At 42.7% G+C, this 141622-nt stretch overlaps 2 protein-coding genes across 9 annotated transcripts; both read right to left on the reverse strand.

Annotated features, from left to right (window-relative positions):
• Window positions 1-348: 348 nt before the first annotated feature.
• DNAJC6 (DnaJ heat shock protein family (Hsp40) member C6) lies at window positions 349-86351 on the reverse strand. 5 transcript variants are annotated; one of them, XM_030573417.1, is made up of 20 exons: window positions 86123-86351; window positions 62027-62186; window positions 37483-37633; window positions 36409-36458; window positions 36144-36292; window positions 31889-32011; window positions 29923-30056; window positions 27081-27275; window positions 26483-26600; window positions 24871-24950; window positions 22578-22771; window positions 22385-22465; window positions 20952-21398; window positions 16665-16817; window positions 12942-13010; window positions 11808-11942; window positions 9848-10114; window positions 8965-9110; window positions 3264-3440; window positions 349-2258 (listed from the first exon to the last, which is right to left on the reverse strand). In XM_030573417.1, the coding sequence occupies exons 2-20, from the start codon at window positions 62037-62039 to the stop codon at window positions 2157-2159; spliced, it is 2784 nt and encodes a 927-aa protein (XP_030429277.1). In that variant the 5' UTR covers window positions 62040-62186; window positions 86123-86351; the 3' UTR covers window positions 349-2156. The 5 variants fall into 5 exon arrangements, with proteins under 5 accessions (XP_030429277.1, XP_030429275.1, XP_030429273.1 ...); XM_030573415.1 differs by lacking the exon at window positions 62027-62186; XM_030573413.1 differs by lacking the exon at window positions 86123-86351 and having other exon boundaries at window positions 62027-62333.
• Window positions 86352-102022: 15671 nt separating this feature from the next.
• AK4 (adenylate kinase 4) lies at window positions 102023-141293 on the reverse strand. 4 transcript variants are annotated; one of them, XR_004001512.1, is made up of 7 exons: window positions 141117-141293; window positions 140435-140616; window positions 114519-114638; window positions 105906-106078; window positions 105088-105206; window positions 103891-104008; window positions 102462-102488 (listed from the first exon to the last, which is right to left on the reverse strand). XR_004001512.1 is itself a non-coding variant. In XM_030571652.1 (6 exons), the coding sequence occupies exons 2-6, from the start codon at window positions 140577-140579 to the stop codon at window positions 102374-102376; spliced, it is 672 nt and encodes a 223-aa protein (XP_030427512.1). In that variant the 5' UTR covers window positions 140580-140616; window positions 141117-141292; the 3' UTR covers window positions 102023-102373. The 4 variants fall into 4 exon arrangements, 3 of the variants coding, with proteins under 3 accessions (XP_030427512.1, XP_030427514.1, XP_030427515.1); XM_030571652.1 differs by lacking the exon at window positions 103891-104008 and having other exon boundaries at window positions 102023-102488; window positions 141117-141292; XM_030571654.1 differs by lacking the exons at window positions 103891-104008; window positions 141117-141293 and adding an exon at window positions 140833-141087 and having other exon boundaries at window positions 102023-102488.
• Between the last annotated feature and the right edge of the window lie 329 nt (window positions 141294-141622).

The following is a 141622-nucleotide window of genomic DNA, read 5'->3' on the forward strand; positions in this document are numbered from 1 at the left end:
TTTTAGACTAGTCACATAGCATATTTACAAAAAAATTACAATAATTTTAGACAAACAGTAAACCTGAACATTGATAAGCTCTGTCACTACAAGATATGAAAATAAATGAATTGCCAAGTTAACTAATTTTGAGATAAGTAGGTCCCAAAACTTTCATGCATCCATAAAAACATTAGGTTGGAGAAGAATCAAAGTTTAAATAATCCAGGGAAAAAAAACCTACCCAAATTTAAAGTTTAATGATGGTTTGTATTTTGTGAACATTGAGGAGTTATCCAGAGCTCTCTGCCATGACAAACTTGATACAAAGCTAGTGTAGTTTATCATTTCAAAAAAATGTACATTACATCAATGAGATCCTTTTATTATATAGGCATAGTTCACACAATATCTACAAACGTGAATGAGAAACAAAATAAATCAACAAACCACAGGAACATGATTCACATTCCAGTTATTTTTTTAAATAAGACAAGCACATACTGAATCAAAAACATTTCATAATATGTTAATAAATATCATTTGTTATGGTTATCTTGAACATTTTAAAGTCTTGTATATAAAAAGGAAAAGTGTGTGTTGGTATCATATTGTCAGTTAATGGTAATAAATAATGGACCAGTACAACAAAAAGATGAAGTTTTATACAGAAAGTGTTGTCCTTTGACATGCTGCCTTTGCTGTAAATATTTTGCCACTGGAAAATTAAAATTTAAAGTAAACAAACAAAAATGGATTGTCTTTAAAAATACCAGCTTTCCAAAGATTTTCACATCAGATATAGATCTTTTCCTTAAAGAATTAGTATGGAAACCTTTCTGCCCATCCTATGCATATGCTGAACTCTTAAAGCTAAAGCAGATATGAGATTTCATCTCATCCATGACTTGTGGTAAATAAACCATTATTTCTAGTTACTTTACAAAAGGAGAAATAGCCTGGGTCAAAGTAACTTGCTGCATAACTAGATAAGAAAGGCTTCAGCTTCAGCATCAGACACGCCTGTATGTTGCCATTATTGCTGTGCAACTTTTAAATATGCAAATTGCACTGTTGTTACTTCTCAAAGGCCAGACAAATTCCACATGCCTGGATAACTTGCATACTGTGATTTGCAGGGTGAAGCGGTAACAGATTCCATTTCGATCATGACCCCTTTCCCAAGTGCTCTGAGAAACTTTCAGACAGTTGGTTGGAACTGATAAAACATGGTGATGCAAGATCTTCCAAACCCTCAAGTTAAATGTTTTTAACTAATGTGGGAAGCTTCTGAAGGAGCAGCATAACTGATATAGCAATCTTAAAAAACATGGGCTATCAGACAGTTCTATCTAAGGTTAGAGCTTCACCAGGAATGTGGTGAATGCTTACCATTCCCATTCTACAACTATGGACTCACCCCACACCCACACAGTTCACTATTCCCTGAACATTGCATCTTAACAGGTGTTTAGCTTAGGCTGGTGTAACATCAAATATTTGATCTTCAGTTTAAGTCACTCTTTGCTCTACGGTGCTGTAGAATTTGTTCTAAATATTTCACTGCTTGGCTGTAATGTGAAGTACAGTTCTCTGCTCAAGGCGTTAAGTTGCCATATTGACTTGACTTATCCAGTTGCTCAGCTTTGTCTTTGAGAATATCCTAAAAGTGATTAGATATCAAATGAGGATTAATTATTATTAGATGTGCCTAAACCAGATCCCTGGAGGCGAACACTTACATTTGGATCTCAGCTTGGAAGGTTGGACATGATCTCCAGTTATTGCACTCACTTGAAGTGCGGTGTCTCGCTACAATTCATTGTCAGAAGTGGGATGTCAAGTGTCCCAAGACAAAACAGTTCCACCTTTGTCTAGAATGCATTCCTCCCCCACCCCACTTAACTCTGGAAATATAGGATATGTTTCCAAAGTATTATGAGCAATTTTAGCTACACGGGTCCCTTTAGGAGACATGTGGCTAAAATTCTCCTGTGCTTTTGAAATGTGTGTGACGTATGTATGAGGGAACATCTGTTTTGTTCTTCGTGATAAGTGTTAGGTTCATGAGCAATTTTGAAACTTCCAAATTTCCAGCCAGATTTTGGTGATCTGTGAAAATTGCGAAGTTGTGATCAGGGACTATATGAACACGAGCACAGGTCTGAGAAAGTAGGTTAATACAAAGGCTTTTGGCCTTGGTTTTCAAATTCTGACCAGGCATCATTTAGCTCCATGAAGATCATCTTTGCATACTGTTCATATGGCTGCCCTGTAGCCTAAAAGAGAGCAAAGTAAAGAATCCATCACCCATCTGCTAAACCAGAATACATACAATTGACATTTAAAAACACTGTAGTTAAACTACTAACTACTTTAACTTCAAGGAGGAAAAAAAGGGGCTTCTCAGTTTGCTTTTGCTTCACTAAACCTAACCACTCTTACTAAGGTGGGTACATCTTAATGAAACTTCATGGCCCTCCCGCTTTTCCACAGCTTTTCCAGTATATGAGGGCGCCTCACAGCTAGTCTGGAAGGCTTTCTGCAACTCCAGAGTACAGCACTGCAGCCCCAAGATAAGGGCAATGAGGGTTTTAACTTCAAGCTTTCGTGAAAGGACACTGAGTTGGCCATCACCTCACATGCAATGAAGGCTGCTGCTGTCTGACAGCAGGTCATTCCAACTCCCCAATAGAAGCATCTCCCTCCCTATCTTGCAAGCCTCAACCCAAACATTGTTCTCAATGGTCATCCCTGGTTATGCAAACCCAGCCTTGGGGCCACGGGTAGAGCAAAACCAAAACCACCATCCTCTCAAAGATAGTCTGGGGATGCTCCTACCAGGGCTAATGGACCAAATCTGAACATCAATCTCCTGTTTCATGTCACACTGTTGACAGACTGTAGCCTGTCTATTTTCAAATCATTATAAAAGTAAAGATCACTTAAAAAAAAAACAAAAAAAAACAAACAGCTCTTCCCATCTGCAGGACATTTGATAGTATGGGAGCAGTTCATGGATAATCTGGCTCAAAAACTAAAATGCGAGGATGAACCAAAACCCTGAATCTGAACATCCTTGTATTTGTGGGAAGTTTGTACCCAATTTGAACTGCCTGGGCTCATTTAAGGGACTGGTCTTGAGAACAAGGTTAGCACTTTTTGGATTCAATTTCCCTATTCAACCATTTAACGAGTTGATGCAATCACATCTCATGCTTTCTACCTCACCTTTCAATTGTTCATGAGATTAGTTCTTAAATTAAAATAAAAAAGATACTTACTTTGTCAGGATGAACAACAAGCACTGCTCTCCGGTAGACCTTCTTCACTTGTTCTGGAGTTACAAGATCTGCCATGCCAATTGGTTTCCATTTAGTCTCTCCAGCCCATAATACTGTATGCATCGTTGACAGCAGTGCTCTTATGTTTCTCTCCTTCCCTTCAATCCATTCTAGGATCTGGAGATAAGACACAATTCTCAACAAGAAAGCATCCATTACCAATGCGAAGAGCGTCAAATCCACATTTTGCCATTTAGATGGAAAGGGTTTCCAAGGATCACTCCCCACCCCCACACTCAGGCCCAGATTTTAGAAAAGGTTGAAGAACATGTTATCAGAGAGTCTCAAAGTGGCGAAAGTTTTTTTTCCCCTTTTTAAAAAGCACTTCTTACAAGGCTTTTTATAGCAAAGCATAGCTGGGAGGAGGCTTTAAAAGCAAGTAGTGTTTATCTAGGCAGCAAAACCTTTAAAGTTTGAGGAAACGATAGGATGAATCCCATTTTTCCAATTTTTAAAGCATCCGTTTAAGGAGTCTCTGGTGTATTGGGGTAGGGAGGAACAACAGTTTAGATTCCACTCACCTTCTGTACATGACTCACATGAGTACAGTCTCGGAGATAAGTATTTCAGGATCATCAAAGGTGACTGCACCACCATTGTAGCCTTTTGTGGCAGTCTGACTTTGTTACTTATCACCACTACCCTCCCTTGGGAATAGACTGGTGGACTTCTCATGGCAAGCTTTGATGCACAACTGCAATGACTGAATAGCCCCTTTTTAACATTTAATTGTGAGGGGATTACCCTGGACAGACGATAACTATGTCCCAGCAGGGCAGCTCACCAGACACTGGTGAATGCAGTCACATAATTTAAGATCAGAAACTGCCTGAGCCAGTACCACTTCCTTTCCTCCCCATCCCATTCTTCTCGTGTTCCATCTTTGGAATCCGTTCCTTTTTTAGAAAGTAATTAAGTCATTAAAGAGTCTGCACCCATTTTTCCTACAACACTTCCCTTATGACAACCTTCGGTCACTTCCACAAAGCATTGAACTGATACCTGATTTAAAAAAAAAAATCTACAAAATAGCAGATTTCAGAAGGGCATATTCAGTGCTAAAGGGGAATGGTCAATAGCCGTCTGTGACGTTGCACTCTATATGATTTTATGAAAGTATGCTGAGGAGGGTGAATAGAATGTAACCGGAATAGGCTTCATGCAAAAGGTCTCTTGCAAGGTATCATTACAAACCTTATAATCTACCAAGTGTGGTCATCCTATTTGTATAAATGTATCACTCTTGTTTCTGAAACTAGAAATATGAAGTAACGCTGAGGGCCTATTGTAATTATGCAAAGTGTGGGCCATTAATGGCGGTTTGGACTCTTGATAGCTCCCATCAACCAGGACAACTGACTGTGGATGGCTGTTTGCAGGCAGGCCTTCCTGTGAGTCAGGCTGGGAGGAATGAAGGCTTGGGGTCTTACAGTGACATGTGATCATGTCACCTAAACTGGAATCCATCTTTAACTTGATGTTTTTCCATTGAGAAGGAGGCGTGGGAACCCAGAGAGACAAAAGGATTCCCGCCTTATGCAAAAGATATACAAGTGGGTGGAACAGAACAAAGAGGGTGGCTATCATGAGAAATCCCCTAGCTACCACCTGAGCTGGAACAAGGGCTATACCAGGGGAAAGGATAGTGCCCAGACTATGAAGGCATCCAGTCTGTGGAAGAAACTTATTGAAACATCTCTGAGGGTGAGATTGTATCTGTATTCAGTTTTATTACTGTACTAGGCTTAGACTTGCGTGTTTTATTTTATTTTGCTTGGCAATTCACTTTGTTCTGTCTGCTATTACATGGAACCACTAAAATCCTACTTTCTGTATTTAATAAAAAAATCACTTTTTACTTATTAATTAACCCAGAGTATGTATTAATACTTGGGGAGGGGGGCAAACAGCTGTGCATACCTCTCTATCAGTGTTACAGAGAGCGAACAAGTTATGAGTTTATCCTGGATACGTCTTATACAGGGTACAATGGATTTAATTAGGGTTTGGACCCCATTGGGAGTTGGGCATCTGAGTTTTGAAGACAGGAACACTTCTTATGTTGTTTCAGTTAGGTCTGCAGCTTTGGGGCATGTGGTTCAGACCCTGGGTCTGTGTTGGAGCAGACTGGTGTGGCTGGCTCAACAAGACAGGATGCTGGAGTCCCAAGCTGGCAGGGAAAGCAGGGGCAGAAGTAGTCTTGGCACATCAGTTGGCAGCCCCCAAGGGGGTTTCTGTGATCCAACACATCACATCATTGGCTGACATTTACAACTCTAAATTGCACAGCAGCAGCAGCGTTCTTCAGTGTGAAACCCAGCTCTAATAACTGTGCCTCTGGATTTGAGCAAAACGTCTCATCTTTTAGCCTCAGTTTCCCTATTTGTAAGGTGGAGATTATGTTCCTGTCAGAAGGCTGTGATGAGGATTAAGTGCCATCAAAAAGTGTGAAAGATGAAAGATTTACCACAGTGAAGACTGAAATTCCATTTATCCATAGAAGAGGAACAGCAACTTTTTTTCATTGCTCTTCAGCTCTGACTTGGAAGACCCAACCTTAGGAATCAGAGGGTAATTCCTCTGCTGAGGTCACCAATAAGACTGCCACTAAGAAGAGGACTGACCAGCTCACACTGAAGAGCTCTGTTGGAAACATTTGACTGCTACTGCCCTAAACAGGGTATGAACTAGGCAGTCATATGGGCAAAGCCCTATGCTATTAGTCCCCAGAGTACCCAGGTGACCTGAAGCCAGATATAGATCTGTTGCTATGCAATACTGGCACTTAGCCTCCACTTAAATCTGTGCAGATTGAAATCTAGATAGGTGGCAATGTAGGGGGACCATGCCAATGATGAGCTCGCTCTCAGTCCTAATGTGCTATCCCGTCAGTATTATGCAGACATGCACCAGGAAAGACCACAGTACATGCTAGAGGTGGGTCAAGAGCCAGGTAATTTGTTATTGCTTTCTCCGATAAGTACTTTAGTGGTGGGGTGTATGGGGGATACTAGGGAGGGGTAGTACCTCTGTTGGAGGAACACATTGTGCTCCTTAAGGAACAGTTCATCTGCTTTGGTCCCCATCTACACCCAGCTCTCACCTGTGGCTCCAGTAGCTGTTTGCATGTGACACCAGCCACACCCCAGTAAACTGCTGCAACAAGCAGGCTAAAGCAGGTGAAGGTAGCTGATGGGTCGTTTGCCCTCGGTGAGATAGGGAAACTGCCTTTCTCTAGCACGTGAAAACTGTTCCAGCGGATTGGGTGGAGGAAATCAATTTGTGATTCAACGGCCATGAAGGCGGTTCAGCAATGTGCTATGAGGGATGGTCAGCATGACAAGGCATGGACGATGTCCTGGTCACCCACTGCAGCTAAGGAAGTCCCCAGCCATAACGATTCTTCGTGCCCCTAGAATCTGGCTTCCACAGCCAAGAGAGGAGGACTGCCCCTGTGCAACAGCTTTTTCGCTCAAAAAAATTTCCTGCACAGGTTTTGTCGTTGCCATCATCAATGGACTATCAATGTAACACACTGTAGTGGTTGAGCTCCATAATTCATGCTCCATATGAAGCTTGAAATATGTACATTCCTTTGAATGTAAGGTGTATAACTAAAATAATCCTTTTACAGGAGGCTGAGAAGAGCCACATTTGGGCATGTAGCTTTTAGAAGAAATGTATCTTTAGATTTTGGAGGACCTTGCCTTAAGATTTCCCTTCATGCCTAGCAAGGTACATAATCCAATAGCCAAATATGGTAATTATAGCAATTTAGTAATCTTTAGCAGTTGCCAATTTCAGCCCTACCTTTCCCATTAACAAGACAGACAAAGTTATTATAAATAGTTCAACAGCTCTAAAATAAGAGATGACTCACAGGAGTAAAAAGCATCAGAAGAAAAGGGCATTGTCAACATCAACTGGACTGGTGAATTCATTTGCTCTGCAAGATGCTAATGGGAAGACAATATTGCATGCACTAAACTCAAAAACAGCTGAATTACTAGAATTATGTAGCCTATACTAGGTAAGAGTATTATCCAATTAGTATGAAGATTACAACTAGTTGCAATCAAGCTGGTATTAACGTTCGTTGTTGAAGGTTTAGAACATTTTGCACCTCCTATCTGCACATCCAGACTGATCCCCAAGCCTTTCACTGTCAAATTTAACACAAAAATTGTATTTTGCTAACAAAGTTTACTTGGTTTTCGATTGAGCTATTCCTCCTCCCTCCCCATTCTACCCTTGATAGCTTCGGTAGTGACAGTTTCCCACCTGGAATGGCTCACGCAGGACATAATCTGGCAATTCTATCAACAAGTCTGCTTCGGAGAAAGAATTTCAGCAGAGGAGAATGCTAGAGCATGTGAGATCAACAAATACAGAGGACAAAATGCAGCCTGGACTTTAGCAGGTACGGCTAACTGAAGTCCTACGGCAGACCACCAGCCATGGCAATGTCACTGAGCAAGACACTCAGTTTACCACAGAGACTGATCTAAACCATAAGCTAGAACTCCAGGAACATTCCCAGAGGACTGTTCTCAAATCCAGAGAAGATTTAAGGATTTACTGAAAAGACCTGAACACTGTCAAGTACCCATACCCCCTTACTATGGATGTGTTGAGATGGGGAACAGGAAGGGGGGGGGCAGAGGAAGAAAGGGGGAAAAATCCTAGGTGAAAGGCTGCTTTTGAAGTTACAATAAGAATTCTCCAGCATGCCAACTTATGAAGCTTCTAGGTTTTTTTGTACCAGAGGAAAAAAAAAAAAGATTTGCTCAGCTCTATTCTGGACTAACATTTTAAAACAAAAAAACTTTTACTGTTGAGAAGTGCTCTTTAAACTAAATAGCCAAAAAAAAAAAAGTTGTATTTTGTGATCTTGGATTTGAGAATTGGGATTTTCCAAAGACAAACTTCCCCAAATTGTGGTATGTCAGCAACCGGAGCATTTGCCGGTGGGCTCCAGAAAGCTGACTAGTCACCTAGTGCGAGCTCTTCATTTCTAGCTGCTAAGTTGTATTAAGATGGCTAAAAATGCATTAGATGCTTTCTAAGTGTTTCTTTTCCACGCAAACGTAACTTACTGGTGTGTGTTACATGGCTCGCTAGGAGCCCAATCTGCACATGATGCAAGTCGGTTACAGACACAGCTAAAGAGATGTGGCTCTTTAGTTAAAACTGTAGCAATTCAAGCTTTCAGCTCTTGGGGTCCCCAGCTCAATCCCCCGGTGTGCTGGCCAAGATGGCAGATCTCACATAAGTAGTTAAGGATTGTGAGTGGAAAGCGAGGGAGTTAGTGATCATTTGTATTTAAATGTGGCTCTATTATGATAGTTTGATGCCTAGCTGAGGAATTCAGTGTGACACAGTAAATTTTAGTAGATCTTGGACCCCAAATATGCAGTAGATGTGTGTGCTAAGTGAATACAGCAATACTGTAAACAAAGGCATTAGTAGTTTCTGGCACAGGAGTTTGTTCTTAAAAACTAAGCTTGTGGCAAGTTAAAAGTGACTAGTTTTACTTATTGTAAGGAAGAAACTGAGCTAGATTTCAGTCTTCAGCTTGCTGGAAGGAAAGTCGTTCCAAATGTGGATACAGTTATCAGACTACAACAAGAATGCAGCTTACTTTTAACTTTTCAGGGTCCATATCCTTAGCCATTTCTTCTTTTCTCATTTCAGCTATTGTCCTGGGTCCCTTTTTGTCTTTGTGGGCATTAAAGCCTTGACCAGATAATAGGTCTTCAAAATCAGCAGACACCTTTGGTTTTGAGTCTTAATAAAAATCAGAAAGCTTAAGTTAGTGTCTACTCTTCTAAATATGTAGTATCATTAAACATCATCATCTTCCTCAAGTTGCCCACCAAAACAATATTCTGATCACAAAGCACATAACCTCTTAAATACTTCAGTCTGTATGTAAATTCTCACCTCATGATGTAGAAACCACCCCAGAGCGTAAGGCATTTTCAGAAATGGCAACTAGTTGCATGTATCCAACTTAATATACTTGGGATTCAGATTCAGGCTTTCCAAGCAGCAGGCTCCAGTTGAAGGGAAACATATGTTCGGCAATCAGACATGTCTAGCTGGACACTCAAACAGAGCCACACAAAATCTACGGCCACTTTTGGAACATAAGAGCAACCATACTGGGTCAGACCCAAGGTCCATCCAGCCTAGTATCCTGTTTTCCAACAGTGGCCAATGCCAGGTGCCCCAAAGGGAATGAACAGATCAGGTAAATCAAATGATTCATCCCGTCGCCCATTCCCATATGGCGGTAGGAGTGTTAGGAATTCAGAATTTCCGGAGTACCACCAAGCTTCAGAATCATCATTCCGCTTTGTCTCTCCCCGCCCAAGTACAAAATGTAATTGCCCTTGGAGATCATACAATGATCAGTTTGGTTGTATTTACTCCGGTCATAAATTGTTCATCTCTTTTTGCAATGAGCTACATTAAATAGCAGCAAATATTTTGGAAGTCATTTGGGGCGGGGGGAAACTTACCAGCATTGGCTGGTCCTTTTCCACGGTCATTTTGCCCACCAGGCATTGCTGAAAAGCTCACATTGTAGTTGGGCCTGTTCTGTGGAGAGGCATGTGGTATGTTTTGCTGGGATTTGGACTGTGATTGTTGCCAGGAGTATCCGGCACCTTGCTGCCAACCACTACCTCCCATTGGCTGGGGAGATGGTTTCTGTGGAGAGCCCATAGGAGGGAATCCTCCACTTATTCCTGTCGGTGTGGTTGGTTTGCTGGCAAATGAAGACCCCCCTGTGATATAGGAAGAGGTGAAGAGAAAAGAAAAAAAAGTTTAGCAGCCATGTTCCAATAGACAGGGTACTGGTCTTAGAGCTGGAAACAGAACCCAGTGTCTTGACTCAGCTGTTCACCTGTTGTGTGACCCGGAGCAAGTCACTTCACTAGTCTCCTTTGGTCTTAGTCTATATTTAGTTTGTAAGCAGGGAATTTCCTTTGCTAAGTCTATACTGCACCTAGCAGAAAAGGGCCCTGACGTGGATTGGAACCTCTACAGGCTATTGTAATACAAACTAACAGTAAGCACTGGTAGCTCCTTGTGCGCTACACAGGGTAGACAGTCAGGAACCAAACAATTTCTTGTGGTAGTTACAATGCCAAGCAACATTTACTAAAACATTTGCCATGATATTGTATGCGTAGACACACACTACTTCCTGAGAGGCATAAGGTACCAAAAGGGCCAAAACTAAAATCATGATGTAATAAAAAAATATCCTTCAGAGCTTAAAGCATCAAGCTGAATTCAGATACATTTAATCTAAGTTCGGTTAAGATCATGTGACCTAAAAAATATGAACTACGCTGAACATTTAAAGTCTGGTCCATATCCTGCAGAGTCCAACCTCTTGCTTGGTTTTTAGAATCCCTCATGTCACTACACAGATTCACTAAAGCAAGACCAACAACTGCTCTCATACATGTTTGTTTTGTTCCGGCAGAACAAGTGGCAAGCCAGCAGAGGGAACTGGGAAACCTAATTTCAGCTGACATTGACACAGATGAAGAAATAAAAACGGCAGCCAAAGGCGTGTTAGTTTGTCCAACGTAAGAAGCAGAGGACGGGAGGAGCTGGCAAATGAAAGAAAATTCTGTTCACACTAAAGTAGAAGCGGGAGAAAAAGTCAGAGATATTGAACATATTAGAGTGTCTTAAAACCAATGTGATCAGAAGTCTTTCCAACGGCAGAGCCTGGAGGCCTCTGATCATTCTGAAGGCCAAACTAAGCCAAAAGCATTTATCTAGTAGTCAGAAAGTGAAGTGTCATTTGCAGGAAGACACAAATTAAGGCAGGATCCTTGGGGTTCCAGGCCCCATCTTTAGGGGAAGCGTGGATGGAGCAGTGAGTCAAGGCAGAGCAGCAGGCACAGCAAAAATGCATAGCTTGGAGGGAGGAAGATCAAAGTCCAGGAAGAAGAAATAAAGCCCACTGAAAGGGCAGGTGAAGAGTCATTCCCAGGAACCCCTGAAATTTTGGGGGTTCAAAATATTGGTTGAGCCAGGCCCCATTTGTTGTTTTATCATGTTTGTTGCCATCAGATTTAAGCTAAGGATAAAAATCAAGGCAGCAGCCCCTCAAGTTAAAACCTGTCATTGGCAAGTCATTGACTTAATATTATACCTTACAAACCCATGCTGCCTAACAGTGGTGAGGTCCCAGCCAAGTCTTCCAACAAGCACCTGTAGATGCAAGCTCAGAAGTAGTCCACTTTGAAGAGGCATAAAGAATCTAGTCCTCCCCTACCTTCTTTGCAACAGCTGCTTTTCAAAACCATCTCTGAGGTGCAAGTGCAGTAAACTGCCTCCCTCCTCCCAGAAATACTGCTGCCTCAAACCCCAAGCTGCCCATTCTAATGCAACACTTCCACATTAGCATCTCGTCTAAACTGGCCAACCATGTGATCTGAGTTGTTATTAAAAAACAACCTGCTAAATTTGCACCAAGAGCCCCCAGATCAGCAAATGGATCCAGAGTTTGTGGTTTGGACTGATGAGTGGGAGTGCTATGGAGAGATCCTGTGGGACTTGTAGCGGCTGACTTGCTTCCCATACCAAGGCCACCTACAGAGAGAAACAGAGTTTGTAAAGCCTATCTGTAACATTAGCTCTGCTCAAACTTAACATTAGGATTCACGCTAGTATATTACCATCTTAATGTTTAAGTCAAGCACGCTCTTGTAGAGCATCAAGATGCTTTGTCTATTGAGCTGACATTTTATATTTTGAAGAGTAAATGGTTCATCTCTCTCTCTTGCACAATTCAACACCAACTATGCAAGAAAATATTAGGCTTGGTATTCTCAGATTGCTTCTACAGCAGCCATGGTATTTTGCGATCGTGTGTGTGTAGGGGGGTGAAACACTTTAAAAGCTTTGAATTAATTTTATGTAGTAGCTAATCATTAGCCACAGTTAGGATTCTACAATGTATTTGAAGACCTCAATGGCTGAGAAGTTCGCATTTCATGAAACACCTGCTACCTTTTGCAGGTTTTTTTTTTTTTGGTTTTTTTTAAACTCAAAATGAGGACCATTTTCAATCAAATGGTTCAATTTTCAAGCGAAACCCTTCACATCTTCCAATCAATATTTACACTGTAGCACACAGAGTTTAGAAGTCTTGCACACTGATGCAAAAAAACAGCTTTCACAGATGGTGAGAAGTAAAATTTGGAGGTTAGAAGAGGGCCACACCACCTCATTTAGGCTTTTATTTTTTTGAGCAGGGATGTGAAATTCTGCATGAAAAATGGTTTGCACTACTTCAGTGTTCACTGTTACAATAACCTACGATCTTGTCACCTTCAAAGGACAGCAATTTCACATGCATAACTTCCTCAGTGCCTTTGAAGGAGCATGCACTAGATCCCTTAAATTCAGGAGATAATCTTAGTTGTGTGTTTCATCAATGGAGTAAATAAAGTTGTTGTTTTAATACAACAAAAAACTGTACTCATGTATAGGTAATGGAAGATGAAACCAACTCTCTTCAGCTAGTGGTAATATTTCCCCATTGAGAATTCACCTTTAAAAAGGCATAGAAAGTGGTACCATACAAACCTGATTTGTTGGACCACTCCCAGCCACCCGAAACATCTGGTTGTACGGCAACCGTTGGTGTACTAGAAGCTAAACAAAACGATTGTTACTTATTAAGGTATTACAAAAAGAAAACCTAACCCAGACTCAGAAGAAAAACAAAAAATTAAAGAAACCTATATTGCAGAATGAAATTGTACAGTGGTACTCTGTGGCTGTCTGTGATTTAGTAATGATACAAGAGAGAGTCACATATTAAGTCACAGCTATTGTGACTAAGGTTTCTCTTTGACCCCACCCCATTATGTTTTGTTAAGTACAGTACACAGATTTAATGTCTGTTTCAAGTGAATCAGTTGTACAAGCTGCACAGTCCAATACAAACTTCTCTGATCTGGTTAAAGGCAATGGATAAAAATCAATGTGATCACGTCCCATTAGGATTTTTAAGTAAATATCTGTACGTATCAAATGGGGATGATTTTAGGCAGTTTTACTTTAGGCAACAAAATTAGTTGGCTTGCACTCAATTTTATCAGAAATTGAGGTTGTGCCAGTTTGCGATGGCAATTACCACACATTAATTTACCTGAAAGAATTTAAGTAGTGACCAGAGCACAGAGCTACTGTACTGGACGGAAGGTCAGAGCAAAGTATCTAGCACATTCAGATGATGGCTTCATCTTGGCAAGTTCTAAGCAGCAGAAGAATTCAGGTTTTGAAATATTTGCAGAATCTCATATTTCAGAAGAGAGAGTGTCCATTAAAAACATGACCTGTCTTAAGTAAAGAAAATAGCTCTAACCCAAGTTAGATCAGGATGAATTTTTTAATTCAGTGCTTTAAAATGAAGCAAGCCTTCATTCTTCCCCATGTGTGTTATCTGCCCTGAAACCTCCTACTATTTCCCTCTACCCTAGTAATGCTGACTATTTCTCCAGGCAATCTGAAGTACTTTGGAACTACTTTCAGGTGAGCAATACTAGGATACACTTTATATATTTACTTACTTATAATCCCTTATACTTAAGTGCTTTAAATAAAAAAAAAATCCAGAAATTGCTGAACTCAACTGAATGCTGCAAATCTACAGACCCTTCCATCTTTTGTTGAGCTTTTTGTACCACTCTTGAGAAAATGAGCTTCTCCCTGGAGCGACAGGCCTGTCTTGTGAAAGTAAGGACCCCCTAAATATAAACATAGCAGCACAAAGGGAAAGTTCAAAATGAAAAATGCACCTCATAAATAAGCCTCAAGATCACAATGTGGTGACTTGCTTTGGACATAAACAGCCAGCCAGAACAGTTGCTTATCAAGAGCTGAACCTAGTCAGCATTATAAGTTCGCACTTTCTGAACAATACAGAAACGGTGCTCCAATACCATAGTGACGGGCACTGTTCCTAGATTAAATGTGTCCCCATTCCCACCACCAGGGTAGTGCATGGATTCTCTTCAGCACTGATTGCACATATCCTCTTTTCGGAAGTGAAACATGCACATTAAATGCAAAACCCATCTCTGATAGAAGGGAAAGAGACATCAAATACAGCATCTTGGTGAGTGGGGGGGAAAATGATTCAAGCTGGTCTTTACAGAAAGTAGCACAGGTCTGAGCCAGCATCATGCTTCAGAAGGAGCCAAAAGACACCTTTCTTAAGCACTTCTCCATTCCAGAGCAAGCCTTAGCAGTTCAGTAAAACCTTACATCCTCCTGCCAGGAAAGATCAGCAGCCACAGAAACATTAAAGGAAAGCAAAGGCGTAACTATTTCAGAGGGGACAGCAAGTTGTTTCATTCTAATAAAGTGGTATAAAAATACACAGATAAACCAAACTGGGGTTCTTTAATGCAGCAGAGAGAAACAAGTGGTTGGGTTTTCAAACATTATTGGACTGCACAACCACTTTCTGCCAAGTTCCCTCATTAATTCTCGGCACTAGCACTTAATTTAGTACCATAAAGAGCCAAGATACTGTTTAACTGCTTTCATTGATACTGCCGGCTCTGGCTAGGACTCAAGTGTCCAATTAACAAAGTTGATATGCTCAGTACCCTCCCACATTCCATGTTATGGCAGAGCTAAAATACAACCGTGCCAGTGAGATAAGAATCCTCTCTTTTGTAATACTAACTTTCCAACGAGAATATCCCATCCAAGATTTAGAGAGATATCTTGGGAGACAGACCAGTCCTCGCCTACAGACAGCCCTCCAACCTGAAGCAAATACTCACCAGTAACCACAGACCACACAACAAAAAACACTAACCCAGGAACCTATCCTTGCAACAAAGCCCAATGCCAACTCTGTCCACATATCTATTCAAGTGACACTATCATAGGACCTAATCACAACAGCCACGCCATCAGGGGCTCATTCACCTGCATATCTACCAATGTGATACATGCCATCATGTCCCAGCATTGCCCCTCTGCCATGCACGTTGGCCAAACCAGACAGACTCTATGCAAAAGAATAAATGGACACAAATCTGACATCAGGAATCATAACATTAAAAAACCAGTAGGAGACCACTTCAACCTCTTCGGTCACTCAGTAACAGACTTAAAAAGATGGCAATTTTGCAACAGAAAAGCTTCAAAAACAGACTCCAGTGAGAAACTGCTGAACTAGAATTAATTTGCAAACTAGATACCATTAACTTGGGCTTGAATAGAGAGACTGGGAGCAGCTGGGTCATTACACAAATTGAATGCATTTCCCCATGTTAAGTATCCTCACACCTTGTCAACTGTCTAGAATGGGCCATCTTGATTATCACTACAAAAGTTTTTTTCCTCCTCCTGCTAATAGCTCATCTTAATCAACTAGCCTCTTAGAGTTGGTATGGAAAAGTCCACTTTTTCATGTTCTCTGCATGTATATGTATCTATCTATCTTCTTACTATATGTTCCATTCTATGCATCTGATGAAGTGGGCTGTAGCCCACGAAAGCTTATGCTCAAATAAATTTCTTAGTCTCTAAGGTGCCACAAGTACCCCTGTTCTCTTTCCAGATGATCAGACACAAGGATTAATTTTGGGCTGGATTTGTTTAAGCCAGAGAAGGCTACAGGATCAAAAGTTCTCAGTATCTGAATGAACAACATGATATCTAGTTCACTTCAAGTGAGAGACTCTTTGGTGGTAATGCACCAATAAATGGGCATAGAGAGAGGATATTCAGATTGAGCAGCAGCAGGAGGAGATTGCTGTCTGCAGAAAAGCTCCTTGCCTCTTCTTTTTTAAGCACACAAAGCTTAGCATCTGACGGAGACTCAAAGATAAAATGAAACAACTGAACAACAACAAAATAAGTCTGATGTGAAGAACCATCAGAAATCTAGATCCAGGCTGATGCCTGACTAAACACTAAGAGACCCGAGTCTTCTTCACTGGTGTGCTGTGCCCTATTTAGTGCAATTAATAGTAATTTGGTTCATATCAGACCTCTTAGCCACATGAATACACAAGCAGGCATCGCTGTTTAGCGGTCCGATTTCATCATGTGCACAAATGGCTCAATAATTAAATACAGATTGGGAGTGTAACAGAATTCAAATTAGAAATAAGATGCAAATCTAGGGACTGAAAGCCCTTTCTTCTCTCTTCACTGAGCAGCTGTGCTTCAGTCATTATTTCAGAGATAAATATGTTTGGGCTTATTAATGGCTTATTCCCTCAACATTACTTATACAAACACCTGGTTTAAGTACAATAGATGAGGCATTGAGTTTCTTACCCATGTGAAAAGGATCACTGTGCACAGTAGGTGAAGGACTTCTTGTTGCTTGAAGGAAAGGATCACCAGTGGCATTTGATGAACCAAGAAAAGAACCCAGTAGATCTGGACCAGATTGCTTTGGGCGAGTTCCAAATGGGTCAAAGGCAGTTGCTGAAAAAAATGCATTAGAGGTTAATTTCTCCATTTCACACCATGCTTTCCCTTTCTAATTAGTCTGGATTAGAGCTGTTCTCCTCAAAACAAGTAGGCATCATTTCTAACTCCCACAGACGCCAACAGGAGGTAGGATGCAACCGAGAGAGACAGACTGATAACTGGGATTTGCACTGAATATATAAAAAGTATTTCAACCAAGTGCTACAACTCTAGGTCCTGTAGGATATATCCATGGCAACCCAGATGCACATCCCATCTGTCATATCCAAGGAGAATAACTGCTCCTAAATTCAGCTGAAGTGGGAAGCTATAAGAAGGTATGTTAAATTCCGACGTGCACACTGTGTGGAGGAAGGAGTGAATAGCTCAGAAACTTCAGGTGTTGGAGTCTAACCCATTCCCCTTCCTCAAACTATTTGAGAAATAAGACAGGGAGTGTTGGAAGTTCTCTAAAAGCTTTGAAGATGCCCAGAGGATGTCACCAAGATTATGGAGTTTCCAAAAGGCTCTTGCAGAAAAAGCTTTAGAAAAGCACTCGTGCCTTTTCTGTATATATGAACCATTTCCACATCTGTGACATGGGTACTGAGTTCAGCTCTTCCATAAATTCTGTTCTGAGTACATGCATAGCCCATCCGATTTTTACTTGGAGAAGCTCCTTGTTGTTGGCAGCAATGTTTAAGAAGAGAGAGGAGCAATCTAATCTGACCACTCAAAACGTTATAGTAATGTAACGGAACGTTACAGAAGATGGTTCTGAGCTCTGAACGCTGTACGCTAGTGAAGTTACACTTATGTGGTAGCAGCATCAGTCATGTTATTTAACAATCGAATACTGGCTTACTCATTCATTTGTCCTCATTATTCTGCCCAAGCTGCTCATTTGACCACTACTTTCCTGCCCCTTAACATATGGTTCCACTCTTCCTGGAGATCATTTCCTGACCCTACTGGCAGAGCTGGCTCTAGGGGTGGGCAAGCAGGTCATCGGCCTGGGCTCCAACTCCCAGGGGGTGCCTAACTGCTGTGATTTTTATTTCCCCCGTTCTGCTGATTGACTGGCTGGGTGTTTTGTTGTTATTGCTCAGCCACTGGGGGGAGGGGGGAGGTGCCAAGTGTGTTTTCCACCATGACTGACAAAGTCTAGGGCTGCTCCTACTCACTGCCACACCATCACCCTCTTGAGTGTTCTCACAAAATCAACTTTGAGGCCTATAAACCACAATCATATATCAGAAGCAAGATACTCAGGGTGAGCATACTGCTCACACAGGGAACCTAGGCACCTTGGCCTTCACTCACTTCTTCCTTCTCCAAATCTGTCTGTATCCTTCCATCCCCGCACCTCACGAAGATTTTTGTTCTCATCATGGTTTAGATTACAAAACAAAACTGAAAATTGCAACTGTTGCAGACACATCTGGTGTCTGGTATCAGAGGGGTAGCCATGTTAGTCTGTATCTGTAAAAGCAGCAAAGAATTCTGTGGCACCTTATAGACTAAGGGACATTCTGGAGCAGGAGTTTTTGTGGGTGAATATCCACTTCGTCAGATGCATCATTTATTTGTTTACTAGTGCACTATTTACTTACTAGTGCACTGGAATAAAATTTTCCCTCTAAAAATAGGACACTAGATTCTCTGATTTTAGTTAGCTTTTGGATCTTCAGGAACTGGCTGTGAAAACCTCACATTTAGTAGGTGTTACTACAGTGAGCTCTACTCAAGTCTTACACTATGTTGATCTAGCACAGAGGTTGGCAAACTGCAGCCCGCGGGCCACATCCAGCCCATCCCCTGAGCTCCTGGCCAAGGAGGCTAGCCCCTGGCCCCTCCCCTGCAGCCTCAGCATGCTGTGCAGCTGGCACAATACTCTGGGCAGCCGGGCAGCTCTGTGCTGCAAGGTAGTGTGGCTGGCTCCAGCCACAGCCGTGCTGCCAGCCACCAGTGCTCCAGGCATAAAGGGCAAGGATAGAGGGCAGGAGAGTTCGGGGTGGTAGTCAGGGAGCAGGGATGTGGATAGGGGTCGGGGCGGTCAGAGGGCAGGGAACGGGGAATTGAATGGGTGCAGGGGTCTCGGGAGCGGTCAGGGAGAAGGAGTGGTTGGATGAGGCAGGGGTCCTGGGGGGAGGGGGAACCACAGGGGTGCATTCAGGAATGAGAGGAGGGGTTGGGTGGGGGTTCCAAGGACTGTCAGGGGACAGGGAACGGGGAGGAAATAGGGGGCAGGGGCCGGGCCACACCTGGCTTTTTGGGCAGGCACAGCCTCCCCTAAATCAGCCCTCCATACAATTTCCGAAACCCGATGCAGCCCTCAGGCCAAAAAATTTGCCCGCCCTGATCTAGCGCACTACAGGCAGATTTTAAACCACCACAGCATTAACACTCAGCATTTAATGCTGTTAAATTGCAGAGGAAAATATATATTTATTTTATCAGGAAGTTCAGCATATGCATCGACACACATATGCTACCGCTAAACAGGTTCTTTGAAACCAAGACTGATAGTTGTGGGTTAAAAAGACAAAAACTGTCACAGCCTTTACCACACATTTCTTTAACTGGCTCTGAATGTGCATGTTTAACAAAAACAAACCACACACATAAAAAGGGAAGAAGTTCCGCTTTACAGCTCTCTTAGAACAGAACAAAAAGCCCACCCACAATAGGGACAAGCTGCAATTTAAGCTTTGTGCCCAGTGATCTGGAATAGCTCCTCTAAAGCTTGCAATCAAATTAGACCAAGGGTCTCCATTCTCTGAGAGCTTGCAGCTGCCTTTGGCAAAGTTGATTAACCACTTCTCAGGAGACTTTCCCCAATCTGGGCCTTTGAGACTCTGGCCTTCAGCATATCCTTCATAGATCCTCTTCATTCCTCCTTTCCCCAAGGAGTCTGGCCCCCCTCCCTTATCTCTTACACTCAGCCTATGGGCAAACTCCCTGACACTGTCAGGATCATCTAAACTCAGTGTCGGCAACCTTTCAGAAGTGCTTTGCCGAGTCTTCATTTACTCACTCCGATTTAAGGTTTCGTGTGTTAGTAATATATATTAACCTTTTTAGAAGGTCTCTTTCTGTAAGTCTATAATATAACTCAACTATTAAAATGTTTAAGAAGCTTCATTTAAAATTAAATTAAAATGCAGAGCCCCCCAGACTGGTGGCCAGGACCCGGCCAGTGTGAGTGCCACTGAAAATCAGCTTGCGTGCCACCTTCGGTACGTCTGCCATAGGTTGCCTACCCCAGATCTAAACAGTCTGCCTTGTACTTCTCAGCAGGCAGGTATCAGAGAGGTAGCTGTGTTAGTCTGTATCCACAAAAATGAGAGAGTCTTCAAGGTGCCACCAGACTCAGATTTATTTGGAAATAAGCTTTAGTGGGTAAAAAACTCACTTTTTCAGGCAGGGAGGAGAGAGAATTTTTTATGTTTCAGTATTTGCCTGCTGAAAGACGAGAGAAGGCAGAAATAGCAGAGGGACAGAGATGGACTGCGATCACAGCTCCTCACCCCTCTGAACTAAGAGAAAGTGGAGACCCAGACTTTGTTATACAGACCCATCTCTAGCATAAATCCAACAGCTGGTAGGTTAGAGCATACCCCTACCAGCCCCCAGCACAGCATCCCTCTAACTGGAGAATTATGAAAAGTATCTGCTGGTCATCACCGTTTGGAATTTTCAATTTCATTTAGATGGACATTGGGTCACTAAGATTTATGAATTCTAAAATATTCTCCTTCTACCTTTGTTACACAGTATCAATTTTAAAAGTCCCAACACACTATAAACTTACAGAAATAAAATACTCAATGTCACCAGTATAACAAATTCACCTGGATACGAGTGCAATGGACAGGCCCCACCTGAGAAGCAAGCACACATTAGCAGGGCCCCGTTGAAAATGCAATATTTGAGATTCCTCAGAGGGCGATGCTCTGTGTAGCGCAAAATGCCTTGGTTTCCTTGCAAGGCCTCACAGAGGCTTCAAATCCCTCCCCATGTAGAATCTCACTCGTCCATTATCTCTACTACAAGTCCAATAGCTCAGAAACAACTGTAGAATGAGCCTAACACTGGGATAACACCACTCATTTGTACCAAGTCAGGCACTAGGCTTAGAAGTGTTACCTTCTCCTACTCTTGGGGCTGGAGATGGAGATGCTGAGGCTGCAGAGCGTCGAGGGGTGGAGTGTGCAGATCCAGGTCCACCCACGTGAAAGACATCCTCAGCAGCTGCCTGTACACCTTGACTGTGGGCCCTGGAATCACTGACCCCAAACAGATCACTCAGCAAGTCTGAGTTAGAGGGGAGAGCAGTGGACTGAGTGGGGAAATTCTTGCTCATAGGGCTACCGTCCAGACCCAGAAGGTCGACATCTTCAGGGGGAAGTGGTGCTGGAGGCTCCTGCTGCTTTTTGCTGTGTTTTGGAGTTCCATGGGTTTTGTCGCTGCTAGCATTGCTGTGCTGACTGGAAAGAGATAAGAGTTCATCGTCCGACTGTTCACTCTCCTCATGCACTAGTGCTGCTCGATCCTCAGAGGTGGGGTGAGAGCTGCTTTTGTCGGATTTCTGATCTAAGTGAGCAAAAGAATTTACGTTAGCTTCCAGTTCTTTAGGTTTTTACATACATGCAGTTTATTAGCCTCCCGTGGAAAAAGGCACCAATAGCAAAACACACATGTTCAGCTAAATTTAAAATGGAAGTGCCTAGCGAAGATTAGTTAAGTCTCATTCACTTTGTACTGTATAGAAATATCCACACTTTACTGCTAGGGAAACAGCCTACAGAACAGGACAGTGTAAGAGCCTGGATGAGAACAGAAACTGTTCCTGGGTCCGGATGTGGTGCCTCGACTGATTTGTCTCAGATTTCATTTATGGGGGGACTAAAACACAAGCCAAGGGCAGAATATGTAGAAGCATTTTAATGAAAGCAGCACTTGAACCCAGCTTTTTTGTTTGGTAAGAGGGAGAATCCTCATGCTGGATTCCTAAAACTGTATGTTGCAAAGATGCTGCAGAAGACTTGTGCTATATAGGCTATAGGAGAGGTTCTCAAGCTTGTTCGTAATGTGGAACGTGTTCTATTAGACCATTACATTCCATGGAACACCAACCTTCCCAATGGCAGGCACAGACCACTTCCTCCCCGTAAGTAGTCACATAAGATGCCACAGGGATGTTGTAAGTGAAAGAGAAATATTGGGAAAGGCAAGTATTTTAAAATGGTCTTTTAATGGGTATTAGCAGCTGGAATCAATGGTTTTGAGTTTGAGATCATGAACTAACTACCTTAATCAGACAAATCCAGGGCAAGTAGGCACAGGGAATCTCACTACCTTAGAAGAAGGGAGTGTTCATTTTAACTCAAATTGCAGCCTAACTAGTAGCCCACAGCTGCTGAGGAGGTCTTTCATGTGGGTGGGCCTGTGAAACCAGTGATCTAATGTGATCTTGTCTTTCACGAGCTGACCCTTTGTTTAAGCAAATTCATCTTTAAAAGCTGGAGACAACTTTTTACAATACTTGGCTGAAAATACTAGAGGCCAAGTCCAAGTACCTTGCCAGCTGAGAGAGGAGAGGAATGTCCCTTGTCCAACATTTTTTATGTTATCCTGATGTGCATCTACAGGGCCTCGACCTGCAAGACAAAGAACCAAATGCACCAGGATAGAAGAAAGTCACAAAGTTAGTAAAAGAGCATTGTCAGCGTTAGACGCTGAAGAATGTGCGCAAAGCAGGGCAGTTCTCACCTGCCAAGGCCAGAGCATCTTGATGTTCCTGGTGAGAGGAGAAGAGAATGCTTGCATTGATGTCTTTTGTTGTGAAGTTCTCCCAGGGAGGAGTCAGGTCAGTCTGTCTATCAGCAGATTCTATTTCTATCTCCAGTGTAACATGAAACAGCTGTGGATATTTTTCCGGGGAGTCACATGCATCCAGTTCAGGTCTAAATGTTGACAGAAAGCTGTTCAGTTAAAAGTAGTAAAGCAACTTTTTTTTTTTTGGCAGACACACAAAGTTTGAAGTCTTCAATGTGTGTATACGTCTACGTTACTGATTTTTACACTTTCCCCTATTCACTCCTAGCATCTTTTCAACTGCACACAAACAGCAGCAAAGTGGCAAGGATGAAGCAAGTGTCTGGCATGTGTTACTGTGAGATGAATTGTACAAATCAGCAAAGTTATTCTTTAGCTCGTGCCCAAGGAAGGAGAGGGGAGGGCAAAAACTGTACTCTAAAGACTCTTGTCTCACTCCATCCTAACAGTTCCCATTTCAAAAAAATCAACCTCACTCGTTGAGGGATTGTGCTGTTGTCTGCACTCTGTAGAGACCCAACAGCAGTTGAAAAATATAGACACTCCTCTTGAATAGAGATACTTCATTTAAAATAAAATGGAATCAATTACCCAAATTAGTCTGCTCCGAGTTGCAAACTCGTTGCCACAAGGTAGATGTGGGCTAGACCCATCACCAAATCAACTATTCCTTATCTAGGCCTTGTCATTAAACTGGAAACCACAGCCACGTTCTCCTACTCATCCAGTGATTGGACAGTCTATAAATCAGTCCCCAAGAAAGTTCCTTGTCTCATCACATGGGTGTAGTCCTTGTCAGGCCAGTTCCCTCTGAGTCGGGGGAGTTGGGGTTCCCTTCTGTCTATTCTGTTGCCTTCTCAATTACTGATTAGGAGCCTGAAGGCTGAATACTTCCTCCAGCCTTGAAATTTCTGGTCTGCCATTTTCTGCTCTCCGGCCCAGTGTGGGATTTCTACACTCCATCACATGGTTCAAGCTGCCTTTTGACTGGAGTCCACCACTTCGCAGTTAGGAGAAGTCAGGAAAAATGGCACAGTAAGAAGCTATTGTCCCTGCACTATGCAAAGAGCACACTCAGGATCTCATTTTGCAGTCTAATGAATGCAAAAGTTGTAAGCAGGGAACATTCTTAGAGACCTCAGGCCTTAGTCTGGTTATTTTAAAACTTTGTAAAACAGAGTTAATGAAATCAATAAAGCCATGGAAGACGTTTCCCTTGAACGCTTCTACAGAAAAAGTATCTTATTCCATTCACCCATGAAAGGGAACAAGATCTTACTCATATTGTTCCCCTCATCCTCCCATACTCCACACCACCATGCGGTCACCCTTGCAGGGGTTAGATATACCACAGACTGTATGCAAGCACCTGTTTGTTTTACCTCTTAAGTTACCTAGGGCACTGAAAATAAAAGTTGCATCTCAGAAATTAAGACATTTGCCTAGGATAACTCATGTTCTTGGATACTTTACCACAATGCACCAGCCTTGGGGAAGTAGTGGGCATAACTTCCCTCCCCATTAAACAGAGATAGGTAGACCTGAGCCAGCTGAAGGGATGTCCAGGTATTAGTTATACTGAAAACAAAAGGGGACTCGCCTTTCTAGGGAGGCTCAGCAAGTCCAAGAGTATTTTCCCTTTAAGGGACTTTCACTCAGGCAGCAAATGTGAGTAAAACATTCTACTGTGTATTCCAGGTGCTCCAGACAGCTCTCCTACTGCAAAGTCCAGAGTGGATATGAGCCAGCAAGACAAGAGTGTACATCATGCACGCATTTAATATATGCAGTAACCTGGACCATTTAAAAAAAATAGGGAGGAAGAGGACCACTCATTATGGGAAGCCCAAATATTTTTTCTGCATGTTCACAATTGCCCATTATGTAGTTTGAGAATCCCTAAATGAGTGGTACCTAGGGAAGAGATAGCTTCCTCGAAGTAAAAGAAAAAATGGTCTGCAGAAAACCTTGTTTCTCATTTTCCCAGCACCTCAGAACAGGCATTTGAGAGACACTGGAATAAAAGTTTGACAGTTTAGTCTTTTATCAGTAATGTTGTCAAAGCTACTCAGGCAGCAGATCTTAAACAGGGCATAAATAGCTTTTCTATGTGCCAACATGAATTGGTTACTTTATCAAACTAGTCAGTGATGGTCAGATTGTTTATATGCAGCTAACATGCTGAAGTTTGCATGCAGTACTGGTCTCTGCTCTAAGAGGTACTTACTTTGTAAATTTTAGCATAGTTGTACCCAGTGCTATGAATCCAGTATGAAATTGAATCTGGAAGATTTGTGTGTTTGTCATCTTAAAAAAAAAAATAAAAAAAAAAATCACAAGATTAAATAAAGGGAAATAATTCTCTAGATTTATATGATATACAGGCAGCTAATAAGTTCTACTTCACTAACTGTTACTATAGAAGCGAATACTCCTGGGGGAATTCTGCACCACTGCACATGCGCAGAATTTATGTTCCCTGCAGATTTGCTTCCCTGCAGAAAAGTGACTTTCTGACAGGGAAGCCACAAAAGCAGTCAAGCGACCTTCCCCAGCAGCATGTTTTGAGGGCCCAGGGCAGTTGGCAGAGAGGTCAATCACTGTGGGGCAGGAGGCAGGACTGGGAAAGATTCAGCTGGTGGTTCCCATGCCGTGCCAGGCTCAGCTGCTAGTCCTGGTTGGGCTGGGGAGGACAGAACTTCCTCTTTCCTTGCACAGCAACCGGGGCCAGGTCAGACTCACCCCCAGATTTCTCCCCTGGCTGAAGGAAGCTCTGCAACCCCCCCCTTACCCCCAGCTTTCTGCACCCATTGCTCTTCAGTTGCAGGGGAAGGGATCACTTTAGAAGAAGCTGCTCCCCCATCCGTCCTACCCCTGTGCATCCCGACCCCCTCATACGCAAACCCTCTCACTGAGCCTCACCCCCCAGCACTCTGAACCCCTCCAATGAGCCACACTCCCCCTGCACCTGAACCACCCCAACAAGCCACCCACATCCCTACTGAGCCCCAACCAGCTGCCTCTGGACCCCCCAAAGTCTCCCCACACCCATACCCCCCTCTGTCAAGCTCTAATTCCCTTACACCCAGAGCCCCACGCTGAGTCCCAAGCACTTTCACATGGACCCTCCTGCAGAGTCCCATTACTGTTGCACCCAGAACTCCCCTCAACAAGTCCCTGTGCATCCAGATCCTCCTCGCACCCGGATCTGCCGGCTGGAAGCTGCAGCAGGTATTGCCATCTTTACTTCTATGCTGCTGCCTTCAGTGCTGGGCCGTCAGTCAGCAGCCGCCACTCTCCAGCCACCCAGCTCTGAAGCAGCAACACAGATGTAAAGGAATTGCAATACCATACCATGCCACCCTACTTCTGTGCTGCTGCTGCCTTCAGAGCTGGGCCCCTGGCCAACATCCGCCACTCTCTGGTTGCCCAGCCCTGAAGGCAGCACAGAAGCAAGGGTGGCAATACTGCAAGCCCCCTAAAATAACTCTGCAATCCCCACTCCCAACTCCCTTTTGGGTCAGTACCCCCAATTTGAGAAATGTTGGTCTCCACCGTGAAATCTGTACAGTACAGGGTAAAAGCACACAAAAAAAGACGATTTCACAGGGGAAGACAAGATTTCAGAGTCTAATGAGTTTAAGGCCATGAATTTGGTAAGGATTAGGAATGTGGAGGTACTGGCTTGTTGCTGCCTCCTTCCATAGGGAGGGTAGGGAGTCCAGTGGGCCAAACATTTTTATGGCTACGTTGCTTCCTTCTACTTCAACCTTTAAATGCCAGGGTCAGTCTGACTCAGTGTTTGTGTTGTGCGTATCAAAAGGTAGACCAAACTATACTTTTGCTTGAAGTCGTCCCCCAATGGTTGATCTCATATGGTAGACAGAAAGGACAACATCTCCATGCACAGTGACTCCTAATGGAATAAGGACTTTCCCTTCTTGCACACGGAATTCCCTTTAACACAAATGAGAAAGAAGTCTATTGTTATGCTCGCTTCAGCAGTACAATTAAAGCTATTGCTTGTGTACTTTAAAAATACATAATATCAAAACTCAGACCATGATTAGTTGGTAGAAGTAGCATTCTGTGCTCGTTAATTGTCAGTTGAAACAGTCATGCTTCACACAGAACTACTAGTATAGTGCTGAAATATGCCAGGAGTAAGCCCCAGCACCTCATCACAGAAGTTCAGACAGGCTCTGGCAATTGAGTTTTACCACTGGGCATCAACTTTCCAATAACATTTTCACTTCTAGTAGCATTATCTTGCCCAATTCAATCACCGTCGGGGGGAACCCACCCACCCACCCATCCAGAGCCTAGGAAATTAGATGTACTACACGTAAAAAAAAAAAAAAAAAAAAAAAAAAAAAAAAAAAAAAAGAGAGAGACTTATTAGCATCATTTAGAGATAAGAAAGCCATAGTAACTTACTTCATTCTTTCATATTCCTGGGAGGTTGTAAAGATTCTGGTTTCTCCAATCAGAATGTCACAGAAGGGTCGACACCCATTTCTCTGCTTATTGAAACAGGGGACCGGACTGAGACAGACCGATTTGATAGCAAGAGGCTTACAGTGAGGGTTGATGGGCTTTTCTGCTATTAGATCACAAATGTATCCTAGGTATCTGCAACAAAGAGAGTGATTACCAAAAGGATCCCATCACTAGGGCTGTCAAGAAATTAAAAAATTATATAAATAAAAAACAAAAACACCAATCACAATTAATTGCACTGTTAAACAATAATAGAATTGCATTTAAATATTTTTGGATATTTTCTACATTTTCAAATATTTTGATTTCAATTGCAACAGAATGCAAAGTATACAGTTATCACTTATATTTATTTTTTGTTACAAATATTTGCACTGTAAAAAGACAATAGCATTCTCAATTCACCTCGTATAAGTACTGTAGTGCAATCTCGGTCATGAAAGTACAACTTACAAATGAAGATTTTTTTGGTTACATAACTGCATTCAAAAAACAAAACAATGGAGGCGCTGAAGCTTTACAATTCCACTTAGTCCTCCTTCTTGTTCAGCCAATCGCTAAGACAAGCAGGTTTATTTACATTTGCAGGAGATAATACTGCCCAATTCTTGCTTACAGTATCACCTGAAAGTGAAAACAGGCATTCACACAGCACTTTTGTAGCCAGTGTCACAAGATATTTACGTGCCAGATGCGCTAAAGATTCATATTCATATATCCCTTCATGCGTCAACCATCATGCATCCAAGCTGATGACGGGTTCTGCTCGATAATCGAAAGCAGCGTGGACCAACACCTGTTCATTTTCATTATTGGAGTCAGATGTCACCAGAAGATTAATCTTTTTTTGGTGGTTCAGGTTCTGTACTTTCCATCTCAGAGTGTTGCTCTTTTAAGACTTCTGAAAGCATGCGCCACACCTCGTCCCTCTCAGATTTTGGAAGGCACTTCAGATTCTTAAACCTTGGGTCGAGTGCTGTAGCTATCTTTGGAAATCTCAAATTGGTACATTCTTTGGGTCTTGTCAAATCTACGTGAAAAAAAGTGTTCTTAAGATGAACAACTTGTGCTGGGTCATCTGCCATATATTTCATATTATAGCAGTCTTGGATGAATGTGGGTAAAACAGAGCAGGAAACATACAATTCTCCACCAATTTAATTAACACATTTTAAAAAATAGCATTGTCAGCATGGAAACATGTCCTCTGGAATGGTGACCGAAGCATGAAGGGTCATACGAATGTTTAGTATATCTGGCACAAATACCTCGCAATGCCTGCTACAACAATGCCATGCAAATGCCTATTCTCACTGTCTGGTGACATTGTAAATAAGAAGCAGGCAGCAGTATCTCCTGTAAATGCAAACAAACTTGTTTGTCTTAGCGATTGGCTGAACAAGAAGGAGGACTGAGTGGAATTTTAAGCTCTAAAGTTTTACATTATTTTGGTTTTGAGTGCAATTATGTAATAAACAAACAAAACACCCGAAAAACCTATGTTTGCAAGTTGCCTTTTCATGATAAAAAGAGATTGCTAAAAAGAGATGTCTAAAAGGCATGTGTGGGAGGGGGATAAATGGAAGACTCACACCAGACCTCCTTGGTAAGAGCTTCTCCTCCTGTCTCAGGACAGTGCTTCTCCAGGAAATAGATTCTCTCCTACCTGCAGCCTGGGCTGCTGGAACTCTTTATACTCTTTTCCCTAGGAGTATGCTTGGCAATGCGTGAGGGACAGAGCTTTCCTGACCCAGCACTGCTGGACCCTTTCCCATGCCTCAGCCTTAGTGTGGCTTTAGAAACTCCATCACACTTGGGTTCATGCTATGGTGCTAAAAATAGCAGTGCAGACTACACTCTGGTTGAGACCCACCCTCCCTGCAGGGTTCCAGAGTTTGAGGGGGAACAGGTACATTACCATTTTTAAGTGCTGTAGCAGGAGCCTGAGTCTGTAGATTCAGGCTCTGAGATTCTCTTTTGCTGGTGGTTTTTTTTGTTTTTTTTTTTTTTTTTTGCAGTGTAGATATATCCTTAGAGATCAGTTAATTTAGCTCCAGCTGAATTGGAGGGTTTGTTTCTATAATGATCCTAAACAGCACTTTTAGAAAAGAAAAAATAATGACAAATCCAAAACTTGCCAGGACACAGCAATGCTGCTTTCAGTTTAACTAGGCTAAGTATCTTAGGGGTTTAAACTTTTGTTTCTACATACTTATCACTGCATTTTTTCTGCTCACTCTGTGGGAGCCTCCCAAACAGGATATTCTTTCGTTGCAAGACAATCCTACCGCAAACAAGATGTTTTACACAGCAAGTTTCTGATCAGACAAACTCATTTTGGGGGAAGTCTGAAGCAATCTTAAGCCCAGACTTGTCTTAATTTTTTTCAACCTAAGGTATAAAGCCATCATAAACAAACAGCCTTCATCTATTAATCCTTGGACACAAGTTGAGCAAAACAGCATTCACTACTCTCACTTTGCAAAGGGTGAGGCTAGGACACAAAGGCTAAGAAACTTGCCTGACACTACATAGCTCTGGCAATGTTAACATGCTGGGACTGGAACTCAAGCTCCAAACCTCTTGCTTAATACTTTAGACCATCATTACTCAGGCTAGCATGTGGCACATGAGCAGTTCCACTGACTTCTGTGGGACTACTCACAGGAATGTTTGCAGGACCCAGGCCTGGACAGCTAAGGAGATGGGGACCACAGGCTTAAAAACAGTTATACATTTAACTGTGCTGAATAGTGCTTGCCCAACTAACATACCCTACCTTCTGTGGGATGGCCAGAGTCCTATTCCAGGTCTCTTTGAGTTGAGCAACTGAATAGCTGGGACTGGACTAGAGAAGAGATGACAGAAACAGAACATTGCACTGACCAGAACTGCTGATGCTGCACGACCATCCTGTCAGATAAAATGCAAGAGCACATATCAGAGATATCCTGTTAATTGAAGGGAAAGGATAGTCTATTTTAACCCAATTCATATTTAAAAGTGCATTTCAGCAAGATTTCAATGAGATGGCTGTATTAAAGCTAAAGGAGGAATGTCTATAGACACTGTTTCGGTGCTTTCATTTCCAGTAATTAACTTTTGAACCAGACTAAATACAGTTGATTTAAAACTAATTCAGCTATTTTACAGAAGTGCATAAAAAAGAGTAGTTGATTCACACAAGATTTTGAGGGCCCAGAAATAACTCGTTTTTGGATTGGAACTTCTGCTGTGTGTTTTAAGTAATCTGCTGTTTGTAATATTAAAATACACCTGCAGATCTTGGGCTCACTGCAATCTGCAATTTCAGACATCTGCTAAAGCAGTGATTTACCTTGATACAGGATTTGCCACACCAGAACAGACTAAAGCTTAAGTATCCTGCTGAATATGGGCACGTGCTTGAAGTCAAAGGAGCCACTCATGTCTTTTGGGCTTACATAGAGTTCTTCTTGAGGGTTAGAGCTCTGTGTAGATTCAAAAGCTCATCTCTCTCACCAATGGAGGTTGGTCCAATAAAAAAAAAAAAGATATTACCTCACCCAAATTGTTTCTCTAATACCTTGGGACCAACATCATTTCATACCTTATGTTAAGCACTAGTTTAAGTGCCTTGCTGAAGAGGGGCCCCATATTGGTAACCTGCCTATCTTTTGGACTTGGCTGGCTGTACAAGCTAGTTAGGGGGAGGGTGGTCAAAGAGAAAAATGCCATTTGACACACACAAAATTCATTTAGGTACTAATAGGTCTTGAAGCTCTGTCATGTTCGAGTCTTTTGGGTTGGGAAACTACATACCTAGAGAATCTATGTGTTTCTGATTTTCACAGTAGAACTGTACTCATATTGAGAGTGACACTATGAGGCACGAGGGTTAATATTTATCGGGAGTTTCTTATGACCTAGGCAAATTTCATCTGGAATTTTTTACTGCCCCAAACTGCCAGCCCCAGAATGCCAACCTGGGCTCCGAAAGTTAAACAGAACTCCTTCAGGATCATTATCAAACGTAAAGGTTCTGCAGGCCAAAGAGTGCAATTGTGTAGGTGTCACTGACACAATCTTCAGCCTACACTGTGCTCAACACCTGTGCAATTACATGGCTCTCAATGGATTTGCACAAAGCCCTGGAAACACTACTGTGTTAACAAGTCTGTTGATGAACCACGTTCTGTCCCTCCTTGTACATCTTCCTTAGCTATGTTGGCTCTGCAGGGCTCACTGGATTAAAAGCCATCAGATTTACTTTTCATGGAAGTTAGTATAACTGACTCAATACTCACAGGAAGCAGATTTGATGGGTAAAATGTCCCTCTTGTTGCAGAGAATTTTCAGAATAGACTCACATTTTAATGGTAGGTTTAATTATTCTTATTCAAGTGCTCCTCCCCCGAGCCCAACTAGAAACTGCATCTAAAAGTTGTGACAAACTAAAACACTACTCAAAGCAATGTCTGCCGTTGTGTTGGGCAGAAAAGGCTCTCAAACTAGGTGATCAAATATAGTGCAATACATGTAAGATTAAAGACATGAAGCAAATTTAGCTTTCAATCAAGTTGAACTCTCTCTTTATATGTAAGTTCAGGTTTTTGCATATTGGCAAATTGTATAACACTTATTCTCCTGTATGGACTTGCACCATTGTACAAGGATACAATGAAGTATTTATTGCGAGTCAGTTCCCCAGGGAAGCAAGAGTTTACAAGCAGAGATTTCTCAAATGAAGCTACTGGCTGACTTACCATGCAATGGATGACACACACATTTTTGGGGTTCTGCTGTAACCAGTTGTGCATGTTCTTACATACAGCATAGAGATTATGCAGACTGGGCGCTTGTCTCATTGGCCAGCTACATTCAGATACCTAGGAGATCACATAGTGAACAAACAGACTTCATAATCCCCTTAATTGAGACACTTTCATGGATCTTTCCTGTCAAAAAGAGCATGTTCCTGCCACACAAGGTAAATGTTGTGCCTCTCTTTTCATGCATAACTCTGCTTAATGGGGAGGCATGAATTATGGAAGGGGCAAGAGAAGAGGATTTTTTTGTTTCAGAATATGAAATTGATATTTTGTCCCTGACAATGCATTTTAAAACAGTTTTGAAATATTTAGTATGCAACTTGAATCATCCTTAGTAACCATTTAAAGCACTGAATTCTCTTTGCAAGGAAGAGTTGGATCAAATTGCTGTGCTTCCATTATACAGTAGTTACACTGTAGTAAGTCCTGCACTAGTCACAGGGTTGACATGTTAGCAAATTGATTCTTAAAGTTGAGGCCTGGTTTTCAAGAGGTGCCGAGCAGCTCTTGCTTCCACTGACTTAATGGAATGGGATTTGAGAGACCTCAGCAACCCTGAAGATCAGGCCACTAGTGCCTAATTAGTAAATATTAATTCCTGGACTCTTGTTACCAAGAGAGAGATCCGATTTTTACAGCAATCTTATGAGTAATTCTTTGTAGAAAGGAATTGGGTAATAAAGAGTTACTAAGATGTCAGCCAGAACATTATTCCTCAAATGCTAAGGAGTACAAACAAGCAAAGCACTTCTAGCTATCACTCATCCACATACTCTCTGAATCACACAGTTGTCTCAAGGACAATCTTTGCAGGGCTGTTTCAAGCTGCACATTGGCTAGCCTTCCACAAACCTATTTCTCCAGTTGGCTTATTTTTAATTGAATTGCCTTTTAAAAAGAGGTTTCTGGCCAGAGGTAGGAAGCTGTAGCACCAAGTTTCACTCTTTGTCTGAAGAGCAGTCCCCCTCACCCCCCGAAGCAGACATTTGAATTCTGCTTTAGGAATACCAGTGGCCGGGGGAGGGAGAGATGATGGTTTTGTTAAACCTTTCTAAATACGAGGAAGTTCCTTAGATGATCATATAAGCACTTAAAAGGAGAATGATAAAAATTTGGCAAGGCGGCTTACTCAGACTCTGCCCATAATGTCTAAGCAATTAATTCTGTATTTTGGGTTGTATTTAGTTAGAACCCTAATATTTGTAAGAGGATCAACAGCAAGGCTGGAATCCCCCATGAGAATGTTTTGTTTCCCATTGTAAGTACCTAGGAGGATACCTGTTGCTGCAGTTAATGGTCTGCAACACAAATTCATATTTTAAATTATGTACAATAATCAGTCATTCTGATCTGTAGCACATGAGCATACATTAGGGAATGCTCACATGAAGAGCAATGAGCATTTGGCCAGTTGCCCCTTCCCCCCGCCCCTTTCACATTATGATTTTTGAAAGTGGAGTTGCACAGGCAATTAGTCCAGATTGTGTTTTGTTATTCTCCAAGAGAGACGTTACTGTCAATATGACCAACCACCCATAAAACTAAATATCCTCTAACCAGGCCTTGACACAGCAGACTCTGAAAAAGCCATTACCATCTATAAGGTAAATATGCATTTCCAGCAGTCCATAATTATGCATTTGCTTGGTCTGTAATTACAGGCCAGCAAGCAGATAGGCAATTAGGAAATTTTTAAGTATACGTTACGTAGTTTTCTTTATTTGAAGTGCTGCCTCAATATCACTAAGGAAATTCAACACAACATAAAAGTGGAAGTTTTATATGGCTTTTGAAATATGGGGGCCTGTGGCCATGTTTATGATACTAGGGTAAGGACCGTAACATCAGCTTGTTTTTGGGCATAAGACTTATTTTGAATTTCTCCCAGCTTCCTTGGGAAACTGGCAGAGAAGCCACTACCAGGAAAGTCACTAGAACAGGGGTCTCAAACTCAATATAACTTAGGGCCAGTGCCAGTGCTCAAATCCTCCCAGCGGGCCAATAATGTCATTCATGCCGCCCAAAACCTGCCCCCCAAAACTCCACTCCCCACCTGCCTAAGGCTCTAGGAGGGAGTTTAGGTGGGAGAAGGGGTCTGGGGTGCAGGCTCTGTGTGTGGTAGAGGTTGGGGATGCAGGCTCTGGGAGGGGGTTGGCGGTGCAGTGCTTACCTGGGGCTACAAGGCGGGGCGGGCCAGGGGGCCTCTGTGTGCTGCTGCCCCCAGGCACCGCCTCCGCAGCATCCCATTGGCCACAGGGACTCTTAGGGCAGGGGCAGTGCATGGAGGCACAGCCCCGCCTCGAGGCCGCATGGAGGGGCCGGCAGCCACTGGAGTGAACAGGCAGATGCTGCTCAGCTCCATTGTGCTGCCGAGGCCCTGGGGCGGGGGAGAGTGCCCGGGAGCGGTAGGTGGGGCCAAGAAAGAGACCTGGCCCCAAAACTGCTGGAGCTGTGTGGAAAGGACTAAGGAGCATTATTTTGTTCCTATTTACATTCTTCCAGTGGCTCTACATTTTGCCTTGCTAATTTTTTTCAAACTCTCTCCCACTGCATCTTCTATTGATCCATAAGAGCCCTGACTTTAGTCCAGTATTTTTGAGCACTCTTCATCTCAGCCCCATCGCCAACAAATACACTTGAGTTCATTAAGCAAATGTGAATTAAAAGCTCCTCAATTATTTTAACCTACCAGGTTTTCCTGATTCACTGACAGCATGCAACACTACCACAGAAAGGCTGTTTACAAACAGCCATTTTTTTAGTGGGAAAAATCCATGGTGTGTGCACAAATGTAATGGAATGGCTACCAGTGATCTAGATAGTAGCTGCAAATAGACCCTTAACTATAGATCAGACTAAACTGAAGTTAGGTAATCTCTTGCTACACTAGCTTAAGGTTAGTAATTAATGTTGCATTTTGGTGGAAGACAGACTTAGAGAGGAGGAGAAAGAAGATTGCTTGTAGGAAAGTTTTTCTACCCGTTATGCCTAACCATGCATATCTACAGGGATCTCCAAATGCTTTAAAACCTTCAACGAATTGGAGGCCAACACTTCTGTCTGGTATCATTTTGGTTTTACAGAGGAGGAAACTAAGGCAGAAAGCATTAGTGACTTCTCAAATAATTGGGGTTGCACAACTGTATGGAGGGCCAGGTTGGGAAGGCTGTGCCTCCCCAAAGAGCCTGGCCCCCACCCCCATCTGCCCCTCCCCATTTCCCATCCCCTGTCTGCCCCCCTCAGAACCCACAACCCATCCAACCCCCCCCACTCCTTGTTCCCTGATCACCCCCTCATGGGACCCCTGCCCCCTATCCAAGCCCCCTGCTCCCTGTCCCCTGACTGCCTCGACCCCTAGCCGCACCCTGACCCCCAGACAGCACCCCCCAGACTCCCACCCTCTATCCAACCACCCTCTGCTCCTCACCCCCAACCACCCCCTCCTGTGACCCCCCACCCCAACTGCCCTGGGATCCCACCCCCTTATGCAATCCCCCGACAGCCCCCCCAGAATCTCTGCCCCATCCAACTGTCCCCTCCTCCATGACTGCCTCCCAGGATTCCCGGCTCCCTTACCAGCAGCAGGAGCTTGCAGCTGTGACACCCGGCCAGAGCCAGCTGCACTCTCTACACTGCCCAGCATCAGAGCATCATGCTGTTATGCAGTCATGCAGATGGGAGCTACTTTCATTCATACACACTACAATTTTAAAGAGTTGTGCAACTCAGTCAGTATATTAACGCTAAGTTTTATAGACTTCAGTCATTCAGAAATTTTTCTAAAAGAATAAGTGCTTATTCCTCACTCCTCTGCAGCAGTTTCTAGTAGCTGTACAGGAGCCACCGGTGGCACAGTGGCAACCTAAGTAGCCCTACAGTCCCTCCCATTACAAGCTCCAGTGCAGGTACATACCATAGCACTGAGCCCTCCAGGGCTGCGTTAACTTATGCCAGGGGCTGGTTGAGGCCCTGCCGTAGGCGAGAATCCAAGGAGTGTAAATGGGCATTTATAGCCACCTTTGGTCCCCCTCTCCCTGAACTGAGCTTTCTGTGCTCTGCCTCAGGAGGCACAGAACCTGCCCCCTTTGTTTTGTAGGAACTCTGGGTCAGACAGCAAGAGGTCTCGGAAGCAGTGTATCCTCTGAAATTTGTGATCCTGGGCTTTGGTATCCCAGAAGAAAGCACTTACCCTGTTATGGAACTTGGCACTACGATAAGACTTCTGTGACAAATTGAAGACCGTGTAGTGGTCAGGATGTCGTGAATCTAAGAACGTCCGCACATCTTCAATGTGATTCCTGAACCCCAGTTCAACCCCTTCAGCAGGAAAAGACATAACTGTCGAGACCAAACACAAGAGTGAGTATGGACCACAACAGGGTTCAGGAGTTGGTTCACAAACATGGATTACCATAGACAGCATGATTTCATTTACAAAAGTGACCGACACTTACCAATGATTCTTGAGGTAACATAAGAAATATCTAGTTCTCCCTTGGTGTAACTAAAGGAAAGAAAGCAGGGAAGACACGTGTTAACATACACACCTACATACAGAAGCCAAGACAACAATGTTTCTCCGTAAAGATTCATTTCAGGTTAAGTATGGATAACAGGTGAGACAAACTACTTAATACACTGGAAGTTAAGTCTAAACAAGATAGAAGAGTTTTAAAATGTTGCTTTCCAACAATGAACTGAACAACTCTCTCCTTTTTATACTCAATTGTCTTTACCCCATTGCCTTCTTTCCCCCTCACCCCCTAAAAAGAGCATCCTCCACTTTTCATTATTATCTGCCTTGACTCCAATTCCCAATGGAAATTTTTGAGCAACCTGCACAGTCAGTCACTTCCACAGACACCTGAAAGCCTCTCGCAAGATCATGAACTATGCAGTGCTCTGCCAGCTCAGAGTTATCCCAGAACACACAGTGCACACCACAAGGCGGCACCAGAGCACAGTGCATAGTTGAGGTGCAGTCAGCAGCATGCAACAAGTCAACAGCGTCCTCTTAAAAGGTAGCGGTCACGAGTGGATTTAAGGATGGGAACAATAAGAGGCTGAATAGGAAGAAGTGAGATGTTAGGGAGAGGTTGTCGTCTCATGTTGAACAGATGGGTGAGGGAACAGAGGTCAGTTGGAAGAATCAGCATTTTAAAAGACAAAAAAAAAAAAACTGTACATAGGCTAGAAGTGGGATTGCACAAGGGATATACAGGTAAGAGTAGTAAAGAGACTTGGAGAAGAGAATGGATAGGAAAAGCCCGTTCAGATGTTCAGGATCTCCGATATTCACTCATCTCAACATTACAAATCTTGCTTTAGTGGTCTTAGCTTCATTTAAACCATATACCCAATTATAAGACCAACTCATTCATAAAGAAAAGAAAAGCTTTCTAGATATACTGGTCTTTTTCCAGATTCTTTGTCCAATGCCAGTTAAGAAAAAAGTCGTTTCCTTCCCAGACATCCCACAGCTACAGTATTTGTTTTACCTGCACTGAGAGGCTTTGGTTGTACTATACCTGGCAACAGATTGCATAACTTTTGAAGAGGTATCTTTTAGGGTGTCCTTCAGGTTATCCTTCAAGTTGCTGAAGAGTCTCCCTGCTCCTCCTTTCACCATGTCTAGTAAGCCTCCCCCATAGGTAGATTCCATATCTGGTGACGATGCCCCTTTAAACAAAAACAAAAAACCCACACAACACAGATGTCACTCATTCAAAACAAAGGACATACTGCCAACATGCACTCTGCTTTAGCCTCGTGGTAACACAGCTGAGTGCTTTGCTTAAGATCAGGAAACAGATTACTCTCACGGGTCTCCAGCTAAATACTGATTTTCAGAGTTGTGGAAGCACTCCTGCTAGCCAAGGTGAAGATTTTTAGGAGTTGCTAGCATTGTGTGCAAGGCATCAGGTTGACAGTCTATAGCAGGGGTGGCCAAACCCCGGCTCTTTTGCAGTTAAAGTGCAGCTCCCAGAGCCTCCCACACCCCACCATTCTCCGCCTATGGCGGCGGGGGGGGGGGTTAAGGCCTCTGCCCTGAGGCAGGGTAGGGCTAGGGGCTTCTGCCAGAGACAACTGCTGACTGTAGGAGTGGGGGTTGGCCACAGTTTGAAAGTTCAGCCCTCCCAACATCTTGAGTCACACACACCCAGGCACACTCCCCCTCTTTCCCTTAGTGGCCCCTCCCTGCAGCTCCCAGGTGTTAGCTCTGCATGGAGTGGCAGCAGCAAACAACTGGGAGCTGCAAGGAGGTGTGTCTGCTTTTAGCTCCTTGGGGAGAGACAGCAGCAAAAGAAGCTGAAGCCCCAAGCTCCAGCAGGTGCCACCTACAGGGCGGAAGCCCCAGCAGGTGTGTCCCAGCTCTCGAACATGTGATGGTGGTCATATGCGGCTTGAAGGGTCAGTAAGTTTGCTCCCCGGTCTATAGAATAGGCACAATATGGGCAAGAGCAGTACAAGCTGTGCTACTTTTTGCCTCAACCCAGCCTCCGGGTACAAGCAGAATTCAGTTTCCATCAAGGTTTCCATTCCTGTAATGGACTTCTCTACCATGAAATGGATGCAACGATCTCAGCAACTCTTTTCACAGCTGATGTGGTCATCAGTCTGAATGCATCTCAGAAGTCAAAGGTTCGGTCTCCCAATTACCAGTCCCTTAACATCTAGTCTCCTAGGAGAAACACAAACCAATAGCTTTTCTATTCTCTGCCTTCCACCCTCGTAATACACGCAATATGCAAGAGGGGATGATAGTAGGCATCCCATTTCACAGACAGGGTATCTTGGGAGTGGAGATAGTCATGGGGTTACATGTTCCTGGCAATATCCATTGTCAAAAGGCAATGTAGGTGTGTCAATTTTACCGGGGGAGGGTGAGCAGAAGGGACATGTTTGTGGTTTTTTTGAAAATCATGTTTGTTCAACACCCTGCATAATGGGCCTTGGACCAGATTGGGACATTAATATAACGTGAATAATAAGAGGAGGCCTGTCTTCACAGTTGTGATTTTATGCTAAGAATTCAAAATGATAAAGTGAATGTTCCAAAACAAAACAGAGTGTTAGTATGGTGGGATGCAATGTGTTCTTATACACAGTATATCCTACACGTCACAAATAAAAAAAAAGTGATTTGATATTTATTTTATTGTAATCATCAATAATTAAGTTATGAAAACATTTGTTATGGATGCAGAATCTCTGTTAATTTCCAGCTGAGAGTATTGTTCTGGAAGTGACTGCCAATTATGTTATAGACTGCAGTACACAAGTTTTTATTTCATTCTGCAACTGAACTGCAAAGCATCAGTCTAGCAAAAGACTTAAAAATCCTTTGATTATCTATAATTAAGGCTACGTTTTAGTCACAGGTGTTTTTAGTAAAAGTCATGGACAGGTCACAGACAGTACGCAAAAATTCATGGCCTGTGACCTGTAATAGACTATCAGGGTTGGAAGGGGCCTCAGGAGGTTATCTAGCCCAACCCCCTGCTCAAAGCAGGACCAATCCCCAAATAAATCATCCCAGCCAAGGCTTTGTCAAGCCTGACCTTAAAAACCTTTAAGGAAGGAGATTCCACCACCTTGTATTATATACCCCTGACTGACTAAATCTTGGGGTGGGGGGCAGCTGGGGGGGGCACCATGGGTGCTCTGGGTGGAGCAACCTGGGACCCCTGTTGGTGCTGAGGGGGCAGGCAGCAGCACATGGCCTGGGACCCCCTCTGGTGCTGGGGCAGAGGGTTGTTGGGACTACAAGGCTCCCTACCTAGCTCTGCATGCTGCCTCCGCCCTGAGCGCCAGCTCCATAGCTCCCATTGGCCATGGTTCCAGGCCAATGGGAGTTACAGGGGCATGCCTGCAGGTGGAAGCAGCACAAGAAGCTGTCTGCTACGAGCTGAGGGAGGGGGATATTACCACTTCTGGGGAGCCCCCCTCCCTGAGGTAAATGCCGCCCTGAGCCCTCACCCCCTCCTGTGCCCCAACCTCCTGTCCTGAGCCCCCTCCCACACTCAAGGGGTGTGGTGTGGGTGGCCAAAGACTGCCTCAGCGGCAGCCAGTGCAGCTGGCCCAGGCACTGCCTGAGCTGCTCTACAAAGTAAATCCAGTTTCTACTTTGCTATAAACTGACAATCCTATGTCCCTATTTAAATAATTTACACAGCACTTCCTGTTTAAAATCCAAACAGTAAAAGAGATCATATAATGAACCAATGGATCCTATAGTTTGAAAGTTATGCTATTATCGCCTTTTATCTAAAGCATGTTTAGCATATGGTACTGTGGTAGTTTCTGAGTAGTTAGAATAGGATCCCCTACAGAAGCTGTAAAATTTAAGACTGGTCAGCTGATACTTCTGCTCATTAGGAGAGCTTTACCTGTGCTTCTTACTACCATTTGAAGGTAGATACTACTCCCTTCCAGCCCCACACTTCTAAATAGCCATATGGTAGTAAGAGACTGATTAAAGTAAGGTGAGCGTATGCCAGGGGAATATAGAACAGTACAGAGAGATCAGATTCTGATATTTCTAACATATAAGAAAGTGGGAGGTAGTTTTGTACTCAAAGATACTCTTGGTTTTTTCAATTCACCTTTAAGAGAACCGAGGGGAGACAGTAGAGAACATGAACATAGAGGAAGTAGCTGAAGATAGGTGGTAGTCAACCTTTAAAAATTTGTGGAAGGAATTAAAAGAACACACTGAAAAGGCTGACCAAAAAATACATATAAATATGCACAACAGTTAGAAAGTGAATGCCTGGGGAGGTGTCAGGGGAAAAAAAAAAAAAAGAGAGAGACTCTTAAAAGAAAATTTAAAAGTCATCTTCATGGAGAAGAAGACTGATGCAAAGATAGAACAAATAAGTCCATATGTGCTACAGATAGACATGGTGCTGGAAAAGAATTGAAGAAGAAACTCAAGCTGTTACCACTGAAAAGCTTAGATAGTTGGTGTCAAGCAACTGAGGGCATAGAACCGATAACGAAGGTTCAACAACGGGCAGTTATCCATCCTACACACATTGAGAAGCCTACAGTACACCAGCACTTGACATAAAACCTTGGTAGTTACTGGACCTGGTATCTTCTAGTCAGTGAATTGGAAGTGTGTCCTATGATCTGACAGATATGCGAATTTCCTAGTTACAAGACACTGTGCAAATCCCTTAGACAATTTACAAGAGAATAAAGTGACATTTCATTCTAGAGATAGTGCATCTTGAAGCTCTCTCTTTCTACTGCACATTATCCTTTAATTATGGAGAATATATACTTGTCAGCAGCTCCTCTGTCTCTGGCAAACAAACACTCTCTCCCAAAGCCATGCAAAAGTGTTTAAAACCAGAACAAATCAGTATCACTGAGGAAAAGGGATAGAGCATCTCGCATGCTAAGCAAACAGATGCTGAAACCAGGAATTAATCCACAATAAGAAAAGGACTGTAAAATGACAGTCTGTTCAGGTAATTTCTAATTTTTATGGAAATGGAAATCCCAGGTTTTTTTGGCTTGTTTGTCTTATACATGCTAACTAGTGGGGCAATGTTTTTACTGTTGAAAAAGAGAAAGCTGATTCTGCAAGTGCAGACATTACTTTTTAAAAAATATTAACTATATATCATACCATGAGTCTGAATTAACCAGGATAAATATTGAGAGACACGGTGGGTGAGGTAATATCTTTTATTGGACCAACTTCTGTTGGTGGAAGGGAAAAAGCTTTTGAGCATTACAGAGCTCTTCTTCTGGTTACCTTCTCTTCTCCTGAGTATCCACGCTAGCTTGGATCCGAAGCTAGATAAACTAGCATGGACATTCTGGAGTCCTTCTCCAGGCTTAAGGAAGAGCTCTGTGAAGCTCAAAAGCTTGTCCCTTCCACCAACAGAAGTTGGTCCAATAAAAAAGTTATATATATTACATCACCTATCTTGTCTCTTTCAGATACTGGGACCAACACAGCTACAACACTGCAAACAGAATAAATATGGTAATATTTGCACCATCTGAACAAGACATTAAGTTATCCCAAGAAGCTTGCAAGTTATATCCCACCAGCCTCTCTTGTTGCAACCGTCAAGCAAGTCGAGTGTCAACTACCACCATCATTGATTAGTCAGCCAGATTCCACTTCTGGGAGCGCATTTGTCATATAGAACAGGATATACAGCCTATCTTCAAAGGCTTGCTTATATGATGCATATAAACTTCAGTGACCAGCAGCAGACAGAGTTAGGGCTTGTCTACACTGCGACATTGTCGACAAAACTTTGGTCTTTCAGGAGCACTCTCTCTAACGCCACTCACAGGGCTGGAAGTATTCTGTCGGCAAAAGTACTGACAAAATACCAACAGTGTGTTCACACCCGCTGACTTTTAGCAACAAGGCTGTATCAACACAGCCCTGTTGTTAAAATCTGCATAGTGTAGACAAGCCCCTAGTGTCCTAACCACTATCCACAAAACTCTGTTTCACTCTGTAGATGAAGAAAGCAATAGAACTTCAGCAGTACTGTACCTACAGTTACTCTTTTCTTTTTAAATTGAAATAATCAGACTGTTTGAGGAAGGAATTAAGTAGATTTTAAAAAAGCAACACAACAACTTAGATTCAATTGACAACCTCTGCTAAAACTCCACTTAATGGTTTTCAAAACTGTTAATTAGAAGAATCATCAATAGCCCTGGTGTAGTTCTAATGAAGACAACCAACCACCAAGGATCATAGCTGAGTTTAAGGGAACACCTCACAATATAAGCTGCTCTCTGAATACCAGAGGGAATGATTCAGACCCTAACATACAGCTCAACAGATTGACACATGCTTGGTAGGGATGCACAGATTGTACATAATGCTCTTTCAGCATTCAGAAGAATCTATACAAAACTAGAATACAAGATCATTAATATTTGGCAATAAGCATCCTCCTTAACATGTGAAGGCAGCAGGCACATTTTGTAGTGTTGTTTGCACAGACTGTACATTAGCAGTATGGGGAACTAGGCTGCTGCACAAGACCACGAACCCCTAGGAAGGAGCAATCGTGTTGCAAGTGCCCATTTGCTTATGCTTTAACAATATTAGAAGTATTAATTAAAACCCATAAACGTGTGTGAAATTCAGTGTTAAAACCTAGTAACGTTTTATTCTACAATGTTAGAAGTGTGCCAGTGTATTTTCATAAAAATATACCCCTGCAAGTTAGAATGGTAGGAGTACCCCACCTGGCCCTCAGTCCAATAGTCTGCACATTTACTCACAGCTCTAGTTAATTTTGACCTTGTGTTAAAATTACTGTCTAGTGATCTTATCCTTGTTTGTGAAGAACTGATTCTTGCTCAGTATGAGATTTTTGTTCTGTATGCAGCAGGAATCCTTTACTAATTCAATTATTGGATATTCACTGAAAAGCTTAAGTATTTCAGAGAGATTGTCACTTTTGACAGCTTCTAGCTCTGTATAATTTGGTCATTATTTGCGATACAAGTTTTAGTCAAGGTATTTTGCCAACCATGACAACTTTTTACTTTTCCTAATAATGATGAAACTTTTAATAGTGTTTTTAATGCACGTGTAATGTAAAATGCTAGCGAAACAGAAGCTAACATGCCTTCCCTTTAAAAAAAAAATTGCATTAGCAACAACAATTTTTGCATCTTCTCACTTTTAAGATTTCCACGTCAGTGGCTCAGACTGGTAAAATGACAGTTTGGTTCGTTTAGTTGACAAGATCAAACATTCATCTGTCAGAGTGAAAATGAATGCATTTATTTTCAACAGGCAGCCTTTCATTCTGAAGATACCAGGCGCTCATATTATCAGGCATACGTACCAGTTATTTATAATAGAGCACTACTATGGTTATAGGCACCCTACCATATGGGATATCAGCCACTCTTCGATTAACCTACAAAAAGGGATGCAGTTGTTACTCTTAATTTCTGCTAAATGCATCAGGTGTCTGCTTGGTTCTTGTCCAAGATAATCCCCTGGTGATAACCAAAGAAAACTGATAAACCCCCATTCAGATCTCCCTCCCTGCTCCCCCCACAAAAATGTTAAGAGGTGCTGCTGCTCCTGGCACTGTCCTTTACTGTCACTTACAATGAGGCAAGGCACTCAGAATGCTATAGCACAGTTAAAGGTATGAAAACAGTGCAAAGCCAAATAAAAGGGTGCCTTCTAAAAAGAGTGGGAGCTCACGCAGGAGTGGACTGATTGCAACTGAAAAGGTAGACAAAGACATTTATGAAGGGGGAACAGTTCTGCCCCCTGGATGCCGCACAGAAATACAAAACAACTCCTGGAATACTGTTGCACATTTTTGGCTGGGATGCTGAAGTTGCATCATACTGGGGGACCAGTCAATTCACCTTTAACCAACATAGATCCCTAGCCTAGCGTTTTCTCTTCGATGGCACCAAACTGGTGCCAGGGGTCACAGGGAAAGCTCCATGACCCTAAATCAATTCCATCGCACCACTACAAATATGCTGCTGTGGGTAAAGAGATGGGCAGCTCCTTGAAACCCCCACCCTCTCTCCCTGCTCTTGATACAGCATCTAAACATAGCTGGCCACAGGAGCCATTCATGTACAGGATTAAAGGTGCAGGAAGCAGTGCCCTATTATTCCATGCTTTCTGCTTCTACTCTCACGTACCCCATTTTGCTGCAAGAGCAGGAGTCCCAGCTTCCAGATACACCAATGGATCTTCCCTGGCATCGAGCAGCATATACCCTTTGGGGAGGGAAGGGAAAGGAGGAGCAACAGAGGAGGAGGAGGAGACCAAAGAACAACAACAATTCGTTCAAAGTGGAAGGAAGACAAGATGAGAAAGATTTGAGTCAGAAGGGAAGAGAAGGAACAGATGGAGTTCTGCTGAACCACAGCCTTGCATGATGGGATAGACTGAAGGAGCCTAGTGGACAGAGACCTGAGCCCAATTCCCGGCTCAGCCACAGATTTCCTCTATGACTTTGGGCAAGTCATTTCATCTACCCTGTGCCTCAGTTTCCCATCTGTAAAATGGGGATACCATCACCTCACAAGCATGAGAAGGATAAAAGAGTCATTAATGACAAAGGCACACTGATGCTACAGTGATGAGGACCACATAAGTACCTAGACAGAGAGGCATCTCCAACAGCAATACAAGGGTCAGGAACCACCGCCCTTCCCTCACCTTTAAACCTTGCTTTCGAGTTTCAATTCCTTTACAATCAGTCTGATCTTGCTTATGCTCCTCTAGAGCTCCTCATTACTGGGCTCTCTCTGAAGAGGAAGAAGTCTTTAGAGTGAAAACCAACAGACCCACTGAAGGTTAGTTAAACCTATTGTGCAAAGCTCACTGCTAGAGCTGGGACTAGAATCAGAGCTGCTGGTTCCAATCCAGTGCTCTACATACATCTTCCCTGAATGCAGAGTTCTTAGAGACACTTCTTATGTAGTGCGTTTGCAGACAGATACTAGGATAGTGACTGAAACGATAGCAGAGATGAGTTGCCTATATTTTGACAAGAAGTTTCCACAAGCAGGTCACCTCAACCTGTGAAAAACCCAGGGTACTAGGGATGCATGTGCTGGCAGCAACAGGTGCAGGGCTAAGACACTTTCCCACTTCAGTAAGGGAATTTTCTTATACCTTAGGAAGGAAACAAAAAGCCATTAAGCAAACAAGCATTTAAAATGCACTTTGCAAACTTCCAAGAGCTAATCTGAATATTGTTGCTAGGACAGCATTTAACCTGAAATGGGAGGGTGAAGGCAGACATGCAAGGTTAGGAAATTAAACCAGATAAGACCCTTCATTCAGACAACTAACACACCAAGAAGTCCCCTTTAAGATAAAGGCAAACAGAAGTACACAGAAAGAGAGCAAAGGAACCAGGTTTACTTCAACTTACCAACATCATTAGGGTACTCTCCATGGGACAGCTCACAGTTCAGGAACATTTTTCTTCCCTGTACTCTTGCACGTGCTCTCTGCTCCCTTTTGAGGGAGACCGAATACTCACCAAACCTCCAGGGCTAACCCCACCCTTCTCTCCTGCAGATTCCTGCAAGGAGAGCAGGCAGCTGTGGTCCTTGCAGGAAGTTAACCCTTTCTCACTCACTTCCCCAAAGAATCAGGACTGTCCTCCCTCCTGGTGCAATCTGGTCCACTTCAGAATAGGAGGGGAGGGATCTTTGGGGCTTTTTAAAAATTACATTATACCCATGGATAAGCAATCACTCGTAGGGATAATTTAGTATTAGCAGTATCCAAAGAGAGAGTTACTCTACCAGAAGCACAGGTATAATCACCTTAATTGTCTCTTAAATATCATGGCAAAACTTTAACAAAGAAGCTCCCAGGAGTATGCTCCAGCGCACTATGCTGAGAAAAAATATTTTCCTGTTTCCCCTAGTGGTGGTGACTCCTGTAAATTGATGACAGCGTTTATGTTAAATTTACTGTGGCAATAAAATAGAATATAATTTAAGTCAGAGTGGGAACTACAGATCAACTCAAAAATCAAAAAATGGAAGATTTCTATTTTCTTCTACATATCAATGCTGCTTTCATTCTGAAAGTATTAAATGCTCTAATGAATATATGGGGTTCCATGACAGAAGTCTGACACTGTATTTAAAGGAGCTCAGCCAGCTCTGCAACTGACTTTGCACAGGTGCTTCAGTTCCCTGACCATTTCCAAATTTCTGGCTTCTTATGCCACATTTTCCCCCAAGGAACTTCACTTTACAGATCTTGGAATTGTTTTTTCCTGATGTCATTACCATGGCAGCATCAGGGATGTCATTTGAATTTTGTTTTTAAACAAACTCTAAGACATACAAACACCTCCATAATTATGATCCAGCGCTTCTCTTCTAAATCAATATTAAGTCACACAATAGCTCTGTGATATAGGCAAGAAGGGGTCTAATCCTGCATTCCCTGGGCCCCCAGAGCTGCCAGTGAAGTTTCTGAGTGCTTCAGCATTATCCCCATTTTTTACAGAAGGGGAAAGTTAAATTTATGACTTGTTCAAGGCCAGAGGGAGCGTCAAGGGAGATTAGAACTGAGGATATCCTAACTCACTTCTTTCCCTTAGACTATGAGTCTTGACGCTATCTTCCACACTTGTCTTTCATCAGTGGCTCTCAAGTCATTTTATAAACATTAATGGAAATATACAAACCTACACTTAAAATGTGAAGGTGATTGTTATTTCTAAAGGACACTTCTCTGCACAGGTGACTCTTTTCAGCCACTGATAATGGATAATATTAAGAGCTGCAAGTGCTGTAGTTGTCAAATATACTTGCAAGAGTAGCCATCAAAATCTAACAAGTGTTAGAGATAATCCTTTGTCCATGCCTATTTATAACTGCAAATTGGAGGTGATCAGTTATATGCTGTGCACCTCCGAGATTCATATAATTTAAATGAGACACTTAAAGCACCAAAGTGCATAGTAGTTTTATAAATGGAACTCATTCACATTAATTACAGTTACCTGCATAAATCTCTCAGGCATCTAGGAAAGATTAGACCCTAAACTCTGCTTCTAAAGAATTAGCAAATTTGAAAGAAGAAAGATTTAAGCTACAGCTTTTGCTCATTTGATCCAGTTGCCTTTTTAATTTTTGTATGAGTTTTTAAGTATTTTTAGATTCCCTAGAATCCTTCGAACACAGGTGTACAAAACTTGTAACATGTATTGCTATTACAAAGCAATACCTGAGATGCTCAGTCCTTCGCAGAAACATACCTCATGAGCAAGATGTGCTCTGACAGAGTAGATCAGCAGAGCATAGTAATCAATTCTGAAGGCTTGCTTACCCTTTGGGATCCCATTACACAGGTTTCACTCCTGTTCTTGTAGTAAATATCATTAAGACTTGCAAAGTCAACTTTTAAAATGGTACAACTTTTGTAGCTCCATGAGGTAGCAGCTTAGCAATGTTGCAGGGGCAGTCAGCTAACAAGCCAACAGCCTGTGGTTGCTCTGCCATGACTGGTTATGTGAAGTATACAGCAGAAGGAAGAGGTTTGTTGCACTGTAGTCTAGAGCAGTGTTTCCTAAAGTAAAGTAGAGTGCGTATCCCCACCCCAACTTTGCAGTGGGGGGGGGGAAGAGAGGTCTCAGTTGTTCTCCAGAGTCTCAGCTTTCATTAGAAAGAGTCTCTAGTTGCTAGCGTTGCAAAGAAAACCTCAAAAAAGTGACCTGAGCGGAAGTAATGCTGTGAGGTTCACTTGGGTCTGCAGACAGCCTGAGAAACAATAGTGCTGCAGTGTGAACTGCCTCATTCTTCCCCATGCGTGCTAACTCAAATGCCAATGATATTTTAAAATGTAAATATTGTTGATGTTTCATTGCTGGTCTAAGAATGCAAGAAGATCTACACAATCTACACTGAGGGATCCCTCATTTTGGGTAGGCCTTTACAGTACAAGAGGGAGCACAATTGGTTACATTCTCCTGAAGTGGGGTTCCACTTTCAAAAGTTTGAGAAATACTGATTGAGTGGATAATGCACTGGATTGGGAGTCTGGAGACCTGGAGGTCTATATCCCGCTCTCGCACTGATCTGCCATGTGACCTTGGGCGAGTCACTATCTGTGACAACTCTCTGCCTCTCACCCTTCATCTTGTCCATTTTGGTTGCAATCCCTTTGGGACAGGGACACAGTATATGTTTTTACAACAGCTAGCATGATGAGTTCCAATCTTGGTGGGGCATCTAGGCCCTACTGTAACACAAATAGGTAAGGGAATACAGCCTTTGACAAAGCACAGTTGTGATTTTGATTGATTAATTTTGATCAGAGAGAGGGTTCTAACTGAAAGTTTTGATTAGCTGTTTTCTATGAAGAGTAAATGTCTTTTCTGGGTACTGTTCTAGTGAAAAAGTTATAAAAGGCAGTGATTTATCATATTTCTTGGTACTGACACAGGTTTATGAAGTTACAGCCTACATCTATCAAAGCACAGACGCATTCTCTCCAACATTCATCTGGAGCACAGTTCCATGTAAAATGGCCATATATTAAGATCATCATCCAACTATTCCTTTATCAGTAAACATTCACACAACAAAAGCTTATTTCCAATACATCTGTTAGTCTTAAAGGTGCCACGGGACTCTCTGTTGCTTTTTACAGACCCAGACTAACACAGCTACCCCTCTGATACTCTTTTGAAGGTTGCAAGTGAGACAATTCTCCAGGGCAGTGGTTTTAAACCTGTGGTCTGCAGACCCCCGGAGGTCCACAGATTATATGCAAGATTACCAAAGGGGTCTGATACTCTCTGACATTTTTTAAGGATCTTCACTTGAAAAAAGAGTTGAAAACCACTTCTGTAGGAAGCTGGTAACCTAAGACAATTTACTTCTCCTCTACACCCCATTCTGTCCTCCCTCTCAAACCCAAAGTCAGAAAGAAACAAGGAAAAAGACTTATATGACTTGACTGATCATGTCCATTTCCCTTCATAATGCAGGATAATAGTCCACCAATTCAATGACAAGCTGGTAACTAAGCTTGAAGGTTTTCATGCTAACACCCATATTTTGGACGTTAAGGTCCAGATCTGGGAAGAAATGTTATGACAACTGCCATACTGGGTCACCCCAGTATCCTATTTCCAACAATAACCAGTACCAGAGCTTCAGGGGAAATGTACAGAAAAGGGCAGTTCGAGTGATCCACCCCTGTCTTACAGTGCATGAGAGGAACGGTTGAGGAGGAGTTTGGTTCCTTTCAGGGATTACATTACTGGTTACCTATTTATTCTTTAAAGGCTGGCCATCGTTTGGAGAACATAGTAGAGTCCATGGAACCAGAAGAAGTGGCTTTCCAGTGCGGTGGAGGATACCCGGCCACCTCTGCCAGAGAGATGTTTCTGCTAACGCTCACCACTCTACATATTGCTGAGTGGAGGAGTTGGGTGAGTTACAAAGGTAGACCAGGCCCATTTGCCCTGCCATTAAACCTGAAGAGACAGCTTGAATTTCTGCCACACCAAAAATTTGCTGAATTATGTTACAGCACTGGGATGGAATTTGAGAAGAAATTGATTCTATTTTAAAACAAGCAGACAGAGTTCCTATGGAAAAGGAACAGAGGACCACAGAAAAACTTCCACCTAACCCTTTGTCTTGCCAGAAAGTCCAGCCCGAGTCCAGCACACCACACTGAATGGGACAGGAAAACAGTCGGACCTCAACTATATTTTCTTCCCAGAACTTTTGCATTAACACTGAAAGCCAGTGGCCTCTTTGTTGCTACAAGACATGACCTTGTATTTGTGCAACTGCTGGAGGGATGCTTCACACACCCTCACATCCCCCAGCTTCTGCAGGGCAGCTCAGCGCAGGGAGAGGATAGACACCAGGGACTGGGAATGGTAATAACATTTTGAAATTGTCATAGTGGGATTGGACTGCTCTGATGTTCCTTGGACAACTATATCTTTCCCTTTCCCTTCCGGGATCTACACAGCCCCACACACAAGCAAGCAAAGACCCTGCTTCATGCCGGTCCTATTCATAAGGGGAAGGAAAAACAGTGGTGGGGGGAGGAAGGTGCTGTTGGGGGGTCTTTGCACAACCATAAGTGTCATGAAACTGTTCCAGAGGTGAAAGTAAGCCAGTCCGGTCTGGCGTATCAGCAAGAGCCAGTATGCCGTGCCGGACCGCACTGGCTTCCGCAGCGGGGATTTAAAGGGCTCTGGGCTCCCCGGCCCAGAGCCCTTTAAATCTCGCCCGCAGCTCTGGCACCTGGGCTGGGGCCGGGATTTAAAGGGCTCGGAGCTCCCGCGGCTGCGGGGAGCCCAGAGCCCTTTACGTTCCCCCCCACATATCTGGCAGCCGGGCTGCGGCCAGGATTTAAAGGGCTCAGAGCGCCCCACAGCAGTGGGAGCTCTGGGTCCTTTAAATCCTGGCCCCAGCTCGGCAAGGCTCAGTGCTCCCCGCAGCATGGGAGCTTCGGGCCCTTTAAATCCATACCCGAGCCCGCTGCCAGAGCTGCGGTGGGGATTTAAAGGGCCCAAAGCTCCGCGGCAGCTGGAGCCCTAGGCCCTTTAATTTGCCCCTGAGCCCCGGGGGCTCCCAGCCACCTCTGCAGCTGGGACCCCTGGGTAGATTTAAAGGTCCTGGGACTCCCAGCCACAGCTGGTGCCCCAGGGCCTTTAAATCTTGAAAGGCCCCGCCTCTTCTGGATGAGGCCACACACCCCCTCAAGACTCCGGCAGTACCGGTAATTCCTGTAAGTTACTTTCACCTCTGAACTATTCTTTCCTTACCAGGGGCCTTTCAGAACCCATCCCCATCCTCCCTCCTCTATCCCTGGACAGTGCTGCCCAGGGAGTATCACTGCCAGAGTGCTGGCAGGAACTGCACAGACACAGGGGCACACAGGCTCCTTAGTAATCTATTATAGCTTCCACGGAGTGCTTTCCTGTGCTTCATGGGATTCTGAGCAAGTCGTTGGCTTACCCAGCCTTGTTTTGCCACAAGGAGCTGGGGCAGGGAGCAGCTTCAGGCATGTATTACCAGAGCAGGGGGATAGTTCCAGGGAGTGGGAAGATCCATTGTAACTAACCAGCCTCAGGTGCTGTTTCCTGCAGTTTCCAGTTACTCTTCAGGGGAGGCTTCCTCAGTCGGCCTGGTAGAAATGCAGAATCACATGCTTCTCTTCCTCCAGCTTTCCTCAGGCTTCCTCCAGAGTCCCTGCTGCCTCCTCACTGTGCCCCTTAATGGCATCTGGTTATACAACAAGGCCAGCGGGATTGAGGAGAGGATCGTGAGTCACTTCAGGCTCCATACTTGCAGTCCTGGAGGGTGCCTGATCCAGCTCATCGTAACATGGGCACACGTCCCCTCCTGAAGTGATCATGGAGTCCTTCACTCTCCCCTATTTGAGAGAATCCTGTCTCCTCCAGCCTTCATGAAAGGCCCCGTTAGAGGAGAATGTTCCTGCTGATCCGAGCGAAGCTGTGAAGGACAGTGTACTCTGAGCACACGCTGATCAGAACACAGGTGTGTTCCAGAGACCAGAGGCAGCTCTTGGAACACGATCCATGGTCACCTGTCCTGAGCAATAAAATTCATGGGAGAACTGATCTGAAGTGCTCAGCACAGGTTGCTACTACCCTGGCAATGGAAGACGGGAGGGTCAAGTCTGGGACCTTTATGCCTTTGGGTAAGGGTCAGGCAGTATGTAAAGGGATTAGTGCATTGTGGGAATAGCCCTGGAGGACTTACGATACCCATGACCTGGCACACACCCATTGGCCATGTCCACACTACCTACCTACCTACACTCCTCATACATGTAGCTTTTGTTCTGTGTGCTATCATTCAGGAACATGCTTCAGGGTTTCAGATATGGGTAATAGGGAGGTCATGACACATCAAGGCACATGTAATGGTGAACAGTCACAAGTGCAGGTGTAGCTTCCAGGACATGTGCCAACCTTATCTCCTCTTCCACATACCCCAGACCTTTTACAGTTCCCATTTGTATAATCTTTCCCAACACGCACTTCCAAAAAGGGAGATTCACCCATCTCTCATTTTCAGACAAGAGGCATTTCTTTACGTCCTGTGGGAATTATCTAGAGTCACAGAAATGCAGGGCTGTAAGGACCTCTGGAGGTCACCCTGTCCATCCCTCCATACTGAGGCAGGATTAGACTATCCCTGACAAATGTTAGTTTAAAAGACCCAAAGTCAGGGATCACCCAGCCCCCAGGAATGCTGCTCACTCAAAAGGGGCAGTCCTAATAAGTGACTTGCACACTCATCCCTAGTATTTACAGCAATTTATTTATTTTGTCCAAATACTGATTTTACTAAACTTGTAATACCCATGTTTTGGCTACAACTTTTATCTAGAGTTCTGTGCACATCAGGCAGAAACTGCCTTCAGACTTTATATATGTCCCAAATGGTTTCAATGACTTCACAGGCAAGTTCCTGGAGAGTCCACTTTTACAAATAATGTAGCTCCTTTTGGAAAGTTGTTGGGCCTTATTCTCTCCTGTAGGGGCATGAGTGACTCTGCCTGTAAAGGAGAATAGGATCGCTCACGGGAGTGCAGATAAAAGCATTAAAAGATTGGAAGGCCCTTAGATATTAAGGTAATGGGGGCTATGTAAGTAACTAAAATAGAGCTCTTGAATACAGTAAGTAACACATTTTTCTGTGCATAAGAAGTTGAAGAAGTATTGGCCATGGTGGCCATGTACAAATTGAAAGGTGCAGAGCATTGTTGCAGGTTCTTGTCATGCAGGACAATGCATTGTAATAGAGACTCCAAGAGAAATCTTCAGTACTTGCAGGAATGAACTTTGTTTATTATGCAGTCACTGCTACTGTACAGAAAAACTATGTTCACTCCTAGACAGTAAGTCCTAGTGGCTAGAGCAATGGACTGGGAGTCAGGACACATGGGTTCTAGTCCTGCCATTGCCAGTGATCTACTAGATGACTTTTGGCAAGTCACTTTCCCCTCTCCGTGTCTAAATATCCCCACTTGTAACACGGGGATAATGATACTGACCTCCTTTGTAAGGCACTTGGAAATCTACCAATGAAAAGTACTATATATGAATATTCTAGCAATTAAATTCCACATGTAATTTTTCTTCAGTTTCTTTCAATTTCAAATCGTCACCCCCCACCAGCTCATGTAAACATACAGCACTATAAATTCCATCGATAATCCTTACATTTGCACACAAATTTATAAAACCAACATAGAATGACCACATCAAGTAATTTTTTTTTATGAGTAAAGCCTTAAGGTTTTATAATCAAACTGCCTATATATAAACTTCATGACATTTTCGAGAACTCTAGGAAATATTACTGCTGTTTCTTCAGAACTTTACAAATTTGCCTCATTGTCTACTCTAAACAATATTCCTTAACAAAAACAAGCAGATATATTTTAAGGGAGAGGAACAAAATAACCCAGTGTTACAAGTAACCTGAGCAAAACATCTGCACTGTGAACAATTCCCCTCTCCCCCTGCCTTCTCCATTGGTCAATCAACTCTATTTATACCAAACGAAAGATTTTCCTTGTTTGTGAAATTTACATTATGATGAGCAAAATGTGTTAGCAGTCAAAGTGATTAAGTGCTGAAACTTGTCAAAGCCATGAAACTTGTTTTTAAAGTTTACACTAAAACTGAGAAAAAACAACATGTAAAGCTACTGCGACATCACACGCAAGAAGAATCAGGCCATGCTATTCAGTGTTCAAAACAAAGAGGCTTATGAAATGGAACCTTCTCTTTTAAAAATCCAGAGACACAAAACAAAGCAGACATTGTCTGAGAGATGCTCTCTCTCATTGCCAGTGATATGGAGATGTCTCTCTCCTGACTCACTCAGGGGTAAGCACCAACACACGGGGTTTTGACTTGTGGGTATGCAAATTTAAAATGGTTAAAGAAATCCTGACTTTACACTTCCAATGGATTCTAGATAATTTTCAGATTATGAATAATTTAAGAACACTGTACAAGACCAATGTGAATAGCAATTTCATTAGTTTTAAGTGTGTTCTTACTGTTACTTTCATATTTGTTTAACCAAACACTCGTTTTCTTTCAATATTCAGCTTGTTAGTGTGAGAGAGCAATATTACACATCACAGCGGAGGCAAGCAGCTCATTTTACTCCTCCATCGCCTATTCCTCATTCTCTAACCACTTTCAGCCACCCACAAACTCTTCTCCATATTCCGTATCAGGTATTATTTTTTTCTGTATTTGTTTTATATTTTCTGTCTCTTTCCACTTTCGCTCAAATCTTCCATTGCTAATTTTGCCTTTTTCGTCCTCGTTCGAAGTTCAATCCACTCTAAGGCTGTGTACACACTACCTCTTACATCCATATCAGTTCAGCTGCACTGCTGTAAGCTCTGTAGTGTAGCCATAGCCTAAGATTCCTCTCTAGAGGTTGGTCTTTCAGATTATTCTTGAACAAAGATAAGCAGCGAACCTATTAAAATGACATAGGGAAGTCCTGTAGCGGTGGCAGTCTGGGACGATTTTCTACTCAAAGTATGCAGCTGGAATTTGGCCACCTGGTACATATACAAATACATTATGATACAGTTTTTTGTTACAGGATCACACAAATTTCTCACTAATGCATGCACTGTCTGGTCAGCCCTAGGAGCGGTGAAGGGCTGGAGCATGCTCAGTGACAATGGAATCTTTTAGCAATAGCAATTCTCTACTGAGCATGTGCAAACCAAGATTTTTTTTTTGTCAAAGATTTATAAATTGGCCAAACTTGGGCAGATTTTTACAGGGACAGCAAAAGGCATATCCCTGATACAAAGACCAGCCATATGTCAAATTCCTGCTCCAAAGCATAGGGGTGGTAGAGCTGGTAAAAGAAAAGGGCTCAAGATGTAGTTTCTAAAAAATATGGGCAAAACAGTGTTTTCACCCCTAGCCTTGTTCTTGGCAATAACTGGACTATTTTGCCTAAAATTTTCTGGAAAAAATTCAGATACCCAGCATGGAAAGTTTCATCTGAAACAATTAAAGTTTGGCAAAGTTATAAGCAACTGAACACAGGGTCTTACAATGGAAATTGTTAGTCAATCTTAATAAGCACTGATATCAGCCCTATCTGGAATATAATGACTGAAAACAAGAACTATGAAACTATGAGCTAAATCCATGAATCCTACCAGTAAATTTTCAGCATTACTGTGGGTCCTTTATACCTTTGCATTCCTACTTAATCAAAACAAAAAGTAAAGTCAACACAATTGCAGTTTGAACCAGAATGTTAAAATTTCATGTCTTATGTCGTGTCAGAGAGAAACAAAGTTCAAATTATTTAAATAAAACAAATTTCCTATCTTGTATTACCAACATCTGAAATTATTCAAACAGGAACTTTCTCCATTTCACTCAGCTTGGACAATGGACACAGGCCAGTCAGGTCGTCTCGTTTTCATGTGCTAACATGATGTTGTGGGGCTTCGACCAAACACATTTACATGTTGCAGAATCAATGGAAGGGGATGTTCAGATCAAAACATGATTTACTTTAGTTAAAATCTCTCATTCTAGTAAAATTACATTTTGTAATTTATATCTTATATATACACACCCACACACCATAGCTATTTGCCTGAAAGTTATTTTTTCCCCCAGATATGCCAAAATATGGTTTTAGTTAACTTAATCCTTCATTTTTTTTTAAAAGGTATTCTTTCATTCTACCTGCATAAGTATCTGGGAAGTTAGAATACAGCCTAAATGTTTGGTTATTTTTATTGCAAGGAGTTATTTATAGGATTGCAAGCCTGTGTTTAGACCTACTTTCAATCTTTAAGTACCATCCAAAAAAGGTTTAGTATTTGTTTTGTTTTTTAACTAGAGGGCCAGATTTTGAGCTGGGATAAGTTAGCACAACTGCACTGACTTTACTACACCAGCTGAGGTTCTGATACAGAATTCCCAATGTTATGTCTTCACCATAATCCTTCACCACCCTCAGTTCTCTAATTACTTTATAACGTATCTACATCTACACTTTCCTATGCTTCTAGAGTAATGAAGCTACCTTAAATTTAATGTTGTCAAAACGCAGCTCTTAAACAATATTTTCTTCACAGAACAGAGAAAACATACAATGCCTACCTGGAATAACAGGAATATGTTTTGTACATCTGTCTACATTTCACGCTGTCGGTCTCTGGGCACTCCTCCTCCTTCTATGCACAAACAAGTCCCATTAATTTTACATGACTTGAGAAGACAGTATGTTATAACTGGCAAACCTAAAACAACACCAAATCAAGTGAAAGCCAGAGTTTGATCAAATCCAAACTCATCTATGTCATGAAGTGTTGGTATTTACATTGAAACCATACAGCCAATCCCAGGTTATGCCCCAATTTCTGGCACTATTTTCTCCTCTGAGTTTTCTTTGAGTAATGTAACTGGCACTTTATTAATGTACTACTGACAGAGTGAAGATCACTCTTAAATGTATCAGTAAGAAACACTACCAGCAACATAACAGCATCAAAACTATGGGTCCAATTCACTTCAAGGCCAGAGGAACCCAAACTCCAGCACCCTAGTGCACCAGGAGTGCAGGTGGGACAGGCTACCAGTAACACCTGCTCTCCTGAGTGCCCAGGCCCAGTGAGTGCAGCCCCCAAACTGGGTATTGCTTGCCTATGAGGGATCCAGAGTAGGTCAACTGGAAAATGTGCTCATTAAGCCTCCATCAATGAGACTCCTATGGAGCTCCAGACAGATTTTAAAGCTGCCCTTGGAACACCTGCAGGAGAGCAGCAACGATTTCTCCTCAGCCACTGGTGTAAGTCTGGCTTAATAGGAGGGGTTACTGTTTGACTCTGGAAACTTCTTTCAAATGTACTGATACAGCAAAGAAGTGAGGGGCCTGATTCCCCGCTGTTACTCCAGTTTTACAGAATGGTTCTTCGGTGGAGTTCCACTAGTGCAGAAGTGACGTGATGCAGTGAAGTATCGGGTCCCCAATCTTTCACTGCATGCAAAAGACATGCAGGACGGAGGTGCAGTAACAAGTGTCTCAGCCAAACATGCCAAGACATTGCATTCTTGGCATCTTGTATTCTGAACAGTCCCAAGATGCTTGACAACTTAAAGCTACATCAAGGGAGCACTTTTCCCACCACCCAAATACAGTCAACTCCATGATAGAAATATGGCAACTATTCCAGAACCAGCATACCAACACTAACACTAAACATAATTTAACACGGGAAGTGAAGAATATTGTATCCTGTTGAAAAGCCAGGGGAAAGTCATGTCGGTAGAAAGTAAATGAGTTATAATCTGGCCAGAAGACCCCATCATGGATTATATATTGTATATTCTGAATATACAATACGTAATTGATATAAAAAATAAATCAGGAATCACTTTCTCTCATCCAAAAAAAAAAAAAAAAGCACAGAACAATTTTTCTTGACACCATGATAAGGCACTGGTTTAGAGAGAAAAGTACTACTCACTGAATCACCAACATCACTTCTTGCAGCATTTAGGTGTCTGGGATTGGCTGTCGGCTACACTGGCCTGTTCTGACACTGACACTGCACATCACAACTGGAAGTTTTATACAGATTATCAAGAAAGATTATCTTGACACTTTTGCTGCGTGCTCCATATGATAACACATTTTACTAGGTTAAATTTACTGTCTTTGTCTTGTAGGACTAGCTAATTTCACCCACCCACCCATCCACATTTGTACACCTTTAAAACCAAATTATGTCCTTACATTCATGAAGAACTCCCCAGTGGAAGTCAACGGGAACCACATGCACACCTGAGAGGTAGTTTCAGCTCTTAAAACTTGTTTTATTCTGCAGATTAGCTAAATTATATATGTATGTATTTACTGTAGACTACAACTGATAAAAAAATCTCATTTGTAAGCATAAAAAGTTTAATTGGGAAGACCAAGTGGAAGAAATGGACATCAAGTTTTAAGTAGAATATCATAGTTGATCCAGTATTCCTGATCTTGCTGAGAATACTCTATCCATCCAAAAATGGTCTCACTTTTAGCAGAGACAAATCACCATCAAGAAATCTCATAAGCCAATTTCAAGAGCATATAAACAGAGGGTCTGGCTCCACTTGAAACTTCAAAGCACTGCCGCGGCAGCGCTCTGAAGTGCCAGTGTGGTCGCAGCGCCAGCGCTGGGAGAGAGCTCTCCCAGCGCTGCACATACTCCACATCCTGACGGGGTTTAGCTTGCAGAACTGGGAGCCGCGCTTGCAGCACTGCAGCACTGATTACACTGAGGCTTTACAGCGCTGTATCTTGCAGCGCTCAGGGGGGTGTTTTTTTCACACCCCTGAGCAAGAAAGTTGCAGCACTGTAAAGCGCCAGTGTAGCCAAGGCCTATTGTTGTTGCACTGTCTAGACACACAGTTGCTTGCAGTACCTCTGAAATTCATCAAATGGATATTATTAATCATGCTAATTACAGCAGTGCTCAAGGGCCAACCAAGAATGGAGTCCTAATGTGCAAGGTGCTGTACAGAGTACTAGATTATTCTTGCCCTGAAGCACTTACAATCTAACTAGACAAGACGGACACAAGATGGGGGAAGAGGTATAACACCCGAGCAAAGTTAACAATGTGATAGCACCAAATTGCATGTTCTATGATTTGTTGGGAGGGATGGGGGTTTAGATCGGGGGGGATCATCTAAATGGGGGTGGGGGAAGGAAGGGTGAGAGAGGGACAGGACAGATAAAAAGAGGACAAGAGAGGCAGGTGTGGAATAAAGCTGCAGTGAAGAGACTGTAGGAGAGGTAGAGAGCTGGAGTACACAGCATATCAATCAGCACAGGGCAGAGAAAGTCCAGTGAAACCTGTAGAAAGTTCTCTGAATGTCCAAAGGTCCATTCCCCAAAAGATGAAGTGTCTGGCTGGTTCCTCGCTGCAGTTTTTCCCCCGAGACTCCTTTGTGGTGTTGGTGGGGAACTCACTGGGGATGAGGTGAGCAGACACCTCATTCAAAGGGGCAGGAACTCGGCAGAGCATGGGGAGAGGTGGGCAAACAGACCTGCCCAGAAGGCCTGAGCAGAGTAACAACAGCAAAAGATACCCCCAGTGAGAACTGCTGACTAGCGGAAAGAAGTGAAATAGGCTAGTAAGATTTCTCAACCATTAAAATCAAATATAACATAAGCGTAATGAAGAAGTGTTGGAAAAGTCCTGGAAACAGCCCTTCATCATTCAATGTCTTTTGTGCATGCAAATTCTAGAAGTTCATAGTGGGAGTTATACAGTTAACCACACAGGGACTTTTGATATTTAGCAGTAGAACTTTTGATATGGCTGAAAATTGCATGAATACCTCTATATAGAAAAATACTATGTAAACACCACCATGAACACTTGTTTTTACCCAGGGAGGAAATAATGAAAATTGAACAAATAGCAGAGCAATTGCAAGAACACTCAAGTAACGTACAAGCAAACATTAAGCAACGGTCACCATTTGACATTTACTATACACTATTTGCCAGACCTAGCTAGATATAAATATTATCATCTGCCACACTTAGTTCTTCTATTTCTATTATTCTAATCAACTCCAAGACCAGTTGCTTTAATAATATGTCAAAAATAAAGTATATAGGAGAGGGATAGCTTAGTGGTTTGAGCATTGGCCTGCTAAACCCAGGGTTGTGAGTTCAGTCCTTGAGGTGGCTATTTAGGGATCTGGGGCAAAAATCTGTCTGAGGATTGATCCTACTCTGAGCAGGGGATTGGACTAGATGACCTCCTGAGGTCCCTTCCATCCCCGATAGTCTATGGAGTAGACCATAGCCTCCAAGTGTCTTGGATGGGTGCCTAGATATGAGAACCCAGACAGCTAGAACTTAGCAACCTACTATGAATAAGCATCAGCTGACATACTGAGTCAAGCAAGCAAATCTAGCACCAACATCACACTATCAACTTAAAGTAGATTTCTATGTTCTCTCAGAGCAAGAGGCAGTTATAAACCAGAAAGACATGATTCATTTGCAAAAACCCTACTTAACCTGAACTTTCCCCACATGTTCGTAAACGTAACTATTTCTTCATATGGTACTTCTTACGCCATGAACTCTTTTCCTCAAGGAAGAAATTTTAATATATTTTAACACTGAATTCTTTTCATTACTTGTAGAGTATCAGACTTAGTTTGACAGGTGTGCCTTGGGATTGAACTTCCCCATCCAAAGAATAAGTATTCAAGGAGACTGTGCTAGTGCAAACTTTCCTATATCATCCTCTAAGGGTGCTTAGACATCAGATTGGACCCATAGAGCTCAAAAAGGGTACTTCTGCAACTACTCAATATACGTATTCCACTCTAAAATTCTCTGAAAAGACTCTGGGTAGTAATTGTGATGTGACCAAATGGCCCACTAGGAACTGGACTGAAATCAATTCATTTCTGCAGACATTGAAAGGCCATTATCAAGTATGTATGTTCAAATCACTAGTGACTCAGGCAAATTTGAATATGTGACCTAGAGGTGAAGGACGCTACATCCTATTACCAATCTCATGGGCCATCTGGTCCCTCCACTACAAGATTTAACACACACACACACACACACACACACACACACACGTTCATGCAGCATGCATCAAAACTTATCTGATTTAATTCTACCAGTTGTTTTTACAACAAAATGATTCCCAAATGACTTCAAAAGAAATCAATAGAGTATTCAGGATTTCTCCCCCTTTTATTGATTCCCATTTACCACAGTTTCACAACAACTTTTCTTCTCTTTGGGGGAAATTACAAAGAAATCAGTTGCAATGACAGTCATTTGCCTTTAATTTTACACTATCAAGCAGTGTTTCTGATTTCCAGCTCTCTGAAATTGCATTGAATCTTTGAATGACCTGAACACCAGCCAAACCACCTAGGTTACTACTCTTATGAAAGCTGTTAGCCCGGACAAAGGATTTCTGTTCAACATAGCATCAGCATCTTCAGGATAGTTGTTTCCTATTCAGTATATTTAGCTGCACAACAGCACAATGCATTTCTCATTTAGATAATGAACTCCCTCCTACTCTCCTAACCATGCTCATTCAAAAGATTTACCATGCCTGGGAAATGCACAGATTGCGTTCAGACGAACGTACAATTTCTTGCTATGGTTTCAAAAATGTCCTGCCATAAGAAGTGTCAGCAACTCCTCCCACACAGGAACAATACATCAGCCCCAGCAGCCCCTGCGTCCATTAGCAAGCCACAGCAGCAGCACCCGCGTTGTGTTTATTCATTGGCTAGTAATGAATAGCTCTTTAAATTTGCAGGACCGGTCCCTGCCATCTCAGGTGTCCTCTCCCAGGGTGAAGATCACAGCCAGCCCCCCCTTGCCAGCGCCTGGCTGGGGCAGTCAGCCCCAGCGAGGAGCAGGAAGGTGGGTCTGTAACACGATCCCCACCCCGCTCCCCGGCCAGCCCTTGGGGCGGGAAGCGGGAGAAAGGAGGCCCCTTACCTGAGCTGTCCATGGTGCTGCTGCTGCTGCCGTCCAGATGCTGCGGCTGCTGTCGGGCCGGGCTCCGGGCTGCGGCCAGCACGGCCGGGATCACCCCTTGCTTGCTGCCGCCGGCTCGCTCCTTGCTGCCCCCGCAGAAGTCACCGTTGCTCTCCACCAGCTGCAAAGATTCGTACCCGTCATTGCTGGGCTTTTTGCGGTAGCTCCCGAGCAGGCTCATGGGCGAGTCCGAGCGGGGGAGGCTGCGCCGGCAGGGGCGGGAAATCGCACGCGCCTCGCCTTCCCCCGGGGCAGAGGGGCCGCCAGGAGCAGCCCGAGCAGGGCCCTGCGTGCTGGGCGTGGGCCGCCGGCTCCGCTCCCCGGCTCGGCGCAGGGACTGCACCGGCGCGGCCTGAGCACAGCGCTCCCCGGCGGCCGCCACAGCCCAGCGCTGGGGGCTCGCGGGCTCGGCTCCCCTGGCCTGGAGCCAGCGCCCGCCTGGAGCTCGGGCCCGGAAGCGATCCGGGGGCGTCGGGCCCGGCCCGCGCCCTGCCTCTCGCGGCACCGACAGGGAGGGGAGGGGCGCGCAGGGCAGCGGAGTGGATGGGCCGCTCAGCAGGGGGGGTGAAAAGGCCTAATGGAGGCCTGGCTCAGCCTAAGGCTAAAAAAGCCTCTTAAGCTCCCCTCCCCCCCCTTTTAAAAGGGTTTCAGGGGGGCTGATTTCAGTCTTAGGGCCAGAGTGCTCACGGCCTCGGCTTGAAAATTCTGTCTCACGTGTAACATCCCCCCATATATATATTATCTACATACACCCTGTGTACTATCTACATACAGCACCCTGCACATACACCCTATGTACTATCTAGTACACAGCACCCTGCACATACACCCTATGTACTATCTACGTACACACCCTGCACATACACCCTATGTACTATCTACATACAGCACCCTGCACATATACCCTATGTACTATCTAGTACACAGCCTGCACATACGCCCTATGTACTATCTACATACAGCCTATGTACTATCTACGTACACAGCCTGCACATACGCCCTATGTACTATCTCCGTACACACCCTGCACATACACCCTATGTACTATCTACATACAGCACCCTGCACATACACCCTATGTATTAGTGACTCATGTCTTCTCTGCTCTTCATTCTGAACCCAATTTTCTCTTAGCAGTCAAGGAGTTTAAAAGAAAACGGAGAAAGTCTCTCTGCTTCAGAGCTATAATTCACCTAACCATGTCAAGGACTGTAAAACCACAGACAAACTGCAGTCACTGGCACTGCCAGGACACTTAGACCAAACCCCCACAAACAAATTACACTAGCCAATTCTGTCAATGCCACTTTTCTTGCCATAAGGCTTAGACTAAATTGATAGTGGTAGAGACATAAAAACGGCCATACTGGATCAAACCAAAGGTCCATCAAGCCCAGTATCCTGTCTACCGACAGTGGCCAATGCCAGGTGCCCCAGAGGAAAGAACAGAACAGGTAATCATCAAGTGATCCTGTCATCAAGTGATCATCAGATCATCAAGTGACCCTGTCGCCCATTCCCAGCTTCTGGCAAACAGAGGCTAGGGACATCCTCCCTGCCATTGATGGACCTATCTTCCATACAGGGGCGGCCCATCCATATAGACGAACTAGGCAATCGTCTAGGGCGCCAAGTTAAATGAGGCACCAAATTCGAGGGAAAAGAAATCAAATGAAAAAAATAAAATGAAACAAAAATTAAAAAGATAAAAATACAAATAAAACAACAAGGATATCATTATTTCAATTCCCGTGCATGTACGGAGGGAATATGAATTATAATTCATTTCTCTACATTTCTGATAATTTAATATGTCAAATCTTTTATTTAGTGCAAAAATAAATAATATTTTAGTGAAAAAAAAATGTCAATTTGCAACATAGGGTCAAGATGACCCACTCCGCAATGTTGATAAGCAATAACTCAGCCACAATGAAACACATCTGCCAGCAGCAAGAGCTGCAATGTTAGTGACACCTAACTCGAATATACATCCAGGTCGCATAGCCGGAAATTCATTTAGAGTGGAGATATCACAAGTTGATATATGTCAAACGGTCATTTTAACACTCGTCACAGGTAGATGGTTAAGAATTGAGTGAATATTGCGAACAATTGTGTTTCTTGGTGCCAAAGAATAATGCCTTTCAGCATTATAAATCCAGAAAGTGAATATCTTTAAGCATTATTAAACCTTAGCGTTATTATCAGGCTGTATAATTATGAACTTTTATTTGTTATAACTGATTCACATGTAATAAGTAAGGTCCATAAAAGAAAAGTAATAGTGTTAACGCTTAATAGACTATGAAAGTGATTTCGTCACGCTCCAAACGGGTAACGGTGAGGAAGGGGATTACTTTCCAAACAACTGGTGATGGATTATAACATCAAAAAAGGTCATTTTGTTTCCATGTAAACGCTGTAACTAACTGTTTTAATAGGTGAGTTAGTGTAGGTTACTAATCATTGAAACTTTAAGCAGTGAAAAGACATGTTGGGATGACTGCAATGTGGTTTAAATCGCCAATGTGGTGGGTGCGTCAGCCATCCTTAATGCTATAATGCTTGCAGTCGGAAGCACAGTACAAAACAATATTCAAATGCCCCATGGCAGAAAGAGGAAAAAGAAAACCCTCAGAAGTTAGTATAATAAACAAAAGGCTGAGAAGGAAAGGGACCAAGCAAAACAGCAGGGATCCTTCGTGAAATATCTTCTCTTTAATCCAAATAAAGATGGAAGCAGTTCACAGTATATAGATGAAGGAATTTTACTTGGAGAGGAGGTTAGCTCACATCTGCAAGGAAGCAGTTTGGAACATCAAGATGAAGGTATATTACTTCGAAATGAGGTCCACATCCACAAAAAAGCAGTTTGGAAACTCAAGATGATGGAAACTTACTTCTAGATGAAACTGCTCACAGCATCTCATATGGAAGTGGAGAAAATTTATTCACCTTCAGAAACACATGCAGAAATTGAAGTAAATGAAGTAGAAGGAAGAAAGGGTGAGGAAGTTACAAACAAGTTACAGTATGGGGACCCAGCTTCATGGCCCAAATGCGATGACAGTGTGCAACAAAGTCTCGTGGAACATGGACCTGAACAAGTTCATGAATTTCCCTTACCTAAGGACGGGAATAAAAGAAAATTCTCTGCTCAGCATTACAAGAGGAAACTCATTAATGAGGAAGAAATTCATCAAAACTGGTTACAATATTCAGTGCTGAAGGACTCTGTGTTTTTGCTTTTGCTGCGACTTGTTTAGAAATCAAGCAATTCGTACATCACTTATTGAAAATGGTTCAAAGGATGGAAAAACGTATCTTCAGTTCTCTCTTCATATGAAAGAAGTATAGAACATTTGGAATGTTTTCAAAACTGGAAATAACCTTGAATTACAATTGGAAAAAAGGAAAAACTATCGATGAAGAAAATTAGAGCATCTGATTGCTTTAGTGAGAGTTCTCGGTGGGCAAAATGTAGCATTCCATGGCCGCTGTAGAAATGAAAAATTATACACTCCAGGTAATGGAAGCTTTTTAAAATTTGTTGAATACCTAGCTTTGTTTGATCCAGTCATGAAGTAGCATCTATGTAAAATAACTGATCACAGGTTCATTTTGTAGGAAACACAGGTTCATTTTGTAGGAAAAAATATGCAGAATGAACTGATTCAAATCCTAGCAAATGTCATTAAAAAGAAAATTGTAGAAGCTGTCCATTCTGCAAAATACTTTTCAATAATACTGGACTGTATACCAGATGTGTGTCATGTTGAACAAATGATGCTTTGAAGCCGCTTTACTATGAACCTGGAAACATTTATGATGCCATAATTGAAATTTCTGATACTATCTTTACTGAATCATCTGGCAATATGGCACATTAAGATGCAGAAGCTCTTGCAAATGGCCTTTCCAAGTTCAATTTTGTGACTTCACTCCTTTTGTGGTATAATATCCTTTTCAAGATTAACCTCACTAGTAAGCAGCTTCAGGAAAAGAACTTGAACATACATTCTGCTATTCAAAACTGCAGCAAACTAAAAATATTCTGGAGGCATTCAGAAGTGATGAAGGGTTCGAAAGAACGCTGGTAGATTCTCTCGAGCTTGCTGAAGAAATAGACTTTCCAACAGAATTTGAACCAGAGCCAGTTTGCACTGGGCAAAAGAAACAGCAGTTTTCTTCTGAAGGATGAGACACACCTATTCAGAACCCAAAACAAAGGTTCAAAGTGAATTTCTACTTCGCAGTCCTTGATACTGCTGTTCACTCAGTTGACGAAAGATTTCAACAGACGCAGCAGCTAGAGTCCGTGTTTGATATCCACAGCTTGCAAGAGAAAACAGCAAAAAAGATAAGAGAATTTTGTATAAAACTGGAGTTGGCATTGACTTATGAAAACTCAAAAGACATTGATGCTACAGATTTGCGTAGTGAGCTTCGGGCTTTTTCAAGAAACTTAAGAAACATTCCACTCCTGAAGAAGTACTGAAGTTTGTTTGTTTGTGAAAATAAACTCACAGTTTTCCAAGCATTTTTATAGCTCTACATATTCTTTTAACTTTGCCAGTTTCCATAGCTAATGGGGAACATAGCTTCTCAAACTGAAAATTGATAAAAACATATCTGCGTTCAACAGTGGTACAAGAGAGACTTGTTGGACTTGCCACAATGTCAGTAGCGCATGAAATAGGTGGAAAACTGGATCTAAAAGAGCTAGTGATTGAATTTTCAAAACTTAAAGCAAGAAAAAGTAACGTTTTAAGAGCACAGTGTTTTTTATTAGGAGTGTTTTGTAAATACAGGTTAAAGTTCATTGAAGAGTTTTCTTATTTCTTTCTATATTGGATGTGGTGGTAATGGCAGTTAAAGCAGGATAATGTAATGGATGATTTTGGATTTGTAATAATAAAAATAATTAACATTTTAATGCATTTTCAGACTGAAATATCATCCAGTTGTCATATACAAATCTATTCTGAAAATTTCATGTCTCTGTTTTATCTGATCTCAGAAACATTGGTTCGACAGATGGACAGATGAACAAACCAAATAATTAAGCCTCTGTTTATTAAAAAAAACCCTTAAAAAACATTAAAAGGAAAAAAGGAGAAAAATGTTTCCCAGTTTATCAAAAACCTCAGCCTAGATCTGCCCTTAGGACTTAGAGATGGGGGTGCTGGTTGCATGGTTTGCCTGGGGCCAGGGCCAGCGCTTCCATTGAGGCAAACTAGGCAATTGCCTAGGGCGCCAGAATTTTCGGGGGGTGGCATTTTGGCGGGGGGGCGGCAGGCTGCTCTGGTGGACCTGCCGCAGTCATGCCTGCAGAGGGTCTGTGGGTCCGTGGCTCCGTTGGAGCTGCCGCAGGCATGCCTGCGGACGGTCCGCTGGTCCCACGTGGCTCCAGTGGACCTCCCGCAGGCACGGCTTTGGCAGCTCCACCGGAGCCGTGGACCAACGGACCCTCCGCAGAAATGGCTGCGGCAGCTCCACCAGAGCCGCGGACCAACAGACCCTCTGCAGAAATGGCTGCGGCAGCTCCACCAGAGCCGCGGGAGTGGCACGCAGGGCGGCGAAATGGCCATGCGCCTAGGACACGAAAAACTCTAGCGCTGGTCCTGCCTGGGGCACCTGTTGCTAGCAGCTAGTCTAGGGCCACCCCGTCTCTGTGAACTTATCTAGTTCTTTTTTGAACCCTGTTATAGTCTTGGCCTTCACAACACCCTCTGGCAGGAGTTCCACAGGTTGACTATGCATTGTGTGGAAAAAATACTTCCTTTTGTTTGTTTTAAACGCTGCTGCCTATTCATTTCATTTGGTGTCCCCTAGTGCTTGTGCTCCGAGAAGGAATAAATAACACTTCCTTATTTACTTTCTCCACACCAGTCATGATTTTATAGACCTATTGTATCCTCCCTTAGTCATCTCTTTTCCAAGCTGAAAAGTCCCAGTCTTACTAATCTCTCCTCATATGGCTTCTGTTCCATACCCCTAATAATTTTTGTTGCCCTTTTCTGAACCTTTTCCAAATCCAATCTATCATTTTTGAGATGGGGTGACCACATCTGCACAGAGTATTCAAGATGTGGGCATACCATGGATTTATATAGCAACAATATGATATTTTGTGTCTTATTATCTATCCCTTTCTTAATGATTCCCAACATTCTGTTCGCTTTTTTGACTGCCACTGCACATTGAGCAGATGTTTTCAGAGCAAGCAGATGTTTTCAGAGACAAAAATAATTTGTTTAAATGTTGGCTCTCTCCCTCTTCCCTTCCTCTCCACTCCCAAATATATTTTAGGAGAGTTTGTTTTGTTTGTAGAAGATGCTTATTTGATAGCCCTGGACCATGAAATCCCAAATCCCTGAGTTTACTCTCTTCGTGTTGACAGTGCCACTGTCCTGAATATGTGCTTTAGCCCAGTTTTAGGGTTACCATAATGCAGGTCCTTCTGTGCTGAGGCTGCCAAACAAATGGCTAGTTCATGCCTACTGTGATGGTGGATTTTGTGATGTGGATTGGATGACCCAAACTGATTTCATACAGACCAAGAACCCATCTGATGAGACCTATGCAGGATAGGAAGGATGGCCTAGTGTTGGTATGCTGGACTGGGGCCAGACTACACTAGAATCACTGCAGCTGTGCCACTGTAGTGCTGCTAGTGCAGACACTCTGTGCCAACAGCAGAGAGCTCTCCCATCAGCAAAATAAATCCACTTCTGCGAGTGGTGGTAGCTATGTCAATGGGAGAAGCTCTCCCACTGACATAGCGCTATAAACTCCGGTGCTTAGTTCGATGTAATTTACATGACTTGGGGGTGGCTTTTTTACATCCCTGAGCAATACAGGTTTGTCATAAACAGATGGTTAAGGGTTAATGTCTCTTTGCCCTGTAAAGGGTTAAGAAGCTCAGTAAACCTGGCTAACACCTGACCAGAGGACCAATAGGGGGACAAGATACTTTCAAATCTTGGTGGTAGGAAGTCTTTGTTTGTGCTTTTTGTTTGGTTCATTGTTCGCTCTCGGGACTGAGGGGGACGGGACATCATTCCAGGTTCTCCAAATCTTTCTGAATCAGTCTTTCATGTTTCAAAATTGTAAGTAGTAACCAGGCAAGGCGGATTAGTCTTATGTTTGTTTTCTCAACTTGTAAATGTGTCTTTTTGCTGGAAGGATTTTTACCTCTGTTTGCTGTAACTTTGAATCTAAGGCTGTGGGGGCGGTCCCTCTAGTCTATATGAATCTGAGTACCCTGTAAAGCATTTTCCATCCTGATTTTACAGAGATAGCTTTTAATTAAAGAAAGAAAAAAATCCAAGGAATTGAGTCTGAACTCACCAGGAATTGGTGGGGGAAAAAGAGGGTGGATGGTTAATTCCTCCTTGTTTTAAGATCCAAGGAGTTTGGATCGGTGTGAAGCCTCTCAAGGCAACCCAGGGAGGGGAAAGTCTGGGGGGAAAGGAGGGGGATCGTTAATTTTTCCTTGTTTTAAGACCTAAGGGGTTTGGGTCTGGGTTCCCTAGGGAAGGTTTTGGGGGAACAGAAAGTGTGCCAGACACTAAATTCTGGCTGGTGGCAGCGTACCAGATTTAAGCTAGTTATTAAGCTTAACAGTGTTCATGCAGGTCCCCACTTTTTGTACCCTAAAGTTCAAAGTGGGGGAAAAAACCTTGACAAGGTTATACCAACATAAGTGCTGGTTTGTAGAAGCCCTGGGACTCAGAAGACCTGTGTTCAGTTCTTGGTTCAGATACAGACTTCTGGTGTGACCCTGGGCAAATCACTTAATCTCTCTTCCCTATCTGTAAAAAATGGGTACATTTCCCTACTTCACAAGGGTGTTGCCTGAATATAATCCATTAATGATTGTGAGGTGCTCAGATACTGACTACAGTGCTGAAGCCTATGTGAGTATCTAGATGCAGAGATCGCCAGCCCAGACTAGGTTAGAACGGGTGGTGTCAACTTGAAATGTTTGATTTTTATCATTAATTACTAGCCTGTCTTCTGTTTGCTCTGCCCAATTTATTTTTAGACATTTGTGTAGGTGGATTGCTCACTGTATAACACAGAGGATTGTCCTTGAACAATACAATAGTCAAATGTTACTCTGCATTTATATTTTAAGCACCCAAGGTAGTTCGTGTTTTAGTCATTTCCATTTGTAGTGATCTAAAAAGCTTAGCCACCATGAAGCATGCACAGCCTGCCAAAGCAACCAAGCAATGTTATTGCTTTACATGTGGGCCTCCCCACATCCTGCCCTTCTTGTTGTTTCATCACTATTTGGACATAGCAAAATAAATTAAAACAAATTGTGTTTTCCTCTAAAGCAGTAGTCATGAAAGCAGTAATGCCAAGATGAAACTCTATTGCAATTCCCACAATCTGAGGTATTAAAGACACTTGGCTTTCAACCTTATGCTTAACACTCCAGGAGAGTGGGCAGCTGGTACAATCATAACTCGTCATATACTATTGATTATATAACTCCTCAAATGCTATATTGCTGAGCAGAGAAGATTCTAGGCCACAGATGCATCTATGCAGGAGAACACATAAGTTTGAAAGTGATAAAATAAAGGACACCATCTCCAAAGATATGTTATAAAGGACACCATATCCAAAGGTATGTAATTTGGAATGAAAATCAAAACTATTTCTGCGGTAGGTTTGTATAAGATCTGCCCCTTCATTATATTGTGTTAAAATACTGTATGAAGTAAAATGCAGAGAGCAAATCTTGCCAATATGCGTCATGTGAGAAATACGTTAACAAGAAACCAATCTGAATATCCAGTAGAGCAAAACTCGTGTATTTGTTTGGATTCATGCAATGCTGAGAGACACACCTCACATTAGGCAGCTGGTAAATCCTGAATGATTGTGAAAGTCTGTACAATCAAAGTGGATTTATTTCTGTTTTCTTTATTCAAAAACACCAAATTCAATTTTTGGAGTGTTTTCTGAAAGAGTTCATGGTCCTGTTATGGTATGTCTACACTATTCGCTGGATTGGCAGGCAACGATCGATCCAGTGGGGGTCAATTTATTGTGTCTAGTCTAGACATGATAAATCAAACCCCAAGTGCTCTCCCATCGATTCCTGTATTCCACCGCCACGAGAAGTGCAGGCGGAGTCAACGGCGGAGCAGCAGCAGACTCACCGTGGTGAAGACACCACGGCAAGTCGATCTAAGTACATTGACCTCAGGTATGTTATTCATGTAGCTGAAGTTGCATAACTTAGATCAATTCCCCGCCCCAGCATAGACCAGATCTTATAGAGGTGAGGGCTGTGAGTGATGCCTGAGGAGAACTGATTCAAGTCTATGGCAACTCTAAATAAAGCTAGCTAATTTCATATCTGACTATTTCACTGGACTTTATCCCCTTTAAATATACAAAAAATTGCATGTATCAATATAGTATTTACATAGGATAGTCATTCCCTTTTATTAGTCTATTCTGTAATGTACAAGAAAGTTTTCCTGAAAGTGTAACTCATTTGTATTCTCAATTAGTTAATTAAATTGGCTCTAAATGCTGTTTAAGATATGTTTTTGTTTCTTTCAACAATGTAGTTCAGAATAATAATACACATGCAATAGGAACTGGGAATCAGAACAAAGCCAGCTTCACCCTAGCTACAAAAATTTATGGTTGAAGTTTGTGACTAAATTTTATATTTAGAAAAAAGATAGTTGAACGAAAGGTGTGTAATTTAAGGAAAATAGTTTTGCCTCATGAACTAATTGTTGCTTTGATTACTACATTCAATTCCTTTGAAAAGTATATTTTATTCATTATTCTGTTTTACCCTAGTTAAACCAAGTTAGTGAACTTTTGGGGGCACTGTTGAAATATTCACATATTTCAAAACATTTTGGACTAGTCACCAAATGTTGTTCTATGCATTAAGGGGCATCCTGCTCCCACTGAAGTCAATAGAAAAACTCCCTGTGATTGGAGAAGAATCCGATCCTGACAGCCTCATCCAAAGCAAAAACCTTTCCACTCACTTCAGGGGGCACTGGATCAGGTACCAAATGAGGCTGGATTTACACTGATGTTTAATATACCTGTGTTTTGTGGAATGTAGTCTATACAAAGAATGCAGTTTTTCCATATTATGTGTCCTCAGGTTTTCATTGATATGACCCTCTCTGGTTATTCCAACAGATAGCACATATTTCTATCAAATGCCCTGTGAATGAAGCTCATTAAAGTACATTCAGATTTTTCTTTCAGCATCTGAAGTGGCTCCAGCTACTAATCCCATTTCAGTTTCAGTCAATGAGGCCTAATGAGGCTCTTTCCATGGATTTCTTGTGTCACAGCATTTTTTATTTGAGGACATATGAGCAAAAAGGGAATAAGCAAATTGGTGGTCATTAAAGCAGCCCTATTTATGGCAAACTGCTGCAGCCCAAGGGTTACCCAAACCACTAAAGGAATTAGTGTCTGCAGCATTAAGAGGCAAGGCCCAGGAGAGCAAAGAATGTAGAAGGCAGATGTCAAAAGGTAGAATCCTTACAGCAATTCTGCTCTTGGATACCTGTGACTCAAATTTTGAGATTCTGAAGTGCACAGTGGCTGTACTTGGAATTCATCCCTGGAAATGCTTATTCAATGAGAAGTCCCAGCTCAAACAAGAAGTCACACTGAACTCAATGGGACTTACCCACATGAGTAAAGGTTTGCTGGATGATGCCCTTAATCTGGCAACCCATCCCATGCATCATGCAGTTATTATAGTCTAGTGGTTTTAAGCATGTAAGATCTGTGCCATCCTCCAAGGAAAAGAACTCCCCTTAGTGAAAATACTTAGTTTAATAAATGTAAGAGGAGAGTCGCAAAAATAGCTTTCCCCTCGTTAAATGTTTAAGGTACTTAGAATCTATAGCATAGTAGCTAATACATATTAGATAGTGAGGGATTGTATTCCTTCGATTCCCATTTTGTTATTTTGATGTTTAGTGTAGTTAGACTGCAAGAATTTAGCATAGTTAAGATTCATAATTTTTGGAAAGCTAGAAGAATCCTTGCTAGCATTAATAAGGCTACCTAATCTAACCTTTTTACTCTAATACTCCATTCATCTCTTTGGTATCTGCACTGCATCATTTACATGTTAAAGGTCCAATCTGCTGAGACACTGGCTGCCAGTTCTTGATACCTTACAGAATTAGAGTCCAAGACTGGGTTTACATTCTCTTTCAGACTATTTCAAAAACTCTGTCTCTAGTAGTGGTCATTACTGAAGCAATCATTTTTTTACACCCTTTAAAAAATATATATAAAAAAGTATGACAATTTTCTTCTTCAGCTATAATTTAGCACTGTAGATAACTGCATTGTTAGACGAACAGTTGGATGCCCCTTGAACACTAGAAAATACTATTTTGGTTTTTTTTTTATTTAAAAATAAAATTAAAACCTCCCAACTGGACATATTAGTTCCACTCATGCACATCAATTCCGTTTCTCAAGGCCCTATGTGAATGCTGGAATAGCACATATTTTATATGCACCCATCTCAGAGCTGTACCGCTGCTGCACGGGACTTGAGCTCCATCACCTGCATATTATGTAGCCCTTTGTGGTAGTAGTAAGATGTGCCTCTATTTGAATTATTATTTGATGGCTTGTGCTAGGACTCCCAGGCTCTTAGCTGCATAGCAGGAAGCTGGAAGCCCTAGCCCTAAGACAGTCTGCAGCTGCCAGAGGCTGCGGACTCTGGCAGTCCAGGCTCACCAGCAACCTAGCAAGTGAGGTGGGAGGAAACCAGGCAGGTTTCTAGTAGAAAGCTGCCTGTGTTTGGCAGAAGATTGTTGAAATCAAACTGTTGGTTTACATGGCATTTTCCAACAAATGTTTCACTGGAAAATTCCTGGTCAGCTCTACCTAACCCACATTCATGTCACCCTTATCCATTGTACTATCGGAAACATTTTCAAAAGTGCCTAAGTTGTGTTGACAAGTCCTGCCTGAAAATGGGGCTTAGGCTCCAAAGTCAATTAGGCGTGTTAGAAAATTTTACTCTGTCTAAACTCAGGCCCCGAATCTGCAAACCATTTAATGTGGGCAGATCCTAGGCCTATGCAGAGTTCTATGGACTTCGGTGGGCTGTAGAGACCCCCTCCCACAAAGATCTGATCACATGGCCAAGGCCTTAGATTATGAGTTCTCTGGTACAAGGAGCTATGCCCATTTATGACATTTTATGGGTAACAAAATTGCCATCAAACTATGGAAATACCTGAATGGTAGACTGTATCAGAACAACATGTACAGACTGAGAACACATGCCTATAAATTAAATTACAATTATACTCAGACTCAAACTTTAAGGTCAGAAGGGACCATCATGATCATCTAGTATGACCTCCTGCACATTGTAGGCCACAGAACCTCACCCACCTACTCCTGTTAGACCCCTAATCTCTGGCTGAGTTACTGAAATCCTCAAATCGTGGTTGAAAAACTTCAGGTTACAGAGAATCCATCATTTACACTAGTTTAACCTGCAAGTGACCCGTGCCCCATGCTGCAGAGGAAGGCGAAAAATCCCCAGAGTAACTGTCAATCTGACCAGGGGGAAAATTCCTTCCCAACCCCAAATATGGTGATCAGTTAGACCTTGAGCATGTGGGCAAAACCCACCAACCAGACACCTGGGAAAGATTTCTCTGTAGTGACTCAGAGCCCTCCCCATCTAGTGTTCCATCACCAGCCATTGGAGATATTTACTGCTAGCTGCCTACAATGGCATGTAGCCAATCTGTGACTGTCATCATATCATCCCCCCATAAATTTATCAAGGTCAGTCTTGAAACCACTTAGGTTTGTTGCCCCCTACTGCTCCCCTTGGGAGGCTGTTCCAGAACTTCACTCCTCTGGTGGTTAGAAACCTTCATCTAATTTCAAGTCTAAACTTCTTAGTGACCAGTTTATATCCCTTTGTCCATATACGTGGAATACTGATATAACAATCGAATGCTAGTAATAAAATCAGTGTAAAGGAGCTTTAGATCTATTGGTTCATCTCTTGTAAGAAATACAATAGGATTGCCTATTACAGTACCATTTGGAATGTTCCTCTCCACAAAAGTGATGGTTTTCCACTTTTTCCTGTTTTCATGCTTCTCCTTTATTATTCTTTGCTTTCCTTCTCCTTCATTCCCCTCTTGTCACGCTAGTTTGCCGTCTCATATATTCCCTAGATTTTTTTCTATTAAACTATCCTTACCTCTGCACAAAATTATTTCTGTAAGTCCTCTCATTTGAAAAGTTGTTTCTAGTTAATTTCAGCCTGCACTTCACCTTTATGCTGTATTTGCCGAAGAGAGAGCATTTCTCGCTCACTCTCTCATTTGTACGTGGGAAAGAAATCAGCGATTGCTGTGCAGTAGCTGACTCCAGAAAGGGTTTGCAAAGTATATTTTGAAGACATTTTCTGTAGAAGTGTGTATCACCACTGAAGTCCATAGAGCCTTTCCACAACAAACTGCTTTACATAAAATGTAATTTCTACCAAACGATGTTTACTGTACCATTAAAAAAACTGTATTGTTAAATTAAACACAGATTGTATATGTTAAAGTTATGTTACAGGTCATAGCCAAACCATCAAAACCAAGTACATTCTGATCTGAATTATGGCTGTACAGTGTCCTTGTTTCTTCCTTCTAACACTGTATGGGCCTCTGTCATCAGTTCCCTCTGCACCAGTAAGTAGTGTCTACTTTTATATTCAAATCTATTGTCACTATTACACTATCACCAGTGCCAGTCCACCAGTGGGAGCTCTAGCATAGGCTCCAGCAGCTGCCTGCATTTTTAGCAGTCTCTCATGAGCTAGCCTTTGATAACTTTCCTTCAAACTAGTCAGATACAGGTGGATTCTAGAGAGCATACAGCCTTCTAGATCAGCTGCAGATGTCTCCAATATATATCTCCTAGAAGCCTTACCCAGAATTCTTATGTCCAATCCACACCTTCATTGAGGTAAACAGGAACTTTGTATGGAGGGAGGTCCCTGTCATGCCAAGAGATTGCAACACTAACTTATGCTCCTGCAGACATGCAGCTAACTGATAAAATATGGATACAGGCACCGTCCTATCTGAATGGACACCTAACACTCTTGTGGTAGAAGCTATATTTAGTCATACATAATATGAAGAAGCAGAGTCTCATGGTTAAGGTATAGGAACAGGAGTCAGTCTATCTGGATTCTGTTCCCGATTCTGACACAGAATGTGTGTGTGACACTGGGTGACTCAGTTAACTTCTCTGTAGCTCAGTTTCCTCATCTGTAAATCAGGGCTGATACGCCTCTCCTTCGTGTGGTGTTCAGAGGCTTCATTAATCACTGGGGAGATGCTATACATTGTCCAATAATATTTATGCAGATACACTACTCCCAGGCTTAGTCCATGAATAGTGTTTTCAGGAAAATTTTAAGTATTGGAAAGTTTGTCACTGGAAAATAGGTCCCTTTTTCTTTTGGTTCCAATCTAGTACCAAATGATAAGGGCTAGGGTAGGAGCTGGTGATCTGAATCCTGGTTCCCCTCCTGCTGAAATTCAAAAAAAATTGATTTGCTGTTCCTGTTTCACCCATCTCTAGTGAAAGGTAAATGCAGAGGTGAGAAATGTTTCATATTTGCTTTGAACATTACGACATTTAATTCATGCATTAAACGTTTGTCTTCCCATGTCAGATGAAGCCAGGAGTGCTACTGTAGCAAAGTATAAAACAAACGGGGATCTCAAAAGCCTTGTTGATGTTTATTGGAGCAGATCAAATACCTCAAAAATATGTACAAACATTTAAGCCATGAAGTCACTATTCTTATTAGTTTTCCACAAACATTTGTATCTGATCTTGGGTTAGCAAGAATATTCAGCGAAAGAAAAAGTCACAAACACATTTGCAATTGTACTCACTCAAATACTTGCACCAGAAGTGTTCATTCAGCTATCCTGAAAGTATTTTGTGGTTTTGAGAGTGAGTCAGTCAGGGAGCAGATTCATTCCCATGTGATTTATGGTGTTTGTGCTAGGAGGCTGCTCACTTAAGCCTTTCTTGGCAAGTAGTTTACAAGTAATCTACAGACAGAAATGTTTGTCTAAACTATCTGTCAAATAATTTTGAACAAGTTTGTAAAAATCTACATCTGAACAAGAATGAGTCAGGAAAAGAGCAAAGGGCTAGTTTAATCAAAAATCGCATTCTGAATAGTTGGCCCAGCTCTACTAAGAATCTTTAAAACAATACATCTGAATCTGAAACTCTTCCAGTTGTCTTTCCGGATGGGCCTCCTTGAGCCTTGTCTCAATTGTTATCTGCCCTCAGACAATACCCTTCATTAAGTCTTACCTTCACTATGGAAGGCTCTACCATATGCAGATCTATCCCCTTGACAGAGCTTCCTTCCTCATTTCCTGCTAAAAAAAAATTCTCAGCATTCCAAGGTTTTCTAGTATGACCAGTGTTGGCCCCATAATTATTATAATCTTCCTCCCCAACCCTTTCTTTCCTTGTTTTGATATTAGACCTCATTAATTGATTTTGTTTGTCTGAATTTTGAAAGGTTGTAGTCGTATTTTAATCTTGTTAAAACATTGGAGAGGAGGTATGACCTGCTGGTCTAAGTACAAGATGTAGAATTAGAAGATACGCATTTTGTTCTGCAGACTGTGGCTTCTTGGCCACATCACTTAACCGCTTTGTGCTTGTTTACACATCTGAAAAATGTATATTTTAAAGCACCCCCAACTATCCGACTAGATTTGTGAAGGATGAGAATTTTAGAAGTACTCGCCGTTGGCCTAATTGTGTTCCCATTAAAGTCAGTGGGAGTTTTACCATTGATTTTAACAGGAGCAGAATTAGGTCAATGCGGAGTGCTTTGGAAAATTCCCATTCAACTTACTCAGCTGTTTGCCTCAGTATTGTGCAGCAGTGAGTCACAAAGATTAATCAGCCATTTTGTCTATAAGTAAATGTCTTACATACTAGCTGCATGTTGCATTATAGGGTTTTTCAGTTGTGCTTAGAAGAGCAACAACAACGCAAGAATTTGGGAATCGGTTTTTGCAAAAAAGTATAACTTTGCAGCACTTGAATTTCTTTTTTTAAAAGGGATCATTCTCAATGAAATAGTGCAACTAGCTAAAATAAAGATTAAAAACATCAAGCTGCCTTTTAGAAATATCAACAAATGATTTACCATTGGATAATTTCAATTCCTGCTGCTGTAATGTTCAGTTTAGGGCACAAATATTACTGAAACAGAGTTTTGGTTCATTTAAGAGAAAAATATTTATAAATAAAAAAATTGGGTTTATTTAAAAAAAGTAATTTCTTTTTTAAAGAAAAGTTTAAAAACCAAGAACCTAATAGATTTCCTTTTGCATATATTTGAGATCCCTGAGCATATTTGTTCAAATGTCATTTGATGCAGTCAGCACTGTGTGTCCAAAAATCCTCATGACCTGATTTTAGAGGTGTTAGGAACTTTCAGGTCTCATTGGCTTTATTACTCAGTACGTGTGAAAAGAAATCAGGCCATCTGCGCCCCACTAGCTGTGATGAAGTCAAAGAGAAAAACTCTTAGTCTATAAAATGTTTTAATGAAAATGTAGACAAATGTATCAGATTATTATTCCATCAAGTTTTATATCCTACCACCCTGGCAGTTGCTGATATTAACCCATATTGCAATCTAGCCTATCATTATTTGTATGGTGAGGTGGTACCAAGAGGCCTCAGATGAGATCAGGACCTCATAGTGCTAGGCACTATAAAACGCAGAGAAAGAGACAGTCCATGCCCCCAAAGACTTCCCCTGAAACAGACACGGAGTCAAAGGGAACATAGACGCATAAAGAGTTGAAGTGACTTGCCTACGGTTGCACAGCAGGTCAGTGGCAGAGCTGGTAACACAACCCAGGTCTTCTGACTCCCAATCTGGTGTCCTACCCACTGAACCGCACTGCATCTCAGTCTGCAATAACTATGCAAAGTTGTACATGAGGGGGCAAAGAGAGGGTCCCTCCTTACCCCTTCATTTCATCAGCTTCCTTGACTCATTTACTCAGTTGACCTTGCAGAACTGTCCCAAATGGTGATGTTACCTGATAATATTCAGCAATAGACCAGAAATGATTAGATGGGTTTGTCAGAAAGTCCAATAGGGAATGTCCCAAGAAGCACATTTCCTTTACCTCCAAAGAAAGACACAGAGCAAGGAAGAGGCGACAACACGACTAGGAGCGTTAGAAAAAAAGGCAAACCCACAAAAGTAGAAGTAGTAACCAGCAACAGGGCTGGAAGGCAATGGCAATGAATCCACTAGTTGTGCTACAAATGTACTTATACACACATACCAGGCTACATCTTTCTTGGTAAAATTTCCTTTTCCTCCGCTTTGTCTTTCTCCTGACACTTTCCTTCTCCCACCTTTTGTTCCATCTCTCTTTCCACTCTCTCCCTTTTGCTTCATACAGGGAAGGAACACATGTGGATAAGCTGTTTATATTCCTTATGTTTTTTAAATTCCCAGTGGTGGGGAAGAAGCAAGTTCTTAGAGCCACTGATGCTCCCTCCAGTATGCAGGCCACATTCAAAGGGGCATCTTCAAATCAACTTAGGCTCCATGTTTAGGTTATGTGAAATCAAGGGTTTGGAAAACCTAACGGTCAGAAGCTTCCATTGCTTTTTAAAATACCTATTTCAGTGAAATGGGTTGTTTTCATTTTATTGGTTTTAAATGTTTCCCTGCAGGGTTTATAAAACCCCCTTCGCTGCAGTGCCATAGAAAAGGAAAATCAAAGTCAAACGGACTAGTCTATTTTCATTTTCCAACCTGAGTGAAATGCAAAGGAAACAATCTGCATTCGCAGTAAAAAGAGCAAAGCAAAACTTTAAAATTCCTTTGTAAATAGTTCTGTTTTCACAGGCTGAGGTGCTAATCCTGGGGGATTATCTGTGAAGGTGGATCCCTGTGCCTACATGAAGCCTCACTGATTTCAGTAAAACAAAGAGGAGTCCGGTGGCACCTTAATGACTAACAGATTTATTTGGGCATAAGCTTTTGTGGGTAAAACCCCCCACTTTTTCCACAAGAAGTGGGTTTTTTACCCACAAAATCTTATGCCCAAATAAATCTGTTAGTCTTTAAGGTGCCACCGGACTCCTTGTTGGTTTTGTGGCTAGAGACTAACACAGCTACTCCTCTGGTAACTGATTTCAGTGAGGCTCGGTGCAGGTGCCTGGGTCCTCCAGAGACAGGATCAGCTTACAGGACTGTGGGGCCTTAAATGCTAATGCAAGTAAGAACATTTCATGGATTCCCCTCAATATGATTTCAAAACTGACAGTTTTCCTTTAACAGGTTCACAAGTGAAGTCTGGCCCATGAGCAATGGTGTGACTGTAGCTGGACCAAACATTTCAAGGCTTGCCATCTGTAGTAACCCACCCTATCACTGTTTTCTTCATTAAAGGTTCTCTGCTCCCTTATAGGATCCCATTGCTTACTGCGGCAGCGCCCAGGGCCCCCTTGTGCAACATGCTGTACAAACACAGAACAAAGATGGCCCCTACCCCAAATCTGCAGCACTCATAGACAGCCCATGCATCTGCTCTAGTGGATGGAATTTTGCAGCTCAAAATTGTTACTCCTCTCTCCACTACCTCCAAAGTAGTTATTCACCTGTCCACCCCTCTGCTACTGTTTGGGTTGCGCCCTCTCCCAATCTGTTGCTGTCAAAATACACAGTAGCATGTAGTTGTGGAAGAATAACTTGTGCAAATCCACTGAAGAAACATTTTCGCTCATTGGAATGGGAACAACTTTTGGCATCGCAAGATGAACCTTCATGAAGTTAGATCTGTAGAGCAGGTAGGCACACTGGTGCTAGTTTTAGTTTAGCTAGCACAGGTAACTGTAGTAGCATTGATCCCGGCATGGGTCAGCAATCCAAATACATATCCAGAGTTCTCAGTGAACTCATACTGGAGTAGGTAGTAGTCCACTCTGAAGTCCACCAGGGCCTGCTCCAGGCACCAGAGAAGGAAGCAAGTGCTTGGGGCAGCCAATGGAAAGGGTCTTTGGTGGCAATTCGGCAGAGAGTCCCTCTTGGAGCAAAGGACCCGCCGTCGAATTGTCGCCGAAGAATGAAGCAGCGCGGTAGAGCTGCTGCCAAAGTGCCACCAATTGCAGCTTTATTTATTTCTGCCCCCCCTTGTTTCACCACTTGGGTCGGCAAAAAAGCTGGAGCCGGCCCTGAAGCCCACTCTGCCTCTTTCTCACTATCACCGTTACCAGTGTAGCTAGATTAAAGCTAATACCTACCTGCACTACAATCATACGTTCATTTGCAGTGCAGATGTACTCTGAGGCCCCTTTATCCCCCTGTGGTAGTGTAAAGGACATTCAGATAGGTGTAAATGTCATTCGTGCACACTTAGAGGCCCCTTTATACTGCCAAAGTGGAGTACAGAGACCTCAGTGAGGGCTGGGCAAACATTTTGGCCCAAGGACCACATCTGGGAATAGAAATTATATGGCAGGCCATGAATGCTCACAACATTGGGGCTGGGATGCAGGAGGGGGTGAGGATGCTGGTTTCGGGTGCAGACTCTGGGGTGAGGCTGGGGATGAGGGGTTTGGGGTGCAGGAAGGTGAACCAGGCTCGGATCGAGGGGTTCAGAGGGTGGGAGGGGGAATCAGGGCTGGGGCAGGGGGCTGGGCACAGGAAGAGCGCAGGGGGTGCAGGCTCCAGGCAGCGCTTATCTCAAGCGGCTCCCAGAAGCAGCAACATGTCCTTGCTTCGTTTCGCCTGTCCACAGGCACCACCCCTGCAGCTCCCATTGGATACAGTTCCTGGCCAATGAGAGCTGCAGTGGTTGCGCTTAGGGCGGGGGAAACACCGAGATTGGAGCCCCCTGGCTGCCCCTACGCATAGGTGCCAGAATGGGGCTATGCTGCTGGTTCTGGGAGCGGCCCTTGACCCTGCTCCCTAGCTGGAACGCCGGAGCTGGGCAAGAACCAGAACCCAGTCCCCTGCAGGAGATCAAGGGCCAGATTAAAACGGCTGGCAAGCCGGATCTGGCTCACGGGCTGTAGTTTGCCCACCCCTGCCTTAGTGTAAATGAAAACCAGGACCTACATCATCCTCTGTTTTGTTCAGCACTGAGCTCACTCAGTATTTAAATGATCCTTTTGTGGATTACAAAGATTTGGAGTCTGCCCTGTGACCTGTCTTAGCTTGCATTCCTGAGATGTATTTGGATGTTGTACACTAAAAGAACATCAAGACCATTTAAATGAAAGTAGGCTTTGTCCAGCAGAAGGGATTCACTTCTCACAAAGATATGAAGTCACGTTTGCCTTTCACACCTAGTTAAGTGAATCAATGAAAATTTTGTTGAGCCACGGGATTTGACTTTGCCTTTCCCTGAGAGTTGACTGATATGGTGAAGAACAGGGCTGAGTAAAAGGCTTGAATCCCTCAGAAAATCCAGTTCTCGAGATAAATATACTTCTGTTTCTTTGCTGCCAGTTGGGATGCGAGACATTTAATTAGATCAATCCTGAAAGTTAACTTTGAGGGGCCTAGTTCACACAGCTATCTGAGACAGTCTTTAGATTCAAACTCTATGTTCATAATCATTTAAAGTCCCAATCCTGCAAATATTTATGCACATGCTTAATTTTTTCAACTACAGGAAATCCTATGGGATCAGGGTGTAAAAAAGATGGTCTCTTGCCCTATATACCACATTACCTGATTTCCTATATGCTTTAAAAGTGACCTTGCCTTAAAATTTCAGCAACATTAGTTACCATCATCTGAGGTGTGTCTTTTCCGATAAGGTCATGTAACTCTGTCTTAGCTAATAGCAAAACAGGAACCAGCAGGAGGTTTTCGAAAGTTCTAGTTAAACAAACGTATTTGGCCTCAAACAGTTCCCTCCCACTTCTGTGTCATCTCCAGGATATTGCTAAATCTCCAGCACATGTTCAAGGAGTCACAGCCACATACACATATTAACAGGGAGGCCAAGAGTTGAAACACAACTCTCCTGGACTGGAGTCAGAGGGTAAGGTCACTTAGGGAATTCCCTCTGTTGCAATTTGTTGGTGTCAGAGTCAGATGAACTCTACCCAGCAGTGAGATAATGCTCTGCCATTAAAATCATAACTTTCACCTCCACAGGCCCTGCAGTAACTTAAATGAAAAGATGCTGTGGTACTCAGTGTGGAGTGGTGAATGAATTGTTAATGGTGCCTACTGTAGGGGACATATTTTTAAGGTCCCCACAGCTCCAAGAATGGTAACTGTGGACTTTCTGAATTAAAGTAAGTGACATTTCTATTTTAAAAAATAATTTCTACCTATATTATTGGCACACCTCCAGGGTTCCTTACAGGGAAGGACGGTCTGCTTATGGCATTGGACTGGGACTTGGGAATAGAGCTGTTTGGGGAAAAAAATATTGTGCAAAGTGTTTTAAAACAGAAAAAAAAAATCTAAATTTTCCACAGGAAAAATATATTTATTTTTGGCAGAAATTCAAATTATAATAAAACATGCAGCCAAAATTTTTTTTTAAATGTCTGGATGGTCTGTTTTTTTATGAAAAAAATCCCATGGATTGCAGACATTTAGTTTAACCAAAACCTCAATTTCTAATTGAAAACCAGTTTCAGGAGATCAGGGTCTAATTCCTAACTTTGCCACAGCCTTCCTGTGTGACCTTGTGCAACTCTCTTAATCTCTCTGTGTCCATGCCCCAACTACTACACAGGGATTGCATCTCTTCTTCCACTCTTTGCATATTTTTGTCTATGAAGTTTGCAAGCTCTTCAGGACAGGGACTGTCTCTCTCTATGAGTATGTGCAGAGCCTAGCACAATGAGGCTCCAGTGTCTGCTGGGGCCTTTACATGCTATTGTTATATAAATAATTAGTGTGTATAAAATAATATTTATGGGTATTTTCATTTAAGCGGCTTTACACAGCTGCTTATGCATCAATACCAAGGTGAATCAGCATCTCATTATATCTGATTTTTAAAGTGAATGGAAATTATGGCACCCTATTTATCTGATAGTGTTACAATTTTGGTTTATAGACTATATTATTTATAGAGGTTTATTCTCCTCTCTTTGCCTTAGTGTTAACAGGTGTGTGACACACACAATGAAGAATAGATTCTCACAATACCTTAGCATTAGATAATACATTTCTGAATGCTTCCAAAGCATATTGGCTCAAGAGCAGAAATCACTTCCACATTATTCATTAGTTGTGTAGATATTATGTCCTTATCTACAGTACACAGGCTCTAACACTGATAATTGAAATCTAAACAGACCTACAGTGTCAGGATACAGAATCCTGAGTGTATATTAGATATTAGATTAAAAGCACCATCATTTATTTATATGCTCTGAGACTGTAGGACTAGTTTCTTTAGTGTTGATCCAAAAATCCTCTGTACAGGGCATTTCAAATGCTACACTCTCTCCACCATCAAAGTAAACTGACTTCCTTTGACAACTGTTTCCTGTTAAGTTCCTCATCCAAGTAGAAGCAGTTTTAGAAAATTCTTATAAAAAATACACAACTCTGTCAAAAAGGTTGTGGGGCAGGGGGAGAGAGAGAGAAATAAAAACATACAGCAGGCAACAGAACAGGCTTGGGGGCCTACCCTATCTGGCTACATCCAGGATTAATCTGCACCAGGGTAAAGCCGTATGTGAAACAGATTAGTTCAGTCAGCAATTGAACATTGCCTTGAACACTATCAATGACATGCAGTAAAAAACAGTACTCAAGGGCAAAACTTGATTCCTCCTTAAAAGACAGAGAGCTCAAAAATACTGCATGTATCAGCTGTTAACATTTCTGGGACTACGAACAAGCAGGCTCTGTCACAGCTGACTAAATATAGCACAGCCAGTGTTGTCTTAATGCTGTGTGTACCATCTAAATTACTTGATTTTTCCCCCCTTGAATGATGCTATGAGTCGGAGAAAACCCTCAGTTTAGGGGATGTTAGAAGATGGAGGCCCTAATCCAAATTCAGTATCTGAATACAGGGTTCAATTTTCCAGTGCTGCAGGCGTTTTCATTCCAGCAATATAGGGCAAGAATATATCAGGAAGACATAAAACATTTCATGTTTTAAAGCCTGAGGAACCTGGAAACACTTCAGTATGGAATATGTACCTTCAAAATGGTAGTTTAATTCACAGCCTCAGAAACATATCTGATGTTCTGTTATTATTTGTTTCTGCCTTCACCTCTCAGAGAAATCTTGTTTGCATCTGTCCTAATAAGGTCAAAGCAAACTACATTTAACCAAAAAGTGTTAAAGTCTTTTCTGAACTGAAATATCATTTTCAAAATTTTCTAGCTATGAAGGTCAGTTTGACCATATGTCCTGAAAAGACTGAATGCCTGTATTTCTTTATATTAAATATTTTATTCTTAAACATATACCTGATTAATCTTTCCCTCGGAAACAGAGATGTACTCAGCTACTAATCACACCATGCCATTATCATTTTAACCTGAAAACATCACATTATTTTTCTCTATTGAAGGTAATATGCTCAGATGATGACATAATATTAAATATACATTTAGGTAGTCAAACAAAGCTTTAATGATCAATACATAATTAGCTAGGTATGTGGAAAAAGGGATGTTTTTTCAGTTATTCAAATACTAAATACTCAGCTATGCACTTGCTAAATTCAGCATCTTAGCTTGTCATCAAATGGTAATATGTGATATTTGAAATCAGAAGCAGATGCTGATGCGAAATCTTTCCCTCAGCATATTATATAACTGCATTTTTTTTTTTACTGGGATCTTTGCATCAAAGATGCAGGATGCATTTTTAAAATGGTTACTCAGCAGAATGTACTGTAAACAGTCCTACTTATTTAATTATGCACCAACTCATTTTTCATCTATTGTATGCAATTCCCTTTATGGTCTTTTCTTACCTTTATTTTCAGATTCTTTCATTCTCCTCTTCCTCCTCTTGCTGCGGATCAGCAGGAAGCCCAGCTGATTTGTGAAATGCTGACTTTTGATTTGTCATTCACGGCCAGTCATAGGTCATGGAGGCTATGTCCATCAAGCCAGGGCACTGATGTGTGATAATTGTATGCAACTGTGTCTGGTATTGGGTTATAGTTAGAATTATACAGAAGCAAGGAAGGATGAGGATGTAAGCAGACATAACACATTTTCTAAAATGTGGCATGGAGTAGGATTTGGAGTCAAAGGATTTTCCCTTAATTCAGTTCTGAATCAAGTTTCATTTTTAAAAAAATCTAAATCCTTTGGAAAAATATCAGTGATAAAAGAGCATGTAGGCAAAACAGCACCCAACAGGTGTTCTTTGTAGAAAGCCTTGAAATCAAAAGGCATCTAATAAGCGAGATGGATTAGAAATGCAGATACTTGTGGCTACAGATCATCATAATTCTAATCTCTTATTGCATTAAACAATCAGTGTAAATCCAAAAAATATTATGGAGTAAAGAGACTATATTGTAGTGGACTTGAAGCATGACCCCTGTTACGTGGATCTGTAAGTGCCCTAGCTAATTATTAGTAAAATTTGATTACTATTCATCTCATAATCCTTAACACAGTGCAACTATGGCTGCAGCAGGATTATGGGCTATGCATTCTGTTTCATCTAAGCATGATGTTTCCAAACTAGTTCCAGTGATAGTTTTACCTAGCCAGTGAGTGGGGGAGCACTTGAAGGTGCATTGTAGCAGTGCGCATCCAGATAGTGTGCCTGAAAGCAGCAGGAGTGGAATCCACAAGTCATGGAACAGTCCACAGTCTATGAAACAGAAGCCTTAAAAAAACCCCTATGGTATTGCCCAAGTCCCTTGTGGTGACAACCAGCCTTAGCTAATTAGCATATGGGTAACTAATACATTTTGTAGGACTCCAACTAAGATTAGCCTAGAAGTATCACTGGGAAGCACTCTTCAAAGTAAAACTTTAGAAGATTCTTATTCAGTTTTGATAATAGATTTTTTCTTTTTTTAAGATTAATTTCATAGTTATTGTTTTTTTAAATGTCTGTTTATCTATATTGGTACTTAAGGCTTTGTCATTGTCACTCATGCTGCCCACTTGCAACTGTACAGTGGCAGATTATATAAAATCTGGACCACCTGCTCCAAAAGTACAACCACTCTTGCTTATACTATGGAGAATCTTCTTTACCTTTTAGCAGTATCAGGCCTGTGACACACTCTTTAGAAATTTGGAGTCCATCCATTACAAGATACACATACACCAGCCAGATTAAGATTCACAAGAACAAAGGCCCAGTATATTTGCCAGCATTAAATATGGAATGTACATCATTATATGTGGGTTTTTTTTCAGATATTGCCTGTAAGTATTTATATAGGACCTGAAGAGCTGCAGTTTCAGAAGATGACCTCACTGTCATTGGATACTGAGTTATTTTGAAAATCTGACCTGAAGTGTCCAAGTGGGAGCTTGTGGGTGCTAAGATCTTTTGAAAAATCTGTCCCCAACTATAAATACTGAGCAGCTGAAAATCTGCCCCCGTATGCCTGAGGCCATAAATAATTACAAATTTAGTGAATCACACTCCCAGCCCTAAGGCTCTTGCTTAATCCAAGATTATCAACACAGCAATAAGGTGGGTAAGATATCTTCTATTGGACCAACTTCTTCTGGTGAAAGAAACACGCTTTCACAGAGCTCCTCTTCAGTTCTGTGTAAACTCAAAAGTTGGCTCTTCACCAACAGAAACTGGTCCAATAAAAGATATTACCTCACCCACCTTCTCTCTCTCATAGGCTGGGACCACCACAGCTACAACAACACGGCAAACAATAGAGTGGGATGTAGAAGAAGGGGCACTTTCTGGAGAAGTGGGAGCTTGTTCTAAGCCTAGGGCAGCCATACTGAAGGTGGGAAGCTGAGAATGCATGTGAAGGAAACGCAGGCTGTGCGTCTACACTAGTCTTTTACAGGGGAAGTCTCACCAGCACCGGTGGGAGCACTTGAATGGATAGGGCACTGCCTTTTTTACCATCACGTCACCTAGACCTGCTCTGAACAGGGTGAGATGACACCATGGTAACACCACCAATGTCCTCTCTTCACCAACACTCCCACAGACTGTAAGGAAGTCCTGGACCACTTCCCCCAATAATCTAGCGTAGGCAAGACCAGACAGAACAACAAGAGGAAAGGACTGAGAGGGACATAGAGAAGGAAAGTGTGAAGGATCCTGATGCTGGCTGTGGCAGGGAAATGATGCCACAAAGCATTTTTCCTACTGTACATTACTCAGTCTGCTCCAGGCCGCTACGTAAGTACGTTCGGGTTACTTCTGAGAATGAGGCCCCTGAAGTGCTCTCAGCCCAGCCAGAGGTTACTTGACTCTAAGTCAGTTTAGTTATAGTTGTTTGTCCTCCTGGAACAGCCCAGCTTCACAGAGCTCTCCTCCTTGTCCCACCTGTCTAAAGACCATTGTACACAGGAGGTTGCTTGTAAGTATTAGACACTTTGAATATTCTGATAAAAATAAACCCAAGCATCTCATGCTCCACGATGAATCAGATACTACAATAGTGACCTTTGCAATTCCTATGCTTATCTGTCACTTTTAAATCAAAAGTTTAACTCAGGCCCACTACAGGTTTCAACAAAAATAAAGAACAATTTCAGGCATGTTCTTAAACAAATAGTCCAGAGTGATAGAAATGGCATGACATTGTTCTCTGTTTTCAAGGATCATCTTTGCTCGTACACAATGTACTCAGTTCCCAGTGAACCTTTGGACAGAGCACCACAGACACAAGTCACATCTCCCTGTTTTGCCAAATCTACTGTCAAATACTGACTCACTTTCCTCATGAATCAGGCTGGTGAACTGAAGCTTCCCGAGTCACGATTTCTGTAACATTGAATACAGCAATGATGATTAAGAAAGATGTTTTATTCACAATATTTTCATTGAAGAAGCCTGGAGGAACATACCATAACTCAAATAGGAGGTGGATGGGCGGGGGAGTAGAACTCTGCTGATTCCTCCTGTCTCTTTCCTCCCTGGAAACTACTCCCCCCACTACCCAACCCCAATCTTTCCAGGTGCTAAGTCCACAACGTCCTGGGGATGGTTGATGTTATACAGTCCAAATACAGACCAGTCCAGCTCCTCTTTAGCTTATTTGATTCACAGTTGGTCTTAATATTTTGCACAGATTTGCAAAACAATTCTCTCTGTCCAACTTTATCTCAGTTTGGACAGGGCCAACAGAAGGATTTAAGAGTGATTTTGAAAGAGGACTCCCTTAGACAGATCCCAAATTTGACTAACTTTTTACATAAAAGTATGTTATGCTGATCAGACACCTTCCAGCTCCCAGCTGCAGAAATGAAAGTGAAGTTTCCTTTCAATTTATGTCTTTACATGTGAAAAGGAAAACGGGCTAGAAACTTTGTCTGTAACTGTAATGTCTTTTACATTTCCAGTTCTCTGAAGTCTGAGAAGCTCAAGCTTTTAGAGGGGCCCAAAGACCCAGCTCTGAGAAACATCACAGCCAAAAGGAACAATGAACTAAGTAGAATACAAGCAGTGAAGCTAAATTACTAAATATTTGCTTTTCATGCAGCTTGGTTGTATACATGGAATTCACAGGGGAGGGGAGCTGAACCAAAGTATTCCACAAACCGAAAGGATTCAAACAAATGTGGTTTGACTGAACAAACAAAAGACACTACTTTAATCAATCTTGGTGAGTAAGAGAGTGCTAAGCACCAGGAAGGGAGCAGATGCGTGTTGAAATATCAGGCTGTTGCTTCTGAAATTAAGATCACCCAGATGAATTTCAAAGGTTCCAGGCACCAGAAATTCCCATTGATGTCAATGGAGAATGTGGATGGTCAGTGACTCTGAAAATCAGACCTCTGGTGAAATGCTCTATGGTAATGCCTGCTGGCCAGAGAAGAGCCCTACACCCAGGGCATGTTTTATACATTAAATGAAATGGAAGATAACATGGTAGGAATTGGGGGACAGGTTTTAATACGGCAAAAATGTAACCCAGAACTTATACTATCCAGGCTTGGAATTTGACTGCACCAGTGAGAACTGGTTGAGCACAGACAGCCTTGCTGAAGGGGATAGGTGAAGAAAGCATTTGAGTGAGTGTTTGTTCCTGTAAGGAAATGGGCATTCACAAACAAATGGGAAAGTAAAAAATGTGTAACCCGATTCTTCTTTTGTACAGGCTTTTTAAACTCAAGATGCCTCCTCATATTACTACCGCCATTAAAAAAAAAAATCCATAAAACCAACCATGCAGTGCTCTTCCTCACTCTGTCTACTCTAACATGTCCCCATGGATGTTATCAATAAAGTCCTAGATCCCCTTCATGCACTGAAGAAAAGTGATCTAATCTATTAGGAAGTGCTTGGCATAGCCATTCTTTGCTCACCATATAAACCCTTTAAAGTTTGTGGCTTTGGAAAGAGGTCATCTTTGAATTATTGGCTGAAAGCGAAACGAAAAGCTAACGAATGTTGGAAGTTCTTCCCCCAGTTCAAGACAGCTAAGTGCTGACTACAATCATTTGGGGCATTCTTAGCATATGATCTGGCAAAGGCATGTTCAAGATCATTTTCTCATAGTGGGCCTGGTTCTGCGTTGCCCTGAACCTTATGTCGTCATTTACAACTGGGTAAAGTATTACCCTGTGATTTACACAAGTGGCAGGGAAGAATCAGGTTCAGTCTATTGGCTCTGAAGCGTCTCACAACAGAAACTAATGTACAAGATTAGTACCAAGACAGACATCCTGATGGTAGATTACCAAAGATAAAAGCAGTTAAAACCTCCACCAATAAGTGATGGAAAGAGAATCTTGAAGCAGGTGTGCTCCACTCTCAGCAGCAGATTATCTGAAAAATAAGTGCTAATCATTTACTGTAATATCGGTAACATCAGTAACTTTCTAGTAATGACACTGAAAAGTACAGTAGTGCTAGAATTTAGCCCTTTCTTACCAGTAGGAGGTATTGGAGAGAATGGAAGAGGCTTATAAACTGATTGCCTCCCCACATGAAACAATTGCCCAACTCATACACAGAGAAAGAGTTTTAATGAACAGTAACAAGTCAACAGGCTTCCTAGTATCAAGGGAGTTATGTGGACTTAAGGTAAATTGTCACAAATATCACAAACGGTATCTTGAGAAGTGATAGTTTTATGGTCTAGTGGAGAGAACCTAGAACTAGGATTCCAAGTTGCACCCATGGCGCTAATAGACTCTGGGGTCTTGGATAAGACACTTACAAGTATGTGTCTCCATTTATCCATTTGTAAAACGGGGATAAGAACGCTTCCCTCCTTCGTAGGAATTGAGAGATTTAATTAAATGTTTGTGAAATGCTTTCAGATTCTTGGATACAAAATGCTAGATGTAAATACAAAGTTTATCATAAGAATAAAGTGCCTGTTTATCAGGCGTTGGTTTATATGTAGTTAGGCAACTTATTTAGGAACAGATGATTCAGTTAATGTGCACTCTCTGTTATATCTAACAGCTGAGCAGAAGAGAGTGTTCTTTCCCTTGGTATTTTCCTTAGGACAAGTACAATCATCTTATTAAATGTTGCTTTCCATTCCTGGAACATTTTGTTATAATTCCATATTTGGTTACTGCAGAGTAAACTTGCCTTTTTAGAGAAATAAATTAATTGTTATAATAGGCAAAGAAAACCCTTAGCGTGCTGTTTGGCTTATGAAGTAAAGGAGCTCTAAAGCTTAGCAAGCTGATATCAGGACTGACTCAAATTCAGATTTCACTACACTGTCACTGCAATTCCAGATCCTTTTTTGATCTAAGTCCTTTCCAGTGTTGTGGGTCAGCATCAGACTAGAATGACAGATGCCTACTTGTGCCACTAGAGTACCTATTGGGTTTCTGGGAACTGGGCGGGCAGAAGCCCGCCCATTGCTAACGGATTCCCACCCCCCAGCCTAAGGGGAGGATCTACAGGACCTCAGAACCCAACTGATTCCAGGGAACAACTAATAAAAGAACAGGGCCAGGAGTGCGGTCACAGGGTCATAAGAAGGGAGCCTGACAGGGACACCGAGCAGAGAACCCCGGACAGCACCCACTGCTCCTCGAAGGCGTCAAGGGAGCCAGTGGACGCTGCCCAGAGGAACTCTGCTCGGATGTGTGAACGGACTCGCATCTCTTCAAATCACTGCTCTTCCAAGTGCACTGAACCTGCTGAATGGTCATAATGGTGGCTATGTGGTCTTCATGACAAAGTGGCCCTGATTCATTCAGTAATGGAACTACTGCCCACTGACTCCAGGAAGAGCCACAAAGGTCATCCAGTGGAGCTAAAAGAGGAACCAGGTCTTGCCAATAAAAGACTTCAGCTGGGTAGATGCCTCCAGGCTTCTTGCAGTCACAATGATGCATCAAATATCTCTTGCATCAAAAGTGACCCACTGAGAGTTCAAGAGACAGCAGAGAGGCAGTACAGTGGGGTACCACACAGACAGATGACCTCCTAATTAGGAGGCATGGTGTGGGGAGGAACAAAGCAGAGACAGGGAGCCCTGAGGAGAAGTGACTAGACTTCTTACTACTACACACTGATTTTTTGTCTCCTTGATTAATGAAGACTCCTGTTTGAAAAGCTTTAAAATGGGTCTTGATAGGGACTCAGTCACCAGAATGCCCAGTCCAAACTTTCACACGTACATAGAGAGATGGGTGCTCAAGATAAATGAGGGGGTAATCAATTTTGTTATTCTTTCAATTGTTACATTCTGCAGAGATGGAAAAATGTACCTGGATTTCTGGACAATTTATACAAAAAAGTTCCCTAATGTGATTCAGTTGCATTCATGTACATTACACTATATGCAGATTCCTTCATTAGGAAAAATAATGAAGCAACCAGAGACACAATAACCCCAGGAGCAGAAGGATGCATTACTATTAGAGGGGCAAAGGAAGGAGTTACCCAAAAAGCAAGTTCTTCCTTTGCTGACAGCATTACCTTCCCAAAGTAGCCTCTAAAATCATCCTGCCAAAAGCATGAATACATCTCTGCACTGATCCAGGTGTTTGCATCGCCAAACTGCAAAGCTTAGCTCCTTAAATCCCCAGGAGAAAATTAAAAATCAAGTGTCATGTAGAGAAGTTTGCAGGTCAGAGGCCGTAGATTGCAAGATCCCAAAGGCAGGGACTGTCTCCTTCTGCGCACACAGGAGCAAATACACAGCTGCTGTTCACCAAAGAGCATGATCTTAGTTAGTGCCAGGTCTTGCCACAAATTAAACACCACATAATATATAGTACCCATCTATAAAAAGGGAAATAAAAACAACCCAGGAAACTACAGACCAGTTAGTTTAACTTCTGTGCCAGGGAAGATAATGGAGCAGGTAATTAAAGAAATCATCTGCAAACACTTGGAAGGTAGTAAGGTGATAGGGAATAGCCAGCATGGATTTGTAAAGAACAAATCGTGTCAAACTAATCTGATAACATTCTTTGATAGGATAACGAGCCTTGTGGATAAGGGAGAAGCGGTGGATGTGATATACCTAGACTTTAGTAAGGCATTTGATACGGTCTCGCATGATATTCTTATAGATAAACTAGGAAAGTACAATTTAGATGGGGCTACTATAAGGTGGGTGCATAACTGGCTGGATAACCGTACTCAGAGAGTAGTTATTAATGGCTCCCAATCCTGCTGGAAAGGTATAACAAGTGGGGTTCCGCAGGGGTCTGTTTTGGGACCGGCTCTGTTCAATATCTTCATCAACGATTTAGACGTTGGCATAGAAAGTATGCTTATTAAGTTTGCGGATGATACCAAACTGGGAGGGATTGCAACTGCTTTGGAGGACAGGGTCAAAATTCAAAATGATCTGGACAAATTGGAGAAATGGTCTGAGGTAAACAGGATGAAGTTCAATAAAGATAAATGCAAAATGCTCCACTTAGGAAGGAACAATCAGTTTCACACATACAGAATGGGAAGAGACTGTCTAGGAAGGAGTATGGCAGAAAGAGATCTAGGGGTCATAGTGGACCACAAGCTTAATATGAGTCAACAGTGTGATACTGTTGCAAAAAAAGCAAACGTGATTCTGGGATGCATTAACAGGTATGTTGTAAACAAGAACGAGAAGGCATTCTTCCGCTTTACTCTGCGCTGGTTAGGCCTCAACTGGAGTATTGTGTCCAGTTCTGGGCACCGCATTTCAAGAAAGTTGTGGAGAAATTGGAGAGGGTCCAGAGAAGAGCAACAAGAATGATTAAAGGTCTTGAGAACATGACCTATGAAGGAAGGCTGAAGGAATTGGGTTTGTTTAGTTTGGAAAAGAGAAGACTGAGAGGGGACATGATAGCAGTTTTCAGGTATCTAAAAGGATGTCATCAGGAGGAGGGAGAAAACTTGTTCACCTTAGCCTCCACTGATAAAACAAGAAGCAATGGGCTTAAACTGCAGCAAGGGAGATTTAGGTTGGACATTAGGAAAAAGTTCCTAACTGTCAGGGTAGTTAAACACTGGAATAGATTGCCTAGGGAAGTTGTGGAATCTCCATCTCTGGAGATATTTAAGAGTAAGTTAGATAAATGTCTATTAGGGATGGTCTAGACAGTATTTGGTCCTGCCATGAGGGCAGGGGACTGGACTTGATGACCTTTCGAGGTCCCTTCCAGTCCTAGAGTCTATGAGTCTATAAAACAGGTAGAAGCAAGGGGGAAAAAATTATTTACATACGTCAAATGGCAAATAGCTGTAGTGATTCTCCAGGGATGAGACCATCCAAGAATAAACCTGCGGTTACATCTACAGCCATCAGCAAAACATACAAATAACACATGGTTCCCTAGACGAGAGGATAGACAGAGGAAACCTCCTGCTCCCAATCCCTACTTTGGTTTATTACAGAACTGTCACCACTTTATTTTTAAAAAAAAACAACCCGTAAGATTCACAGTAAAGTACTAAACTCAGGGGATGGAGTGGGGAATTGTGTGGTGTTCTGACAGGAGGATTCAGACTGTAGGAGAAAGGTGAAGTAAAATAACTAACTTAGGTAGGTTTTATGACTCAAGTGCTATGGGATGGTATGCAGTTCAAATTGAAGAGGTTTCTCTCTGCAATGGCTGGATCCACCCTTTAAGAACACAGTACAAGTATCTGTCGATAATTTGCACAGCAATATTGAATTACTGTATGCCTCGTAAAACTAGACCTGTTCCTCGCCTTAAAAAAAGGTGGATTTGTTTAGGGCCTAAAACCTCTAACAAGCCCTCCCATGGCTGTTCTAAGGTAATACGCACACATCCATTCCCTCCCTTTAACTGTACACTCCAAACACCCCACCCCTTTGTACACAGCATAGACAACTAAAAAGGTAGAGCTGGACTCTGGGATGAGCAGGATCATAATAAATTGTTGGATTTAACACAGATTGCCAGGTTGTACCCAGTTTCAAGTGAGTTTTGGGGTTCCAACCCCAATTCAGGGTCTCCTGGATTCTGCTTTGCACTAAAGAATAGGTGTGGCAGCCATCTTACAAACTCAAAATTAAAAACCTAGTGCTGAAATGACAGTGCAACCAGGTGTAGTGTATTAGTGTTAGTATACTTCCTGAAGTCAGTCACTACCACTCCAATCCATAGCATCATTAAACCTTGAGGAATGCACATGCTGTGAGTGCCAATTTTGAAATAAACAACACTTCATACTTATACAGTACTTTATGTTGAGCCAGCAATGCCCTGCTGTGGTATGTAAATATAGTATTATCCCCAAGGTGATCAGGTGTTGAACTGATATAAAGAATTTACAACTCTTAAAAAAATTGACCTTAAAAAAGTTTGTAGATGCCACAAAGAATAGCAATTCTATTTTCATAGATTCATAGATTACAAGGTCAGAAGAGACCATTGTGATCATCTAGTCTGGCATCCTGTATAACACAGGCCATAGAACTTCTCCCAAATAATACCCAGACTATATTTTTAAAGAAAAACATCCAATCTAGATTTTAAAACTGCCAGCAGTGGAGACAGTATCAGTGAATTTAAAATCTAAGAACATTAAGAGAAGACAGAGAGGATGTGAGAACAGTTTTGAAGTACATAAAAGGTTGTTAGGAGGAGGGAGAAAAATTGTTCTTCTTAACCTCTGAGGATAGGACAAGAAGCAACGGGCTTAAATTGCAGCAAGGGATGTTTACGCTGGACATTAGGAAAATCTTCCTGTCAGGGTAGTTAAGCGCTGGAATAAATTGCCTAGGAGGTTGTGGAATCTCCATCATTGGAGATTTTTAAGAGCAGGCCAGACAAACATCTGTCAGGAATGGTCTAGGTACTTTGTCCTGCCATGAGTGCAGGGGACTGGACTAGATGACTTCTTGAGGTCCCTTCAAGTCCTATTATCCTATGAATAATGCACAGTGTTCTCATTCAAAACAACCTGGACATGCAACAATCATCTTCTAATATGGTAACTTTAAGGGAAACCTAACAATAAAAAAAAGTTGCAGAAGAAAGGCAACCAAGAATGGCGTTTGCAGCTACTGTGTGGGAACAGGGAATGGACGTGTCTCCAACAGGTAGTTTTGTAACTTCTTCAGCAGAATGTTACACACACGTAGTCCAATGCACTGTGCACAGGATTACAGCCCCACGCTTAGAGTCAGCAAGCGATCTCTGGCAAGTCGCATACCTCCATCTGCAAAATAGGGGTAGCATGCACTGCCTAAGGACTAATTAATGTTTATAAAGCCGGATATGAAAAATTATACATGCATGTAAAAAAGGTGGAGGCTACTAATGGACAGAGAGAGAAGCATAATAAAGGGAAAGTTGTTCTAGCTACAGTTCAAAGGTGCAGGTCTCCATCCATCTAGGAGTGGTTGTAACTCCAGCATGTCCAAATGTTGTTCTAAGCCATTCACGTTGCATAACTAGAGGAATAATTTCCCTAAGATGCAGCATGAGATGCCCAAAAGAGCCTCTGGTCTTATGAAATACAACAGCCTGAAAAACAGTGGAAACAGCAGCATTTGCTCTTTCGTAGGTTTGGATAAAGATAAGGCAAATGATCTCAAGGAAGACTCTTAAAACATTTAATGTGTTTAATACAGAGACAAAAAGCAAATAAAAATAATGGGTACAAAGGAAAACCCCAAATGACACTGTTCAAATATATCCCTCTGAACGGCACTGGAGGGCAAGATGGTAAAGGCAGGGAAATGAGACCCTGGATTTGAATGCTTGCTTAAAATGGAGATTACACAGCATTACCAGCAGGAGTTTAAACACTTATTGGCAAACAGAAAATATTCTCAAATGCATCCCTTCCCACACACTTATCTTTCCACCAGTGTTTTCCTCCTACTCCACAGTTGCAGCAGTTTAGCAACTTTGATAAATTTAACCCCATATATTTTAGATATTAGGAATTTTTAATTAGGTGTCACATTTATTCTTTTCGCCACCCCCTACAGCAGTCACTTTTCAAGGGCTCCATCCAGACATCTCCTAGACTTGGCATTCCCTCCATCACACTTCTCAGTAGCATGTGGGAATGCGAGTGCTCAGAAGACTCCTGCCCTAGTGCCTTCCCTTCTGGCAATCCTCATCCCACAGAACGGACACTCATGGCAACAACAGTGATTACTACAGCATATGCGATTCTTAAGATGGCTAGAAATCCAGCAGTGATCTGTCCCATGCAAGTGACTGGAGCACACCAGCATTCAAGGTCAGAGATGTGTACACAAGCAACTCCCACTGTCCCTATATTAGCATGTTTTTAAATAATTTAAATATCTTTACCTAACCCCTTTGTGAAAGAAGAGGTTTTCCAAGAGCCTCATTTGTTTCTTCAAGCAGCAGTTTTACTTTCAAATAATCCCTTTTGTTGCTAACATATATTATGAATTTGACTCACATATATTATGAATTTGACAATTTCTTTTGTTTCGAATACAGTCCTACTAGTGGAAAGAACTAATCATTACAAGTATGTTTTAACTAGATGGATGGTAGATCCCTTTTAGGATCTCCTCATCCATAAAGTTAGCACAGATCTCCCGCATGCTCTGCGGCTGCTCCCTGTCCTCCCACCCGAGAGAACCTTGTTGGTGCTGTAATTCAATTCTGCTCCATTCAAGTCAGTGGGAAGTCTCCCATTGAGAGCAGGCCTTAGAACACCTCAGTGCCTCCTTTATATCATTACCCTCAATAGAAGGCAACTAGGGGAGAATGGATAGAACCAGGACTCCCAACCCAATAGATCCATAACTGGTGCTACATCTCCCATTCTTGGCCCTGCCCCCAAAAGCCTATGGATACGCACCCTGGTGAACAACATAGGTTCCCAGGAAGGGTTATACACACCTCTTCATGTCCTCTAGGCTGTTCCCTCCACGCACCTCAAAACCCTGCCCCATACACTAGTGGAGAGATCAGTTCAGCCATTGGGGTTTTTCCACTCAGCCTTTTCATGCCACAGCAGTGCAAATACCAGTTCTGCTTTGTCTCACTGAGAAAGGGACAGTAATGACATTTAGAAAGCTGTCTGATCCCAGACCAAAGCCATGCATTCCAACTAGGCAGGCATTGACCTCACCACATTTCACAGTGGTTCTATAATCAAAATAGGGTCCAACTTCCTAGTTATACTAATTGGAATGCAACAGTCACAGTCCTCAGTGAGAGAGCGTACTGTGCAATATTGCTCAGCCTCATCATGGCTAAGATGCAAATAGTCACAGGATGCCTGCCTGTCTGATGGACTAGTGATGACAACGGCCAATTGGCTGCAATACTCTGGGACTGCCAGAGTGTGCCTTCTACTGCCAGGGGCATGAGGGGGCCACGATTTATAGGGAAGAAAATGGAATCCCGAATAAGGCTGATGGAAATCTAGTGCACTACTGGGCCAACGTAATGTGAGTGGTATGAAAGAAGGGAAGGTGTGAACATATCGATAACCCACTGTCTTCTCATCACAAAAGAACGCCAAGACAAACATTCCCAGCCAGGAAAATGCTAAACGCATTAATGTAGAATGACAATTCTTTTGGTGCTTTAAAAAAAAAAAAAAAAAGTTCTGCTCGAACAAATCTCCCCTGGCCTCAGAAAGCCAAAGTAAGTTCCACCTATGAATCCTCCCCCTACAGATTTATAGCCACTCTGTAGGAGTGTATTTTCGAGAGCAAAAAGCAGGAACTATGACATTTCAGCATCAGACGCTTGCCCTGCTTGTTAACTGTTGTAATTAATCAAATTGTCTATTGCAGAGGTTCTCAAACTGTGGTCCGCAGACCACCAGTGGCCCACGAGCTCTAGTCAGGTGGTCCGTGGATAGCTCCCTCTAAGGTGCACACCTTGGCGGCTGCACATGACAAAATGAAGGGCCACTCACCTAATTAGTGGAGCCGCGCAGGCGTGGCTCCACTAATTAGGTGCCTGTACCCTCGAGAGGATGCACAGGTAAGGTGAGTAGTGGCTTTGGGGGGAATAGGGGGTAGGTGGGAGGGGGCAGGAATTTAGGGCTGCAGTGGTCAGAGAAAGAGGTGACTTTCCCCAGCTCCAAGACTGTGGCAGAGGAGATATCCTCCTCTTTCCCAGCCTCAGCTCTGTGGCTACTGTGGCAGAGGAGATCTCCTCCTCCTTCCCAGCCTCAGCTATGTGGCTGCTGTGGTGGGGGAGAGGGCACATCCATCACATTAGAAAGGTAATACGGATATTAAAATATGAGCTGTGTGCTTTTATTTGTAGAATAAAAAACGTTAAATTATTAAGGGGGTTTTAATATAGTGCTTTTATCCAAAGCGCTTTACAATAGTTAGCTAACGGTACAAACAACATTTGGAAAGATCATTAAGTGGTCCACCAAGACCCTCAGCCATTTTGAAATGGTCCGCAAAAAAAAAAAAAAAAAAAAAGTTTGAAAACCACTGGTCTATTGTAATATGGATGCAGCTCTTCTAGTTGGTTACTGATAATGTGGACTGTAGCAAGCTATGCGACTGAAACAGCTTGGTAAAGAGTTCTCTAAAGGCTATTCTGTAAAATTCAGCTTATTTCTCAAAAATACACATCTTGTTTTTTCTTAAATAGCTTATAAAATAAGGCAACTTGAGGAGACATGGCCTTCTGAGGTAAATCACACCCCCTGTTAATTAGGTACTGTAAGTATTAAAGATCAAGTCAAACAAATTTACAGTAATCCCAGTTTAGAAGAGACACCAGTACACCTAGCTTCATGACTCAACACACGAAAATAGGAACAAAGGAAACAGAGGAAGAGATTTCATACACCTTAAAGGTGTTTGTTCACAACAATTCATTCAGATGTAATATTGTCAATCCAGGAATATTTCCTCCTACAAATTAAAAAAAGAATCACTAGTAGTTCAAAGTGTTTCAGATCACTGCAGCTGTAGCTGTAAACTGGAAATTAATGTCTACAGAGGACAAAAAAAAATACAGTAAAGCTTTCCCATTCCATTAGCTGTAACCAGAAACTAAAAATCTGAACAGAGAAAAAAGCCTATATAAAAATCGAGACACCTCTACAAAAATGCAGTGTTTTTATTCAGTGCTTGGAAAGGTTTCTGGCAAAAAGCTGAGTAGTGTTTTTAGATTAGCTGCACGCTTAACTGAACAAAACTTCAAGCACAAGACTAGACTGAGCATAAAGTAACAGAGACAAGGTGGCAGATGAAGCATTATCTTTTAGTGGACCAACTGTCAGTGAAAGATATTACCTCCCGCACCTTGTCTCTCTAATCTCCTGAGACCAACAATGCGTACAGAAAGTAACCGAGTCGGTTTTGCCTGACTATCAAGGAATGTACAAGAATAAACAATTTGCTTTTGGATTCACAAAGTGCTTAAATACCACCAATTGGTTGCCACTCTTGCCATCCAACACATGTGCATAACTCTCACAGATGTCAATGAGAATTGTGTCTGTGTAAGACCAGACCTAAAGTGTTCCATTATTATGTGAAAAAGTAATCCCCTGCTAAGAGTATTTCTCCCCAGAATGCCCCCTGTATACTTAGAAAAGAAAGAACCTCATTTATAAGGTAGAATAGATATAATAAACTTTTTCCAGAGAAATAACAAAAAAAAAAAAAAAAAGAAGAGAGCCATTAGAATAAATCTTGGGGACAAACTAATACGCTATGCCCATATCTTGCAGTGTTAAAGTTATAAACTAGTGCAACTCATTTCTCATGGACAAACTTAGGCCTACTCAGTTTCCTGGTCTATTGGTTGGCATATATCATACCACTTAGTGAAAACTAGATCATATAGCAGCATTTTTTTTTTTTTGGCAGACAGCACAAGTATATATTTAACCTTCAGGATTTTTTCTTTTTCTATGTTTATTAATACTGGAAATGTTGTCTTCACATTTGAGCTTTTCAGTGTAAATATTTTCCACGTTACTCACTGATTCCCCATGGGGTCAAAGTCTGCATTTAGGGTTTTTATTTCTCAGAGAAAATAAAAAAGTTGCTATGTAGAGCTTTCGCAAGGAAAAGGGTGTTGTGGAGCAATGGAGCAGTATGTTGCATATGTACATGGATTTGGGAGTAGGTGGGAGGGAATTGTGACAGGTTAGAGAGACTTGACAAAGTATATCAGAGGGATAGCCGTGTTAGTCTGGATCTGTAAAAAGCGACAAAGAGTCCCGTGGCACCTTATAGACTATCAGACGTATTGCAGCATAAGCCTTCTTGGGTGAATACCCACTTCGTCACACGCATGTGAAGTTTGAGAATCTGAGGAAGTGGGTATTCACCCACGAAAGCTTATGCTCCAATAGGTCTGTTAGTCTACAAGGTGCCACGGGATTCTTTGTTGCTTTTGACAAAGAGTATATCTAAATCTGCATCATTGATTAGGATTCCCAGATCACATCAGCAATACTTTATAGCATGAAAACTAAAGTTTATTCCAGCAGACTTCACCTTTTACAGAAAGTTCTTTTCCACCCTGACGCTGGCTGTAACTGCATTACCAGAACCGTAAACTCCAGTAAACCCAAGAAGTTGTTCTAGACATTGTACTATCCTCTAACTGGGCACAGCACCAAGACGGCACAGAGAAACAAAATGAACAACAATATTAAATTCTTGATCCTCTACATAAGATGGTTAATCAGCTTCTTTGGAACGGACAGGCCGGATTTTGCTGGAAACCAGAGTGTAAACATAGGGCCAGATTTTGTTGGTCTCTGTCCCAGAAAATGAGTGTAGGACACCTCTGCTCCTGAAAAATATAAGTAAGATTAGAAATCAGTATAACGGATTGAAAATTCTGGAACACATTAGGACTATGCAGTGTCTATGATCCTTTGCTTTCACATGCAAAGGAGCATAACCAACAAAAATGAATGTAGCTCTCGAATAAACATTCTAGATTGCAGGTCAAGTTTCGGGTCAAATTTTTGGTAAGCGCCATGTAATTGTCAGTAGAAAAAAAAGCCGATTATGCTTAATGTTCATCTAATCTACTCGTTGATTCTTCACTTCTTAGGGTATGTCTACATTGCAGCTGCGAGGTGTAATTCCCAGCTCAGGTAGCTGTACATGTGCTACAAATAGCAGCGTGGCTGCAGCAGGAAGGGCGGCAGTTTGGGGTACCTGCTCAAGGATGTACCTAGGATCTTGGACGAGATGTACATTTTATATACAAGAGACTTATCCAGTCTGTCCTTCTGTAGTGCAGCTTTGCTCATTATAGTCTATTTCCTAGCTCATTATAATGGATGTGTCATCAGAGGAACAACTGCAAGGTAAAAGCCTTAAACTCAGACTTAAAACATGTAAAGTGAAGCGCATGTGTTACAAGCTTCAGTGGGACTACTCACACGCTTAAGCTCCTGGGTGACTTAGGGCCTCAATCCCTTGTACTTCATGTCCCTTTCATTCCATATGACTAATTTCAACTTTTAAAATGTTACCGAATGCTGCATTGCTTTCAAATGTTCAGTCTCAATCACTAGATCGTTAGCACAGAGCTGAAAGCAAGGCACAGAAAGTACTACAAAACATGCCCCAAAATAATCACAGCATAGGCAAGAACACGACCAAATTCTCTTAAGAGCCAGTCCTACAAATATTTAAGCATATGAATAATCTTACTCATGCGATTAGCCCTATTACATCAGGCTCCAAATGTTTACTGGTACAGAACAATAAAATGAAAAAAATTACAGGGAAGGAAGCTGTATCTGGTGAGTCACATTCAAAATGTTAGTGGAGTAAGTTCTTCCAAACTTCTTGAGAGACTTTTTTTTGTACGCCGTACACCAACGTCTGGTTTGCTAGTGCACATATAAATATGGAGGGTTGAGACAGTCCTTTCCACTTTCCCCGTTGTTCACGAGATAAAACTGTATGTGAAGGCAGCTGGTGTGCTGAGAACGCTGCCTAGCATGCTGAAACCATACCCATCTGTTGTCTCTCATCTTATATTTAGATTGTAAGCTCTTTGGGACAAGGGAGTATCTTTGTGGTGTTTGTACAGCCCCTAGCACAAAGGCGTCCCGACCCATGACTGGGGCTCCAAGGCACTACAACAATACAAATAATTCATGAGTCTGTTTTAACTCTTAAAGAAAGCTGTTGTGGTCTTTGTGCCTGGAACATGCTGCCAGTAAGTAACTAACCTCCATTTATCTGGAGTCTTAAAACTGATTTTCTGCTACACTTTTATGCACAGGTTTGGTTTTGTTGTATCTCTAAGCTTTTCTCTTTCTCACTGTCCAGTGCTTTGAGAGGCTCTACCTAAAGAAGTTAAAAGAATCAGAAATGTTAATTTTAAAATCTTCCAGCTTCAATCAAACACACAGCATCCTTAAGAGACAGGTGGGGATCTTTCCATTTTACAGATGGCTCCATTCCTGCGCTCCAGTCAACAGATCACAATTCCTCTCATAAACATCTGCTTACAGATACATGGCTATTTCAATCATGTGATTCCACCAGCACAATCTAAAGCTGACAGCTGAGGTGATCACAAAAAAAGGGGGGGGGGGGAAGCTAGACAGAAAGCGCCTTTAAAAAAAAATCTAGATTAAAAACCATGCATACAATTCTATTCTCTTAGAGACACATGTAATAATTGTATTCTTTATCATTTAGGCTGCACCCTAAACCTGTTAGCCACTTTCTAAACACAACACTATGTGCACTGAAAAGAGTCAACTGTTCTTACGCAGCAGATTAAGCATAACAGAGAAATGGTGAATCTCTCTCTAATTAAATTTAACAGGAAAATTAGCCTCATCCCCTGAGCTGAACCCAAGGAAGGCTCTGCTTTGGGCTGAAAAGAAAGAGGAGACAGAGCACAGAATCTAGCTAACCAGTGGCAGCAGAGGAGAAAGAAAGGCAAAGGAATCACATCTCACTGCCTGAGGTCTGGGCTACTATAGGGGTTGAAACAGGCCTTGGCATACGGTACAGCAGCCCTTGGGTGTGTTCTAATTTAAGGCAGCTTCACCAGGGCTGCTCTGCAGCCCAGAATCCCCATAGCAGCAAGCACAACAGGTACATCATTTCTGCTCCCGTCCTCACCCCTTCCACTACCCCTACACCGCTCCTGCCCTGGAAGAGTTCTTTGGCCCACTGCAGCTCTTTACACTTGCTATATGCCACTCAAGTGGGGCCCTGAATCCAGCCCCAAAAGGTATAGCATATGGCTGATGATTACGGCCAGGCAAAAATCTTAACACATACGCAATTTTACTTGGGAGAGGCCACCTCAAGATATCCCTGAGCAAGCCAAGAACAGACTTGTGGAGATGAAAACTTAACACTTATTTTTACAGGCACAGTCTGTATTACTTGTGTGCATTCAAACTCACTTATATAATTCTATTACTGGCTTTGCAGCATCTTTGTATTTTCTTAGCCTAGCAGCAACAGCATCAGGTTTATCATCCTCCCGTTGGATTAATGGTTCACCCGTGATGTCATCGATCCCCTGTGTACAAGACAAACAATACATCATGAACACTGTGCCAGATTAAACCAGTGCCACACAGTGAGCCATGGGGGTTACATGGGTGTAACAGAGGATAGAATTTGGCCAGCTATAAAGAACTTGCATTCATGTAAGAGGATATCACTGAAAGACAGTTTACTTACTACAATATATATAGTAGATAAAAATCTGAGGAAAAGGGATAATTAACATTGATCTACGACACTAGTACCAGTTACTGTAAAACACCTTGTATTTTCCCTTGATAACAATGGCATCTGTGTGCTAGCTTGCATAACTCCCAGGATAATCACTTGTGCCGTGACTGCACAATAAAACACTGTGGTATTCTGGACCACAGTAATTACAGTAGGACATTTTCTTACACCATGATTAACATAAATCTTATTTTCCTAAATAAATCTTGTCTGACTGGAAACAACCTTGCACACAATCTTTCAGCTGTCCTCTTAAGGCCCCTGAGCATGAAGAACCTAACTAGTTTTCTAAAACTCATCTACCAAGAAGAATTCAAACTCCCATGCATTCACTACTTATTAGAGTAGAACAGGATTTCTCCCCCTAATATTTTTAAAAAGACTAATAAGCCGTTCTTGAACGGAGACATCTTCACTGATCTAGAAGTAGATTTAAATTTTCTCCAGCTAAATTAGTTTTCAATGGGGTAAATTCTCTTACATGTACATGAGGTGGGTTGAACTCCATATTATAAACTCTTCCACTAGCTGGATGAATCCAACGAGCGCTTAGACGATCTTTTAGCGTCTCGAATGGAATGTTTAAATTGATCACTAGATCCAGTTCACAGAGTCTGTCAAGTGCTTCAGCTTGCACCAGTGTCCTAGGAAAACCTGAATGGGGGGGGGGGAGAGAGAGGAAAAAAAACACCACATGAATTAACAAAGGACACTAATATTTATTGGATGGTGAAGAACAGTTTCACAATATCAGCGGTGGTGTTGAAAAACCGCCAGACGTCTGTTACAGCAAAAGCATTAAGTATCTGAGGCTTTGAACAGATGTACACTTAAAACAAACTAACACAAACACAAGAATTTACACTCCATGCCTTAGCCCACTTTGTTGCATGCACGGTATCCGTTAATTGTTGAATACAAGTTGATACAAGGTATGTTCACCTTTAAAGCTTCATATAACCACCCAGTGTACCCAAGTTCTTAACTGCTGACTTGACTGACTACCTGCGAATAGCTCTGAAGTACAATGATTAGAATGCTGGGACTCAGATCGGGGATCAATTCTCAGCACTGTATCAGTGACATCTCGGCCAAGTCTCTGCGCCACCAGATTCCCTGGTACTAAACACAATCTTGGACTTGTAGCAATTTTCCACTGACAGGAGTGGGTAGGTCAAGTTTCGGAAACAGAAGGCTTCCTGCCTTTAAGGCTGGGAAGGAAGGCATTCCAGACTCTCCCCTCTATGGCCTACCCAAGAAGGATTGTTGAAAGAACCTGAAAGGACAAAAGAGACTAGAAAGGTAGGGGGTGAGTCCAGATTGGGACAGGAGTCCAGTCTGTAAGAAATAACTAGAACACTGAGCTACAGAAACTCTACATCCTGCCTAATTCAACATTTAGGGTGAAAATTTACATTTTTGTAACCTGTTTCTTTAGTGAATCAAGCTTAGTTTGGGTGTTCCGTTTTATTTGCTCAGTCATCTGCTTTATCCTGTTTGCTACCCCTTTAACCACTTAATCTGCCTTTTTATAGTTAGTAAAATGTGTTTTGTTTATTATTAAACCCAGTTTCTGTAATTTCTAATGGAGCAGGGAGGAAGAGTTGTGCATATCTTCCTCCACATTGAGGGAGGGGGCGAATTTATGAGCTTATGTTATATAGATTTCTCTGCAGCGCAAGACAAAATACCTTTGGGTCTGCACTCCAAGGGAGGTGGGCACCTGAGTGCTGGGGCAAGTCCCTTAAGCTGAGTCTTTCCAGAGCAGATCTCAGTGTCTGTGTCTTTCTGCAGTGGGGTGTGGCCCTGCCTGCGTGTGTGCTAGGGGAGGCTTAAGAGCCTGGCTCAGCAAGAGTGGTTACAGGGGGCCCAGGCTGGCAGAACAGGGAGTCTCAGTGGTATCTCAGCACATCAGGTGGCATCCTGGAGGGGGCAACCTGTCACAGGTATGATAGCAACAGATTGTGCTAAACTGCATGTATTAAGAGAGAAGTTCCACAGGCAGCAATTATCTGCTTAGCTGTGTGATGCTGTGATTAGAGATGGGTCCAAATTGCATTGTTAAGACATAGAGCCGATGTTTTCCAAGTTTTAGGGGCAGTCAGATCTACATTTTTGAGTCAGATCACTCTATCTGAGATTATGCATGTATAAGCACTTCCAAGACCTGCCACTCCTGGAAGAATGCAGGATCAAGGGGAGAGCAAGATGCAGTTTAGGGCTAGTTGTGTTATAATTTCACCTTGATTGTAAGAGTGTATGAAATGTGCATAGCAACACATTCTGAGGCACATGTCATGTATTTTGTTGCAGTTCACATTTCCTAGAACTAAAAGCCACAGAGAATAAAAAAGTCTTCCTAGCTTCTAGTGTATTGCTTGTTAGTGTAGATGCATTCTTCCATCTACCGAAGTGACACCGTCACAGGAAGATACAAAATCCAAAAGCACATGTAAACGTGCAGGGGTTTGGGGGAGGGAAGAGGTGCGGGGATAAAGGGGAGAGTCCCTGTAGTCAGGGCCGGCGCTACCATTTTAGGCAGCCTAGGCAATTGCCTAGGGCGCCAGAATAAATGGTGGGCACCGTTTTGCCGGAGGGGGCGGCAGGCGGCTCCGGTGGAGCTGCCGCAGTCATGCCTGCGGACGGTCGGCTGCTCGCGCAGCTCCGGTGGACCTCCCACAGGCACCACTGCGGCAGCTCCAGCGGAGCCGCGGGACCAGCGCGCGGGGCAGCGAAATTGCCGTCTGCCTAGGGCGCTCAAACCCCTAGCGCCGGTCCTGCCTGTAGTAGCCAAGTTCTATAAAAAACAGTTCACTTGATAGCATATGTAATGTATTGGTGGCAAGTACAGATATGGGATTTAATACAACAGTTAAGGATATACTGCTAATTCACTCTCGATCGAAGTAGATTGTAAATCCCATCCTGTGATGAGTACTGGAAGCTGACCGGAGCCAGCACTCTGATCACTTGGGCATCAATCTGGTCCCCTGGAGGAGGCTGTTTGGGGATGTGCAAGCTAACAGGCTGATCAGGCTGAATGAGACAATTAGTCCATCAGCTGAGGGATGTAAGCAGACACAGGAAGGAGTTCCTGGGGGAAGAGGACCTGGGCTAGATGACCCCAGAGATCTCAGCTAAGGGAGGCCTCTGTTCCTCTCTGGTCCAGTGAGAAAGAGCTAAAAGGTAGAGAAGCACTGTAAATACTTTGCTGCGTGAGACTGTATTGGTGTTGGTGATAGCAGTGTAAATAAATCACAAACATTTGCCACTTACTAGACAGCCTGAGAGGTGTCCGGGAATACGTCGACGTTGCAATTAGACACCTGTGGCTGGCCCATGTCAGCTGACATGGGCTAAGGGATTGTTTAATTGCAGGGCGAATGTTCATGGTTGGGCTACAGCTCGAGCTCTGGGACCCCCTGAGCCAACCCTGAACATCTACCCTGCAATTAAACAACCCCAAGCCAGAGTCAGCTGACATGGACCAGCCACAGGAATGTAACTGTAGCACTGACATACCCTGGGGTATCAGAGGACAGGGATGGAGCATGCCCCCTTGTTACACACCCTTGTAACTTCCTATGGGTTAGTAAGTAATAATATAGGATTTAGTACAGAGGTGCTGTGCAAAGCATGCATTATACACAGTAAACTGCTTTTTCTATATGACTCACCAACTGCTACAGTGATTCTCACCCAAACTACTAAGTAAATTTGCCACCATCATTCTGAAGGGGGAAAAAAAGGAAGAGATTCTCCAAGCACTAACAGGTGTATGAGTGCTTGGAGAATTTGCCCAGAGTAAGATGGAATGGATGATAGTGTGGCTGTGGGAAAAACATGGCTGGAATTATGAAACGAATCTTTAATTGAAAAACAAATCCAGGAAGCATGTTGAGAAGCCATCAGATCCCATATTTCAGGGTTTAATCAAGTGTTTAAAATATACATGCTGCTTAGTTTTGCACAAGGGGTGCAGAGGATACTGTAGTGAGATGGTTTCTACAGCCATCACCAACTCCTTGAAATCCCTACTCCCATCTCATATTCTTACAAAAGATATCACAAAGGAGGGGGTAGGGTATCAGACACCAATAGCAAGAAAACATTTCGGAAGGGCAGATGGGGCTTCTCAAGCAGTTTAGGATGAGCATCATTGAGTGCTATATTTTGCTTTGAATAATCAAGTGTCCAATATAATGGTATCTATCGAGGGCAAACTGTGTATAATGCAAAATTACCTCCAATGTTGGTGTCAATAAGCCCAGTCATTCCAGGCCAGGCTTTCACCCACCTGCTCACAGAGGGACAATTTCTTATTGTTTTCTCCAAGCTCAGTACTACCACAGACACTCAGTGCCCCATGGCACAGCAAGAATCTAAGTACCTCCAAAAAAACCCCAAAACAGTTATGTACCGTGCTCCAGCAGTTACCAAGCACTGGATGATTTGAGATTATAACCTCCACTATTCCCGACATTTACAGAGAGGTCAGCCAGGGACACCCGAACCTGGATGCATCACATCTAGAAGCCTTCCCGCATGTACAAGAAATCAGCTGCTCCTCACCTTGCATATCTGCCAGTAACCCAAAGGAATACTCTGTATCCCTCCCTGCTCAAGATCAGAGGGAATTCTCTAGCGCTATCCCTCCCAGCCAGAGGGAATGCTAAAGCCTGCTACTCTCACCACCCAACAGTAATGATATGCTCCAGTAAAAACCAGTTATGAATATCTATCTCCCTGGACACCTCAGATCTGCAACAAATTTGTACAGCTACGTCACGCTGGAGTTTGTATTCTCCAGATACAGAGTGACATTTACTCCATTCAGTTTTTATTGAATCAACACACAAAATAGTGTACCTTTACTACAATTCACTTTGTTTGGAGAACGGCTCCCGGCACCTGCTCCAAAGCCAGCTATTTTTTCTGCTTTGTAGGGCATGTTTTCATCACTAGCGCCTTTCTTTTTGTGGTAGCCAGAGAGACAGGAACTGGGCATGTTAAATCCAGGGCCAAGGTCATTCAGACCTTAAGGGCTGTTTTGCAGCATCAGAACCAATGAAAACAGTCCAAAAGAAAGTCTGGTTTTGTGATTTGCTCCAGGATGGCATTTTGAGCCTAACTAGGGTTACCAGATGTCCCGTTTTTATAGGGACAGTTCCGATTTTTGGGTATTTTTCTTATATAGGCTCCTGTTACCCCCAACCCCTGTCCCGATTTGCTGTCTGGTCATCTTAAGCCTAAGAGTCAAGTCAGCTGTTTGTTCTGTCACAACAGCATAGACTAGGAAAGCCAAAACGTTGCATTGTGGCAAAGTGGTGAAAGTCAGAAGCCCAGAAGTACCCTAGGCTACACCAAAATCAATATTGTGTACACACCCTTACTCTTCACACCTGTATTTAAAGCCAGGAGCTGCAACAATTCTAGAACACCAGTACGACAGATTACCTAGAGTACAGTGACCGTATAGTACAGGGCAAGAAGAGTCCACTCCCTAAAATGCACTTGGGCCAAGGACAGGCATGAAAGGGAGGGAAGCAAGGATCTCTGCCCAGCTGCTTGAACACCTTTGTGATGTCATAGGCTGAGCTGCCTCAGTTATATTAATTCATGTGTATGTTTAAGCCCTTCAATTCTTCTCATTATTTTGTCTCCACTAGTTCCTGTGGCGAGGGGTTCCACAGGCTAGGTATATGCTACGCAGTGTACTGCAGTCTTCGTAAAGCTTACTACCTGAATTTCATCATTCAGGAGGAGTCTCCTTGGGAGCACAATACTCATACCAATGGCATGACTGCTCTTGGTCTCCACTTCCCTGGAAAGCTATATTGGTAGTTAAAACCCAAGGGAGGGAGACCGGTGCACTTGTCAATATATTTACTCCCTCCAGGGGAACAGAGAACTCTTTAAATGCTCTCTTTTCTGACTTGTGCAAGTGGGTGACACACACACACACGTGTGTGTGTGTGTGTGTGTGTGTGTGTGTGTTTTAATGGAGGAAGAGAAAAAGCAACAAAGGCAGAAAGCAGAGAAAAGGAAGAAGGAGAGAATGGGAACACAGGGATTTTGTTAAGGGGCCTCAAGACTTTCTAGCATCCCCCAGGCCAGAGGCAACATGGGATACTGGAGACATACATCCCCCATTCTTTCCTGCCTGGACCTGGCAACAGGACAGTTTTGTACCTCCGTTTGCAGCAGCGTTGCTTGATCTAGCCATCCAGGTATTCTTATTGATTTGATCACGCTCATATCTGTCCTCCAGTCACTTGTTTGCACCAGCAACATAGCAGGATTTCAGTGCCTGGAGCATCAGCACCAGAATTTGAGATTGAAGTCAATCTCTGTGGTGCAGCTAAGGCAAGCAGAGAAGGAGCACAAGAAAGGGAAGCAGCAGAGACAAGGTAGTAGCAGAGGAAAGACACTAAAGGCAGCTAGAAGAGACTCAGAAATACACATTTTAAAAAGTTAAATTTATGTTTGTACGGCAGCCTTGTCTGGGTCCATAAATTCTCTAAGTGTCAATCAAAGCCACTGCAAGAGAAACAAGAGCCTGCAGTTCAGACCATTGGTGTTCTTCATAAGGAAGCAAGATGATCATTTACACAAGTACCACAAACCATTCCAGTCACTTCATGGCAACACGGGCCACCACTGGTTGCTTTATTTGGAGAGACAGGAACGCATCAAAACCCAAAGAGTTCTGGCAATGCTTTATGTGTTTTTCCATGAACAGCAACATTTCAGTACAGAAATGATAAACGTGCAATGCCCATGTATTAATGAGGTGTAGGTCCGAGTTCTAGTTTAATGATGGCCAAATTCTGGGATTCCCAGATTAAGGAACTACCAGAAGGCGCAAATGGTTATGCCCACCAGAAAAGGTCGTATCTCTAGGGAATGCTCTGAACAGAGTTCAGTTCTAGCGTGGGCCCCAATCCCCGGAATATGCATTTATAAACAAACAGCTAATTAGAATGTAAATGAACAAGTGGTTGCTTATATTGTGCTCATTACCATGCAGTCTGAATGCCTCTCCATTAGCCAATTTTTACCTTTAAGTTAATTAGAGATGCTCAGAAATGTTTCTTCTAAGTTTCAAAGAAAGAAATGGAACTTTTGCAAGTTGGATGGAATTCACATCCACTTACTAGCAGAGCAGTGGGCTTGAGTGTAAGTAAAATCAAATATTTAGTTCAACATATGAAAGACTAAATGCAAGCAACAGTGGAGACTAGGGGCACCACAGATTTTAAAACTACACTCACTCTGATAAAACAATTCATATTTCAGGCCTGATATTTACAAAAGGCCGCTATCTGGACTCCAATTTTGTCACATTTAGACATCCTGCTACTTGATTCTGGATGTAAAACTGGGGGCTCAATTATTTGCAGGAACAAAAACTCATCTTTACAACCAAGATGGCGATAAAAAAACCAAAGCTAATTGTGTTCAAAGTGTTTTTAAAGCTTCTGATTAGCATACATGATGCATGGTGTGACAAAGTTCCTCTTCTACCTTGGTGGGTCCTGCGCTTATTGGCAGATTTGCTCACCTGTGATCTTCCCCACAGTCTGGATCAATTCCTCCTGTGTCTGATCAGGAGTTGGGAGATTTGGGGGGAACCCGGGCCTGCCCTCTACCCCGGGTTCCAGCCCAGGGGCCTGTGGATCGCACAGGGACACTGTGTCTATAGTGTCTCCTGTAACAGCTGCGTGACAGTTACAACTCCCTGGGCTACTTCCCCATGGCCTCCTCCAAACACCTTCTTTATCCTCACCACAGGACCTTCCTCCTCGTGTCTGATAATGCTTGTACTCCTTAGTCCTCCAGCAGCACAGCCTCTCACTCTCAGCTCCTTGTGCCTCTTGCTCCCAGCTCCTCACACGCACTTCCTCTCCTCTAGCTCTCCCTCGCTGACTGGAGTGAGCTCCTTTTTAAACCCAGTTGCCCTGATTAGCCTGCCTTGATTGGCTGCAGGTGTTCTAATCAGCCTGTCTGCCTTAATTGGTTCTAGCAGGTTCCTGTTTACTCCAGTGCAGCCTCTGCTCTGGTCACTCAGGGAACAGAAAACTTCTCAGCCAGTGACTAGTATATTTGCCCTCTACCAAACTCCTGTACCACACTGGCCTGGGTCTGTCACAATGGTTGATACATCACATGTCTCCAAACAAGAAACAACAAGTGATTTATCTTGGCTTGTGTCCAGTCACTCCCATGCACCGGTTGTTTCATGTCTTGATTTGGAACGGCAGCGTGAGAGACTGTTTGCTGCATAAAGCTGGTCTAAGTCAAGGATTCTGACATACCTTCCCAGAGGAGACTGGCCAGACATATGCGCACTGCTCCTCACAGGAGTGGAAAGAAGAGGGAACAAGGTAGGGGCTTGTACATCTTCCCTTCACCCTTCCCCTCTTCCTCAGCACGGAGGGTCACCAGCAGTGACTTCTCTCTCCCCATGAGCTAAGAGAACTGTGACAATGAGCCCCTCAAGGTTCATGGGATTTCTGGTGGCCACAGCCCATAGTGTGAAAACTGCTGATACTGGGCAACAGAGACCTGACTGTTAAGGACCGAAAGAACCCACAGGGGAGGAGGCAGCGGCAGGGCAAATGGTGACTGCAGACATGCTCGGTAGCAGTTTGCTCTATGACACATTATACTAGGCCCTGTTCCACACTGCCCGACTACCATGATGGTGATGTAAAACCCCTTCCATCAGAGTGACAGTATGTTGAGTGGAGCTTCTGACCTCTTGCTTAAATTAACAAAATCTTTCCTCAGTACCTGAGATCTCTTGCAAGTAGGATCAGGGTTTCATTTTCAGAAGCATGAGTCTTTAAGTGAACAGCTCTGTCCTTAAAAGCACTCAGAAGTGGTTTTGCTTTCTCCTTCACCCCTCTCTAGCTGCTAAAAATATTGAAAAGCTGTGCTTGGTTTTATTTGTTTTTCCTGTGAAATCGTTCCTGGGAAAGTAAGGTCTTACTCAAAGAAATAGGCTTCAGGAGGTTGAAGCAGACTGGGATTTTCAATCCACAACGAGCTACCAGAGCAGATGGAAACAAGATTATTGCAGTTTACTTACCGTCAAGTAGCCAATGCTGAGACTGCTTTTTCTCCAGCTCCATCATCATGACACTGGTGATGACATGATCCGGTACCAAAAGCCCTCGCTCTAAATACTGCTTTGCCAAGACACCAACTTCTATTAAAGAAAAAAACACATTTTTTTTGTTTTGTTTTTAATTGAAAACCACCACCACACCTTAAAATTTCTCTTTGATAACACTAATAGAGAAACCCCTCCCTAGCCTCCTTTTTGTTCATTAGCTTTGTTGGGAACACTTCCTTGTTACTGGTGTTCAGGGACATTTAACAGTGCTGTGGGAAAACCTAATTTGCCAGCTGCAAAGTTGTAGGCTAGGGAATAAGAGAGTGAGGCTGCCTTGAGGCGCAAAAGCAGCCATGAAAGTGCCAAGTGATTGTTGGCAGCCTTTTCTTCAATTGATTGGGTGAAAGGATGCTGTATAGATTCTTGATTAGTGGACAGCAGAACACAGAAGTGCATTTGTGCTAATTTTTGCAATGCTGGATGTATATGCAGAATTTTAAGAGGGACACTCTGCCAGTGTTGACCCCAAAAACTTAAATATTACATATTTATTTTATTTTACAAATGACTCCCTCCCTGAAAGAGTTTTTTTCTAAAGGAAAAGTATCCTTCCCACTGCATCTGCAGCGTACAAGTTAATGTAAGAACCAAAAAACAAAAATGGCCAATAAGTGAAATGATTCTGTTGAGTCATCAAGGCTCAGTGAAATCAGACTAATAATAAGCCAAAAATAAGACTAATTTTTAAAACTCTGTTTTAATAATGTTACATTATTGTTAAACACAGGTAGTGATATTTAAAAGTTACTATTAAACATTTATATTATGGTGGTGCTTAGGCGAACCAGATCAGGGCCCTATTATGCTAGGCGCTGTGCAAGTAGACTATGAATTTAAACCTTTTTCTATAGGCACAAGTTTACGCATGACCATTGCAATCCCTCAGAGAATGGATTTTCAACAGAGTAGTACAGGGATGATAGCAGAGGCTCCCATGGGTGTGAAAAATAATTAGAGCACTGGAACACTGCACAGACAATCTGAACAGTGCTGGTAATTTTAGTAGGGTTAAACCTGTCTGAGAGTTTCTCTAATCCTATTCTCCCCCCCACAAAAAAAAATTAAGGGTTAAAGTAGTGTAAAAAATGTGCACCATCCTTTACATAGGACTTCAGAGACAGGAATTCTCACAAAAGTCTGCACACAAAAACACTAACAAAGTTAAACACGGTTCATCAAAACCCTGAACCCACACTTGAGCATTTGCACAAAGCATTTTGCTATTGTTACTGAATACAGAACATTGCTTTCTAGCCAAGTTTTTCTAGACCAAGAGCTTGAACTTGGAATGTGTATTTCTTCTCTGTTTGAATATATACACACCCAGGAATGAATAATTTTAACTACTTTTGCAAACTTACTGTTATACGCTTCAGAAATCTCAAGAATTAGCTTAATTTTTTTTAAATCCAGTGCTCATTTTCAAAGTCCATAGTTGTACCAGTGCAGTTAGGATAATTAAATCTTAAAACAGTCTTGCAATAGCCAAAGTCACTCAAACAGCCATCACCTACATACAATTAGATCTATAACAAGAACTTTTTATTACTGTTATTGCAAATTTGAGTACAACATTTTCTGCTTCAGTAGGGAATGCTGTTTTTTCAACTAAGTATCACAGCCTCATAGGAAATGTCAGAATCAGATGGAATAGAGGGTGGTTAAGGCACCAAAGTGGAACCCCAAAATGTCTAAGTTTAACTCTAGCTCTGCTACAGACTTCCTGTGCAGCCTTGCCCTAGTCACTTAATTTATCTGATTCAGTTCCCCATGTGAATAATATCCCTTAAGACACAGGGTGCTGGCAGTTATACAATATTAAGAACTGTAAAAAGTATCACTTCTTATAACAGGAATTTCATAATTAGAATAAAAGTGCATCTCCTCCTAACCCATATTTCATTGGCTTGAACTGCCTAAGCAACAGCTGCCAACTTTAACTAATATTTTCTGGAACATCTACCAACTTTTGATCAACTCACCTGTTAATTTTCCAGTGAGGCAAGTGTGTACAATAACCATGCTCAAAGGTCCTTAACTAGTTTTTTTTAAAATGGTGTGAAGTACATGCAAGGTGGAAAGCTATCCCTTGACTTCAGTGCTAGTGTAACTATCACAATTCAAGTACCCCTTTTAAAGGAGGTGCCCTTACCAGCCTTGAGCTGCAGCAGTGTGTCCCTGCAGGAGTTTGGGCCTTTGATGTTTTTACCTTTTACTGGGTAGGAGAATGTGTATACCACACAGTTCTCTGTCACGGACAGGCTGCAAAATTAATTCATCTGCAAACAGCTGCCTCTGGAAACACAAATCATCTCCACTAGATTCCACCAACCCACGAACAGAGGTTCTTCAGAAACTTCATTTTCCTAATTGTGGCAAAACACTATGCCCCAAAACCAACCACACACGAGCTCAAACACAGATTGAATCTTACTGAGAATTAAGTGCAATCATCTCAAGAGCTCCATATTTTTTCAATCCTATGCACTTAGAGAGTTTAAAACCTGACATTTAAAATAGACAGAGTAATCTCTCAGCGAGCAACACATTTCATCTTATGATCTGAAATAGGGCACAGGTTAAAGATTTTTAACCAGTTAATACAATACTCAATCTATTTTTATCATTTTCTTTGGGTAGCATACACAAGCTTGTGTGGATGAAGACACATTTGACTAATGCAAATATATTTAATGCTGTCCAATAAGACCTCCACTGGGAACTATGTCCGGCACTTGCAGGAGAATGGGCTCTATGGAGAAGGTTGCTCTCATCGACTGCTGGAACAAACTGATGCGCTGCAGTCAGTCCATCTATAAATCTCACAACAGAGCTAGGACTAGAATTCTACTCCTTCAGTTCCATTTACACAGGACTCAGAACTAATAAGGGGACAGAGAAGAAGAAGACAGAGAATGACACTTATTTAGCTGATGATTCTAACAGCAGCAAGTCCTGTATCCTATCTTTCAGCCAACCTCTAGAGGGCAATGTCTCACATTCACACTCGCCCCCCACAGCACCACGGTATGAATGAAATACTTCACCACGGTTTCCTTCCGTCTTTTTACCAAGTCTCTTCATCTTTTAGTCTTCTGTAGCTTTTACAAAAAAGAGTTTATTCACATGAACAGAATGTGTAGCTGAAGCATTACTGAAAACCTAAACACTAAGTCTGGTACACAGAGTAAAGCAATTCACTCATTTTGCCTCAATATTCTTACCCCCAAAGGATAGCAGTGTTTTCGAGGTTACACATTAAAAATTGGCATTCCCCCTGTTTATTAGTCAGAGGGAAGTTTTTTATCAATTGGCTTGTGACTAATAATTTATCAAATACCCCTGTTTAAAAATCAGCTTTATGAAACAAATGAACGCCAGTTTAAAAAACAGAGGGTTTTTTTTGGATTTCATTTATGCACAAATGGTGTATTTTTATAAAATCTGTCAAAATATTTTTTTTAAAAATCACATTTAATTGTAAGATTACAAAAAGTTGCAATTAATCACAATTTTAAATCGCACCGTTAAGGAATAAAAGAATACCCATTTAAATTTATTACAATGCTGTAAAAAGGATAAAAATCTACCAATCGAAGCACGAAGAAGCATGTGAATGTTTAGCTCTCGCATGTAAATACCTTGCAACAACAGTGACATGTGAACATCTGTTCTGACTTTCTGGTGACATTGTAAATAAGTGAGCAGCATTATCTCCCATAAATCTAAGCAAACTTGTTTGTCTCAGCAATTGGTTGAACAATGAGTAGGCCTGAGTGGACTTTTAGGCTCTAAAGTTTTACCTTTTTTTCCCACGTAACTGCACTCAGAAATAAAGCATAGTAATTCCATCTTTGTAAGCTGCACTTTCATGATAAAGAGATTGCATCTCAGTACTTGAATATGGTGAACCGGAAAATACTATTTCTTTAGTTTATTTCTACAGTGCAAATGTTTGTAATAAAAAATAAATACCAAGTGAGCACTGAACACTTTATATTCTGTGTTGTAATAGAAATCAATATACTTCAAAATGAAAAAAAATTCAAAAAGTATGTTATACATTTAAACAATAATAGAATACTAATTTAACAGTGTGATTAATCACTACTTTTTAAAAATCTAGTTGATTTGTTTTGAGTTAATTGCTTGAGTTAACTAGGATTGACAGCCCTAATTTTTTAAACTAATAAAGCAAGCAAGCCTCAAAAGCCCTCCAAAGAACAACTAGTTAATTAGGACCAATTGTAAGGTTAAAACCCAGACCAAGAAGAATCAGTGCACAGCTTCACAACCCCAGGGAGCAGGAAAGATGGCAACTCTGGGATTCCTACTTCCACCTTGATACAAGCTGGTTCCAGTGAACTCCTCACCCACTTCCATAGAAGAGGCAGTACCACTCTGGCAGCAGCTATCCTACCCACCTGTGCCAGCACAGCAAAGCAAGCAGACTCTTCACAGGTCCACAGCAGGATTCATAATTCGGCCCCTTAGGAGGAACCTTTAAAGAAATCCTAAAGCAATCATAGAATATCAGGGTTGAAAGGGACCTCAAGAGGTCACCTAGTCTAACCCCCTGCTCAAAGCAAGGCCAATCCCCAGACAGATTTTTGCCCCAGATCCCTAAATGGCCCTGCTCAAGGATTGAACTCACAACCCTGGGTTTAGCAGGCCAATGCTCCAAACTACTGATCTATCCCTCCAGACAAGCCCACTAGTTCAACACCTTCAATGAAGAAAGTGGTCGGAAACTTTCCTTCAGGAATGCTAAAATCACAGGTTGATCAAGGATTGCCAATTGTTCTATAAATAGAACAAAATAAGATTGGGCCCTAGAAATATCCTAGAACTGAGATTATTGCTGCCAAGGAACATTAAAAAGACTACATGGATGTCCAATTCCGGCACGTGTGAGTGTAGTCTTTAAAGAAACACTGCGGTAGCTCATCATAATTAATTAGCCTCTTAGAGCTGGTATAGCAACTTCCACCTTTTCATGTTCTCTGTATGTATATACATCTTTTTATTATATGTTCCATTCTATGCATCTGATGAAGTGGGCTGTAACCCACAAAAGCTTATCCTCAAATAAATCTGTTTGTCTCTAAGGGGCCCACAAGTACTCCTGTTCTTTTTCTGTAAGGCAAAAAGTTCACTCAGTGGACTGCAAAGATGAGCCACTGGGCTGAGATTAACGGAGTACTTCTCCTTCTACACAGAAATTTAAAATAGCCTGGAGAAGTCAGCTATTTGCCCATTGTTGTAGTAACAGGGTGAGCCTGTGTAAATACAGAGAGATGACCAGGAGTGACTTTTACAATTGAAGGCAATCCATTTCTGTACTGGAATGGTCACCAGCTGTAATGAATGCACATTGCCACCATTACTGTACTGTCATTCACTTTTCTCCTGCTTCCAAGGTCTCTAAACACATCAGAGGGAAAAACATGTCTTATGCAACCTGTGCATAGGCAACTTGTGGGCATGAACTTTTATCACACCCTTCTGAATGCACATTTTTTGTTACTTGTTCACATGGTCTGCACTAAGCCAAGGGCTTGGCAAGAATGCATTTGTTGCTAGGGAGAGACTCTCCCAGATTCAAAGCACTGCAATTCCTAATACGAACCGGTGTTCATAACAATGTTTATTTACTTAACTTAACCACAAGGGGAAGTTTTCTATACAGATCCCCATTGACTTCAGTGGCAATCTGCCCCCACAGAAGCAGTTGCTGGACTGGGGTCTAGGTCAGTTTCTCAAAAATAAGCCAGATTAGACATGCAAAACCTGTACATTCTTTACTCAACACTGAAGCCGTGGTCACATTCTCGTACCTGGAGCACATACAAGAACCTAGAAGACGCTGCCACTGATTCATAATCTAGTGAAGTTCTGGAGGCCCTTTGTTAAAATTCCGTCGCCACCATTACCTCTGTGAAGGGATGATTTCCTTGCCACTAATGGACTGCTCTGCCTCTCTGGACATTGCTAAGTCATCTCGACCAGATAGAGCGTACCCCTGGCATTCATAAAATTCCTTCTGAAAAGCAAAGGTTACCACCTTTGGAATGAATCTACATTGTGCTGGGTGCCAGATATTTTATATAAACATCTCTACCAAGTCTTCATCCCAGCCTCCTCTGAATTACGTCAATTGATTAGTCTCGCTCTAAAAAGCAGCACATTTTTCAGGAATTAAGTTTATACATTTTCAGGGAAGTTCACTTAAAATGAGCAGCAAAGAATCCTGTGGCACCTTATAGACTAACAGACGTTTTGGAGCATGAGCTTTCGTGGGTGAATACCCACTTCCTCAGATGCATGTAGTGGAAATTTCCAGGGGCAGGTATATATATGCTAGCAAGCAAGCTAGAGATAACGAGGTCAGTTCAATCAGGGAGGATGAGGCCCTGTTCTAGCAGTTGAGGTGTGAAAACCAAGAGAGGAGAAACTGGTTCTGTAGTTGGCAAGCCATAGGATTCTTTGCTGCTTTTACAGATCCAGACTAACACGGCTACCCCTCTGATACTTAAAATGAGGTTACCAAGTAGTATTCTCTCCCTCCTAGGTCATGAGAAAGCACTTTTCTTTAAAGAGGAAAAAATCAATATATTTCCATAGTGATCTTCAAAGTTAACCCAGGGAAAACTGTTGCAGTAACTGAACCTTCCCCTGACCGAGGTTGGGATGAATTACTACTTGTCACAGAACAAACCTAATCCTGAAGTGCTAAGATCTCCTATGAGGTATTTATGGGATTCCCCCATCTCTGTAATATTGTTATTATTTGCATTACAGTAATACCTGAGACTGAGGCCCCACTGTGCTAGGGGTTGTACAGATATATAGTAAGAGTTTATAAGCTAAGCAGACAATTACTGGAGAAATGGAACTGTATTACTCCATTTTACATATGGGGAAAAACGGAAGCATAGTAATTAAGTGACTTAGTCAAGATCACACAAGGAGTCTGTAACAGAGCTAGGAACTGAATCCAGGTCTCCAGAGTCCCAGTCCAGTGCCTGAACCTTCCTCTTCTCCTTCCTCCTCCTCCCTGCCCCCAAACCCCAATGACCTACAAAACCACATCTCACATAATTGATTAATACATCTGTAAGGAACTGGCAGGTCTGATTTCCGAAAGTCCCCAAACTCCACCTCCAAGGACAGATCCCTGGAAGGAGCCAGTAACTTCCTCTCCTTTTTCAGTTTAAATAGAGCTTTTCTAGGTTTATAACAGCATACAGAGCTCTGCTGATTGAAGCCACATGTGTAAATACAGCCCTCCGATACAATGTATTGCCTGAAATGTCAGCTTTATACTCCCACTGACAAAGTTTCAAAGTTAAGTTTCTCATTTCAAATCACCATCCCCATGCTCTAAATATCTAAAATGCAGCTTATTATTTGTAATACTAGAGCATCAACAGATCAGGACCCCATTGTAATAGGTGATATAAGAACAAAGAACAAAAATATGATCCCTGCACGTATACTAATAATAAGAATATAGCAGTAGGGATATATTACCAACCACCTGACTAGGACAGTGATAAGTGACTGTGAAATGCTCAGGGAGATCAGAGAGACTATTAAAATAAAATACTCAACTTAAGTGTATTCCCTAAATAAAAAACATAGTAAGAGAACTAAAAGAGTGCCACCGTGGATAAGCAACAAAGTAAAAGAAGCAGTGAGGAGGCCAAAAGGCATCCTTTAAAAAGTGGAAGTTAAATCCTAGTGAGGAAAATAGAAAGGCGCATAACTTCTGGCAAATGAAGTATAAAAATATAACTAGGACGGCCAAAAAAGAATTTGAAGAACAGCTAGCCAAAGACTCAAAAAGTAATAGCAAAAAAACTTTAAGTACATCAGAAGCAGGAAACCTGCTAAACAATCAGTGGGGCCACTGGACAATCAAAATGTTAAAGGAGCACTCAAGGACAATAAGGGCACTGTGGAGAAACTAAATAAATTCTTTCCAAACTTGAGCCATTCTGTATAGGTGACAAATCTGAAGAACTGTCCTAGATTGAGGTGTCATTACAAGAGGTTTTGGAACAAATTGATAAACTAAACAGCAATAAGTCACCAGGACCAAATGGTATTAGCCCAAGAGTTCTGAAGGAAATTGCAGAACTATTAATTGTAGTCTGTAACCTATCATTTAAATCAGCTTCTATACCAAGTGACTGGAGGATAGCTAATGTGATGTCAATTTTTAAAAAGGGCTCCAGAGGTGATCCCAACAATTACAGGCTGATAAGCCTGACTTCAGTACCGGGCAAACTGGGCTGAAACTATAGTTAGGAACGAAATTGTCAGGCACACAGATGAACATAATTTGTTGGGGAAGAGTCAACATGGTTTTTGTAAAGGGAAATCATGCCTCATCAATCTACTAGAATTCTTTGAGGGGGTCAACAAGCATGTGGACAAGGGTGAATCTAGTGGATATAGTGTACTTAGATATTCAGAAAGCCTTTGACAAGGTCTCTCACCGAAGGCACTTTAGCAAAGTAAGCTGTTAAGGGGTAAGAGGGAAGGTCCTCTCATGGATTGGTAACTGATTAAATGATAGGAAACAAAGGGTAGGAATAAATGGTCTGTTTTCAGAATGGAGAAAGCTAAATAGTGGTGTCTCCTAGGGGTCTGTACTGGGACCAGTCCCATTCAACATATTAATAAATGATCCGGAAAAGGGGGTAAACAGTGAGGTGGCAAAAATTGCAGATGATACAAAACTACTCAAGATAGTTAAGTTCCAGGCAGATTGCGAAGAGCTACAAAAGGATCTCTCTAAAACTGGGTGACTGGGTAACAAAATGGCAGACAAAATTCAATGTTGATAAATGCAAAGTAACGCACATTGGAAAGCATAATCCCAACTATACATATAAAATGAAGGGGTCTAAATTAGCTGTTACCACTCAAGAAAGATTTTGGAGTCATTGTGGATAGTTCTCTGAAAACATCCATTCAATGTGCAGCGGGAGTCAAAAAAGCAAACAGAATGTTAGGCATCATTAAGAAAGGGATAGATAATAAGACAGAACATATCATATTGCCTTTATATAAATCCATGGTATGCCCATATCTTGAATACTGCGTGCAGATGTGGTTGCCCCATCTCAAAAGGGATATATTGGAATTGGAAAAGGTTCAGAAAAGGGCAACAAGAATTATTAGGGGTATGGAACAGCTGTCATCTGAGGAGAGATTCATAAGACTGGGACTTTTCAGCTTGGAAGAGAGACAACTAAGGGGGGAATATGATAGAAGTCTATGAAATCATGACGAGTGTTAAGAAAGTAAATAAGGAAGTGTTATTTATTCCATCTCATAACACAAGAACTAGGGGGCACTGAATGAAATTAATAAGCAGCAGGTTTAAAACAAAAAAAGGAAGTATTTCTTCACACAATGCACAGACAACCTGTGGAACTCTTTGCCAAAGGATGTTGTGAAAGCCAAGACTATAAGAGGTTCAAAAGAGAACTAGATAAATTCATGGAGGATAGGTCCTTCAATGGCTATTAGCCAGGGTGGGCAGGGATGGTATCCCTAGCCTCCATTTCCAGAAGCTGGGAATGAGCGACAGAGAAAGAATCACTTGATGATCACCTGTTCTGTTCACTCCCTCTGGGGCACCTGGTACTGGCCACTGTCAGAAGACAGGATACTGGGCTAGGTGAACCTTTGGTCTGACCCAATATGGCCGTTCTTATCATTTGACTCTGGACTATGCAGAGGCTGCGAATACTGAACTAATGGTTCAGTACTAGCCCAAAGCCAAAAAAGCGTTTCAAAAGCTTGTTAAGGTGGCATGAGAACAATGTAATTACCCAAGATCTAATTTACAAACCCAAGCTCTTGAAATGAATAGTGAAGGACACTGCTCACATAAACAACTCATCCTTAGCAAGTATACAGAAATGCAGATTTCATTTTCCAAAAGGAGGACATAGAAAATACCATTCCACTATGTTTTTCTCTCCAATCATTTGGTTGCTATAGGGTACATCTATATCACAAATTAAGATGGAATTGTAATGCAGGTAGGCACACCTGTGCTAGCTTTACTCTAGCTAGCACAGGTAACAATAGCAGCAAGGACTGTGTTGGCTTTGCTGCCCCAGTAGAAGCCAGCTGGGGACCCTGGGTACATACTCAGGCTGGTAGCCCATGCTGCCACATCTTCACTACCATCATTACCTGCACTAACCATATTAAAGCCTCCATGGGTATACCTTCCTACACTGCAATTACAACTTAACTTGCACTGTAGATGTAGCCAGAGACTCCAGTGTTGCTTTCAAGTAATGGCAGTATGTTAAAGTCATCTTTGCCCTTGAAAACGGTACCCCTCAGCATAGCTCCTTAGCTACCTTCAGGGATGTTTTAAACAACAGAAGGGACTCCCTTCCAGCACTTTCAGTGCATGCCAACTGACCAATGAGTCCAGGCTCCATAACCGAGCCTCCCATGTGACAATTTGGGATTTACCCTCGTTAGAGAAGCTGTGGCCTGTAATAATGTGCAACTTTCACATTCATGTGTTCAAAAGCGAGTTGCATGAGCCACTTTTTAGTCATTGGTCAGATTGCCTTAAAAGGGAAGGGGCAGGGAGCAGTAGCATGAGGCTGGTGTCCCTGGCCACACTAGTGTTCCTGTGGAATGATCAATCCTTAAGAGCATTGACAAAACCTAAGCAGTGCATAAAAATTAAGATTCTTCCCTCATGATTTCCTCAGTATCACTGCCCCATCTCCTGCCTTCATTCACAAGCCAGCCTCCTCCCCCACCCCCAACCAGATCACACATTTGTCAAAGCCAGAGCTGCGGTTACAGGTTTGCTACATTTCTTGCCATTAGATCTTGGGTTTCCAGCCAGGGCTGATGGTATTTAAATGAAAACAAGACAAGAGAGTGAGAAAGTTACTGCTGTATTGGCTCATGGAGAATGTGTTTCCAAACACACAGACTCTAAGAAAGTGTGATCTTCATGGCACAGTTGCTGCAAAGTTCTGGAGTGCCCAGCTGCTAGGAAACTGGCATGGATGAAAAAAAAATACATCACAAAAGTTCTCAAGGAAAAGCCAAATTGGAAGTGTTTTAATTTTTCAACCGCCCTCCAGTTACCTTTCCCATGGCCAGATTTCTCAAGATAAGCTCTTACTTTCCCCTGTACAAAGTAACCTTTTACACGATTTCTTGTTTATATTCATCTAAATTATCTAACGTTAATGAAGAAGAGAGACAGTTAATTCAACACTAGCAACAGTTAACTGTGTACTAAGATGGTTAAATTACAACAATGATGGCCAACTTTCTGAGGCCAGGAGTTGGACTTAGGATTTTAAAGACACCTGAAGTCATCTACCACAAGGGTCTATGCTCCCCTCCTTTTACGTACACAGAGGAGGGCAGAGACGTGTGTGTTCTGGAACCACTGCCATGGCAGGCTACCAGCTTCTTCTAAACCCCTAGAAAGCGCCACACAGGTGATCCACTAAGTAGTCTCAGTCATGTTTATTACAGCAGTACCAATGGAACAATCAAGAATGAGGCCTATTGTGCTAGGTACTGTACCAATATAGGAACAACCAGCCCCTACCCCAAAAAGCTTACAGTCTAAAAACAGACAGATGCAGGTTTGGGACAAGGGATAGCATGCACAAGCACAGTTAAACATGTGATGGCAGCAAATGTCATGTTAGTTCCACAGTTATTTCTTTTTTGGTGGGTTTAGTGTGGAGGGTGACCAGATGTCCCGATTTTATAGGAATAGTCCCGATTTTTGGGTCTTTCTTATATAGGCTTCTATTACCTCCCATCCCGTCCCGATTTTTCAAACTTGCTGTCTGGTCACCCTAGGAGAGTGGATAAGCTAAATGGAAAGAAAAGTGAGGGGAGCGGGGACATTAAAGGGAAGGGTGTATGGGGACAGGATCGAAGAGGGGCAGGTGTGGAGTGAAGTCAAAGTGAGGAAACTATAAGAGAAGATGGGAGAGGGTTAGGCAAACAGCCAATCAGCACAGGGTAGAGAAGTCCAGTCAATGCTGTAGAAAGTTCTCCAAATGTCCAAACGTCCCTGTTTCGGCTGCTTCTGCTCCTACCTGCTGGAGTCTCCAGCTCCCTCAGTAAGAGTGAACCAGGGATCAAGAAAATACAAAGGTGGTATACAGCCACCCACCCACTCCAGGTCCTGTGTCAAATACAGCTCAGCCTGAGCCAAAACTCTAGCCCAGAGTTTCTGCCTTTGACCTGAATGTCTTTGATACCGAGATAAAGAAAGAGTCAGGCACTTTACCCAGTTTGGATACTGCATGTTTGTTTTTTAGTACCAGTAGAACAAAAAACCCCTGCAGTGGGAATTGACCAAACCAATGTCAACTTACGAAATCCGCATCATCTTCATCCCTGAGTCAGAAATTAGTAGAATGAAGGTATTTATTTATCATCCTCCCAGGAGGTGATGAGGACTCAGGTTGTACAACACTATATCTGTTCAGATTTAAAATGACACAGATAAAGGAAAGCCTGTGCCTCAGCTCCAGGTGCCTTTGCCACAAGTTAAAGTTACATTAGTAGCACTTTCCCAACTCTAGGACAGGTTTTGCTGCCTGGACTTACATGATCAACTCAAGATCTCCCATCTGAGATTCCTAAAGCAAATCCCACTCCCAACCCTCTCAGCCCTCCACCCAAAGCCTGGTCAACTAGATGGGATTTTGTACAACATCCTCAAGGTCAACAAGTTCCCGCTATTTCAGACCAGGGGAAGTGAATTCTATATTTGAGGGGCCCCTCACAGAGCACATCCTGTTACCAGGTCTCTCTCTTCTGCAGAGAGGGGGACTCAGCTCAGGTGCCCCTGCTGAGCTCTCCTGCAGCAATATCACATGGGGAAGTGGGGCAGTCCCTCTGCTAGGATGCTCCCAGACCATTTAGTTCTTTGTAAGTCAAACACAACAGCTTATATCATTCCCAGAAGCAAGTGGGCTGCCAGTGGGATCCCAGAATTTTAGCGTCAGAGATTCAAGGCAAGATGCTCTGCTTTTAAAAGTGAGCCGATGCATTCTGCACAAGCTTCAATTTCAAAGAGGGATTTAAAGTATAGCCCTATATGGCACACACTACACAGTCCAACTGGAAAGGTGGGAGAGGCCTGGATACTGTTAATAAGGTTCACGTCCAACAGGAAAGGTGCTGGCCAGCCTTCTTGCCAAATGAGGGTTTACTGACATAGTTGCCATGAACTCGGAACCTAACCAAGCCACCCCTTCTTCTACTGCCCAAATTGAAAGCCCTGGTAGTGGGCAAATATCTCAACTAAATACTCAAGCTGCCACCCTCATCTCACCATAGGCAGTTCATCTTTATCTAAATTAATCCTCAGCCTCCTTGCTCTCATCAAGACAGTGGGAAAGACATTCAGTAGCACCCTAGGTTTGAGGAGACAGACGATAGCTCTAGTCTAGCAAAACACGTGCTTAACTTTAAGCACATGAATAGTTCCTCTCACGTGGATGAATGCATAGCACTTGAAAAAAAAAAACAACAAAAAAGCACCACTTATTTTAGGAGTCAAACTGTCTGCATTTTTTAAAATCTTGGCTCCGTGGTCATTAATTTCTCCAGCAAATGCCACAAGTAAAGTATTACTAACTTAACTGAGGTTTATGAACTGTTGCAGAGTCACAGCACAAAAACAGTTAAGCAGATTCATGATGCAGGAAGCATATCCTTTCATACAGAGGATATTTTCTAAACTCATAAGTGGACTTCATAAACAAGTTTACAAGTCAGTGCACAATTAGTTACACATTTTCTGTGTTAATAAGTGTTATCTAGTACAACAGTCAGACCAATAAGGTTTATATAAAACTGTTTACTCTCAAATCATAATTTAAAGACTTCAGTAACTCAGCCAGAGATAGTAATGTCTATTTTTAGGAGTGGATGGGTAAGGTTCTGTGGCCTGCAATGTGAAGAAGGTCAGATTAGATCATCATGATGGTCCCTTCTTTCCCTAAAGTCTATAATACTTGCTACCTTTAAGAGAACCAAGTTACCAGATTACATTCTCTGACCTCAGAACTTGTGGCACTCTGGCTGTATAAGGAAGCTACCCTGTTTCACCTACACTTGGCATGATTTTTTTAAATAAGAAGGATAACTCATGACTTGCAGAGATCATCTATAAACATCCAGAGCAGAACACAAGCTCCATCAGAGACAGGAAAGATTATCCCAAACTTCCCCTCAGTATGGTGGTAGATTTTAACAAGTGGTCTCTGAGGCCACTCTCCCCACTCCTGATTTACATTAGTATAAACAGATTTACATTTCTGCCCACTCTGTGACAAAATAGTCATTACAATAGATCATTTCTCTAACAAAGGGATGTGTGCTAGTCTCTCCTTTGTGTGGCAGCCCTTATTACCAAGCTGTTAGCTACCTACATAATAGAATGGATATGGCAAGTCACATTATTTCACTTAATTGGTGAACTTGTCTGAAATTTCAAGAGCTCATCAGGATCCAAGTACCAACCAGTAAAGTTAATTATAAGGAGATTGAAAGAATTCAAAAGAGCCAGAGAAGTATTAGAAGTCATTACATGTGTCTGACAAAGTGGGCATTCACCCACGAAAGTTTATGCTCCAATACGTCAGTTAGTCTTTAAGGTGCCACAGGACTCTTTGTTGCTTTTTATTAGAAGCTGGTTATTTACAGCTACACAGGGGTCATTTTAAAGGGCAAACAGTTGAATTTACAGTGATGAGAGGTACCAGCTTGACTGCCCTGGAGGATTAATTATCGTTTCAATGCATTGAACAAGCAAAAAGTGGGCAGTAATAGTGAAAGGTCTCTCCTGGACGGCTATGGCAGTGTGGCTCAGTACTGGGGTTATGATCGCCCCTAGATGCAAGACAGTCATTTGGGATCCATGCTCATTCAAACCTTAATTCCTCTGAGGAGACCACATATGAGGGGCTTATAAAAGTAGACACCCACATACTAGGCATTGGGCTGAAACCAATGTATGTTACACAGGCCAAAACACCACTAACAGCTCACTAATTTCAGTCCCTTCTAGAGGAAAGTCTAAGACAAGCCACAGCCCTAGCCTCAGAGAACTTGCAGCTCAAATCCAAAATGGGTCGAAGTCAGACATTAGACTCCTGACTGCCTGAAGTTTGGATTGTGAATCCCGACATTGGTTTACCCAGTCATACAGAGATGAAAGCGATCTGGACTAGGAATTCTGGCTGAGACCCGATCTTCTCTGCCTTTCTTCCCCCTCAAAGGGGTAAGTGTGGCCATGCAACTGGTGGACACAACTGGGAGTAAAGGACTCCTAGTCTAATCACAACTGTTCCATGACATGTCACTACCTACCTCACAAGAGTGTAGAAAGGATTAAGGATTGTGGAGAACTTTGAGAATGAGAAGAGCTAAGTAATCTGCGCCACATTCAAACCAGTGACTAACTGATGAAAGACCAGCCTGTACTCGAGGGTGGATGGCTCAGGTCACCAGTAACTATTTGAGTATATTTTTCCCACTCTAATTAGAGGTGGGCCCCAAACCTGAAAAGCAGGTATAAACCTCACCTGTGAACTCTGGAACAGAATCTGACTAAACTGCCTCAAACCCAAACGATGACTCAGGCCCCTCTTTTACGTCAAGATTTATTGTTCTCCAACATATTCAGACAACATACTCCAACTTCTCACGTTGTACTAGTGCTAACTTGACTGTTAATTCAGTACTGTTTAAACAAAAAAACAATCCCAGCAGCTTTGTAATGTATCTTTGACACAGAACGTGGGTTCTACCCTATTTAACCAAGCACCTGAACAGAGACAGCTGACAGAAGCACGTTCATTAATACTGTCTATTGTCAGTAAGCTTGTTACCTTTTAAGACAAGTAACGTTTTAAACGGATCACGCATAGCTAGACATAGAAAGCAAAAACAGTGAGTTGAATGATGCAATTAAAGTAAGAGACATAGACAAGCCACTCACTTTGAGGATATTTGACTCACACAAACCAGAAAAATTCAGACATGCAGGCTTTTGGCAGAAAATTAAACTTGAGTTTTAATAATCCCATTATACAAATAACCTGTGAATCCTGTTAAGGACTCATGATTCCACATTCTTCCACAGATCGATGTCTATTACCATGTTCAAGCCTTTCACTGGATGGAAAGGGCTCAATCCTGCATTATTAAATACCATCTGAAGTCAAGAGGAATGGAGGGTGATCAGCAACACAGATGGAACCACTTGTAGCCATGTCTCTACTCACCCAGATCCCTGCTGTTGTAAGGATGTCTTCTTCAATACAGATGCATTTTTACTCTCAACGTTCATTATGTTCAGCACTTTGCAGGATCTGATCTTTATTGACTAACTGAGGATATGAAGGCCTCAAAGATGACTAAGAACAATAGTTCTAACAGAGTGGCCAGTAAACATTACAGATATAAAAAAATATTCTGGCTTTTTTCTATAGCTACTTCAGATCACAGGATAGTTCCAGCTGAGCTCCGTCTCCCTGCACTGCAGGCTCTTTATTGGGCAGATAATTGAACAGTTAGAAATCCAGATGGCATCAGATTATTAGCATGGGTATAACCATCCCCTTCAGTTTTAAAAGCAGGAAAAGAGATGTGTTGTTTGGAAAGAGTTTCCATCGAGATCAAGCAAGATTAGGTAATACACAACGAGACAGGGTGCTGTGTTGTCTGTCAGTCTTCTCAACATATAGGACAGAACAGATTTAAGAGTCTCTTTACTCTTAAAGCTGAGTTTTCTTTCAATAGCACAATCATTTAGTAAGCAGGATGTTGATTAACATGTATACCTAAACCAGTGCTGGCAAGTGTGCCATCAGAGATGTTATAGTTCAACTTCAACACCATGCACACCTCTACCCCAATATAATGCGACCCGATATAACATGAATTCAGATATAACATGGTAAAGCAGCGCTCGGGCGGGGTGGGGGCCGCGTGCTCCAGCGGATCAAAGCAAGTTCGATATAACACGGTAAGATTTGTTGGCTCCCAAGGACAGCGCTATATCGGGGTAGAGGTGCAGTTCTGACACAACAGTGCACTCAGTCTTTTGACTGAGACAAAAGACTCAGCTCCTCTTGTGGAGAAGTAAAATATAATCACAGTACTTTGGGTAAAAGTAGGAGTGCCATCTCCAGTGTGCTGGTCAAGTTCCCCCAGCTGTTGTATTAGTCTTCATTTCCTGAACTGTATAATGTCATGCACTTTTCAACAGCTCCTGCTCGACACCCAGAAGCGGCTGTATTTCAATGGCAGGTGGAACAAACACTTTACTGCATTGCATAGTAGTTGTATGAGATCCTTTCCCCACCCAGATATAAGGGAGAATGGAGTAGCTCTTTAAATGGAGAGGATGCAAGGTTCTGAGGTGAGAACTCCCTGTCCTGTTATCTCATCAGGTTGGTACTTCTGCTTTAATGGGGGGGGGAGGGACAGCTCAGTGGCTTGAGCATTGGCTGCTAAATCCAGGGTTGTGAGTTCAATCCTTGAGAGGGCCATTTAGCAAACTGGGGCAAAAATCTGTCAGAGGATTGCTTTGAGCAGGGGGTTGGACTAGATGACCTACTGAGGTCCCTTCCAACCCTGATATTCTGTGAAAACATGAACCAAGTAGTGCCTAATAAAAATTCAAAATGGGAATATACAGGGCCAAGATCAGACTAGCTTACTCTAGGGATGGCTTTAGCTAGCACATGATATTCGTGCAAAGAAAAGGTAAGAACTGAAACAGTTCTGGAAAGGTTAATGATTTAGGCCCCAATCTTACCAAGATTTATAAAAATGAGTAGTCCCATTGAACTAGTAATGCATAGAGAGCCGAAGTGCTTTTCATTTGCTGTCATATTGTCCCATTCCCTTTTGTAAGCCTCCACAGAAACAGTTTGTTTGCACACAGGTATTTTTCCTTTAAAAAAGAAAATTGCAGTTAAACTTTTAAAATAGACAATTTGGATTTGCTGGACTAAAGTCATTAAGAACTTGGCCTTAAATGACCAAACTATCGGAAAAATGTATTTCTTCATAGAGTTGAAGGCTAGAAGGAACAATTAGATCATGACAGGCCACAAATTCTTGTGCATTAGGGTTTGTCTGCACAGCAAGCTACAGTATGAATCTACAGCACGCCAGAATTCCACACACTAACAGACCACATGGACTCTGCTATGCACACTAAGAGTTCCACAGAACATTTGAGTTATGGAACTTTTACTATGGGGCAGCAGAGTCCACATGGCCAGTTAGCATACAGCAAGAGGGCACACTGAGTCACTCCCTGGCTTGCTGCACACCCACCCCATCAAGTGGGCAAGTCACTAGTGATTCATAATTTTTAAATCTCACCCTTTACTATTCCCTCCCTACCCTCACACACTTAAGTTCTGTCTCTCCCCCCCCGCACGCGCGCACACGCATTCACGCACACACACACACACACACACACACCCTTAGTGTTGCAACAGGATGTTTATCTGACTTGGATTTCCCTGGTTTTGAAATCTAGTCATCTTTAAAATAGTACTTTGATGACAATCCAATTTGAGGAATTAATCCCTCTTATCAATGTAAGGGGCAGCACTTATTATCTGACGACTACAGCAGAGCCAGTAGGTCACATATTAAAAAAAAATACACAACTGAAAAAAGTTCACACTGGTGTCTGTATAAAATATACACTGGTATAAAAAGTTCACACTGGTGTCTGTTTTTGTTACAAAACAACTGAAAGTTGAGGGGCAAAACATTTCTCTGTTTCGGTTAACGGTTGTGTATATTCAGTTTCACTGTTCCCCCTGTACAGTTAGTCAGTTTCCTCTCTGAATAGAACTTTGGGGGAAAAAGAGAACTGATTGCCTAACCATAAAAGTCAACAGAGTAATTTGGGGGCCAGTGTATTTTTCAATTCACTTCTTAAAGTTAGTTGTATTGTCATAGCACCAGTGCTAGGAGCTGTAGAAAACAGAACCAAAACGCTGTACAAAACACAGAACCAAAACGCTGTACAAAACACAGAACCAAAACGCTGGCCATGCTCCAAAGAGCTTAGACTCAGTCTACTTATAACACAAAACAGATGGACGCAACAGGCCATGGAAACACAAGGCAACAGTGAGACAGTACTGATTAGAGCATGGCTACACTTGTGAGTTAGAGCACATTAAAGTGGCCCCAGACGCCCTAACTCACAATGCAGCCACACTGGCAGAGCACGTAGAGCACCCAGACTCCACAGCTGGAGTGCTCCTGGTAATCCACCTCCACAAGAGGCATAACGCTTGGGTGCGCCCTGGCTGGAGCGCCGCAGCACCAGTGTAGACACCCAGGTCTGTTAATACATTCTGATCAGTCTCCAGAAGTATCTCACACTGCCTGTTCTAGTCACTCTGGTCATCACTTTGAACTCTACTGCCCTGTCCTCAGGTGACCAACTGTCAGACCAGCCCTTTAAATTCTCTGCTAATTTTGAAAATCCCCTTCCTGTTTGCTCAGCCAGGCACGAAGTGCTCTCAGCACATCTTTCCCGATGACCATGCCTCCATGTGCCAGGTGATCCCCAATATGGATCAACGGCAAGGAGCTGGACCTCATCAGTGTTTGGGGGGAGGAAGCTGTCTAGTCCTCAGGCAGACATCAAGGGACATGATGGAAAGGGGCCATGACCAGGATGCACTGCAGTGCAGGCTTAAAGTGAAGGAGCTGTGGAATGCCTACTGCAAACCCCGCGAGGCAAACCGCCACTCCAGTGCTGCCCCCACAACCCGCCGTTCTACAGAGAGCTGGACACAATACTGGGGGCGACCCCACCTCCACTCCGAGGACCACCATGGATACTTTAGAGCACAGTGCAACAAGGCAGGAGGACGAGGAAGAAAGCAGGAGTGAGGGTGCTGAGGAGGAGGAAGACACCCCGAAATCCCTAGATGCATGCAGCCAGGAGCTGTTTTCAAGCCAGCAAGAAGGTAGCCAGTCGCAGTGGCCAGTGCTTGGGGAAGGACAAACACCAGAGGTGGTTCTCTGTAAGCAGCTTTTATTTTGGGAAGGAAATTATTCGGTGCGGGCTCTTAGGGCGAGGAGGATTAGGACTGCGTGCATGCCTAGATGCGGAATAGGGTGTTGATGTGCTCTCTCACATCGCGGTAATCAGCCTCAGTGAGCTCTTCAAAGGTCTCATGCAGAAGCTGTGCAATGTGCTTGCGCAGGATCCTTGGGAGCGCTACTGTGCTCCTTGTCCCAGTCAGGCTAACATGTCCATGCCACTGTGCCATGAGGAGTGGGGGGGGACTATTGCTGCACACAGACAAGCTGCATATGGTTCAGGGCGGAAGCCGCATTGTAGTAGGGGCCCCCTGCAGCTGTTGGCTCTCTCCATAGCACAGAACCCCAGAGGACAGGACGGCAGTGAAACAATCAGCCTCCCTCAACCTGTGTTTACTCACCATTCTGGGGCTCCTGTGGGTTATGTGCGCTCGCTTTGAGACAGGCAAATTCTGCTACTGTGTAGAGTGTGCTTGTCTTTAAGTACGGGCGAATCATTGCTCTGTCTGGTGTGAACAATGCTGCCGCTGTTAAGTGTTGCATTTTGCCTTTACAGATGCAACCTTGAGATCTCAACCGTCCATCTTATCACCAGCGGAGAGACTCCAAAGAATTAGGAAGAGGCCACGCAGAAGCAAAGAAGACATGCTACATGAAGTAATGCAGAAGTCCCTTCATGAAAATCAAAAAGTGCAGGAGCAGAGGGAGAGTGAAAGGAGGTTCCACCAGCAGAATGCAAAGCGCCGGAACCAAAGCACTGCGCACTGGCACCAAAGCACGGAGCGGCTGATAAGCATCATGGAGCGCCAAGCGGACTCAATTCAGGCGCTCGTAGCCAGGCAGGTGGAGCACAACCACGCCCACCCCACCCTGCGGGCCTTGTCCCAAAACTCTTTCCCTTGTGCCCCCATCTCACCTCCAACCCACTTCCCCCAATATCTGGGTTCTTACCACCAGCTGCCTCCAACACCTGTAGCTTCACCACCCAGCCCTGCAAACTATGACCCTTATCCACTGCACTCAGCTCCCATCACCATGCATGATAGTCAGCCTGAAGTGCAGCACTCATTGCACAGCACTCCGACAGGAAGGCTGAGTATGATAACAGGAGGTACGCAAATCTGTGATGAACCATTCCCCACCCCATCCTCTTGCCCCATTTCTGTTTCCCAAGCAGTGTGTTTCTTTTCAATAAATGGCTTTTTTGGCTTTGAAAACATTCTTTATTATTGCATTAAGTAAAAGATACCTTAGCCCAGGAAACCAACAGACACTGGAAGTCAGTGTAGCAAAAACAGATTCTGACTAACATTGGAACCACTACAGTTCACTCCCGTGCAGGGCACCAAACACCACTGGTGGCTGTCAGCCTCAAATTGCTCCCTCAAGGCATCTCTAATCTTTGCAACCCCGCGCTGGGCCCCTCTAATAGCCCTGTTCTCTGGCTGTTCATGTTGAACCTCCGAGTTCCATGCCTGAGTGAATCACCCTTCCCTTCACAAATGTTATGGAGGGTACAGCACGTGGATATAACCGCAGGGATGCTGTCATCGGCCAGGTCCAGCTTCCCATACAGTGCGCGCTAGCAATCCTTTAAATGGTCAAAAGCACACTCCACAGTCATTCTGCACTGGCTCAGCCTGTTGTTGAACTGCTCCTTGCTGAGGTCAAGGCTCCCTGTGTAGGGTTTCATGAGCCACAGCATTAAAGGGTAAGCAGGGTCTCCAAGGATCACAGTGGGCATTTCGACTTCCCGCATGATCTTCTGGTCTGGAAAAAAAGTCCCGGCTTGCAGTTTCCTGAACAGGCCAGTGTTCCGAAAGATGCATGCATCATGCACCTTTCCTGGCCAGCCTGCGTTAATGTCAATGAAATGCCCACAGTGATCCACAAGCGCCTGGAGAACCACAGAGAAATATCCTTTCTGATTAACATATTCAGAAGCTAGGTGGGCTGGTACCAGAATTATAATATTCGTGCCATCTATCGCCTCTCCACAGTTAGGGAAACCCATTTGTGCAAAGCCAACCACAATGTCATGCACACTACCTGTTCTTCTGAGCAGAATGTGATTAATGGCCCTGCAAACTTGCATCAACACGATTCAAACGGTCAACTTTCCCATTCCAAACTGGTTAGCGACCAATCAGTAGCTGTCTGGAGTTGCCAGGTTCCAGACTGCAATAGCCATCTGCTTCTCCTCTGGCAGGGCAACTCAATGTCATGTCCTTGCGCCGCAGGGTGAGGGCGAGCTCATCACACAGTACCATGGAAGTGGCTTTTCTCATCCCGAAAGTTTTGCAGCCACTGCTCGGCATCCCAGACTTGCATGACGATGTGATCCCACCACTCAGTGCTTGTTTCCCCCAAAAGCGGCATTCCATGGTGGTGAGCATGTCCGTGAATGCCACAAGCAATCTCATGTCATATGTGTTACGCAAGATGATATCTTTGGACTCCTCACTGTTAGTTTGTCTCTTAAGGAGTAACTCGACTGCCAAACATGACGTGCTGGTAAGACCCATCAGCATATTCCTCAGCACTTCGGGCTCCATTCCCGCAGACTGAAAGGGAAGACAGAGTGTGCAATACAAAAAATGTTGAGACATGGCACCAAATGTGGATGGAAACACAGGGATTGCTGGAATGCAAAGCGATGTATCATTGGGCATTGGGACGGGTGCCAGAATGCCCCGCCCTCTTCCCACACCCCACCCTCTTCCCACAAGCCACAGCGCCACAATGGGAAGAGGTGCTCTGTGGGATAACTGCCCAAATGCACTGCTCCCAATGCCGCTGCAAGTGCTGCAAATGTGGCCACGCCAGTGCACTTGCAGTGGACAGTGTGGACAGATTGCAGTGCTTTCCCTACTACGCTCTCCGAGGGCTGGTTTAACTCACAACACTCTACAACTGGAAGTGTAACCATGCCCTTAGCGTAACAGGCAGCAGTCTCAGCATACAAGATGCTGAAGTTGGCTGTATCCATTTAAATTACAACTAGCACAAGACCTCTTAATGCCAATTAAATCAAAGCTCTCAGGAACGTAAACTGGACATGGAAACTGCAGGCATCTCACATCTTCCTGTCCCTCTAATTTTTAGTTACCTCAGTAAGAATACTTCATTTCAGGGGAAACTCACACCTCTGCTCCTGCACAGAATTACATCTCCTTTTGAGGCCAGCAGTTCCAAGTGGAAACTCAACAAGAGCTGCTGCACACTTATCCACTCCAAACTGTTCCCGGGCACCACAAAGTCTGTGCTGTTGTGCGGGAGCCCCAGCATGAACCTCCTGGGAGCGGGGGGGAGAAGAAACTCACATTGAAAGGGAAGGAGTGTGACAAAGAAGAAGGAAATTAGACTAGACTGAAGAAAGAAAAGAAACTCAAAATGGGAAGGGAGGAGAGTAAGGGGGTACAGGGAAAGATAGGCAAAAATAAGGGGTCATGGAAAAGGGATGTGAATAGTCTACCATAAGAGGAAAAATACTGAGATCTAGGCAAGGCCCACAGTAGAAACTTTTGCTAGTATATCAACGTTGGTTAGGTCTGCAGTGTTTTCTGCAATATTTCTATACCACTTTATGCAATTATAGCTGCATAAAGATGCTTGTGCGAGTATAGCTAATTTTGCTCAGGAAACCGGTACAATTAAGCTATACCAGCAAAAGCATTTTTGCCAGTATAAGCAGTGTTAATGCTAGGAGGGTTGCCTGTACAGGTACCAGAAAACCTCTTCTAGTGTAGATCTAGCCCCAGAGAAGTGAGGCAAGAGAAAGAAGGAAGAGATAGAGGAATAAGAGAGTGCTATTGCTAATTCAAGTGGTATTTACATAATTACCCACCGTCACACATGAAAGTGAATAGCTAATATTGATACATAAAGGAAATAGATTCTGGGATCTTCACTGAAAATTCTATACAGGGGTGATAAGTATCCCCTAGCTTGCATGCACTGACCATACTCCACTTCTCTGTTAGTGAGGGGGACTGAACTCCCCCAAACAGACACCACTGAAATTCAACCCCTGGCTCTGTTAGTGTTTTCATTACGAAGCCTGTTTCTGAAGGGTTTACAACTTGGCCATAAATACTGGCTCTGAGATGAAATGGCATATGAAAGGCTGCATTCCTAAAGCCAATATTTTCTTTTATAAGTTACAATGCCAGTTTACCATTTATATGTTAAAGGAAGAAATGGAACAAGTTTTTATTTTAGAAAAAATAAAAATACTTTCAGAAGCAACCAAGTTTGCGCCCGTTCATAATGCCTAGCTCCACGAAACCCAAATTATTTCCCCTGCCCAGAGCTGGGAGAACTATGAGGAGCACGGGACCATCAAGATCTTTTCCCATGCCTCTAGTCTGCAGCCCATGTGTCACTGCAGACTCTTCTGTTAGTATGAACTCACTCCATTACATAGGAGATAAGCTGACAGGTTCATGTGGTCACAGCTACTGGCCATACCTCAGCACTGTCCACCCTGAAAAAAGAACCAGAGAGAAGTCTCTGCGAGCCCCTTCTACAGCACAGCTCCACAGTACAGTACACTTCACTGCACAGATATGCCATAACCTGCCCCATGCAGCAGGGCTGCACTGGTTTCACTGCCTTTCAAAGCCATATGTGCCTGTAGATGGGATGATGAGATTTAAGCTTTAGCATTAAAAACTAAGCAGACAACCCCAGCTGAGATATTTGTAACACTGCATGAGTAGGGAGCTATTTTTCACAATTAATTATGAATTGAGGATACATAATATTTGTACTCAGATAAAGCTAGTGTGCAGTATTTCCCCAAAACCACAGCAAACAGAGGATGAACGGGCACACACTATTTATACTGGCTTCTTCTGAACCTCAATTACTAAGCATGCAAGAATCACTGTTAACTTTTCAGAGAAAACTATTTAAAAAAAGTTAATTGTGTGGATTTAAACATGAAAACCAGGAAGTTACAATTTTTCACACAATGAAAAAAAACCAGGCAGCATACATGGCGAACAGTACATTTTAAAAGTTTTAATTGTATTCACTGATATTAGTAACTGATTAAAAAAAAAGCATCCCTTTAAACTGCATAGCTGTACTTACTATGGCAGGAAAAAACAGTGAGTGAACTTAACACCTGTGTATTGCAAATTGTGCAAAGAGGCACAATTGCCTCCTGTTATGGATAATTTGTTGCAGTTTTCATTAACCAAGAACTCTATTGTTTTTGTAGCTTTTTTTTTTTTAAACGAGATCCATAATATTTTAGAGGTTGGCGTCCTAACTAGATTAAAGATTGGTCGGCCTCATCACGCACCATATTAGCGGACAAAGACTGCATTACAGCATAACAAAAATGTAAAGAATTTGTTGTTAGGTGCTGTTTCTCTTCACTCCTGATTACATGGTGAAAGTGGGTTATGCAATGCACTGAGCAACACACACAAGCCTGTCGACTGGCTTCTTGAGCGACGGTTGCTAGCCAGCAGCCAGATCATTTTGGAAAAGGCCCGATTTCATGGCACAATTCCCCTCTCGGGACAAACAGCGTTTAGGATCATCTGCCCCGACTGATCCCTGAGCCATTTCGCCTTGCGGTTCGCTAGCCCAGATGGTCTGCAACACAAGGCGCCTCCTGCATGCAAGGAAACACGTAGGCGCCCCTGGGTGAGCAGATCCTCAACAGCTGGGCATTCACTTACCGCTCTTTGCCCTGATGTTCTCCCGCAAGAAGTGCCCGCTGGAAAGGTGCTGGAGCCCGAAGCTCTCGGCAATTCTCTGGCACACGGTCCCTTTGCCAGAGCCGGGGGGACCCAACACGACGGCTCGCAGGAGTTTGGAAGCCATCGCAGCCGCTCGCGCACTCAGAGCTCCCCGTTGATCCCTGCGGAGCAACAGCGACCCCGGCAAAGTTACAGAGCAGCAGTGGCCTGGGAAGGAGCAGGTCCCCCTGCACCCCTTCCCGAGCAGAGCGGCCCCAGGAAGAGAGCACCGAACCCCGCCATGGCCAGGCCCGACATCTCCACCCAGCAACCCCCAAGTTACAGCAGAGACGCTCGCAAATCGTGCGGGGGAGCGAGGGGGGGGTGGCTCTTTGCACCTGAGCAATTCTCCCCAGCTGCCTGCGGGCTTAGTCTCCAACGCGCCGAGTAACTGGGTTCCTGGGGCTCCTTAGGGACCCCCGCCGATGTCGGTGCTGCTTGCAAGGGGGACGGGGAATCCTCCTTCCCACCCACCCGGAGTGCACCCACGGCGCTTCCAAAGAGCCACCTCCTCCAGGAGGGAAACTCAACTCACTAATTCTTAGGGGGATTGGGGAGGGGGGAAACTCCTGCAATATGGCGTTTAAAAAATGTGCGAGTTGTCCCATAACACGCTACTGACCCAACATAGCAGGCAGCAGGCTGCCGCTCCGCCTGTGCCTTTAAGAGAAAGCGCGGCGGCGGGGTCCCTTTGCAAATACAAGCCCCGAGAATGGGAGCAGCCGCGCGCGCTAGCTCGCTCCGATCGCCAGCCCCAGCACTCGCAACAGCAGGGAACAGGGCGGCCAGTGGCAAACTATCACAAACCCAGCCCCGCCTCCAGAGGGCCTGGCGCAATGGGATTTGTAGTCCTATTGGTGCGTCTCTCCCACGCCCACCAGCAAACTGCGCCGCCCATAAGGACTACAAATCCCAGCCAACCACACCAGCCAGCCGGCTTCCCGCCCAGCTCCATGTATGAATGTCTTGGGTCTAGGGGTTTTCAAACTGGGGTTTGGGACCCCTGAGGGGGTCGTGAGGTTACTACAGGGGGGGGTTGTGAGTGTCAGCCTTCCCCATAAACCCTGCTGTGCCGCCAGCATTTATAATGGTGTTAAATATATTAACACATTTTTAATGTATAGGGGG

The sequence above is a fragment of the Gopherus evgoodei genome, chromosome 8 (genome assembly GCF_007399415.2).
Source record: "Gopherus evgoodei ecotype Sinaloan lineage chromosome 8, rGopEvg1_v1.p, whole genome shotgun sequence".
Lineage (NCBI taxonomy): Eukaryota > Metazoa > Chordata > Testudines > Testudinidae > Gopherus > Gopherus evgoodei.

What these genes read in the sequence shown, in the direction of transcription:
- DNAJC6 (XM_030573413.1), bottom strand. Translation starts at nt 62,246, where the DNA reads ATGAGCCTGCTCGGGAGCTACCGCAAAAAGCCCAGCAATGACGGGTAC. An exon ending in GTTATGCAATCTGTTGCCAG is followed by an intron (nt 36,459 to 37,482) that starts GTATAGTACAAC and finishes TCTTTCCTTTAG; the next exon opens with TTACACCAAGGGAGAACTAG. An exon ending in TGGACCCTGAAAAGTTAAAA is followed by an intron (nt 3,441 to 8,964) that starts GTAAGCTGCATT and finishes TCTTATCTCCAG; the next exon opens with ATCCTAGAATGGATTGAAGG.
- AK4 (XM_030571652.1), bottom strand. Translation starts at nt 140,579, where the DNA reads ATGGCTTCCAAACTCCTGCGAGCCGTCGTGTTGGGTCCCCCCGGCTCT. An exon ending in GAACATCAGGGCAAAGAGCG is followed by an intron (nt 114,639 to 140,434) that starts GTAAGTGAATGC and finishes TTTCTTTAATAG; the next exon opens with AAGTTGGTGTCTTGGCAAAG. An exon ending in TCAACCCACCTCATGTACAT is followed by an intron (nt 105,207 to 105,905) that starts GTAAGAGAATTT and finishes TCTTGTACACAG; the next exon opens with GGGATCGATGACATCACGGG.